Here is a 143670-nt window from a genome sequence, read left to right as displayed (position 1 = left end):
ATACCCAAGCAGGGTATTGGTAGTATCTGCTTAGAAGGTTACACTGCCAGTTTTCTATTTTAGCCTGTAAATGCTGCCCTTAAGACTGTAAAGGAGGAAAGAGGAAGGACATCTCTAAAATCAGAGAAGGAAAACTCTGACTCCAAAAAACCTCCGCTGCCTTGCGGCATACCTCTTCAGGGGAAAGGCTAAGGGAGTAAACCCCGACAGAAAATCCGGAGCCGGAGTCCCTAAGGCGGTTTGACATTGTAGTCAACACCGGCAACTCCTGCGGCGCACCTGAAACCAAGCTGTATTGACTTTGTCTTTCCCTTGGACCCTTCAGCTGCGAAGAGAGGGGGGGTCTGCTGCATGGGCAACAGCAGACCCTCCATATCACCCTGCCCAGGCTCTGTAGCTTCAGTTTCACTTGAGAGGACACTCCAGCGTCATCGCAAGATGTCAACTCAGCACGGGAGGAGACAGATACCGGTTATAAGCTCATCCGATTGGCGAAGGAAACGAGCGCCAGGGGTCTCCTCTGACGGTGGGAGAGGTCATCGCACCTCACTGGACAGCTACCGTCTCGCCATGGCTCGCCTGCCCCACTGGGTGCGTGGGGATCAGAGAGGCGCCTCTCGAAAAGTGGGCCACAAAACACCCGCACCAGTTAATTCCAAGCAAACAACAAGGAAGAAGCCTCCGGCTCTTCGCCTCGCTAGCTGGAACATCAGGACCATGTGCCCCGGACTTACTGCAGACCTTCCGTGGATCAAGGGTGCCAGGAAAACCGCTGTCATCGATAGGGAACTGGCACGACTAAACATCGACATTGCGGCTCTACAGGAGACCCGGTTGGCCAACAACGGAACTATCAGAGAAACCAACTACACCTTCTACTGGCAAGGGAAGTCTCCGGACCAACCAAGACAGCACGGTGTTGGGTTCGCTGTGAAGAACACGCTTGTTAACTCCATAGAGCCACCCACAGGAGGCACAGAGAGATTACTTACCCTCCGATTGTCAACAACTTTCGGCCCAGTCAGCATTCTTAGCGCGTATGCCCCAACCCTCTGCGCCACCACCGAAGAGAAAGAACAGTTCTACCATGCACTGGACGAAGCGTTATCCAAGATTCCCAGAAGTAACGCTCTCTATCTCCTTGGAGACTTCAACGCAAGAGTAGGAGCCGACCACATGGCCTGGCCCACCTGCCTTGGAAACTTTGGGAGAGGAAAGATCAATGAGAATGGTCAGCGACTGCTTGAGCTCTTGTGTCACCACGGCCTGTGCGTGACAAACACATTCTTCAAGTGCAAAGAGATCCACCAGGTGTCATGGAGGCACCCCCGCTCCCGCCACTGGCACCAGCTTGACCTCGTCATCACCAGAAGAACGGATATTGGCAGCACCCTCCTCACCCGCAGCTACCACAGTGCAGACTGCGACACGGACCATGCCCTCGTGGTAAGCAAGGTGCGCATAATGCCGAAGAGGTTGCACCACTCCAAGATGAAGGGTCGCCCACGCATCAACACCAGTTGTGCCAGCAACCCAGTTAAGACCCAGCAATTCATCAACAAGATGGAAGATGCACTCGGCGAGGGAGTGGCGGCAGATGACATTATCGAATCCTATTGGCCACGTCTCCGCGACGCCATATACAACTCCGCCATTATTGCTTATGGGAAGAAAGAGCGGAAGAACGCTGACTGGTACGAGGCTCACTGGGAAGAAATGGAACCCGTGATCGAGGCTAAGAGGAAGGCCCTCACTCTACCAGAGTGCTACTTTCATATACTTTCAGTTCAAGATATTTTATTTATACTTTTCCCTATTTCCTCTAAGTTGCTTTATTTTTTCTGTTTTCTTGAGTTGGTGTCTGTTTTACATTGCAAGGGCTATTTACCTTTTTGCACATTAGAATCACCTGGAAAGTTTTTAAAATCCCAAGGCCCAAGATTTACACTATGTACATCAGACTCTCTTGAGGGAGGGGGTAGCCATTTCAGAATCAAAGTAATTAAGTGAATTATAAAGCACTGAAACCCTGGCTGGTGTGGCTCAGTGTACTGAGCTCAGCTTGCAAACCAAAAGGTCTTGCAGTTGGGGGCCTGTGAGAGGCAACCACACATTGATGTGTCTCTCACACACTGATGTTTCCCTCCCTCTCTTCCTCCCTCACTCCCATTCTCTCTGAAAGTAAATAACTAAAATCTTTAAAAGGAAAAAATAAAGAAAAGTATAACTGTCAACAATATTTAAGACAAAAAAATAGAGATTAATGTCTATCCAATAAAGAGAAAACCTACATCTCTTCTCTGTGAGTCCTATACTCTCTCATACAATGGCCATGTTTACAGCACTTCCTACACATGTGAGGCTGTCCCCACCCCAAGCAACATTGTGATACCAGCTGTGTGTGATGCCATTTTAACTCTGTTCTGACACTGTCTACCTGGAGACAGCATCAGATTCCACAGGCTGAGGGCTCAGTCCCACGAGACTACCCCCACTCTGGTGCCTGTGGTGGCAATGGGTTCCAGGTCTCCCACAGGTCCTAGCTTCCTTGATTGCAAATCAAGGCTTCCATGACCCCTGTCCATTTGATTTGGTCATTTGCTAGAACTCACAGACCTGAGGGCAACACTTGCTGTGAAGGAGAGACCATTACATGATGCCGCCACTTCCTAACTGCTGCTGGATCTGCGAGCTACATATGGGCCAGAACAGAGACTGCTTCCCCCAAATCCCCTCGTGTTACAGAGTGGGTTTCTGCTTCCCAGAAACCCCCAGAGACTGTGGTTTGGAGGATGAAGGGAGGAAAACAGCTTTCAAGAGGCCTTTGCATATCTATGGCTGGTAGCTAGGGTCTTAATTATGTAAATGACATTAGCAATTCCACAGCTCCAAGGAATAATGAGCAGTGAATACACAAGGCCTTTGGAAGGTTCTGTGAAAGGTCAGAACCTGTTACCACACCTACTGCATAACAGGCCACAGTCAGGGATTTAAGGAGAGGGCGACAGACATTTGGAGAGGAAGAAAAGAGGAGAGGAAGAAAAGAGTTCCATGCGGCTGACAGAGGAGGAGAATCAGGCGGTTTACAAAGAGAAAGGGAGAGAAAGAATCACGTGGTATTGCAGAGAGGTAGAAGAGAGATCCATGCTCTCTTTGCAAGGAAGCTGGGAACTCCACAGATCTAAATCCGTATAATCTTGAAATAAACAATCCTTTTTCTTTTCACCCAACTCTGGTGTTGAGAGTCAGGCTTTTGGTGGTGGGCAATCAGGCCCCTCATAATTGAACAGTCCGTGAGGTTCTGTAACACTCAGAGGCTGTCTGATCAATCCCTCCCATCGCCCTACCTTGTGCTGGTTCCTGGAATAGATGCACGCCCTGCCCCAGGCAAGCAGAGATGACATTTTTCCTTTTTCTGGGATGGGTCACACTCCAGTACCCCATCCATCCTGTCCTGTCCGATATGACATCTTAGCATGTGCCACATTGTGCAAGGACATCCCTGTCATCTTGCTGCCATGGGAGGGAAGCCTCATGTTTAAGTCTCTTAACAAATTCTTGATGTAATGATGGTGTTTTCAGCCTCTTCCTATGGTCTCCTGGCCCTAGGCAATGTTATGCAACACTTCTGTTTACCATTTAGTAAAAGATATGGAAAAGAATAAAGATGTAGAAATTCATAGGGCAAGGTCTGGGAGGGCCCCAAGCACAGGAGCTTCTATCCCTGTGGAGTTGGAGTGTGTTACCCTCCCTGTACATAAGTGTATTCACCAATACATCCAACACGAGAAAATTTTATGAACCCATTACTTTATTTTTATGGAAGCCTGATCAATCATTAACTCCATTTCCAGCCCCTTTCCCTTCTCCAGAGAATGGGGGTGGGACTGCAAATTCCAAGATTCTAATAATGGCTTGATCTTCATGGTGACCAACCCCCAGTCAGGAGCCAACCCAGAGTCACCTCATTAAAACAAAAGACATTTCTATTACCCAGGAAATTCTAAGGACTTCAGTAACTGTGTCTGGCAACAGGGGTCAAAGACAAAATATTAGAACAAAAGACACTGCCAATGCTCTTATCACTTAGTAAATTCCAATAGTTTTAGGACCTCTGTGCCAGAAAGCCTATGCAGGGATCAATATGTATATTTTGTGTATATGTTGTGTTATCTCATGTGGGCAAACACTCCTCATGGTTTAAGGAACTGTAGCCCCGGCCTGATCATGACGAGTCACCAGCTTTCTGGCCACACTTGCCTCTAAGTCTCAACATAAGGCTGTGTGTGGAACATGACTGACAACCACTCAGAGGGTTGCCATGGTAATGGGATCAAAGGATGCTCATTATGCTCATTATATTTTAGAACTGGCTCTGCTTTCCTTATCAGCAATGTAGTGTAAGCTATCTTTAGCAAGGAGTATATGAAACCTTGCACCTGGTCAAGATGTTTTATAGACCCTGACACAGACTGGTCACTGTGACCCCTATACTGGTATGTATAATCTGTTACTGTCAAACACCTAATGACTATTGACGATTTATGAATTTTAGCCTTGTATCTCTCACATGTATCCTCCTCAATAAAAGGCATGAGGGATGAAGGTTTGGCTGCTGGTCTCCACTAGAGAGGCAGTCACCTTCCTTCCCCCAGACATAATAAACTGTCCTGGGTAAAAGTTTGTTCCGCCATGGTCACGAAGCCTCTGCTGGACAGAGCAACTTCCAACCGAGCCTAGGGTGTGTGTGGCACCTCCGCCATAATCTCACAGCGCCAAGAGAAAAGGAAGATCTCTCGCTTAGAGAAGAGTGCTCAGAGCCAGATAATAAGTATGAAGTGAGTTCCAGTGTTGGCAACTACCATGGTGAAGACTGGGTTGGGCCAGAGTCACCAATGAATGCTCAATCTCAGGAAAGAGACATTGACATGGTCCTATGCTGTCTGCTTGCAGTGGAGAAGGCTCCTTTGAAATACTCAAATGCAGTACCTGTCCCTAGGTGGGACCCTGTACTAGAAGGACAAAAATGCTATAAAGGATATTATTAGTTAACCAATAAAATTGAAATATGGATGGTCACATAAATATTGTATCAATATACATGCATAAGGCTGATAAGTACTGTGTTTAAATGAAAGAATACTCACTGAGGTATTTAGGGGTAAAGGACCATGATATGTATTAATGGTTCAGAAATGATAAAGGAAATGGACTAAAATGTTGAGTGCAGGGGGATCTGGATATGTACAGGTGTTCCTTGTACAATTTTAAATTTACAACTTAAAAAAACAGATGCTGTCACAATATAAGACAATTGTGTTAGGTCAATGATGTGAACTCATTTAAAGACAAATGTTTAGAGCCTATTTTGGAAGTTAAAAGACCAGAAAATGATTCTGTTTTTGGCAGAAAGCCTGAGATTTTCATTTAAATGACAACAGGCACCTGTGTAAGAAAGAATTATTTGGGATAAACTACATGTGAGCTAATCACAATATTAAACCACCACACACTTGTTTAAATGCCTGTAACATAAGCCCACTATACATTAATTTATTTACAGCTCTCATACAAATATAAAATCATAATAAATTTATAAATTACCTATAAGACAAAAACATTCAAATAGGACAACAACAACAAAAAATGTTCTTCTGCTGAAAATAAGTGCTCTTTGCCCTGTGGGCTGGTCTCAATATCCCAAGGCAGATGTTTCAAAGTTCATCTGACACCCACTAGGTGCTGTGCTGGGACGGGATGGGCATTTTCTGTCCCCTTGTAATTCTGCAGATGACTGTGAAATCTCCCATTCAGAGAAGACCTCAGCACTCCCCCACCAGCCTGTTGCCTTCTTCTCTCCTTAGCTTCTGCCACTCAAATCCAGCTGCAGATTCTCAGGTTCTGTGGTGCTTCTTGAAGGCAGTTATCTAGAGCAGATTAACAGTTTTTTCAGATCTTTTTTCCCTTAAAACAGAATATTTAAATTTTTTTTAGGTTATTGCAGATTCCAAAGAACTACATGAATCTAATTTTAAGGCACAATGGATAGGAAGCAGGAAGGAAACAAAGAGTGGTCTGGCTGGGTAGCTCAGTTGGTTAGAGTGTTGTCTCAATACACCAAGATTGTAGGTTCGTTCTCCGTTTGGGACACATACAAGAATCAACCAGTAAATGCATACGTAGGTGGAACAATAAATCCATGTTTCTCTCTCCCTTCCTCTCTCTCTAAAATCAATAAATAAAACATTTTAAAACTTGTTTAAAAAAAAAACAGAAAAAATAATGTATTGGTACAAGAACAGATGGATGGAAGAGAATGGAGAGCCCAGGAAGAGTCACAGTCGTGAAGAACCACAGACTGGACTGTAATGGGGGGAAAGGCTAGTTTTTTCTATAAATGACACTGGGTTAACTTGATAGCTATGTGAAGAAAAAGACTCTTACCTTACACCATAAATAATAATTAACTCAAAATGCAGTAGAGGTCTACATGTAAAGCTAAAAAGCCGTAAAACTTCTAGAAGAAAACAGAGGAGAAAATGTTAGTGATTCTAGGTTTGGCAAAGAATTCTTAAACATGACACAAAAAAAAAACATAATCAAAATTAAAAACTTTTGAGATCTTGCTCCCTCACTATGTTGTCAATCTGGCTCAGATAAACTCATAAAAATTTCCTACAGGTTTGGAAGTATCTTGTGTTGACAATTACTTGGCATACATAGCATGGCAGGATTCCAAATAAGCCCACCCAGGACCACCCTGTGGATACAGACCTGCTGCTTCTAGGTACAAGCAAGGGCCCACTGTGCTCAACCACCTCCCCGCTTTGCATAGTGAAGTTGGATGAATTTTCTCTAGAACTTCCGAGCCTCCTTGCTTTAAGCAACAGGCCATGACTTGATGTGAGCTGTTCTTAGAAAATCCTCAAGGTGAATAGGGTTGAGATAACCCAGAGAAGGAGAAAAAATGGATTGATGCTTTAGTTTCAGCCTTTTAATAGGATTGCTTACTGAGAGTCTCTACAAAATCTTTGTTGGGTAAATGAGAGACTGAACTCTCTTTAGCTCCAAAAGAGGAAGGACGCTTGCTTCCTCAGCCCAAATGACCAATGGGGTGATGATAGTTGTTCAGATCTCCAAATCTGGGGTGGTGGAGATGGGTGCCAGCAGTCATTCGGTGTGGTAATACAACTGATCCCAGGAGCCTGGTGGGACCCCCCAGGGAGAAGGGCATGGTGCCCTGAACAGGTTCACCCTGAGAGGCCCCCAATGAGAGGCCTGTGCCTTGAAAGATGTCGTGGTTCCGGGGGCATCGGGTAGGCTCTTGCCGGCCCTTGCTCAGGTAGTATTAGGTGACTGAGAACCTTTTTGGGTGCACCTGAGGAAAAGCTTCCTCTAGGGGAAGAAGTGATGCTATAGGGAGATCTACCACATTGGCTCATCTGGAGATGTACATATAAAGGCTGGTTTTCCCTAGAAGTTTGTTCAGACTCGCAGGCCAACAACACCCATAACAGTCAGCTTCCAATTAACACTAAGATGGCTGAGATGAGGATCATTTGTTCCTCCTAAATTAATTTTTCAACACACAGAAAAATCTGGTATAAAATTAGGCAGAATGAATGGGAAAAAATTATTAGGGACTGTCTAAGAACTGAAAAAGGCCTTCTCCCCTAAACTAAAATGAAGCTATGTAAAAGCATTTAGATAAATGGATCAACCCATGATGTTGTTTAGGTGTCAAGCCAATTCTTTGATGTACTGGAAACAGCTGTCCTTATTTTATTTTATTTTTATTAAGTATATTTTATTGATTATGTTGTTACAGTAGTTCCAATTTTTCCCCTTTGCTCCCCAGTGCCCAATACCCCCACTTCCCTCCAGAAATACCACCCCCTTTAGTTCATGTCAATGGGTCATGCATATAAGTTCTTTGGCTTCACCCTTCCCTATATTATTCTTAACTTCCCCTGTTTATTTTGTACCAACTGATTATGCCTCTTAATCCCTGCACCATTTCTCCACTTCTCCCTCTCCCCTCTCCCAGCTGATAACTGTCCAAATGATTCACCTATGATTTTGTTGCTATTCTGGTTTGCTTAGTTGGATTTTATTTCTATGTTTTAGATTCAGCTGTTGATAGTTGTGAGTTTGTTGTCATTTTAATGTTCATATTTTTTATCTTCTTTTTCTTAAGTAAGTCCCTTTGACATTTCGTATAATAATGGCTTGGTAATGATGAATTCTTTTAGCTTTATCTTGTCTGGGAAGCACTTCATCTGCCCTTCCATTCTAAATGATAGCCTTGCTGGATAGAGTAATCCTGATTGCAGGTTCCCTCCCATAACATTGAATACTGCTTGCCAGTCCCTTCCTGCCTGCAAAGTGTCCTCTGAGAAATCAGCTGATAGCCCTATAGGCAACCCCCTGTAGGCAGCTCTCTGCATCTCTCTTGCTGCCCCCAGGACTCTCTCTTTATCTTTCACCTTTGGCATCTCAATCATGATGCGTCCTGGTGTGGTCCCCTCCGGGTCCAGTTTGCCCAGGACTTTCTGTGCTTCCCGTACCTGTATGTCCATATCCTTCGCAAAATTTGGAAAGTTTTCCTCATTTTTTTCAATCCTTGCTTCCTCATTCTGCACTGGTTGACTGTTTTTTTCTTCCTTATGTTCCAAATCATTGGTTTGAACCCATTTCCTTCCCTTCACCATTGGTTTTTTGTGGATTTTCCTTTGTTTCACTTAGCATAGCCTTCACTTCTCTTATGAGCTTTCCGTACTCAAGCATATCTGTCAAGCCTGTGAGCATCTTTATCACCAGTGTTTTGAATTCTGCTTCTGTTAGGTTGTCTATCTCCTCATCTGTTCAGTTGGCTATCTCCTTGTCGCTTAGTTCTCCCTACTGGAATCTTGATCCATTCCCCTTTTTGGGCCATACTTCTCTGTCTCCTCATTCTGGCAGGCTCCTGTGTTTGTTTGCCTTCATATCTCAGGTAGAGCTGTCACTCCTATTATGTTTTAAGGGGCGGATCCTTAGGGATTCGTCAGTACAGGGCAACCTGTTTCACCACGTTGTGGCGCTGTATGTGGGGAAGGGGTCTGAGAGGGAACAATGCCGCCTGCCCAGCACTTGCCCCTTTTCCAGGCACCTCTCCCACTTCCGCACCGGACTGGCTCCTCTCTAGCTGCTTACCTAGCCGTCGGTCCCAGAGTGGGTGGGTCTGTGGACGTTCTAGGACCGTGGGGACCTTTTAAACAAGTGGACTCTGCTGAGAGACTGGCAGTTTCTGGCTCCACCCCAACCCCCTCTGGTCTGCACAGTCAGAAGCAATGAGGCTTGATTTTCCCTGGTGCTGGGACTGTGAGCTTCGAGGGCCAGTGAGAAGCTGGGCACTCTCCCCAGGTTTGCCTCCCGATTTTTTTAAACATGTGACTGCGCTTTCTGCCAGCCTGCCACTGCTGCCACTGCTCCTGCTGCTGCTGCTGCTGCTGCTGTGGCGGCGGCGGCGGCGGCTGCTGCCACCACCACACCGCATCCTCTCTGGCCCAGCTCCGCCCCTCCTACCTGTCTGGATGAGTATTTCTTCTTTATATCTTTGTTTGCTGGACTTCCATGTAGTTTGATTTTCTGGAACTTCTGGTTGTTTCTAGTTTTGAGGTAGTTGTATTCCTTCTTAGTTGTGGAGGGAGACACAACGTGTCTGTCTACGCCTCCATCTTGGCCGGAAGTCTCCCCACTGTCCTTATTTTTAAAGGGAGAAGATCATTTGGGAATTGACTTGTCAAGGACAGATATAAATTGTAAAAGGCCTCCAAAGCAAAATTTGGATTCAATTACTCTGTGTCTGTCTGTGCAAGTCCATATACCTGTTATAGATGTGAAATAATTTTTATCTTTGTATAGTATTCTTAAAATCAATTTAAAGTCAAGAGCTTATAAAAACTGGGGATTCTCAAATTCTCAGGCCCTGGCCAGGTAGTTCAATTGGTTAGAATTGTCCTGATATGCCAAGGTTGCTGGTTTGATCCTCAGTCAGGGCACATACAAGAATCAACCAATAAGCCCTGGCTGGTGTGCCTCAGTGAATTGAGTGCCAGCCTGTGAACTGAAAGGTCGCCAGTTTGATTCCCAGTCAGGGCACGTGCCTGGGTTATTGGCCACATCCCCATCTGGGGACGTGTGAGAGGCAACCCATCAATGTACCTCTTGGACTTTGAAGGTCTCTCCCTCTCTCTGCCTCTCTTTTCCTCTCTCTAAAATTGAAGGAGGAAGAGGAGGAGAATAATTGTTACAAAACAGGTCCCCCAAAATCCCCATAGTCTGTGGTTTGGGAGTGCGGGAAGGGGATAGCTTTCAAGATGTCTTTGCATATCTATGGTTGGTAGCTAGTGTCTTAGTTATGCAAATGGCTTTGGTTCTTCCAAGGCCCCAAGGAGATGGAAGAGGTTTTGACCATAGAACAGTGAGGAAAGAGCATATGGGGCCTGCGCAAGATTCTGTGAATGGTCAGAACCAGTTACCCTGCCCACTGCATCACAGGCCAGTCAGCGATTTAAAATTAAGGCGGCAGCCATTTTGGGGAGAGATCCACATGGTTTTCAAGGAGGGAGTAGAGAGTGATACATGCAGTTTTCAAGGTGAGAGAAGAAGAGATCCATGCAGCTTTGAAAGGGCAGAGAGAACCATGCGTGATCCAGTGCAATATGACACGTGTTTTGCTAGACTGCTACACAAAAGCTGATGATATCATACCCTATATCCTGAAGGAAACAGCTGACAGATAAGGGGTGGGGAACTTCTGGGCATGTGTTGGGCTTCTAGCCTTTTGGGGAGCAAGGGAAGTGCTGGATCCCAAGGGAGAAGAGGGCTCTGAGCTGAAGTGCTCACTGCCGTCCCCAGGTTGGAATACTGTAAATAAAAACCTGTTTACCTCAACACTAGTTGTTGGGTTTTACACCAAGGTGCCATGTGAAAGAACTTCATTTCACTCTGTTGTTATGGCTACATAGGCAAGATTGAACACTCTGAAGCGGTGTATAAAGTAAGCAAAGGATTTTATTTGCCAGCCAGTCCAGTTGGGCAGACCCTGAGCTGGTCACTAACACACTCTGACATATAATGAAGTCTAAATGCTGGGTTTTTATACTGGTGGAGTCCCTTTGTTTCTTCTTTGGCGGGAGACAGCCTGAGGAAGAGTGGGGTCTGGGCAGGACTGTAGGAATGTCTTGATTGTAACAGGAACAGAAATTCGAAAGGCTATAAGGTTATCTCTGGCAGCAGCATAGCTCTCCAGCCAGGAATGAAGTTTTTTTTTTTTTTTTTTTTTTTTTAAGTATATTTTATTGATTATATTGTTACAATAGTTCCAATTTTTTTTTCCCCTTTGCTCCCCTCCGCCCAGCACCCCCCTTCCCCAACAATCCCCTCTCCAAGTCCATGCCCATGGGTCGTACATACAAGCTCTCCCGCCTCACCCTTTCATATATTCTTCTTCTTCTTTTTTTAAAATTAATTAATTAATTAGTTAAATATTTTAACAATAAAAAATAACAATTCCTCCCTCTCAGACTTAAGACCCTTTACAATCTTATAAAGGACAATGGATGAAGGTCTCGGGCTCCTCTAGCTGCTTCAAGCTGGACATGGTCGTCGTCCTACCTACCCGTGGGTCAAGAAATCCCTAATAAGAGTGGGGATGTGGAGGGGAGGGTGGCCTTCCCACTAGGGGAAGGATCGTGCAGACTCCAGGTTGGTTGGCTGTCTCTGGACAACGGCATGCTTGGTTTGACAGGCTGGCATCCTTGTTGTATTCTGGGGGCAACAGGGTTAAAGGACATCATTTAATCCGTAACCACTAGATGACAAAAGACAGGTATTAATTTTTCAATGTCCCACATTAGGGAAAAGAAGGGCTTCTTTGGAGGAAGGTGTGCCAGGTACATCTCACCTGTCCAAAACCCTTTTGCCCATTATACTTATTTTGGACTGAGGGAAATATTTTAGGTTTCCCCCGTCTCAGGCCTCTGGGCTTTTTCTGTCCAAGCCATTAGGATAGAAAAGAGAAACCAGTTTTAAAGTGAAGCCCACAGACCACCCCGTTCTTCACCAACCCAGCCACTTAGTTCAGCCAAACCATTGAGTCTCAGGAGGCAGCAATGCAGACAGGATTAAGTGAGGCCTATGCATACAGATAATCACTCAGGTAATGAGATTGTAGGCTTATGCCCTTTGAAAACAGAAAACACATGTTAATTTATGTAACATAACCCACATACAAGTCTCTAAATCTGTAGGACTGTCTTATCGGAAGGAAAATCCTTGTCCTTCTAATATTCGCTGAACTTGCATTTCTATTCTTTATATTTTTATTCCCCCCCCACTAAAAAATTTTCTGTTTGTTTGTTTTTCCACTACAGTTGTCTCACTTTTTTTCCCCCTCTTGCTTCCCTGCACCCTGCCCCCCCCCACAGTCAGTCCCCACCCAGTTGTCCATGTCCATGGGTCATTCATACATGTTCTTTGACTAGACCCTTCCCCTTCTTACCCCTTCTCTCCCTCCCATCTCCCCCTTTGTTACTGTTAGTTTATTCCTTGTTTACATACCTCTGGTTCAATTTTGCTCATTTGTTTGTGTTGTTCATTAGTTTCCTGTAACAGGTGACAGCATAAGGTAATTTTCTTTTGTTGCCTGGCTTATTTCGCTAAGCATAATTCTCTCTAGTTCCAATCATGTTGTTGCAAATGGTAGAAGTTCCTTCTTTCTTTCAGTACTTATTCATTGTCATTTTCCCCCTTTGTACTCGTGTTCCTCTCTGTCTCTCTGTTTCTTCATCTTCTTAAAGCAGACCCTTTAGCATCTCTTGCAATGCTGGTTTGGTGGAGATGTATTCTTTTAGCCTTCTTTTGTCTTGGAAACTCCTTATTTCACCTTCCATTTTGAATGAAAGCCTTGCTGGGTAGAGTATTCTTGGTTGTAGGCCTTTGTTTTTCATTGCTTGGAATATTTTTTGCCATTCCCTTCTGGCTTGTAGTGTTTCTGCTGAGAAATCTGATGATAGCCTTATTGGAGCTCCCTTGTATGTTATTAGTTATTTCTCTCTTGCTGCTTTTAGGATTCTCTCTTTGTCTTAGAATGTTGGCATTTTAATTATGATGTGTCTTGAAGTGGGCCTGTTGGGGTTCATCTTCATTGGGACCCTCTGTGCTTCCTGGACTTGCGTGACTCTTTCTCTCGTCATGTTAGGAAAGTTTTCTGTCATTAGTTTTTCAAAGAGGTTTTCTATCCCTTGCTCTTCTTCTTCTCCTTCTGGAATTCCTATGATACGGATATTATTACGTTTCATGTTGTCCTGCAGCTGTCTTAGAACCTCTTCAGTCTTGTTCAGTCTTTTTTCATTTTGTTGCATTGTCTGGGAGTTTTTGTGTAGGTTGTCCTCCAGCTCGCTGATCCGATCTTCTGCTTCCTCTAGCCTGCTTTTAATTCCTTCTACTGTGTTCTTCAATTCAGAGATCGTATTTTTCATTTCCTCCTGGCTCTTATTGATAGCTTCTATGTCCTTTTTCATGCTCACGTAATTTTCTGTGAGTTCCTTGTAGTTTTTCTGGAGTTCTTTGAAGTTTCCGCTGAGCTCATTCAGCTTCTCCATAATCCATGTTTTGAATTCCATATCTGATAGTTCGCACCCCTCTATTTCATTTAGCACTCTTTCTGGGGATTCTACCTTTCCTTTTGATGGGAGGTTGTTTCTCTGTCTCCCCATTTTTTTGACTCCTATTGTTTGTTGGTGCTTCTTGGCAGGAATGAAGTTTTTGCGAAGCAATTTATCTTCAAAGGGCTAGAGATCCTGTAAAGTATAACTTTCACAAATGTGTAAACAAGACACAAACAAGTAAATGGAAGGTAATAGAGGCTGAGGTGCTAAATTTTAGCTTGTATATCACTAATTGCTACATTCCTTTTTCCAAGGTTTTTTAGCAAGTTCTTGCTACTTCTTACAAAGAACATCTGAAGCCCCTACATACTTACATAGTTAGCAAACCTCTGCGACCTTTTACAGAGAATATTTGGTGCCCCTACACTGTAATAGAATCAACCAATGAATGAATAAGTGGAACAACAGAATGATGTTTTTCTCTTTCTCTGTTGCTCCCTTTCTTTATATAATCAATAAATAAGAATTTAAAAGAGGAAACTGCACGTTAATAAAAAATAAAAATAAAATTCTCAGAAATATAAAGACTCAAATGCTTTTCAAGTTCAAGTGATCTGAGATTAATCCTCAGTGAATAAAAGCTAACTAAAAAAAAAAAAAAAAAAAAAAGCTAACTTAAATTTGTTGGTTTAAGTAAAACATATGTATTTTACTTAGGTTTACAAAAATAAGCCCATATTAATAATTGACTTTTATGTCCTGGCTGGTGTGGCTCAGTGGACTGAGCGCCGGCCTGTGAACTGAAGGGTCGCCGGTTCGATTCCCAGTCAGGGCACATGCTTGGGTTGCAGGCCAGGTCCCCAGCTGGGGGTAAGTGAGAGGCAACCACACATCAATGTTCCTCTCCCTCTCTTTCGCTGTTTCTGCCCCTCTCTAAAAATAAATAAATAAAATGTTTTATAAAAAATAATAATAATTGACTTCTATGTGAAAGATGTTTCTAGAGGTTATAAGATGTTCAGGCTAAAGAATGCTAATTGTTTCTTTCTTAGTTTTCACTAGACAGTGAGGTTTTAAGGGTTAAACCTCAATATATGTAAGACAACATCTAGAGTATATTGTGTGGATAAACATGGTTGTAAATGAAACTAATAATGGGGCTATGGAAAACCCAAGATGGCCATTTGGTTCCTCTCTGCTCCCTTGCTCCCCACTTTTCAGTTTTTACATTCCTTCATGCATCACAGTGAATTTAATCTAGATTTAGATGAAGGAATTTATGATGGGACATTGTTAAAAGGTGACATCTTACACTACTGCCAAGGTTTGGTAGAGTTACTTCAGGAAAATTCCAACTTGGTAACCACTTCCTTTCACAGGGATCTCTCAGGAAAATAAAGACTTTAAAGATTATTGACTGCCACCTTTGTTTACTGGAAAGGACATCAAGTAAAAGACACTCTCCAACCTCACTGGAAGGGACCTTATCAGGGCCCTAGCCACAAAAGGACATGTAATCCTGTCTAGGGTCATTAAAGACTCCTCTAGGCTGAGAAGCCACTGACACCAGAGGTAGGCAGCTATCCCAAGACATCAACAAGGCCTGTATACCTACGGATTGTTAGTGAACTCATAATCCATTTTTGTCTTCACTTCTCTGCTAATGATATTAGTCATGATAAAAGTTGTACTTGTTCTTTGGGTTTTTCTATATAGTCCAACTATTATGATAACTGAACATGTGTAAGAAAACTTTTAATACTCTTTTTGTTTGGTTTATGTAAATGTTATACTATATGCCAAATACAGAAAAATGAGACTGAAGACAAAAGTCAGATCATGATAATTCCCCAGGTCAGACTTGATCCAGAGTGGTTTTCTTCACAAGGAAGGCCATAGGAGCTGATCGCCTTCTGATGGGGGACACTCAAATGTTGGAAAATTTTAGTTTCAGGTAACAGTTAATAAGCTTAGTAATCAATGTATGTAAAAAGCTATTTCAGGAACTGGAGGTATGGCCCACCTTGACTTCAGAAAACCATAAGCAGTTCCATCTGTGTGCCTCAGGAGGCCTGCAAGCAATCAAGACAGTATTTGAGCCACTATACTCCAGGGTGATGCAGCCACCACCCAGGACAAAAGACCACCGCCCAGGACACAGATGAAAGAATGCTGAAGCTTTTATCTGATTAACATTTTCCCTGACTTCCAAACCCCTTACCTAGACTTTTCTTCTCCTTATAAAAAGGGCCCATTTATAATGGAATGGGAGCCAGCTATCTTCTCAGATGACTGACCATCTGAATAAAGCACCCATAAAGATTCAATCCCTGTCTCTGCTTATTGGGTCTGGTAGATGACAGGTAGCATGAACACTGGCTTTTCTGGTTTCAGTACTGTCTTTCAGAAAAGCAGAAGTCCATGGCTCAGTATTCCCAGTCACAGTTCAGCATTTCAGGCATCTCCCATTAAGCCATGCTTGGTTAGGCAGGACCCCACAATTCCATCAGCTCTGCTATGGTCTTCTCCGTAGCAGACCATGTGGCTTCTCTTCTTTTATGGCTGGTTGTCTTTAAATGCTGACCCAGGGCACCATACTTCATTGTTAATGAAAAGTATCTTAAGCCTGTCTTCCCCCCTTTTACATGGGGGCAGCATCACTTCCCTCAGGAAAGGCTAGTCGTCGGCAGCCGTCCGTCTCGAGAGACGATGGTGTAGCTTCTTAAGAGTCTATCTGCACCACCGAGAATGGCTGTGCAGTTCAACTCGGGAGTGACACGGTATCTGTCTCCTCCCGTGTTGAATCGACATCTTGCGATGACGCTGGAGTGTCCTCTCCAGTGAAGCTGAAGCTACAGAGCCTGGGCAGGGTGATATGGAGGGTCTGCCGTTGCCCATGCAGCAGACCCCCCCTCTCTTCGCAGCTGAAGCGTCCAAGGGAAAGATGGAGTCAATACAGCTTGGCTTCAGGTGCGCCGCAGGAGTTGCCGGTGTTGACTACAATGTCAAACCGCCTTAGGGACTCCGGCTCCGGATTTTCTGTCGGGGTTTACTCCCTTAGCCTTTCCCCTGAAGAGGTATGCCGCAAGGCAGCGGAGGTTTTTTGGAGTCAGAGTTTTCCTTCTCTGATGTGCCCTGACTGGAAGATCGAACCAGCGACACTTAGCTCGCAGGCCGACGCTCAATCCACTGAGCCAAACCAGCCAGGGGAGTGTAAGTTGTAGAGCAACCTGCTATAGTTCTCCTCAGGACCCCTCTCCTCTGCATCAGCCTCATCGGTCCTGTCATAGGTCAGGAGGTCTGCGGGCACATCATGGATCTGGACACTAGGTGCATGGTTTAGCATCTTCAGGTTTTCAAAGATGGTCTGGCGGATCTGGTCCAGATACTGGCGTGAGTTCTGATTCTCAGTGCGGGTACTGACATCTGGATGGAGCATGAAGTCTGGGGCAAAGTACTCGAAGTATTCACTATAGGGAAGCTCCTCACTAATGGCCTCTTCCACCAGCAGCGATGTCTCATATGTCCAGCAGCGGGCAACATTTCGGACAGTATAACCACCACCACCTAGCACCAATAGAGGGATATTGAAGCTCTTGACATATTCGACACATTCCCCATGTCCTCGAATGCTGAGGTTGAAGCAGCCCAATCGATCACAGCCTAGAGAGTCAGCTCCACACTGGAGAACAATGCACGTGGGTTGGTAGAAGTTCACCACTTGGTTAATAACTGGCTGGAAAAGGTGTTTGTAACTTTGGTCATCAATGCCATCCCGCAGGGGCACATTGAGACAATAATAGCGGCCACTCTCTGCTCCAACTTCATACATGTCACCTGTGCCGGGGAAGAAGTAGTTTCCGTATTTGTGGAAGGACACTGTCATGACTCGGTCAGTGAGGTAGAAGGCTTCCTGAACCCCATCACCATGGTGGATGTCAATATCAATGTAGAGCACCCGAGGGTGGTACTTGAGCAGCTCCAGGATGCCAATCACAATGTCATAGCAGAACCCAGAAGCCTCAAACTTCTTGGCATGGTGCAGACCACCAGCCCAGTTAATGGCAATATCACAGATCTTGTTGTTCAGCTGGGTTGCTCCTTGCAGAGATGCACCCGTGTAACGGGAACAGAACTCAAAGAGCCTGGGAAACACTGGGCCTGGAGTTGTAGCCTCAGCCTCGGAACCTCCACGTCCCTAAACTCCTCGCATACCACCTGGTCCCCTCACCGTAGTGGAAGTTGCCCACGTCGGTGAGGGGACCAGGAAAGGCTAGTATCTTAAGCCTATCATCCTTCCTTTTGCCCTGGGCTGCAGCACAACTATTATCTAGTTACCAACTTGCCATAGATATGCAAGGTACCTTAAAAGCTGTACTAAGTCCTTCCCCATCCCCAAAATCATGAGCTATAGGGACTTTGGGGGGGCCCCCACTGAACTACACAGCCATTCTTAGAAAAGTTTGATAACGTCATAAAGAGGTACACATGCCTATCATATGACCCAGCCACTGTATTCCTGAGTACTCATTCAAGAGAAATGACATGCAAAGACTGGTACATAGTGTAAGAACGAAATCACTCAGAAGGCCATTAAGACGCAGCGAGTAGGAAAAAAAGAAGTTTATTGGGAGAGTCAGCAAGTGGGGAGAGAGCCCTGCCGCAGGTGGTCAGGACTCCGAGCTTCTAGGGGAGAGGGGGGTTGCTTTATAGGAGGAACAAAAAAGGGATTTTTGAGCTTAGTTGACTGTTTGGTTATCTGGCAGCTGTGGGTGCGATGGGCTGATCAAAGCAGAACGCTGTTCAGTTTGAAGCACCCTGTTATCTCCCAGGCAGCTGTAGGTGGGGGGAGAGGGGACATGGGTACTGGGGATGTCACACAGGTGTTCAAGGCAGCCTCCAAACTGGAAACAACCCAAATTTCCATCAACAGGTGGATGGAAAAATGAATTGTGATATTTCCATAAAATGGACTACTACTCATTGATAAAAGGAATGATGGTTGATAAATACAACATAAATTAATCTTAAAATAATTATGCTGTAAACAGCTAGGGCAAAAAAAATTACATACTAAATTGTGTGTACATACAACTCTAGAAAATGCAAATGATTCTATAGTGATAGGAGCAGAGGAAATTTCTTTTTTCTAAAGATTTTATTTATTTTGAGAGAGGGGAAGGGAGGGAGGGAGAGAAACATCAATGTGTGAGAGATACATCTATCAATTGCCTCTCAAATGCCCCCAGCTGAGGACCTGGCCTGCAACTCAGGCATGTGCTCTGACTGGGAACTGAACCAGGGATCTTTCAGTTTGCAGGCTGGTGCTCAATCCACTGAGCCACACCAGCCAGGGCAGGAAAGAAAATTTCTGAAGCTAATGGATACCTTCATTATTATGATATGAGTGATAATTTCACATCAAATTGTACATTATAAATTTGTTGTTTATTATTCTAGGAAAAAGGGAGGTGGCACTGTTACAGAGTGGGGTCCTCCAGAAAACCCCAGAGCTTGTGGTTTGGAGAATGGGGGAAGAGAAACAGCTTTCAAGAGGCCTTTGCATATCTATGGCTGGTAGCTAGGGTCTTAATTATGTAAATGACTTCGGTTCTTCCATAGCTCCAAGGAATAATGAGCAGTGAATAAGCAAGGCCTGTGGAAAATTCTGTGAATGGTCAGAACCAGTTACCATGCCTACTGTGTCAAAGGCCACAGTCAAGGACTTAAGGAGAAGGCAGCAGACAATTGGAGAGGAAGAAAAGAGGAGAGGAAGAAAAAAGGAGAGGAAGAAAAGAAGAGAGTTCCATGTGGCTGGAAGAGGAGAATTAGGCAGTTTACAAAGAGAAAGGGAGAGAAAGAGAATCATGCAGTATTGCAGAGAGGTAGAGGAGAGATCCATGCTTTCTTTGCAAGGAAGCTGGGAACTCCACAGATCTAAATCCGCATAATCTTTAAATAAACAATCCTTTTCCTTTTCACCAAACTCTGGTGTTAAGAGTCATGCTTCTGGCGGCGGGCAATCGGGCCCCTCATAACTGAACAGCGCATGGGGTTTTGTAACAACCTGGCAACCCAGATGGGGCTTTAATAATTGCCCGTGGCAGGTCGATCCCCTGATGGAGACACCTCCTGAGGGCACCGGCCGCCTAAATAGTCCTGGAGGGTGAAAAGAAAACGAAACTGGAAAGTGTGAGAAACACAATAAAACACTGGGACACAGGACTTGAGCAGCAAAGCGAAAATTTTACTCATGAGTCTGCAGAACCGGGCGCACCACTAGCCAGGTGCATGTGCGTGCAAAGTAGACAAAGAAAAATGGTTTTATACTAATGCGTTTAGCTCCCCCTTCCCTCTCCTTCTCCCCCATTTCTCCATTACTGGTTAATCCAGGTTCACAATCTAATGCAATTAACTACTTTAAGGGTGTGATTAAGGGTAATCTAGTTATAGGTATCTCCAATTTATTTGCAAAGTTATCTAGCTACATCTTCCCATTTCTCTGTGTTTGGTGATGACAATCTTCCTCCTTTTGATCCCAGAGAAATGTGTGAGGAGCTGAGGAGTGTCATTTCCTCGCCCCTTTTCCATGATTCATCTGTTAATGATCTCCTACTGATCTGAGAGTCATTGGCTTGTTTCTTTTTCCCTAACAAAAGGGATTAAAGTAAGATTGTTTGGCTGAAAATTTATTTCTGAGCATTTCTGAAACAATGGAATTGTGGATGCTAGATTTATTTGTCCAATCAAGAGTACTCCTGGAAATAATGGAATTATGGATGCCTGAATGGTATATATGTTTTCTAGTCCTTAGGATCTTTCTGGTTATAGCCATTGGCCTGTATGTCAGGGTCAAGAAAAGCAGTTTTGGGCAAGCCCCTAAGAATTTTGAAAAACTGGAATATGTACTGTTCTTATCCTATGTCTAAGAAGATATTAATTTATTATCATAACACTGTCTGGCCTAAGTATGTTTTGGATAGTAAGGAAAGGCGACCTGTAATGGTTCCCTGAGTTGCTGTATCTTGAAGCAATTGAAAAGATACTGCCAGCAACTGGAAAAATGGGAAGAGGCCCATTATGTAAATATATTTGTAGAGTTGTATAATGAGTCCTTAATAGGGATAGAGAACCGAGTAATGGTGCAGAGAAAGAAGGTGGTCCTGAAGCCCCTTCCTGATAGAAAAACACCAGAAAAGAAAATGAGGTAATAAATCTCATTCATGCTCTGAATCCAGGGAAAAAAGACTTGCAGACAAAGGGAGCTGTTTTGGCACCAAACTGTGGCCAGGTGGAAGTGGCTCCCATGGCCCCACCCCCTCCTCAGGTGGAGGTGGTTTCCATGGCACCGCCCTGTCGCAGGTGGAGGTGGATTCCACCACACCTCCTCCACAGGTGGGAGTGGCTTCTGCAGCACCCACCTCGCTGCAAACTCAAGACTTCCCTCCCTCCACCCCTTTTGGTTATGGCCTCTGGTGTGGCCTCTGAAGTGACTGCAAAGCCAACAGCTTCACCCTCACAGGAGTGGGTCTTCCCTGCCAGAACCCGCCAATGAACCCAGTATAGTCAGGGGGCCTCCCAATTTGAAGCAAGCCAATGAAACCATGTAAGTGCTCCACCATGGTGGATGAGTCACGTGGGACCTCCATCTTGTGGGTGGTACTTATGGGTGCCACCATATTTGAAGATGCCTCATGTGATGCGCTGCTGCCATCTTTAAAGTGGGCAAAATGGTGGGTTAGATATGCTCTTCAGGTAATGTGCTTTGTTTGCAAAACAGTATGTCTAGACATTCAGGTCACTGCTACCTGACAGGGTGTTTGCAAGGTCTAAGCTTCAGAAAACTACAGGATATCTCTACAAATCTAGGGAACTTTTAGCTGCCAAATACTGAGTTTGAGTATAGTCCTTCACAGTGTAGCAAAGAATAAGAATTGGAAATAGGTAATAGTTAAATCTAAATGGGTAAATACATAAAAAGGTTGTGAAAGTTTTTAAACCTGGGAAGAGGAAACCTCAACTACTTGTGGTCTGATTGTATGGTTACTGTACTGCTGTATTGGTTTTGACCAATAAGACCTAGGAAAGGTAATCTGTAATTCTCTGTATTGGTTTTAGCCAATGTGACCTAGGAAAGATCATCTGTAAACTGGTTGGGGAGAATGCTTTTGCCACCCGGGACCCAGGAAGGGTCATTCAGGGCTGATGAGAATTTCAGCCTTGGCAAGTGAGCATGTCTCTGCCAAGAGACTCGAACTAAAGACGTCTTCTGGTGCCATGAGGTACCATCTGGTTATAGAGCTCCGTTTGTTTAGAAGGTGTCTTCTGGTGCCATAAGGTGCCACCTGGTTTACAGAGCTCTGTCTGTTTGGAAGGGCATGTCTCTCTAGGCCAGTAAGACATATTGGTGGGAGAGCACCTAGTTTTCTGTGTTTTTGGATTATTGCTCTGTACATGCTCTGAAAAGAAAATTGAGGTTTCCCAGGGAGAGTTAAAACTTCACAAACATGAAAGCAAACAAAAGAAAGTATAAGGCATGATAATGTAGCTCTAATGAATATTAAAAGGGCAAGAATTTTTCTTCACAGCGTATATTTTTCTCCCCACCTGATCCCTCCAGAATTTGGCATCTGAAGGAGTAAGTAAAGACATAAGGTTCTTTGCATAAAACTAATAAGACCAGTTCTTAGAAGTTTTGTTAAACCAAAACTGTGATTGGAATATTATGCCTAAATGGCATGCCTGGGCTCTGATTGTTACCAGAAAGCTCTGAAGAATTGGAATTGACATTCAAAGCTCATAAAAGACCACAGGGGGGGAAAAAAAAAGGCCTGATACCTTGGTTGGTTGTGCGGTTCATGGCAATCTTTCCAAGGAAGGAACGAAGGTTGCTTTCCTGAAAGCTGGCTAGGAGGAACCTTAAAGCACAGTGAAAAACCTGAAGGACTTGGAAAAAGCAGGTGTTTACAGGCAAGGCTGGATGTCAGGTGTGTGGCTCAGCTTCTGTGCTCTGAAGGGTAGACTGAAAGTCAACCTGAAGGTTCCTTGTGTAAGTTCCAGCAAAGCAGGCTTAAAGATTATATGTGATCAATTGCTGCTCTTGTTGCATTTATGCAAACAAACAAGCTAAATTAAAACTGGACTTACTGCACTCCCTTTAATAACGAGGCTAATCTTAAGGAGAAAAATTGTAATACAGGAAAAATCACTATGCTCAGTATTAGACTAAAACTAGTACAGCTGTCTTTAAAGTGTATTTTAATTTAAAGTTTGTTTTCACCTGAAAGTTAAACTTGGTGTGTGACGCCATCAAGGATGCTTAATTTAGAGGCAAGAATGTCAAATGCCTTGCCACAAGGCATTTGTGTCTTCACAAATAAGAGTCTTGCAGATTTAGAGACTGGTTTGTGGGTTGTATTGCGTGATTTAACATGTGTGTTCTTCCTTTTGTTTTCCTAGGGTGTAAGTATACGATCTCATTGCTTGAGTGATTATATGTGTAGGCCTCGCTTAAGCCTATCTGCATCGCCGCCTTCTGAGACCCAACAGTTTGGCTGAACTAAGTGGTTGAAATACAACAAGGATGTCAGCTTGTCCAGCAGTGCCAACTCTTGGAAACCAAGCATGCCGCTGCCTGGGGACAGCCAACTGACCTGGACTCCTCAAGATCCTTCCCATGTGGGAAGGCCTCCCTCCCCTCCTCACCCCCACTCTTATTAGGGATTTTTAGAACCAAGAATTGGTAGGACGATGGCCATGTACAGCAGGAAGCAGCTAGAAGAGCACGAGACTTTCGCCCATTGTCCTTAATAAGATTATAAAGGGTCTTAAGTCTGAGAGGGAGGAATTGTTAGAGTGGGGTCCTCCAGAAAACCCCAGAGACTGTGGTTTGGAGGCTGCCTTTGCATGTCTATGGCTGGTAGCTAGGGTCTTAATTATGTAAATGGCTTCAGTTCTTCCACAGCTCCAAGGAATAAAGAGCAGTGAATAAGCAGGTCTGTGGAAGGTTCTGTTAATGGTCAGAATGAGTTACCACACCTAATACATCACAGGCCGCAGTCAGGGATTTAAGAGAGGGCGGTAGACATTTGGAGAGGAAGGAAAGGAGAGGAAGAAGAGCATTCCACGTGGCTGGCAGAGGAGGAGAATTAGGCAGTTTACAAAGAGAAAGGGAGAAAAAGAGAATCACGTGGTATTGCAGAGAGGTAGAGGAGAGATCCATGCTTTCTTTGTAAGGAAGCTGAGAACTCCACAGATCTAAATCCGCATAATCTTAAAATAAACAATCCTTTTTCTTTTCACCAAACTTGGTGTTGAGAGTTGTGCTTTTGGCGGTATGCAATCGGGCCCCTCATAACTGAACAGCCTGTGGGGTTCTGTAACAGCATAACACCTGGTTCTGCCCAGGGTGTGACCCCTGGTGAGGAGACTAACTATGTGGTGCAGTTTCTCCAGTTCCCTGTGGGGTCAGGCTGGAGCTTGTCCCCACTTGCTTCCCTGCAGCTCTTTTCCCTGCTCTGACCTGCTTCCCTCACTCCCTTCCTCCAAGAGCACGTTTCCAATAAATCAAGAATTCCTACTTCTGGCTTTGCTTCTAGGGAATTTGACCCATGACACATTACTTAAGCTTCCTTTAGCTCACTCCCCTAGAACAAATTCCTATCTCAGGCTGTGCTAATGACCTCCTCCCCCAAGAATGATAGCTTCATGAGGGAATATCTTAGACATGTCCCTAGTACACTGCCTTGAACACAGCAGAGTCTGGGGTCTGGGTTACAACTTGGCAGTCAGCATCCCTTCTGTTCTGGGCTGATCTGGCCTTGAAGCATTGTGAGTCATAGCAGGTAGACATCAGCTGAGTGATTCACAGATTGGGCCAGGCCTGGGACAGCAGCTCAGCACCTCCAACACATGCTCCAGGTGAGGAACAACATGCAGCAAGGATTCTCAGGGAAGGGTCCTCTGGGAAGCTGCAACCTCAAGGGTGAGCCTGGCTGGATCTAGTGGGTCCTCTGCAGGCTACCAAGGATGTGTCCCTGAGCCACATCTAAGGGTAGCACCTTCCAGCCTCTACCCAGCTATGGGTGAGGAATAGAGTATGTGTTGAGTTAATGAAGGCACGACAGAGGGACCCCTGCTCTGAAGTTCTTTCCCTTTTCACACTTCATGGTGAGAAGAGAAATTTAACAGAGCACACAGTCCTCTTCTCAAACACAACAGAATCAGCACTTACAGGGGGTGGGGGTGGGGGTGGACCTTTAGCTCCCTGAAGGTGTAGTCTGCCCAACTCCAGTTACCTCAAGCCCTAAGCATAGGTCCTAGCCCATGGCATATGCCTCCAGGATGTCGCTGAGCACATTGGACTGTGAACTATCTCTAAACATGTCATGGCAGGCACAGGTTGGGACCCCTGCCCAGACCAGGGCCTGGCACAGAGCAGGAGCCAGTTTGAGGTTGCAGAATAAGTGAATGACGAAGGCAACCATGCTGTTGGTTATACTTGACAGCCTACCAGATAGTTTGTAGATCCAGATCCAGCCCCGGCTTTGTAATCCTTCAGCAGTGCTCTTATCCCCCTGCCCAGCTCCCTCTTCCGCTATTCCCAACTGACTACTGGGCACCAGCCCCACCCCAAGTTCCTCCTAACATGCAGCCTTGCCTGGCTTTTCACTCTGCCCAGAGGCTCTCACTTATCCACCTCCAATCCACCTGGCAAAGTCCTGCACATCTTTGAAGTACCTGTCTCTGCTATTATTCCCTCCCCCTGGTGCAGAACTACTCCCAGCAGCTGCTCTGAGCTTAGACAGCAAGAGTGTGACTTTTCATTAGCATTTGTGTCCAGGACCCACCCCGAGTGGTCTTTGGGGAAGGTGGCTTTGGGGGAAATGCTACTAGTACAGCTATGCAGGGATGGGCCTCGCAGTGGCAAACCGTGCCCGCCAGCAGGCCTCACGGTGTGAGGGGGTGGCTGGCACAGAGCACGCTCCTCACCTGGATCCTTGCTCCCTAGCAGTGCCCCTGGCGTGCTTCCATCATCTAGAACGGGTGTGTGTCCCAAGACAAGGGTGCAGCCCCAGTCACCCGTGTTCTCGCAGCTCCACTCTGCGCAACCACGCACCTGCCGGGGCCCACCTGGCCCTCAACCTGGAGGCCTTCGGGTGGCCGGCCGCGGACCACGCCAATCGCCTGTGGGAGCAGCTGCGGCAGTTCTGGGCCGACCACTTCTCACGGCGCTTCTCGCCACGGCGCCCGCCACTGCGCCGCAGCTCTTCCATGTCCACCTTTTACCTTCTGGAACACAGTACGCGCCAGGCCGAGCTCGGCCTAGGCTACGGCGCGCCGCGCACGTGCCTCAGCGACCAGGCTTTCGTGTTCCGCGGCGGCCGCTGGGCCGCTGAAGGACCGCCAGGGCCTGCGAGGCGGCCGCAGCCGCCGCCCAGCTCGGGCCGGAAGGCGCAGGTGTGGCGCGCCTACAGCCAGGAGCTGCTGGAGGAGAACAACTACCTGAAGCTGCAGCAGCAGGCACTCATGGACATGCTGGTCGAGACCACAGGGCGCCTCCAACTGCTGGAGAGAGCTCTGGACACCGAGGCCAGCTCGGTGGCCCCGGCGCACGCCTCGCAGGCTCCACGGCGTGGACAGCGTGCTAGTGCTCCAGCCGCGATGACACAATAAAATACGTGAGGCGTATGCGCTTCTCCCTCCTCCCTGGAGTCTTGCCGTGCTTGCGACGCTCCGCGTGCGACACAGGAGTGCTATGCGTCTGCAGGACCGGTCCCCGGGATCTCGGTTCCTGGTTCTCGGTTTTCAGTTCTTGGTGTGGGCAGATGACTCAGGAGGCCGCCAATCTGGGAAGGGAGCGCTAGGACCGTGGAGGAGGGTGTTGCGTGGCCCACTGGGGACGCGCAGTGGGTGTCAGGCAGGCGGCAGGCAGCGCGGCGGTTGGGAGGTAGGGGAGTGGGGTGGCAGGCAGTGACATTCTTGGCCCAGGGGACTTAGCGGGATGTCAGGGAACTTTGGGCACTCAGGGGTGAAGGTGCGGTGGGGCGGGCGGGGCCGGGGACCTGGTACTTCGCCCTCAACTTAGAGGGGAGGTGAGTGGGAGGGATTTCAGCCCAAGTCCAGGGTAAGTGTATTTTACTGTTCCCGGAAAGAAACCTTCTGGAAACTTTGGGCTCTGCCTCCCTCACCTGGCTGTTTGGTTTTTGGCAAGTGTCTTCTGTGCTTCAAGCGTCCTTTTTCTTTCTGCAATACAAGCACTCTCCAGGGATAATCTTGTACACAGATAGGATTTGCCCAACCCGTGTTGTTTTACTCATTTATTTATTGATTAGTTGTTGACTTGAAAGAAAGAGGAAAACATCGATTTGTTGTTTCACTTATTTATGCATTCATTGGTTGCTTCTTGTATGTGCCCTGAAGGGGGAGCAAACCTGCAATTTGGTGTATGGGGAGGACACGCTGACCAACTGAACTATGCAGCGATGGCCCAATCCACCTTCTTTTTAAATTTTGCATTGGTTGCCAACATTTAAGAATTTGAAGTATTTAACAGTTAAAATCCAGATTTCCTGGGTTCTCTAGAAAAAACAGAAAACTTGGCCTCCCTGGACCTTCATTCCATCCAGGAGCAGTTGCGTTGAACTGAACTGTGGCTGTCACCTGGTCAGTTTCCCTCCTCTTCCCTCCTGTCCTCTCTGACTTAAATGTTGGTATAGAGCCATTCTAGATTGCTGTTCTCTCCCAGGACATGGGGGTATCCACTTCCCCAATACACACTTATACCCAAGGTATAAGTGCCATGTGGAGTGTTTTGTACTTGTGAGTGATGTTGTTACACGACAAATGTGAGAATACTGGACCTTGTGAAACCAGAAAAACCTGTGTCTGTGCTGCCTGTCGTCTACCAGACCCAATAAGCAGAGACAGGGATTTAATCTTTATGGGCGCTTTATTCAGATGGTCAGCAATCTGAGAAGACGACGGGTTTGCACCCTAACAGACTGTCTTAAATTCCATTATAAATGGACCCTTTTGATAAGGAGAAGAAAAGTGTAGGTAAGGGGTTTGGAATTCAGGGAAAAAGTTAATCAGATAAAAACTTCAGCATTCTTTCATCTGTGTCCTGGGTGGTGGTCATCTCACCCTGGAGTACAGTGGCTCAAATACAATCTTGATTGCTTGTAGTCCTCCTGAGACACAAAAGTGGAACTGCCTACAGATTCCTGGAATCGGTCAAGGTGGGTCATACCTCTTGTTCCTGAAACAATAGTTTTTTACACACATTGATTACTAAGCTTATTAGCTGTTACCTGAAACTAAAATTTTCCATTTGAGTCCCCCATCACTTGCAATCTGCAACCTTTCCCCTGGAATATAGACAGGCCACTGGAAACTGACGCATTTCCCTAGGGCCATGTGAAACCTGTGAGAGTAGTGGGTGCCCTGCTTTCAAGAGTAGACTAGGCATGACTAAGCCCTGTATTGTCAACTGAAGGTCAAAGGTTATTCATGCCCATTCAATGCCAACAGGAGTCCCCAATTTGGGGTTCAATGAAGAGAGAGGCTTTATCCAGGACAAAAAGCTCCATGATAAATGCACTGCTGTGGAACAGCATGGCTGTGAGACAGGGTGAGGAGGCCTGGGTGTTTCAGCTCAGCTCCTCTGTGTCAGCCCATGGTTGATTCACAGCCTAGGAGCTCCTTTATAAGGGTGGGCTCTGATGACAGGAACACAGGGTAGGAGACTGACTGCTTAGTGCAGCTTTTTCATGAAGTGCAGAGAGTACCAGAAGCCCCTGGTTAGCAATGACTATTAGACAATTTATAAATTTCAGCCCAGTTAGCCATCAGGAGTCCATCTTAAAAGGCACATCATTCTTGGGATCCACAGTATAAAAATGGCCTTATTTCGTAAATTAGTAAAACAACACAAAATGTCATTAGACACTAAACTTAAAAACACTTCTTTTGAACAGTGCTCTTTTGTATTTTAATAATTCTGTGATTCTGTATTTATATTAATATAGATTGAATAAAAGTTTAAAATTCTTATAATTGTGAAATAATATTTCCTTTTAAAACAAGAAAATAAAAAATATACAGAAAATAAAATGGTAAGGGAATCAAAATGATACACTAGAAAAAAATGAAACAGAAAAGAGTGTTACAGAACCCCTGGGCTGCTCCAGTTGAAACCTAGCACCCACGGGCTCTTTAGTTAGGGGCCCGATTGCCCGCCGCCAGAATTATAACTCTCAATACCAGAGTTTGGTGAAAAGAAAAAGAGTAGTTTATTTAACAGTTATATAGATTTAGTTATTTGCAGATTTCTGTTAAGTCTTATGTTCTTTAAAACACCCTTAAACACATATTCTTGCCTCCCCCTACCAAACCAGGCTAGTTTTAGAAAAGTTAGAGAAACCGTTTCCCTACTTTCCAAACACAGTTCAGCTTTACCAGCAGCTGCCAATCACTCAATTCTGATTGGGTAGGTCCTTTCTGTGTTGTGGTGCCCTCCAGCTCTCAATGCAGAACCGCCTGGATTCTCAGCCTCCTTGCAAACTACCTTCTTCCTGCAAACCACATGGATCTCTTCTCAAAACCGCATGGCGAGAGCCTCTTAAAGCAGCCTGGAGACCCCTTCTCCAAGCCACAAGGAGGGGGCGAGAGAGCGAGAGAACGAGAGCGAGCACAAGTGAGAGAGAGAGAGAGAGAGCTAAAGAGTGAGAGCCCGAGAGCGAGCACGCGAGCGAGCGAGAGCTAAAATGTCCGCAGCTGCTTATATATCCCTGACTGCGTCCTCTGATGCAGTGGGCATTGCAAACAGTTCTGACCATTCACAGAACCTTATGTAGGCTCTGTGTGCTTTCTCCATACCTTCCCCTGGTTCAAGACTCTTCCCATCTACCTGAGGCATTGGATGCATTAAAGCCATTTTGCATAAAAAAGACACCAGCCATCAGCCTCAGGCATGTGGAGGCATTCTGAAAGCTGCTTCCTTTTCCCCACCCCCCCAGCCGCAAACTCTGGGGATTTTTGGACTCCCCTGTTTCTGTAACAGTTTCCCCCCTTTCAGACTAAGACCCTTTATAATCTTATAAAGGACAATGGGCGAAGGTCTCATGCTCCTCTAACTGCTTCCTGCTGGACGTGGTCGTCGTCCTACCTACTCTTGGGTCTAGAAATCCCTAATAAGAGTGGGGGTAGAGGGGAGGGTGGCCTTCCCACATGGGGAAGGATCTTGCAGACTCCAGGTCAGTTGGCTGTCCCCAGGTAGTGGCATGCTTGGTTTCCAAGGGCTGGTACTGCTGGACAAGTTGGCATTCTTGTCGTAGTCTGGAGGCAACAGATTTGGCAACAGGGTTAAAAAGAAACACAATTCAACCTACAACCACTATATACAAAAGGCAGGAGTTAATTTTTCAATGTCCCACATTAGAAAAAAGAAATGGCTTCTTTGGAGGAAGGTGTGCAGGGCATGTCACACCTGTCCAAAGCCCTTTTGCCCACTTCACTTAGCTTGGGCTGAGGGGTGTATTTTAGGATTTCCCTCCTCTCAGACCTCTGGGCCCTTTCTGTCCAAGCCATTACAACCGAAAAGAGAGACCAGTTTTAAAGCGAAGCCCACAGACCACCCCATACTTCACCAACTCAACCACTTAGTTCAGCCAAACTGTTGAGTCTCAGGAAGTGACAATGCAGATGGGCTTCTTAAGTGAGGCCTATATGTACAGATAATCACTCAGGTAGAGATCATAGGCTTTTGCGCTATGAAAACAGAAAGAACACACATGTTAATCACACAATTGACAAACCAGTATCTTAATCTGAGAGACTGTCTTATTGGGAAGACATCCAGTTGCAAGGCATTTGACATTTTTCTTGCCTGTAAATAAAGCATCCTTTATAATGTCACAGACCTGGTCCAACTTTTAAATGAAAACAAACTTTATAGACAGCTGCACTGAGCACTGTGATTTTCCTTGAGTCACGATTTTTCTCCTTAAGATCACCTTCCTTGTCAGTAAAGGGACTGCATTAAGTCCAGTTTTAATTTAGCCTCTTCATTTGCATAAACACAACAAGAGCAGTGGTTGACCACATATGATCTTTAAGTCTACTTTGCTGGAACTTACACAAGGAACCTTCATGTTGACTTTTAGTCTGCCCATTAGGGCACAGAAGCTGAGCCACACACCTGCCATTCAGCCTTGCCTGCAAACACCTGCTTTTCCAAGTCCTTCGGGTTTTCCATTGTGCCTTGAGGTTCCTTCTAGCCACCCTTCAGGAAAGCAACCTTCGTTCCTTCCCTGGAAAGATTGCCATGAACCGCACAACCAACCAAGGTGTCAGGCCTTTTTCCTCATTGGCTTTCCTTAGCTTCAAAAGTCAAGTCTGGTTCCTCAGGGCTTTCTGGTGACAACCAGAGCCCAAGCATGCCTTCCTCAGGCATGTCATTCCAGCCAAAGTCTTGGTAAAAACCTCTATTAACAACCGGTCTTGTTAGTTTTATGCAAAGAAACCTAATGTCATTATTTAATCCTTCAAAATTGCCAAATTCTCGAGGGATCAGGTAGGGAGAAAAATATACAGTGTGAAGGAAAATCCTTGTCCTTCTAATATTCACCAAAATTGCATTTCCCTGCCTTATACTTTCTTTTGTTCATTTTCCTACATGTGAAGTTTTTTAACTTTCTCTGGGAAACCTCAATTTTCCTTTCAGATTATATGGCCAGTACCAATACAAAGAATTCCAGACCCTTCCTAGGCCTCAGAGAATTCTAGACCTTACATAGGTCCCAAGGCTAAAGGCCAATACAGAGGTACAGTAACCATACAATAAGACCACAAGTTGTTGAGGTTTTCTTTCCCCAGGTTTAAAAACTTTCACAACCTTATTATACAACATTTCCAGACTTTCCATATATTTACCCATTTAGTTTTAACCATAACCTGTTTTCCAATTCTTGTTCTTTTTCACACTGTAAAGGACTATACTCAAACTCAGTACCTGGCAGCTAAAAGTTCCCTAGATTTGTAGAGATATCCTGCAGTTTTCTGAAGCTTAGACTTTGTAAACACCTGTCATGCAGCAATGACCTGAATGTTTAGACATATACCATTTTACAAACAAAGCACATCACCTTAAGAGCATACCTAACCCACCATTTTGCCCACTTCAAAGACGGTAGCATTACATGCAGCATCTTTAAAGATGGCGGCACCTATAAGTGCCACCCACAAGATGGTGGCAAACCCACGTGACTCTACCACCATGGTGGAGCACTCACGTGGCTTACCCAAAATGGCAGTATACCTATGAGGCTCAATGTCCAATTCACAACCTTCATGCGGGCTCTGGAGGGAGAGACCCATTTCTCCTTCTGCAGCGGTGGAAGTCATTGGCTTTGCAGTCACTTCAGAGGCCAGAACCAAAAAGGGTGGTACGAGAAAAGTCCCTTGAGTTTGCAAAGGGGTGAGCACTGCGGAAGCCACTCCCACCTGTGGAGTGGGTGGTGTGGTGGAAGCTGCCTCCACCTGGGGAGAGGGCAGTGCCGCAGAAACCACCTCTACCTGGGGAGAGGCAAGGACCAGAAAACATATATGCCACTCAGGCATCCATAATTCTATTATTCCCAGGAGTACTCTTAATCGGACAAACAAATCTAGCATCCACGATTCCATTTTTCAGAAGTGCTCAGATATAATTTTAGCAAACAATCTTACTTCTCTAATCCCTTCCCAGTTCTATTTTCTTTTAACCACACAGGCGCTGTAACAAGAGGGCACAAAAGAAGAAACAATATTAAGTGAAAGAAACCAGGCACAGAAGACAATATATTGTATGGTTCTGTTTATATAAAATATTCAAAATAGGCAAATCCAAAGCAGATTGGTACTTCACAAGAGCTGGGGGAAGTGGGGAGAAGTGTTGTTCAGGGTTTCCTTTTGTGTTGAACAAAAAAATTTTGAAACTTAGTGGTAATGGTTGCACAACACAGTGGGTGTTCTAAAATCCACTGAATTGTACACTTTAAAAGAGTGAGTTTGTGAGAAATGTTCACAATAAAACACTGAGACACAGAACCTCAGCAGCAAAGTGAGGCATTTGTGAGACCAAAGCCAGCCAAAGGCATGGGCACTTGAAGTAGACCAAGTAAACTGGTTTTATACTAATGTAATTAGTTCCCCCTCCCCTCTTCTTCTCCCCCATTTCTCCATTACTGGTTAATCTAGGTTCACAATCTAACATGATTAACTACTGAACTTGTTACAGAACCCCTGGGCTGCTCCAGTTGAAAACAAACCCACGGGCTCTTTAGTTAGGGGCCCGATTGCCCGCCGCCAAAATTATAACTCTCAATATCAGAGTTTGGTGAAAAGAAAAAGAATTGTTTATTTAACAGTTATATAGATTTAGTTATTTGCGGATTTCTGTTGTTAAGTCTTATGCTCTTTAAAATACCCACAAACACATATCCTTGCCTCCCCCCTTCCAAACCAGGCTAGGTTTAGGAAAGTCAGAGAAACCGTTTCCCTACTTTCCAAACACAGTTCAGCTTTACCAGCAGCTGCCAATCATTCAATCCTGATTGGGTAGGTCCTTTCTGTGCTGTGGTGCCCTCCAGCTCTCAATGCAGGACCGCCTGGATTCTCAGCCTCCTTGCAAACTGCCTTCTTCCTGCAAAACCGCGTGGATCTTCTCTCCTTCTCAAAACTGCATGGTGAGAGCCTCTTAAAGCAGCCTGGAGACCCTTTCTCCAAGCCACATGGAGAAGGCCCCTTCACCAAGCCACGTGGAGGGAGCACACGAGAGAGCGAGAGAGCAAGAGCGAGTGCGAGCGCGCGAGTGAGAGAGAGTCAGAGCGCCAGAGCCAGAGCGCGAGCCAGAGAGCGAGAGTCCCAGAGTGAGAGCATGAGCGAGAGCCAGAGAGAGTCTGAGCGAGATTCTGAGAGAGTCTTGAGAGCTAGAATGTCTGCAGCTGCTTATATATCCCTGAGTGCGTCATCTGACGCAGTGGGCGTTGCAAACAGTTCTGACCATTCACAGACCCCTACGTAGGCTCTGTGTGCTTTCCATACCGTCCCCTGGTTCAAGACTCCTCCCATCTGCCTGAGGCCTTGGATGCACTAAAGCCATTTGCATAAGAAAGACAGTAGCCACCAGCCTCAGGCATGTGGAAGCATTTGAAAAGCTGCTTACTTCTCCCCATCCCCCAGCAGCAAACTCTGGGGATTTTTGGACTCCCCTGTTTCTGTAACAAACTAAGGGTGTGATTCACTAAGGGTAATCTAGTTATAGGTCTATCTCCAACTTATTTGCAAAGTTATCTAGCTACATCTTCCCATTTCTCTGTGTTTGGTGATGACAATTTTCCTCCTTTTCATCCCAGAGATATGTGTGAGGAGCTGTAGAATGTCATTTCCTGACCCCTTTTCCATGATTCATCAGTTAATTATCTCCTACTGGTTTGAGAGTCACTGGCTTCTTTGTCCCCTACAATTCCCCCTATCTCCTTTGGAAATTGACTGCTCAAACCTCTGATTTGTCCCTTCAAACCTCATTAGGATTTCTCAACTTTCTGCCTCACAGCAAGAATTTTCTTCAGTCTTCAGGAGATGGAGATTGTTCTGTTGATAAGTTACTGGCAACTATTTAGTTAGTGCAATCTCAATTAATCTCTGAACTAAACCTCTGATGCAGGGAATGATACAGCAGCCTAAAGCAGTAAGGATACCTGCTACTACAATGAGGGAGGGGAGACAAGAGCTGATGTGATCATTCCTTTCCAATTGCCAAACCAGTTTCCTAACCATCCTGTTATAGGATTGTCAATGCCTGAGTTTTCTGCCAGTTAATTTGCTAGGGTGGTTAGTCCCTGTAGAGCCTTAGTGATAGTCCCATCAGGAGCTGTATTATTAGGAATGAAAGTGCAACACTTTCCCCTGAGCATTACACATACACCTCCTTTTTCTGCTAGCAACATATCCAGTGCCATTCTATTCTCCCAGGTCATTCAACTGGTGGTGTCTAACTGTTGAGCTATTCCTTCTATAGCATCCCTGGTATAATTAATGAATCTCTGCTGATTATAACAAATATAGTTTATCCAATTAATGTTATTATTAATTGTTGACCACCAGAAGAGGACTGACTCAAACCCTGCCGCTCTTTGATTCCTAGCCTTAAACTCACCTGGAACTCCTCTAGGGACCCCAGTGGCATCGATATAGATGTGAAGATCAAACGATCCACCTAATGGTGCTATTTGATCAGGTTTTGGAAATGTTAGGGTAAATGGGATAGCCAATTGTACCAGAACACAGATTCCACTCCACCTGTATTGGCAGGACCATCCAGAGCCTCCTCCGCCCACAATACCAGCAGAAATATGCTCTGGGGATCCTGAGGGAAGCATGGATGCCTGCCCCATTGTTGGGGTTGCTCACATTTCTGATATGAGTGCAGGTCAGGAGGTCTCCCACAGGGGTACCCAAATTTGCTTCCCACCTAGAGAGGCAAGAAGAGTGATTCATGGGCCCCACTGAGTATGGAGGGAGGGATTGAGTTCCATTACTCCTTATAGAGGGAAAGAGGAGAGACAAGCTTCTGCAAGTCTCATTTCCCCATGCATTCTCATCGTGGTAGAGAGCGAGCATACAGGTCATTCCCGAGGGGTCAGAGTCCCAGCCTAGTGGAAATGGTATGACCTGTGCCTGGGGTCTCCCTGTTGTACAAGCACAGCAGTTGCTTTTATTAAGGGATTTAACAGTAAATTTGACCCATTCCACCCAAGCATTTGTGTCCCTGTATCCAGTATCTATCTCTAGCGTTTGTTTGAGATCTGATACCTCAAAAATCTTTACCTTGGCAGGATCATTCTGGGGCTATTGCTGAGATTGTCCTGGGGTCTGGGTGGTGGAAGCTGGATTTCCCAAGGAAGGAGGAGTTGTTAGTAAGTAGAGGCCCAGCCAACCTAATGGATCCATGACAGGTACATCAGCTCCTAAGCCATAAACAGGTAGCTACACAGGGTTCCTGACTTAGAGAACCTGTGGCTGGTTTAGCGTGAGAATAAGAGGATTGCACTGGAGAGGCTGGCAGTTCAGGGGAGGAGTACCCTTGCTGAAAGTTAATTTAGCTTGAAGCGGTTTTACTCGCTCTAGGGGAGTAGTCGTCCACCCATAGGGTTTCATTGTCCATCAGATATCCTCCCAGGTGGGTCATGGGCCAATGTTCTCTAACTACGTTAAAAAAAAAAAACAAAAAAAAAAAAACCACATTATTTTCTAAGAAGGGACAGATATTTTTCCTGAGACAATAGTCAGCATTGGTAGATAAGGTCTCCACAGGGTAAAACCTGGCATGCATCAAACTTCAGGGTTTGGAGACTTGTACTTTCAGTTAAATTAATTATTAGGGTTATTGCCCTTACCCAAACCAGAGCATTCTAATAGAGGATTGCCATCCAGCAAAACCATATGGGCCCACACCACTTCCTAAGAGATATCAGCTTTCTCCTGAGAGTTAACTTAACTTTAGAGGGTTTTTTCCCTGCTTCGAGGTTACTTCCCACTCAGTCTCTGCTTTTTCTTCTATTGGTCCCTTTACCCTAGTGTAATGAGTCCACCCTTTTTCAGCAGTTCTCATAGCAGTCTTGGTGGTTGGGAGCACTTGGAATGGACCTTCCCACGGAGGCTGAAGTTTTTTGTCTCTCCAGGACTTGATCAGGACCTCATTGCCAGGCTGGAAAAGGTGAACCGGGAACTCGAGCAGCAGGTTCTGGATAAGGAGACTTTTACTTTGAGAGAGGCAAGAATAGATGAAACTGCCAGTATATAATTTCTTAAGAACTGATCCTTGGTCTCTAGGGTGGATAGCTCAATACCCTTTCCTAGGAAAGAGAGTCCATATATGAACTCGTATGGTGAGATCCCAATATCCTTCCTAAGAGCTGTCCTTATCCTAAGGAGAGCTAATGGGAGACACTTGGTCCATGGGAACTTGGTCTCCAGGATTAATTTAGTTAGTTGTTTCTTTAGAGTCTGATTCATGCGTTTGACTTGGCCTGAGGTGGGGGGAGGGGTGCCAGGGAGTATGATAATTCCATTGTCTATCTAAACTATTCATAACCCCCTTTAATACTTGGGAGGTAAAATGACTTCCATTGTCTGAGTCAATATGCTCTACTAAGCCAAATCTGGGGATGATTTGTTCAAGGATTATCTTAACCACCTTGCTTGCTGTGGCTGATGGAAGCGGAAAGGCTTCTATCCACCCAGAAAAGTGCTCTACTATGACTAAGAGGAATTTTTGATGGCTTACTTTTGGTATTTCAGTAAAGTCAACCTGAATGCTTTGAAAGGGCTCCAGCCCTGGTGGCCTACCTTGTCTGTACTTTATGTGGTGCCTGTTTGTTTACCTTTTGGCATATAAGGCATCCATGGCAGATCTGTCTGAGGACTATATCACAGAGGGCCTGAGGTCCCCAATGGCTGCCTTGATGCAATGCTATCATAATTTCCCTGAGAATTTGCTTATTGAGCATTTCCCTTCCAACTAGGAGTTTCTATTTCCTGGTCGCATCTTTAGATGCTTCTACCTAGGTTAGTTTATTTATTTCCTCCAAGGAAAATGTTGGAGCTGTTGACACTGTAGGTGTTACAGAAACAGGGGAGTCCAAAAATCCCCAGAGTTTGCTGCTGGGGGATGGGGAGAAGTAAGCAGCTTTTCAAATGCTTCCACATGCCTGAGGCTGGTGGCTACTGTCTTTCTTATGCAAATGGCTTTAATGCATCCAAAGCCTCAGGCAGATGGGAGGAGTCTTGAACCAGGGGACGGTATGGAAAGCACACAGAGCCTACGTAAGGTTCTGTGAATGGTCAGAACTGTTTGCAACGCCCACTGCGGCAGATGACGCACTCAGGGATATATAAGCAGCTGCAGACATTTTAGCTCGGACTCTCTCTGGCTCTCGCTCGTGCTCTCACTCTGACTCTCTCTCGCACTCTGACTCGGGTTCTCACTCACGCTCTGGCTCTGGCGCTCTGACTCTCTCTGGCGCGCTCGCGCGCTGGCTCTCACTCTCTCGTGCGCTCCCTCCACATGGCTTGGTGAAGGGGCCTTCTCCATGTGGCTTGGAGAAGGGGTCTCCAGGCTGCTTTAAGAGGCTCTCGCCATGCAGTTTTGAGAAGGAGAGAAGATCCACGCGGTTTTGCAGGAAGAAGGCAGTTTGCAAGGAGGCTGAGAATCCAGGCGGTCCTGCATTGAGAGCTGGAGGGCACCACAGCACAGAAAGGACCTCCCCAATCAGGATTGAATGATTGGCAGCTGCTGGTAAAGCTGAACTGTGTTTGGAAAGTAGGGAAACGGTTTCTCTGACTTTTCTAAAACTAGCCTGGTCTGGAAGGGGGGGGAGGCAAGGATATGTGTTTGTGGGTGTTTTAAAGAGCATAAGACTTAACAACAGAAATCTGCAAATAACTAAATCTATATAACTGTTAAATAAACAATTCTTTTTTTTTCACTAAACTCTGATATTGAGAGTTATAATTTTGGCGGCGGGCAATCGGGCCCCTAACTAAAGAGCCCGTGGGTTTGTTTTCAATTGGAGCAGCCCAGGGGTTCTGTAACATAGGGAGACAATGATTCGTCAGATGGAGGATTTTTTCTCCCTCTAGTGTGGTCTGCTTTGTCACATTATCAGCTAGTCTATTTCTTCTAGCCTCATATGATCCCCCACTTTGGTGTCCATTAATATGGACTGTAGCAGCTTCCACAGGAAGAAGGAGACCATCTAGGACGGACTTGACTAGTTTCTCATGTACTAGCTTTTCCCTCTGCCATTTGTTAATCCTCATTCTAGCCAAACTTTTCCAAAGGTATGTGCTACCTCATAGGCATATTTGGAGTCTGTATAGATTTTTCCTTACTTGTCCTTTAGTAATTTCAATGCCTGCCATAAAGCACAGAGGCAACAAGTTTGTGCAGACGAATTACTAGGTAGCCTACATCCCTATCAATGATGGCATATCCATTATGTCTTTTTCCATCGATTACTTGGGGAGAGCCATTGATGAATAGGGACAGTCAACCTGGTAAGGGCTTCTCCCTTAAATCTGGTCTGACCTTACTCTGGTATTCTATGACATCAAGGCAGCTGTGTTCTAAAGCCTCTTGAGTCTCTTCTTCTCCTGCCCAAAGGAAGCTAGAAGGTTCAAATTTGAGCTCTGTAAGAGTGTTAAGTCATCCCTCTCAAGGAGGATGGCCTCACACTTAAGAATCCTAGAGTCAGTTAGCCACCTCCCGGCCTTCTGGTTTAGAATTGTTCTCACTTGGTGGGGGGAGATTAGAGTGAGAGGCTCTCCAAAGGTTAATTTCCTGCTTTCTTCTACTAGAATAGCTGTAGCAGCCACAGCCTGGACGCACTCCAGCCACCCTTGAGAGGCTGGATCAAGGAGTTTGGAGAGATAACCAATTGGTTGTTTCTTCCCAGCTCATTCCTGAGTCAGAACCCTGAGGGCCGTGCCCTGGTCCATGGTGACAAAAAGGTGAAAGGGTTTCTTTAAGGAAGGGAGGGCCAAAACCGGGGTGGTTACAAGAGCTTATTTTAACTCATTAACCACATCAATCCCCTCAGTTGTCCACTGGAAAGAATTTGACTCTTGTTCTAACAGCTTTAAATATAATAGTCTTGTTTTCTGAGCATATGATTCTATCCAGAACCTGCAGTACCTAGTTAGCCCTAAAAATTTCCTTAATTCTCACTTAGTCTGCGGTAGGGGTAGAGTAGTAATAGTGGCTGTCCTCTCAGGGCTGATTTTTCTCCTTCCTGCACTAATTAAATGGCCCAGGTATCTTACCTCTTGTTCTACAAATTATAATTTCTCTTTGGACACATGTAACTCCTTCTGGCCTAAGAAGTTAAGGAGGGCAGTTGTAGAGAGGCACACTTCCTCTTGATCAGGACCAGAGAGGAGTAAATCATCTACATATTGTAGTAACTGAGTGTGTCCTGTGGGAAGAAATTCTGTAAGGACTTCTGGCCAAACAGATTTGGAGCTTCTGTAAACCCCTGGGGCAGGACAGTACAATGATATTGCTACTTCCTTCAGGTGGATGGGTCCTCCCATTCAATGGCAAATAAATCCCTGCTTTTTAAAGTGAGAGGACAAGCCCAAAATGCATCTTTGAGATCTACTACACTAAACCACTTATGTTCAAAGGGGATCTTATTGAGGAGAGTATGGGGGTTAGGGACGATGGGATGGCAGGTCCAGACAAGTTGGTTTATGGCTCTTAGGTCTTGGACCAACCGGTAACTGCCATCAGGTCTCTTGGTGGGGAGTATGGGGATATTAAAGGAGGACATACAATCAGATTCAGCCACAGCCACAGGAATTGACTGAGGATGGGAAATAAAAGCCTAGGGAAACTAAAGAAAATGAGGCAAAGAAACACCCCATAGATATTCTGCCCAATAGTCCATTAGGGAAAATGTTAGCGCATTGGGGAGAAGATCCCCAGACCCAGAATAAGGAAAAACAGAAAATGGTACAATATTGCTGTCTCCTTCAGCCAAAGGAACCCAATAAGGGGCAATCTGTCTTCTGGCCCCAGTTTGGGTCTGATGAAACTTGGGTTTGTCAAGCCCTGATCTTATATGTGAGTGATCAGGCATCAGCTTCTAAGGAAGAGAAGGAATATGCTCTCTGCTGGTTACTACCAACCAGTAACTCCACAGGTCTCTCCTCCTCTCTTCTAACATACACTCTCTGAGTTTCCCTGAGGAGTTCCTCAATAATTCTATCATTCCATCCATCTGTCTTCTGCAATTTCTTACAAGTATCTGGTCAGCTTTTTGTTACAAAGGTGACTTTTAAGAGTTCCTGCCATACAGCGTTCCCTGGATCTAGACCAGAATACTTCCTCATTTGGTCCCTAAGCCTTTGCAGGAATGCTGATGGAGTCTCATCTTTTTCTTGCTGTATCTTGAATGCTTTGGAGACATTCTGTGCTCTGGGAACAGACTCCTTGATTCCCCTGATAATGAGATTCCTGAGATCTCTCATCTGAACCCTATCCTCCAGCCTGTTATTATCCCATTCAGGGTGTATATTGGGAAACTTTTGTTTGGCTGGGACAATTCCCTGACCAGGAGGATGTTCCCTTTCCCATATCCTCATAGCAGCTGGTCTGATCATTCCCCTCTCTTCCTCACTGAAGATGTCTAGTATAGACATTAATACCACCAATGTGTATATGCAGGGTCCAAGGAACTGATCTAATTGTTCTGCCAATTCAAAGTGGTTCTCCACCAAGCGCTTTATATTGTGCTTGAAGTTTCTAACTTCAGTGCTTGTTAAAGGAGCATTTGACATATTCAATTTGTCCTGGGCCCATGGAGACCTCCCTAAGGGGAAACATTGACTGCCCTGAAGTAATGGGAAAGTTTTCCAGGTCTTGCTTACATTATTCTAATTTTTTTCTTAATCTAGAGTAAGTTCCCGCCAGTGCCGTGGGTGTCATGGGCACGGCTACCAGTTGGGCACCTGTTAGGTGTCCCTGGCCTGATTTGTCTGTACTGTCTATCCATGGTGCCTCTGCCCCCAACTTGTGAGAAACACTCACAATAAAACACCGGGACGTAGGACTTCAGCAGCAAAGTGAGGCGTTTATTTATTCATGGATCTGCGGAGCCCGGCAAAGCCAGCCAAAGGCATGCACACGTGAAATAGAGTAAACTGGTTTTACATTAATGCAATTAGCTCCCACAATTAGTTCCCCCTCCCCTCTCCTTTTCTGCTGTTTCTCCATTACTGGTTAATCTGGGTTGACAATCTAACATGATTAACTATTTAACTAAGGGTGTGATTAACCCTGGCTGGTTTGGCTCAGTGGATTGAGCGTCGGCCTGCGAGCTAAGTGTCGCTGGTTCGATCTTCCAGTCAGGGCACATCAGAGAAGGAAAACTCTGACTCCAAAAAACCTCCGCTGCCTTGCGGCATACCTCTTCAGGGGAAAGGCTAAGGGAGTAAACCCCGACAGAAAATCCGGAGCCGGAGTCCCTAAGGCGGTTTGACGCTGTAGTCAACACCGGCAACTCCTGCGGCGCACCTGAAGCCAAGCTGTATTGACTCCGTCTTTCCCTTGGGCCCTTCAGCTGCGAAGAGAGGGGGGGGTCTGCTGCATGGGCAACAGCAGACCCTCCATATCACCCTGCCCAGGCTCTGTAGCTTCAGCTTCACTGGAGAGGACACTCCAGCGTCATCGCAAGATGTCGATTCAACACGGGAGGAGACAGATACCGTGTCACTCCCGAGTCGGACTGCACAGCCATTCTCGGCGGTGCAGATAGACTCTTAAGAAGCTACACCATCGTCTCTCGAGACAGACGGCTGCCGACGACGATTAACTAAGGGTAACCTAGTTATAGGTCTATCTCCAACTTACTTGCAAAGTTATCTAGCTATATCTTCCCATTTCTCTGTGTTTGGTGATGACAGTCTTCCTCCTTTTCATCCCAGAGATATGTGTGAGGAGCTGTAGAATGTCATTTCCTGGCCCCTTTTCCATGATTCATCTATTAATTATCTCCTACTGACTTGAGAGTCACTGACTTCTTTGTCCCTTATAGTTTTAGGCCCTGGCCGGGTAGGTCAGTTGGTTAGAGCATCGTCCTGATACATCAGGGTTGTTGGTTGGATACCCTAGTCAGGCACATACAAGAAGCAACCCTGAGTCTGTAAATAAATGGAACAAGAAGTCAATGTCTTTTTTTCTTCCTCTCTCTAAAATCAATGAACAAAAAACCAAAAACAAACAAAAAAGAAATCATTTTATGAGAGTTTTAATCACAAAAAAAGGTTTTTAAAGGAGGAAAATGCTTTATATATAAACATGAAGTAAACACTATATGTGATATTGGGAAATAGCAAAAATCACAAAGGTGATCCAAGAATGACTAGAGTTTAAGGACTATTGTTTGGGCCAGTGCCTGCCAGACCAGTTCTCCATCCTCCTCTTGGCCCACCCACCATCAGCATTTGGTGCAGTTGAGCTATCCTCCTCCTCCCCACCATTTCCTCCTCCTCCTCCTCCTCCTGGAAACACTGTCTTCACTTGGCTTCCCAGGCTCCATCCTCTACTTTACCTCCTATCTCACCATCCCTCCTTCTCAGGGTCCTGCTGCTTTTCCTCATTCTCACTTCCTTCAGGCATCTGCTTGCTTAAATGTTACCTTTTCATTGAAGTTTTCCCTGATTAACTTTATTTAAGAGAGTGTGCCTTCTTTCCACCCCCAACAAACCAACACCAATTACGCTCCTTTCCTACTTTGTTTTCTAGCATCAGTTACCATTTGATGTACTATGTATTTTATTTATTGTCAACCCCACACACTAGAATGTAAGCTCCATGGGGCTTTTTGTTTTCTCTTGTGTCTCAGTGTAGAAAAGTGCTTAACACTTATTAGCCCCTCTCCAAATATTTCTAGAATGAACAAAAGTCCACAAGAGAAAGGCACCTGAGTCCCAGGGGGCTGAAGGTGTTTGGCTTTTGGCCTTGTCACAGACTTCTGATCCTCTAGGAGTGGGGAAACTGTACCAGGTGCTTTGGAACTTCCAGTTAATCTGATCAGGGCACCTCTGATTTTAGCCACAGCTCTAGTGGATGGCTGTGTAGAGTCAGTGCCTCATTTCCAGTGTCTGGTGTGGGGTCTCTGCTTCTCTGCTCCCAGGCTTTCCCCTGAGCTGCAGGAGCTCTCTCAACCTGGGAGTGCCTTCTGGGACAATCTCTGGCCAAGAAGGGACACAAGTCAAAACACACCTTGTTGAATCTTTCCTCTACTGTCATTCTCCTCGTTGTCTCTCATTTCCTGGAATGATCCACTAAATAAGGTGCACCCAAGTTGTAAGCTCAGGCTCCGCTTTTGTGAGGGTTTGAGCTAAGACAGCAGCAGGAGGTAGCTCTAGAAGGCAAGCTGTCAGAATGGGAAGCTAGAACAAGATCACCTACCATTTGGAAGGATGCTGAGGCCTCTCTACTGCTGGCGAGTGAGTGGTGTGGTGAGACCCCTGCTCTCCTCAAGCACGAGACTGACTCTGGTGGGCTGGAATGAGAAGTTGAAGGGAAAGGTTGCCTTAGGCAGGAACTTTGACACTTGAAAAATATGAAGGCATCTATAATCACAAGGATTATGGAGGTGGCTAGCTTATCTAAACTGCCTTAGAAGCTTTGAAAGTCTCCCAAGGAACACAAAAACGAATGCTCTCGACAGCGGCCAGAAAGCAGGGTGTCAAAAATGCGAACCCTGATGTAATAATTGTCATAACATGGAGGCAGCTGGAATGCACACCTGGACTTTTGGTACATGCTAATCAACCTGGTCCTGGCTAGGGTTCCAAAAGGATTTGCTGATGAATTTAGGGTTCCCAGGGGAAATGTTAATTACCCTAGCCCGAAATGTTAACTAACCTGGTGGGGGAGGGGGGAAGCAATGAGATGTAAATGACCTACTTGAACATGTTGATAAGCAAACTCACCCTCACCTGCAGAAGTTAAGGCAGGTGATTCCTATGGGCCCACAAGGAGGACCAGGAGTCACCTTTCCCGTTTTCCTTACTCCTACAGGCCCTTGAATCAGTCCAGGAGTTGCTTCTCCCTTTAGCCCCCTTAACCCTTCTTTTGTTCCTTCAATAAACCAGTTACTTGATTCCACAGTGGTCTCTGGGTGATTTCTCAGAGCAGGGCTGCCCTGACACCCAGAAAGCTGCAAGACATGTCTAACAGTAGGACCTAAGGGAACGCACATGGGAGTGGATCTTGAGGGTATCAGACGGGACAGGGCAGGGGTCTGTTACACTGGGTAGAGAGTTGATTGATATAGAAGCATTTCTCATAACTCAAGACATATCAAATCCCGCCAAGAACACCCAGAGTTTGTCCTAATGTGCTACTAGATGGCTCTGGAAGCTTGAATACAGTGGTGGTCTACAGTCAAGGAAGTCGAGGTGCCAGAAACCTGCTGGCCAAGTTTTAAAGAAGGACCTGAAGGCTCAGGAAAGTGGGGTTGTTAGAAGGGGCTTATTCCATGAAAACAAGATTTGCCATTTGATTCTGTTCTTTGGGACCTGCCCAGAGGATGCACTCTTTGCTAAGACAGTAGGGAGCATGACAATGACAGGGTCACTGAGTCATTGAGAAGCTGTTGGTGGCTGTCTCCTGTAGGCCAGGGTTGACAGCAGGAGCGATGGTGCCATGGCACTGGTCTCCCTAGTGTGGTTTAGAGATGATGGGATTCTGAAATGGCACTTAACCATTCTGGACAGAGTTATGAACATGGAGGCAGCTAGAATGCACGCCTGGACTTTTGATATATGCTAATGAACCTGGCCCTGGACTTAGCTGTTCCCAAAGGAAATGCTGATGAACTGAACCCTTTCTCAGGGGAAATGGTAATGGACCTAGCCTGATACGTTAAGTAACCTGGTGTGTGTGTGGGGGGGGGGGGGGGGCAATGACATGTAGATGACCTACTGAGTATGTTGATAAGCAAACTCATCTCACCAAAATATGTGGTTGACAAGTATAAAAAAGGTGCCTGCAGAAGTGCAGGGCAGACTCTTACAGGCCCACGAGCAAGACCGGGAGTTCCCAGTCCCCAGTCCCCAATCCCTATTCCCCATTCCCTTGCTCCCCATTCCCCTTGTTCCTATGGACCTTTGACTTGGTCCAGGAGTTGCCTCTCCCCTCCACTCCCTTCCCCTTTTTCCCTCAATAAACCCATTGCCTGATCCCACAGTTGTCTCCAGGTGATTTCTCAGAGCAAGATTGCCATCACTTTTTTGGAGCCAAAACCTGGAAGGGACTCCAAGAGTGATCAACAAAAACTTGAGGGCAGAGGAGCAGTGGGCTGCGACAGCACATTCCAGGTTTAAGCCCTGACCCTGCCTGTCAGAACACTTTCGCCCCTCTGCTAGCACCTTGCTTGAGAGATCTGCCCGTCTGACAACCTCCGCCTCCAGACCTTTTGCCGTGGCTGCCCTCCATCCACATTGGACACCGACTAGTCAACTTTTGTCTCATTGGGTGAGTCTCTTGTCAGGTTGACCATCTCATTTCTGAGCCTACTGTGGCTCTGCTCAAAAATCCTAGGCCTAGGTCCGTCTATCCTTCGGGCCTTAAGCCTCTTTGAACTTCCAGTGGTGGTTTTGAATGCCCACCTCGTGGACAGTTCATTTGAGGTCTTTGAACCTCGGAGCCTTTGTGCTTGGTTGAACTTCCAGAGGTGGCTGGTGACACCCTCCCCCTGCACAGTTTGCTCGAGACCTTTGCACCTCATAGAATCAGCAGCTTAAGTGGGGGCATCTCTTAACTTTCCTGATTCATTTAGTCTCAGACTCATCCTCTGGGTCATTACTCTGGTGCCATGGGAGCATATCAGTCCCTAATAAGAAAGCTAATTTTTCTCTCCACTGTTGCCTGGCCTCAATATTCTTTTGATAATCAACACCATTGGCCAGAGCATGGAACATTTGACTTCCAGATTCTTACTGGCCACTACAACTTACTCAGGGATAATGGCAAATGGTCTCAGGTTCTCTGTCCATTCCTCCCTCCTCTTTCAGCTTCAGCCTGACCATAACCTATACTTCTCCAGGAGGTTACAGGACTCCAGGGACCCATTAGGGTACATGTCCCCTTTTCCCTCTCCTCAGAACTCACTGGCATTTTTCTCTGCTCTGTCTCAAACCACCCACATTCCCCACTCTCTTCCTTTCATTATCAGCCATTTGGAACATCTCACCTTTGGAGTAAAGGAAATTCTGTGCTGTGGAAATGGACCATTCAAATTTTCTAGGCTAGTGTCTGGAGGTAGAAACAGTGAAATCTGAAATGAGTGCTTAGGTTCTGCCTGGGCTCCGAATATAAAAGATGCACTTCTTTCCTCCAGCCCAAGTTCTCAGGCATCCCTATATGAGTGGGGACCTCACGAGGGTGTCTGGGGTCAATCCCTAAGATGTTAGGGGCCTCATAGGGAACTCCCATCCCTGTGGAGTAATTCCCCACTTAGGTTTAGATTTCGAGAGGAGAGAGCAAGATTTTAGCATGCAATGAAAAGTTCTGGCTTTGTATCCAGATTTTATCTAGTTCTATCTCTATTTTATCAGAGGTGTTTTATCCAAGTACAACAAGAGGTATTAAGACATTGTGTACGGGGGTATTTAAATGCCTTTTAGAAGTGACGAGAATTCTCTCCACCCATACGCATTGTGTTAGCAACAGAGCAAACCCCACCTTGCTCAGTGAGGATAAGGTCAAGAGCAACTTTACTGTCTTAACACAAGGCATGCAAGATAATTTAAAGGGTTTTCTGGCTGCTATTGCTGTGAGGGCTGCTGCAATAGCCCCCCAAGGGAGAAGGATTCTTGCAGATCAGGCACCTCCCCAGGAGACCTCAGCAGGCACGGGATGCCCTTGACTATGAAGGACCAGCTGCATGTTTCAGCCTATGAAGTCGGTTTAAAAACGATGCCAATGTTGAGTTACCTTCCCAGGAAGAAAGTCCGGAAAACAGTAACTATTATAGTGAGTGCTTGGCCTTGTGTATTATTTATGAGATAGGAAGGAACTAAAGTAAGGGAAAAAGAAAAATAAAGATGTAGATAATACAGGCCTCACCCACAATCTCAGGCTAGTTGTTTACAACAGATGTTGTCTACTTCATTTTCTAGTGATTTTAATTTTCAAATCTTATGTTGTTTGAGCAGTCCAGTTAGGTGCAAGAACTTTCTTTAAATTGGGAAACATGAACCTAAGAGTCTTTAGATTTGGTAACACGTGGAATAGTTAAGAGTACCTGACATTTTGGACAGATTAGATAGGAAGGAAAAGATAAATGTATGATTTTCCTTACAAAGTCGTAACTTACCAAATTGCTGTAGATTATAGGTAGCTCAGTAGAAAAAAACCTTAAATCTGGAAAACAAAGATTAAACACCAGTAATACATTTTTAAAAGATTTTATTTATTTAGTTCCAGAGAAGGGGAAAAGGAGGGAGAAAGAGAGGAAGGGAAACATCAATCAGTTGCCTTTCTCACACCCCCAGCTGGGGACCTGGCCTGCAACCCAGGCATGTGCCCTGTGCCCTGACTGGAAATTGAACATGCAACCTTTTGGTCCACAGGCCTGCGCTCATCCACTGAGCCACACCAGCCAGGCCACCAGTAATATATTATATAAAGAATTATAACACCAGTATGGCTCAGCTGGTTGGAGCCTAGACCCATATACTGAAAGGGTTTGATCCCTGGTTGTGGTGTGAACAGAAGACAACTGATTGATGTTTCTCTCTCTTCCTTTCCCTCTCTCTAATAATCAATGAACATATCCACAAATGAGAATTTAAAAAAAAAATCCCTTCTTATCCAAAAAACACATTCTAGTCTCCTTTCCATCAACAGAAATGCATCTCCATGTCATCTTCTACTAAAATGTATGTCCCATTTGCAATTTTTAAGAGATTTTATTTATTTATTTTTTAGAGAGAGGGGAAGGGAGGGAGAAAAACATCAATGTGAGAGAGAAACTTCCATCAGTTGCCTCTCCCACGTGCCGCAACTGGGGACTAAGCCCTCAACCCAGGACGTACGATGACCTGGAAATGAAAGGGTTGACCTATTGCTTTGCAGGACAATGCCCAGTCAACTGAGCCACACTGGCTGGGGCCTATTTTCCACATACAGTTATTTTGTTTTATCCTTTTTATTTTCTAGCTTTTAATAAATTAATTTTGGCAAGGGAACTTATACAGCAGTTTGTATTATTAAAATACCTTTCCCTCCCTTAACTCTCTCTGGACAATGTTATAGTTACTTCCCAGGTGTTTACATTTTAAAGACATGATAAGAGTTAGAACTTTGAGAGATGGATCCCTGGCTGGTGTGGCTCCATGGGTTGAGCACCAGCTTGTGAACTGAAAGTTCACCAGTTCAATTCCCAATCAGGGCATGTGCCTGGGTTGTGGGTCAGGTTCCTGGTTGGGGGCATGTGAGAGGAAACCAACTGATGTTTCTCTCTCACATCGATGTTTCTCTTCCTTTCTCCCTCCTTTCCCCCCTCTCTAAAAATTAAAAATATATACATTTTTTTAAAAAGATGGTTAAAAATAACTGAGAGATGGAGAAAGTTTTTTTTTAGTGTATCAAAAGATATTTTATATAATTTTATATAATTTCTAAAACATCCATATTAATAACATACTTCTATAATTTAATTTACAAGAACATTTACATTAATAACAGAAGATAATCAAAGGTTTAGCATCATTTGACAATGCTTCCCATGTAATTTAATGTATCAAATGAGACTGACTAGTTTAACTTCCCCATTTTATAAAATGTGAGAATAAATCTTTTGAAGTATTCTAGTGACCCTCTGGAACACATCAAAGTTATTATTTTCTTCACATAATAATTCTTTAAAATTGTTTTATTTTTCAATTATATTAGTTTCAGATGTACAGCTTAGTGGTGAGACATTTATATAACTTATGAAGCGTTTCCTCCAATAAGTCTAGTATCCCCTGACACCATAGATAGTTATTACAATATTATTGCCTATATTCCCTATGCTGTACTTTATGTCCCCATGACTCTTTTGTAATCACCAATCTGTACTTTTTAACCCCTTCACCGTTTTTATCCAGTTCCTCAAGACCCCTCTCACCTGGCAACCATCAGTTTGTTCTTTGTATCTGTGAATCTGTTTCTGCTTTGTTCGTTTATTTATTTATTTTTTAGATTCCATACGTAAGTGAAATCACATGGCATATCAATTTCACTTAGCATTAATACCCTCTAGGTCCATCCATGCTGTCACAAATAGCAATATTTCACACTTCTTACTGCTGAGTAATATTCCATTGTATATATGCACCACATCTTGATCCATTTCTCTGTGCTCCACAGTCCCCCTCCCAAACAGCCCAATCTGGCTGGATAAAGCGCGCAGGCTGGGATACAAGGCCAAACAAGGTTATGTCATATATCGGATTTGTGGGTGCTGTGGTGGCCGCAAATGCCCTGTTCCTAAGAGTGCGACATAGGGCAAGTTATGGCAAGCCTGTCCATCTTGGTGTTAAACCAGCTAACGTTTGCTCCTAGATGTCCAGGAGCAAGCTGGGTGCCACTGCGGGGCTCTCTGCATGTCCTGAATTCTTACTGGGTGGTGAAGATTCTATGTACAAATTTTTTGAGGTTATCCTCATTGATCCTTTTCCTAAAGCAATCAGACGGAATCCTGATAGCCAGTGAGTCACCAAAGCAGTCCACAAGCACGGGCAGATGCAGGAGGCCTTGGAGAGGGCCGCAAGTTCCACCGCACTATGGGCGGCCCTCCGTGCGGTGTGGAGAAGGTGCAACACTCTCCAGCTCCACCGTTAACTGCTAGTATTATGCTGGCAACATTCTTACCCCATAAACCACTTAGGAGAGTCATATCTACTTAAAGGTGTTCTTTAATTTGCCTGTTAAAACTAGTTGTCTGCAAATGACTTCATGAATGCATTGTCAAATTATGGAAGTTAAAATGCAATAGTGTTTGAAGACTAAGTGATGGTATACCTTATTGCTCATAGGACAAGAGCTTTTGTCTTTATCTTATTAGAGAGTATATATGTCAGTCTTTAAGATGCTGTTTGGTATAATAGGTGTAAAATAAATTATTTGAAAGAGAAAAACCTATATTTTAAATAAAATTTTTATTTTTTAGAGAAAGGGGAAGAGAGGGAGAAAGAGGGAGAGAAACACAGATGTGTGAGGGAAACATCACTTGGTACCCCTAACCGGGGACCTGGCCTGCAACCCAGGAATGTGCCCTGACTCGAAATTGAACCAGCCAATCCTTGGTTCACAGATGGGTGCTTAACACACTGAGCCACACCAGCCAGGGCAACCCCATGTTTTAAAAGGAGACTGGGGATGGGGGCTGCTTAGGCAAGGGAAAGAGTTTTTGAAAACCTTCTCCTATTTTTCCCCCTTTGGTTTATTTATTCTCAGGCAGTTGTGGGCTTTGTTTGTATCAGTAGATAGACCTTGGAAGTTACTAAGGAGACTTAAAAAATATCCCATTAGACTCCTAATTTTGCCAAATTTCTGATCATAGTTATTAAAATATTTGAAACATCTTGCAAGGTTTCATGCAGGACAAACAGTAAGAAATTTTAAAGAACCTGCTCAGATGGGCAAATTTTCATTTAAAGAAGTTATGTTGTCTTTTAGAGACTTTTGCTTATTAACTAAAGAATGCATTCCATTGTTCCAGAGAGGTTTGGATTCCTCTCCTTGTGAAATCTCTTATGACAAACAACATACCACAGACAAGGAAAGGAACAAGGGAGCACAATGGAATGAGTGCTAACCATTAGGAACCCCCAACCCAACCTCTGGTAAGTGTCAGAGCAGTGAAAAGTGCCTCCTGTGGCTACTCCTGTGCTTGCTCCTGGAGCAGTCACCCTCGGACCTGAAAACCCCTCCCTTGTGGGAAAATTCCCTCTCAATCTCAGTTTAAGGCAGTTTGACCTCTGGCTCCATTTGTTACAGTATTGTTATTTTTTTGTAATTCCAATTTCTCCACACCCTCACCAGTACTTGTTATTTTCTCTTTTAAATATGGTATCCATCCATACCCTGGCCAGTGTGGTTCAGTTGGTAGGAGTGTTGTCCTTAAACCAAAAGGTTTTGGGTTTGATTCCTGGTCAGAGCACATGCCTCAGTTGTAGGTACAGTCCCAGTCGGGGTGTGTTCAGGAGGTAACCGATCAATGTTCGTGTGTGTCTCTCTTTGGCTCTCTATCTTGCTTCCTCTCTCTCTGGAATCAATAGATATGTCCTGTGGTGAGGACTAAAAAAAAAAAAAATTATATCCATCCTGATGGAATAAATCTCAAAAATCATCCATGCCCCTCTCAGGCTATGCATATCAAGGTTGCAGAGCAACCAATTAAATTTATTCTATGATTAAATTTCTCAAAGATCGTGTGCACACTTACATGTTTCCTAAGACAAAACTATAAAGCAAGTATGTACAGAGAGGTCTAGCTGCACCTCTGTCCTTTCTACCCTGATCCTTCCTCTGTCAGTCAGTGATTTTCAACTGATGCGCTGTAAGAATTTTAAAAACAGGCAATGTGTGACTAGTGACACATTGCAAATAAAAAAAATGACAACAGCCAAAAAAAACACCAATAGCCATCCTTTGTGAATGACTCAAAATTACAGTATTCCCTCACCTATCACGGGTGTTACATTCTAGACCCCCACCCCCCCGCAATAGGTGAAAATCCACGAAATAGAAACCTTACATTTATTTTAGTATTTATATATATTTTAAGGCTTTATAAACCTTTCCCGCACACTCATAAACCATTCCCAGTCCCTTATTAATCTTTCCCACTCCCTTATTAACCTTTTCCTCACTTTTATAAACACTACTTATGTTCTTAAACATATTCTACACTCTTAAACTTATGTAACTTTAACAACATACATATACAGTACCTCAAAATCCCACAATATAGCAAAAAATCCGTGATAAATAATTAAATATAGTATTTTTTAAAATCCTGCGGTACAGTGAGGCCACAATAAGTGAACCGTGATACATATAGAGAGGGACTACTGTATACCTATCTTTTTTTTTTGTCAGATTGGCAAAAAAGATAATATATTTTTTGGTGTGCTGCAGAATTTAGTAATTAGTTTATATGTGCCATGAAATGAAAAAGGCTGAAAAGTCACTGCTCTAGGTAAATGTTTATATTCTTTTTTTTACCTTATGCAGCTTTTAAATTTTATTTTTATTGTTCATACTAATTCTTTATTTATCCTTCCATTGTTTCTATTTGAAATATCAGCACATATATTTGTATTCACTCCCTTTATCAGAAACTGTAAAGCCCCTTGCTGTTTCAATGACATTCTATAGGTCACATTTCAGAAGGAAATACAGATACTCTTTCTCCTTTTTCATATCTGTATTATAATCTACTGGGTGAGTGTGGTATAATGTATCCTACTATTTATTCAATGTTTGGACCGCTTCTTTTTAAAAAATATTATGGTGAAATATGCATGATATAAATTTACTATCTTAACCCTGGCTGGTGTGGTTCAGTGGATTGTGCGCCAACCTGCGAACTGAACTGAAAGGTCACCCATTTGATTCCTGGTCAGGACACATGCCTGGGTTGCAGGCCAGGTTCCCAGTTGGCCATGTGCAAGAGGCAACCAATCGATGTATCTCTCTCACATGGATGTTTCTCTCCCTCTCTTTCTCCCTCCCTTCCCCTCTCTCTAAAAATCAATAAATAAAATCTTTAAAAAAATAAAATAAGTTTTGCCATCTGCCATTTTTAAGTGCACAGTTCAGTGGCATAACGTACTTTCACATTGTACAGCCATCGCCACCACCATCTCAAGAACTCTTCATTTTGCAAAGCTGGAATTCTACACCCATTAAACAACAATTTCTCATTTCATCCTCTGTGACTCCTGGTAACCACCACTCCACTTTCTGTATCTATGAATTTGACTAAGTACATTTTGTAAGTGGAATCATACAATATTTGTCTTTTTGTGATAGGCTTATTCATTTAGCATAATGTCATCAAGGTTCACCCATGATGTAGGATGTGTCAGAATCTCCTTGCTTTTGAGGAGATTGTATGGCTATCCCACGTTTTATTTATACATTCATCAGTCAGTGGGCACATGGGTTGCTTTCACCTTCTGGCTATTGTGTATAGTGCTGCTATGAACATGAGTATGTAAATATTTCTTTGAGAATTTTCCAGTTCTTTAGTGTACATATCCAGAAGTGGAGTTGCTGGATCATATATGTTAAAATTTTTTAGGAACCACCACACTGTTTTCCATAGTGGCTGCATAATTTACATTCCCACCAACAGTGCACAGGGGTTCTAATTTCTCTATATCCTTATCAACATTTTTTTTAATTGATTGATTTGAGAGAGAGAAAAAGAGAGGAAGGGAGAGAGAAAGAGAGAAACACCAATTTATTATTCCATTTATTTATGCATACACTGGTTGATTCTTGTATGTGCCTTGACAGGGGATCAAACTGAGTTGATGCCCTGGACCACACTTGTGTGTGTGTGTGTGTGTTTAATTAAGATTTTATGTATTTATTTTTAGAGAGAGGGGAAGGGAGGGAGAAGGAGAGGGAGTGAAACATCCATGAGTGAAAGATACATGGACTGGTTGCCTCTTGCACGCCCCTAGCTAGGACCCTGACAGGGAATCAAACTGGCAGCCTTTCCACAGGCCAGTGCTTAATCCACTGAGCACACATTTGTTTTTTTAATAGTAGCCATACTAATGTGTATGAGGTGGTATCTCATTGTGGTTTTGTTTCCTGTAACTTGCTAATACAGTTAATATTGCAATGAAAAGTCTTGTGCGTGAAATGGGGTGCTCAATTTTGCTTATAATAAAAGAAATGCAAAATATAAATCCACTAAGATGTCATTTCTCAGCTAAAACCGCCGTGTTTGCAGCACACTCTGCTGGCAAGACTGTGGGGAGCTGGCATTCGCACAAGCTACAGGGGATATGCAAAGTGGTACAACCTGTTATTTATGAGATTGGACAGCTTGCAGCAAAGTTGCAAGTGCCTTCACCCGTTAAGCAAGTGATCCCACTTCCAGGAACCCCTCCCACAGTCCATCATAGTAGAAGCGGCATGAAGTGGAGAGCGCTGTCTCAGCTGTGGATTGTTCCTTTACGTTCTCCTTATTTCCCCTAGGTCCCTTTTTCGTGTAGGGTTCTGAGGTCAGTGTACCTCTTTAGACCCTCTCGCTCACCTTTTTTCACCATCCTGGGCAGGCTTTGCACAGGTGCAAGTGGACAAACTCTCCCCTCCTGACCTGTGCTGTGGGCGGGAGTTAGGAGCCAGTGGATAAATTCCTCCTTTTCTACCCAGGAGGCCGGTTCTGAGACACATTGTATCAAGTGCACCCCACCCCACCCCACCCCCGCCCGCCCTGGGACCTGGGGAACTGCATGGGAGATCACCTTGGTAACATGAGCTGGTGTTGGCTTGCACTCCTCACCTGGTCCCTTACACTCCTTACTGTCGCCTCATAAATCAACTCCCCCCAGGCTTTGCTTCCAGGGGAAGCTAGACCAAGTCAGATACCCAGTGCACTCGATCAACTTAACACGAGCTATAAATTTGTCAATTGGTGTGTTTAGTATTTAAAGAGCAAACTTTAAAATGAAAAGCAAAAATCCTCCCTCTGTCCCAGTTCAATTCCACATGGAAATCTGTGATGCTAGTTTTTACCCACTTCCGGGTCTGAATCCTCCCCAGGCCCCGCCCATTCACAGCCTGCCTTTGTGGGGATCTCAGGGCCAGCTGGAGCGGCCTCTGCTGGCAATGTGGGGCCAGGCGGTCTGTGCCTCTGCAGGAGCCCCACCTTCCAGGAGCAGAGTGTAGGGACAGTGGTTTTGTGAATTGTAGCCCAAGCCGCAAGCCAGGCTCCTGAGAATCTTGTAAGACTCGACCAGAACACGGAGAAGGCCAGAGGCAGCCATGACTTGAAGGCCATTCAGGAGGTTCCCATGGGAATTGGATTTAAATAATGCATATTATGCTTTAGAGCTTGATCTGCTTTTCTTACCTCTTAGTTAACTATAAACAGTGTGTAGAAAAAAATGGATGAAACCTTGCACCTGAAGTCAGTAGGCACCAGGATGCTTAACAGACCCTGACACAGAATGGTCACTGTGTTCTTTACATTGATATCTGTAATCAGTAACTGCCAACTGTAACTCAAGTGTCTAAATCCAATCGGTAGTTCATGGGTCTTGACTTTGTATCTCCTGAATCCCCTCCTCAATAAAAGGGACTAGGAGGAAGCATTCAATGCTCTTCTCCACTAGAGAGATTTGCCTCCTCTCCTCCTCCCAGACAAAAGATAATGCCCAGGTAATTTTGTTCTCTCTCATCCATGATTCTGAAATCTCTTCCGGATAGGGAGTTTCCAATTGAGCTGGGGCATTGGAGGCAGCTCGCCTCAGGGGAGGGCTGAGGGCTTGGATCAGTTGATTCCAATGGGTTCCTGAGGCTGCTCTGAGAATCTGGGTTACTCCTCTCCCTTGAGTGCCTCAGCAGTCAGAATCCCAGGGCTTCTCCCCTACATTGCAGCTCTTCTAGTGTTCCTCTGGGCCGGGTGCCCTTGGCCATCAAACTGGCTTGAATGGTGCAACAGGCACTGAATTTGGACATGCCTGGAGTCCATTTCTGTTCTGCCCACTCACTGGATTTCTGACTGTGCAAATCTCTGAACCTTTTTCTTGGAGATTTGAGATTGCTGAGAGGCCCCAATGAGGCAGTAATGGGGAAGCACCCCACACTGAGGTCTGGCCCTGAAATAGTCATTGACTGACTGCTTCAACTTGATACACTCCCTCTTCTCCTCCCCAATTCGGCTCCCCAGCTTGTGACTGGCCTTCCCTGTGACTGTGGCTGTGACAGTCTGGTTTCTTCTGCTCAGCTGGAAGGTGTCCTCAATGCTCCCTTCCACCCACATCACTTCCACTGAGTTTGCCCTGTCCTTGGGCCTGACAATGAGTTTTCCTTTATCTGTTTTACTAGCCCAGGGTCATAGGCTCTTTGACTCAGTAATAACTCAGCTCTAAAATAAATATCAGCCCTGGTTGGTGTGGCTCAGTGGATTGAGGGCCAGCCTGCAAACAAAAGGTCTGTGGTTCGATTCCCAGTCAGGACACATGCCTGGGTTGCAGGCCAGGTCCCCACCAGTTGGGGGCGTGTGGGAGGCAACCACACATTGATGTTTCTTTCCTCTTTCTCCCTTCCCCTCTCTCTAAAAATAAATAAATAAAATCTTTAGAAAAAATAAACATTGAATTCCAGGACCATTCCCAGGTCTTATCAGACAACAGACTCAGCTCTGAATGGGGAGAAGCCAGGTGTGGATGGTGGGGAAGGCCCAGGCTAGGACCGTGTAGGTGTGGACACTGCCTGCCTCCTGACTGGTGAATGGATGGGGTGGCTATTAACTGAGGTGAATTGTTAAAAGGCTAAATGAAATTTAGGGGTGCTACCAAGCTGTTTTCTACGTGTGAGCTCTGAGTCCCACTCATATTGAAGGGAAACATAGCAAACTTGCCCTGTAATGGTGACAATCTGGATTTAATTTAGCCTTTTGGGTAGTTTCTCTATCTTTCAAATTTCCTTCTTTTTTCCCTTCTCATTCTGTAGCAGACACTAGGTTGCCTGTGTAACACTATTCTCTGCTTCTTTGCCAACAGAACTGTGACTGGGTTCCACCCTCAGGGGTATCCCTTATCTGGTTGAGGGATAAATCCAAATACTAACTATTCTTGGCAGAGCCCTCTCCCTGGCCTTGGCTGGCTGGGGCTGAGCACATGAACAAGTTTTGACCTAGGAGACTAGAGCTGGGGATATTTGCGTTGGGGCTTGTTAAGAAGAAACAGGTAGAAAAGAGAAGAGAAAGAGAGAAGAAATACAAGTAAAAAAACTGAATTTGTTATCCAAACCTTACCTTTTCCCCCTCCCCCTACAAAAAAAAAAAAAAAAAATCCAGGCCCACATGTTTCACTGGTCAATTTTATCAAGCAGAAATAAACATCAATCTCACACAAACACTAGCAGAAAACGGAGGAGGGGGAACACTGCTGGCTCAGTTCCTTTTCTGAGGCCAGCATCACCTAAGACAGAACCTGGCAAAAATCATTACAAAAAGAAAATTGCAGACCAATAGCCCTGTGAATATAGACTTAAACATTTTGGTAAATTATTAGTGAATCAAATCTAAAATTATTATATAAAAAGATAATACATTACAACTGAGTAGTATTTATTTCAGGAATGCAAGGCTGTTTCAGTATTTGAAAATCAATCAATGCATGCTTTTCATACTCTGCATCCTTGCCAGGCCTGGAGATTGTAGATCTACAAACTTTTCAAAAAATTTTTATTTATTTTTAGAGAAAGGGGAAGGGAGGGATAACTAAAGGGAGAGAAACATGGATGTGAGACAGAAAATTAATCAGTTGTCTTTTGCACGTGCCCCAGCCAGAGACTGAACCCACAACCCAGGCACCTGCCCTCATCGGGAATGGAACCTTTGGCTTTGTGGGATGACGCCCAACCTAGCCACACCAGTCAGGACTAGATCTTTACAGTAGTCCTTCTCTATATCGTGGTTCACTTATCGCGGCCTCACTGTATCGCGGGATTTTAAAAAATATTATATTTATTTATCGCAGATTTTCCACTATATCGCGGGATTTTGCGGTACTGTATACATATGTTGTTGAAGTTACATAGGTTTAAGAGTGTAGAATATGTTTAAGAACATAAGTAGTGTTTATAAAAGTGTGGAAAAGGTTAATAAGGGAGTGGGAATGGTTTATAAGTGTGTGGGAAGGGTTTATAAAGCCTTAAAATATATATAAATACTAAAATAAATGTAAGGTTCCTACTTCATGGATTTTCACCTATTGCGGGGGGTGGGGATCTAGAATGTAATACCTATGGGTAAGTGAGGGAATACTGTAAACTCTTGTTCAACATCCTGCCCTGGCTAGTGTGACTCAGTTGGCTGGAGCATTGTCCGGTAAACAAAAAGTTGTGGGTTTGATTCCTGGTCAGGGCATATATCTAGATTGCAAGTTCAATCCCCCATCTAGGCCAGATGACCCCCAGTCCAGGTGCATATAGGAGGCAACTAATTGATACTTCTCTCTCGCATCAGTGTTTTTTTCTCTCTCCCTTCCTCTGTCTCTAAGAGCAATGGAAAAAAAAAAAAAAAAAAAAGTCCTCAGGTCAGAATTTAAAAAGATAAAATATCCTGCCTTGGCAGGTGTGTCTCAGTGGATTGACAATGGCTTGAAAACCCAAAAGTCACCAGCTCTCTTCCCAGTCAGGGCACATGCCTGGGTTGCAGGCCAGCTCCCTGTATCTCTCATACACCGATGTTTCTCTCTCCCTCTCTCCCTTCCTTCCCTTCTCGCTCAACATAAGTAAATAAAATCTTTCAGAAAATCTTTACATGTGTTTCAGAATGCAGAATTTCCTGGATTTTAGGAAATGATATGACAACCAGTGGGGTCTAAAGAAGCACAACCTAATCAAGCACATTCATTCACAGTTCTGCAGCAGAGAATAAAAGACATTTCACCCTGTCTGGTGTGGCTCAGTGGATTGAGTGCTGGCCTGTGAACCAAAAGGTCACTCGTTTGATTCCCAGTCAGCGCCTAGGTTGCGGTCCAGATCTCCAGTTTGGGGCGTGTGAGAGGCAACCCACATTGACGTTCCTCTCCCTCTCTTTCTCCCTCCCTTCTCCTCTCTCTAAAAATAAATAAGTGAAATCTTTAAAAACAAGCAACAAAAACAACAACAACAAAATTCTCTCCAGGCAGGATGAGGCATGACTGCAAATATCCCCTGATTAGTTCAGGTTAAGTCTTGCTGCTAAATAAATCATCCTTAAACTTAACAAAATCTAAACAGCTTTCCAATTTTCATAACTATGAATTTTGGATTGGGGATAAGGGACTATGGACATGAATCATTCTTTAATCTTTGCCAATCCTAGTACTGCTGTAATTTGCATTTCTCTGAATACTTGTGAGGTTGAACCACTATTCATAAATTTTAGGCCATTTATGTCCTGTTTTCTTACTGGTCTGCTAAACTGGAAGTATCATTCTGTCTGTGTGAGTCTGTGTGTGTGTGTGTGTGTGTGTGTGTATGTGTATTAAGGCTTTTGGCTTTTTCCCCACATATTTTATTAATATTTTCTCAGCCTATCATTTGCTTATATATTTTCTTATTATACCCTTTTCTAGAAAAATTTAAAATTTGTGTGTTGTCAGATTTATATTTTGTTTTAGCTTTTTGGTTTCCAGACTTGTTTAGGGAGGGTTTTTTTTTCCACCCTAAAGTTATATAAATATTCTTTTGTTTTTTCTTCTAATATCTTAATTTGTTTTATATTTAAATATTTATTATGAAATCTTTTACACAATAGAAAAGTATTTCAGTTTTTTGTGTTATTTTAGAGCAGGGTTTTTGGCCTCTACTACCTAGATGTCAATAGCATCTCTACAAAGTCAATAAACATATCCTCAGGTGAGGCTTTAAACATATATATATATATATATATATATATATATATATATATCAATATATATATATATATATATCACACACACACACACAGTGGGCAAAAGTATGTTTATAGTTTTTGTGTGGAAAATAATACAATAATCAATAAATAATAATACAAGAATGATCTATGTTTTGTGCACTCACAACAAACCTACATTTGCCCCCACCCTGTATATGTGTGTATATATATCTGGAAAAGATATACCCCAAAATGTTTACAGGGACTTTATCTTTAAGTGGTGGGAGCATGGGTAATTTTTTTCTTCTCGGTATTTTCAATTGTTCTCATGGTAAATACACATTACTGGTAGAACAAAGCTTTACAATTTCAGTGGTGGGGCTGAGCATGTCCTGGCATGCGAGTCCACTCATCTTTCCAGCCCCAGAGCAGCAGCATGTTTTGAAGCTGGAGGCTGCAAAGATAGCCACGGTGGTTAGAGTACGGGGGTAGGGTCCCAAGGCCACCGCAGCCCCCTCTGGTGTGGCTGTATGGTCGGTAAGATAGCTCTTCCCACCGTCGTGAGGGCTGTGTAACCATCTAACCAGTCAATGTGAATTCAGATACTTTGAGGGTTGTAAACAAAGGGACTCGCAGCTCACCGCCTCGCAGCGGAGCGTCCCGGCCCAAAGGCGGGCGTTCCCAAAGCGGAGGTTTTGAACCTTCTGACTTCTGGCTTCCCAAGGCTTCATTCAGCCAGGCACTGTGCCACGCGTTCAGTATGTAGTGGTAGCTAAATCATTTAATTTCTTATTATGCTAAAGTACACATAAAAGTTACCATTTTAACCATTTTTAAGTACACAATGCAGTGGTATTAAGTTCATTTACCGTGTTGGAAATATCACCACTATCCATCTCCAGAACTTTTTCATCTTCTCCAACTGAAATTCTCTACCCATTAAACAGGAACTCCCCAGCCCCTGGTAGCCTCTATTCTACTCTTTATGTCTCATTTGTCTATTCTAGGTACCTGATATAAGTGGAATTGTACACTATATGAACTTTTGTGTATAATTTATTTTGCTTAATGTTTTCCAAGTCTATCCATGTGTAGCATGTATCAGAATTTCATAATTTTTAAAGCTGAATAATATTCTGTTGCTTGCATATAGCCGGTTTTGTTTATCTACCTATTGATGGACAGCTGGGTTGGTTCCTCCTCTTAGCTATTATGAATAATGCCTCTATGAACTTCGGTATATGTACAAGCATCTGTTTGACTGCCTGCTTTCCATTCTTTCCCCCAACCGAGCCACACCATATATTGAAAACTCTTCCCATTCTGATATGAAATATCTCCTAATTGTATGTTAGATTCTCAAATACACCTTGGATTTGTTTCTAGATTTTGCCCCATTGAGTGCTCTCTTTCTGTGCTGGTGCCACAGTGTTTTAATACAACATTAACATAGTTTTACATGGTTAATACACCACTTGTTAATTTTGTATTCTGTTTTCCCACACACCATTATATCATAAACATTTCTTCACACTATTAAAAATCTATAAAAACATAATTTTATTAGCTGTGATGTGTTACCACAAACAGCAAAGGAAAAAGAGTATACCAGTTTCCAAGTCTAAGCTGTCGATTTTAAGATACAGCATTATTGTAGATACTACTGAGAAAAAAAATGCTGCTAATTAAACTATGACCTGCCATTGGTCTTTAAGACACACCTCTATTTTAGAGAGGTTAAACTGAAAGAAAAAGTTTTATAATTGATAAAAAAAATAAATGAATAAATATGTGCTTCATCTATATGGGAAAGGGCTTTCAAAATTAAAGACCAGCAAACTAAAAGGAAAGTATCCCTTGCTTTGACTTAATTGAAATTAAAAACCAGTATGTCTAAACATTAAAAAATCAATAACGATGACAATTAAAACTGAACAGAAAAATGTTTTGGCAACTATAGCCATGGGTGAACAGTCTTAGTAAAGACCAAAAGATCACTGGAAAAAGAAGTCAAACTGACAATTTATATGAGGAAATTGGCTATAAATGTATATTTATTCTATCTTATAGTAATCAAACAGATGCAAATGTTCTCAGTATGAAATTAAAAAAGATTAGAGGTAAGGAAATTTTTAGTTCCAGCAAAACAGGGGGACATGGAACTCTCACACATCAGAGAAGGCTGTTAATACTATACTCTTTTATTAGTAGTAGCCCTAAAAATACTTAGATACTTCTACTGAGTAATTTTACTTCTAGAAATTTATCCTGAGGAAATGATCTAATTTTTCCATGGTGATTCTACATTTATTCTTATTACAGAAAACAATAGAAAAAAATTAAGAAAACCCCTCCAGAAGTGTGGCCATGTTATTAAAAGGTAAAAACATGATTAAAAAAAACAACAACTACTACCAAGGGGACCAGGGTTTTTCCCTGATCTAATCAGAAACCAGTGTTCTTTGGTCATTTAATAGTACCAGAGCGCTCAAATGCTGTCACCTATTAAGAAGGCACCTCCAGGCCCTGGCCTAGTATCCCAGTTGGTTGAAACATCATCCCCATATGGCAAGGTTATGGGTTCTATCCCTGGTCAGGGCACATACAAGAAACTGACAACAGATTGATGTTTCTCTCTCTAATTAAAAAAAAATTATATATATATATAAACAGAATTAGAAGAAGACAACTGTAGGATATATGACATCCTGGAGACAGAAGAGAGTTCTCCTTGCTTTTGAGGTACCCAGACATAGATCTATCGGGACCACTTGGGAGTCCCACATCTTGGTGACTTCAGGAAAAATGCCTTTCATTTCCTCCAGCTCCATTTGCTGTTGAGGGCAAGCAGCATCCTTCACCCCGCCTGTTCCATTGAGGTCCCTCTCAGTGTTGCTTACAAACAGCTCTTACTGCTTCCGGCTGAAGACCTGCCAACCCCTTCCCCTGCACTTGGAGTTAACACCCTTGCAGCGGCCTAAATGGCCTTTCAAGATCAGGCCCTGCCAACTTCTGGGGTCCTATCTCGGATCGCCCTCCATTTATTCGATGGGGGTCCTCTCCGGTTTTCTCAAACCTGTCAAAACTGTTTTGGCCTCTAGACCGTGGCATGGGTGGGAACGGGCTTCGCCAGCCCCTTTCCTTCCCTAACTGTGGTACCCTGTGGCAGTGTCCAACACTGCCTTTTGTGGAATTTGGTTATTGCCTGTTTCCACCAAGCCTGAGGTGCGGCGGGTAGCCAGGGTCAGATAAGGGAAGCCTGGGAGCCTAGGGCATTGGCCGTTTCTCGCGGTGCTGCTGGAGATCACGACCACCATTCTCTCGTGCTATAAGCGCACACAGGGTGACCCCGGGGCCCGCAGAACTCAGGACCTCCCGCCGAGAAACGGACGTAACGGCTTTTAAAGCCTTGGGAGTGCTGAGAGGGAATTCTCTCGGGACTGGAGCTCGGCGCACACCTGCGGTTCTGCCGGCGCTCGCGCTGAGCCCCGGGACGCGGCCTCCGGTCGTACCTCGTGGGAGACGCCCGTGGCGCGTTCAGGGCCCGCAGACCCTTAGGCGGGGCAGCGGCGATCGCAGGGTGTGAGTTCGTTAGGGGAAAAGCGGGGTACGGCTCCAAGACACGGGCACCAGTACCCCGTGCGGGCCGGGCCCCAGTCCTGTCATCGGCAGGTAAGGGGCCCTGAAGGCACACTTGCTAGGACCAGCTCCAGGCGCCGCGGGGGCGGCTCTGGGCAAGGAGCGTGCGCAGCTCCGCAGCCCCAATAAGTTCCCTGGTGGTGGCAGAGCTGCTCTGGGGAGAAAGGGGGTATAGTGGGTGGGGAGCTTCTGTCTTTTCGGGTCATCCAGGGGTAGAAAGACGGCCACCTCAGCCCCACCCAGGGCCGAGGATTATTAAACCACCCCAACAGGGGACTGACTGTCACCATTCCCCTCCCCCAGTCTGGCGGGTAAGGAAAGAGACCCGTTTGAAGGAAGACGCATGCGCAGGAAACTGGCTCCTAAACCGCTTAAATTCGGTGTCCAATAATCGCGATGAAGCGCAGGCGCAAAAAAGCCCTAAGGGTTTATGCGGTGGGAGGGGCTGGGCCACAGACGCTCGCGCATAACAACTCTGGTTGGAGGTAGGCTGCTCTTGCGAGTACGCCTGCGTCTGAGCTCTGTGTGACGCCAGGGGGCGGCACGGGTGTCGCATTGCGCACGCGCAGAGCTTGTTCGAAGAACCTTATTTAGGTTGCGCAGGCGCTCGCTAGCCATTTCGTTCAGCCGAGCTGAAGCTGTGTGAGTAGGTGAGTTTTAGCTGCTCCGTCTGTGCCGCTTGGGTTCCCTGAGGACTCCCTTTTTGCGAGGATGGCTTGCTCCCAGGTCTCTGTAGAGCCTGCGGGGCTTTCGCCAGGTGCGGGCTGCCGCTGGGAGCCGGGAATGGCTCGCCGAGCAGTGGCAGAGCCGCTGGGCCTGCAGGCCGCGCCGCCTCTATTGTGTGAGAGGTCTGAGGAGGCGGAGCGGAAGCGCGGCCGCCATTTCCCTGCCTCCACGCTGGCGCCCGACCAGGCCCCCTGCGGCCGGGCCCGGGTAACTAGGGTCCAGGGCGGCATGGGCTGCCTGCCCGCCGGCTTTAAGTGGGTGTGTGATGGTGGAGCGGCTGGGGTTGGGACTTGTGCACGGGCTTCTTAGTGAGGAACCGCGGTTCCGTGGGGTACTTTGCATGGGGCAGGGCAGTTGAGTTGGAACAGTTTCCAGGTCTCACCCTCATTCCCTCTTCGCAGTCCGTTTCGACGTCAAAACCCGCTGAGGGACGATGATGTTGGGCACGGAAGGCGGAGAGGGGTTCGTGGTGAAGGTCCGGGGCTTACCCTGGTCTTGCTCGGCGGACGAAGTGCAGCGTTTTTTTTCTGGTGAGTTTGAAGCGGAGGCGGGAGTTGGCGGGCAGGACCGTGGGGCGGTCGGGTGGGAGACGGCCGGGCCAGAGGCTGGGGGTGGGGGGGTAGGGGGGGGTGGGGAACAGGCCGGGCTCGGGCGCCCCCTGGCGGGACGGGCGCGGCGGCAGCCGTTCCCGCCGCGCCGCGGGCGCCCGGGCGGCCGCCGTGACGCAATGGAAATCGCGAAGGCCCCGCCCTCCGCCTTCCGGGGCCTCTGCGCGGCTTTTTCATTTTCCTGTCTTCATCACTAGCTTTTCTGTGGATGTCTCCGAAAGGATCAATTGGATTTCCCCTCAGCCTTAAGAAAATTGCCCAGTGGCTGGGCAAATAGTAGTAATGTTTTGGAAAATCTTGAAATATAACAACTTGACTGTTTTGGTTTGTAGAGTTAAACTGTCACTTCTTAATTTCAGACAATTTTACTAATCAAGATGGGGTAATTAGTTACTTGATCTGGCTAACGTTACAGTTGAGGACTCTGAAGCCCAGGCAACTGTACTTGCCTACTAGCTTTTCCCCAAGTATGTAGGTTTCCTGAAGAATTTCTGCCAAAATGTCCTCGTTCTCATTAGTCTAAGACTAGACTGATAAAAGATTGATTTGGAAGAACTCGACAGGTTTTGGAAGGACACTTGTAGTATTGACTTACTGTCTGAATTTAGTGCTAGTAAACGGAAAACGACCTGAAAAACAAGAAGCCACCTTGCAGTGGGCAAGACGGGGTGTGGCTTCAGCTGTGCAGCTGGGAGCATTTTAGCTTTGTAACATAAATCCCCTTTCAGGTGAGTATTGGCCGTGAAATTTGGGTTGTAATGTTGCTGCTAGTAAGGTAAAGTAATCAAAGGTCTCAGACCAAAAGTCGATAGTTGAGTATATTCAGAAAATGCATTTAAATAACAAGGACCAGACTTAACTGAGCAGTTACAAATGATACTAATGGAGACATATGGGTAGTGAGAATATGGAGATTTTTGTTAAAAAACTGCTTTGAATGTTGGGTTTTTTACTGATGGGTTGGGAATGTATCATTTAGGGAATAACATGATCTGGAGAGAAATGCTTAATCCATACAAAGAGACTAGGAGTCCATAATATCTTGGTCATTTTAGTCTTCACGTGGGATCTACTTGGCGGTAGGGGTGTAAATAGGCATTTCATCTGTATCACCCAGAAGTGGTTTTAAGTTTTAAATTCTGTATTAACGGTTGTTTTCTTTCCAGACTGCAAAATTCAAAATGGGGCTCAAGGTATTCGTTTCATCTACACCAGAGAAGGCAGACCGAGTGGCGAGGCTTTTGTTGAACTTGAATCAGAAGAGGACGTCAAATTGGCCCTGAAAAAAGACAGAGAAACTATGGGACACAGATATGTTGAAGGTTTGATTTATGTTGCCCTAGTAACAGTAAAAACATTAAACAGAGAGATTTATTTTACCCCTTCTGAATTTTAGGTATTTGACCGCATGGAAATAGTCACCTAAGGGAGTTTGTGGCAGCTCTTCCTAGATTATCTAAAGACCCAGGAAGTCTGAACCTTGTTTCCTGACTTTCCAAAATTGACTAATTCTAAGCACCTCTTTCAGTATTCAAGTCAAACAACGTTGAAATGGATTGGGTGTTGAAGCATACTGGTCCAAATAGTCCTGACACGGCCAATGATGGCTTTGTGCGGCTTAGAGGACTCCCCTTTGGCTGTAGCAAGGAAGAAATTGTTCAGTTCTTCTCAGGTATGTTGTGTTTGTTGCGGAGCAGTGAATTTTGGCTAGCTTCTGGCAACATGACTAAGTAGACCGTAAAGTTGAGTAGCTTAGATATTTGAACAGGTTGTGAGGACATTCAGATGAATTAATGTTTTCTCTTCCTGGAGACCTTCAAATAATTTATGCCCATCTTAATGGTGGAAATGAAATAATTCCAAAAGGCTACCTTTGCTTACATTGAATATGTAGTTCAGAGTAGATCTCTGAGGATTGTTCTCAGCAGCTTAACTCGTTTCCTCACAGTGCTGCTCCCAAAGTGCTTCAAGTTGCAGGTAAGATCCCTGTGCGTTAGATTAGTATGAGTGAGGTGATGCAGTTTAGCGCAGGTGTCTGTTTTAAGACACACTGCATCCTGGGACCAGAACTGTGTCTAATGGTCTTAATTCTCACTGCAGAAAAGCCGAAGGCAGCATTGGTTTAGCCAGAGAATCATAAACTTAACTGCAAGTCAAGGAACAGGTTGAATGTATAGTTGTGGTATCTGACATACAGAAAGTGTTTTAAGGTTGTTCTGGGCCTAAAGTATTTGAATGTTTTTATGCTGAAGAGCTGATAAAACTGTGTTTAGTAGAATGTTCAATCATATATCTTACGTACTATTTATTACTTGATAATTTGTGATGTGATAAACTGGAATTAAGAACATGAAATCCTTCCATGGTTTAGGGCAGTATGTATTAAAAATTCTGACTGTTAGATATGTATCAAGTCCTGATATTTTGCCAGAAGTTTTGAAATTAAGTTTGTTTTGATTGTTTTGTCTAAGTTGGTGAGAATTTAATGCTGTCAACGTTAAATATGAACATAATTTCATATCTTCTAGGAAAGTGCTTTAAGCCCTTTTTGTAAGCTTGGGAATGTATCCACGGAAAGGATTTTTCATAGACGGAATTTCCAGAAGTGAATCACTACTGTTAGAGCATAAGCTGCATGGTTGTGCTGTCTAGATCAGTTGTTTATTGCAAGTTTAGATTGTTTGTCAATGATATATACTTAAACAATGTTTCAGTTTGTATATAAAATGTTTAAATGTGTAGATTTTTAAAACTTTTGAAGTTCCACTACCTTAAAACATTGAATTATAAGATAAGGTAAAAGGTGTTTCTTGAATTCAGTAAAACTGTTGTGTTTAATGCTTGAAACTTTATTATAAATTCTTGTATAATTTTCAACATTAAGCTAAATAGATAAGAATGTTTGTAATTGTTGAATTCTTAATGCATCCTGTGTTCAAGTTTTTTTTTTTTTTAAATACTGTGCCATAGGGTGTGTTAAGAATTATTATACTGAGTAATAATGGAACTTCATATTACTGCAATGCATATTTTAAAAATTACTTGTTGAAAGCATACCGTTCACCTTAAAATTCTGGTTTATTTAAAGCTATAAGAAGAATCATTTCTGGGCTTGTGATGTTAATATTGCCCCCCTACTGGGGTTATTTGTCCTTGGGTTGAAGGGTTGGAAATCGTGCCAAATGGGATAACATTGCCGGTGGACTTCCAGGGGAGGAGTACGGGGGAGGCCTTCGTGCAGTTTGCTTCACAGGAAATAGCTGAAAAGGCTCTAAAGAAACACAAGGAAAGAATAGGGCACAGGTGGGGATGGATGGTTGGTTGGATTTGTCACTTTTCTTATGGTAAACAATTAAATCCATATTCTCTCTGCTTAGAAAAAAATTAATCTATTTCCTATTGATGTTTGGCCACCATTTTCAAACTACCTGTGTCGAAGTCCCATAATGCATTCAGATTAAATTTTAGGTTTTAAAATTATCCTCAGTTAATTTGGTCTACTTAAAATTTTGTAAAATTCCTACTTAACCCCAGTCAATTGAGTTGAGAGACTATGGCTTTAAAAAAACAAATGTAATACAAAATTTGGCTTTAGCTGTAATAACACCCACATAGTAAATTAATATTACCATAAGAAAATGTGATACTTTCTGATCTTGTTTTTAAAGTTGAAATGCAACAATCTTTCTTGCTGTATAAATATTCTGCATATGTATTAATAAGCATAGCTTTCAAGAAATTGTCACAAAAGGTTTTATTCTCTTTGCTTGTGACTATTTTTCATTGAAGCATGCGCTTAACCTATGCTGATTCCTACTAAAAGCATAGGCTGGGGTATTTATTGGCGAAAGGAAATGTGTAGTGTGGGCTAGACTGTTGGCGGAGGCTGGCTTTTTAGCCTACTTGCTATACATACTGCCAAAGGATTTAAGACATGAAATGTTGAAAGTTGAGTGGAATTCTTTCCCTCCTAAAACATTTACTGGACTCCTCTCTACCCCTAAGGGTGGGCTCTCTGCCATAGAGGAGTGGATTTTTTTATAAAGTTTACATAAGATAATTAAAATAATCTTACAATTGAGTGAATTTCTGGTCATTGCCTATGCAAATATAAGAAATCTGGCTTTAAATATTAGTCAGTTTCATGGCTATGACTATACTGTTTTCTTATGTAACTAAATTACCTGTATGACATGAACTAATGTTTCCCTCCCCTCCGCATTCCCTTCCCTTGTGAACGATGCTTTAGGTATATCGAAATCTTTAAGAGCAGTCGAGCTGAAGTGAGAACTCACTATGATCCACCACGAAAGCTCATGGCCATGCAGCGGCCAGGTCCCTATGACAGGCCTGGGGCTGGCAGAGGGTATAACAGCATTGGCAGGGGAGCTGGTTTTGAAAGGATGAGGCGTGGTGCTTACGGTGGAGGTACGTGAGAATATGCAGGTGTCGAGGGTGGTTCTTTGTGATTTTTATTTGATTGGATTGTACTTTTGTCTTCCAGGTTATGGAGGCTACGATGATTACAATGGCTATAACGATGGCTATGGCTTTGGGTCAGACAGATTTGGAAGAGGTAAGGTAAGAATTGAATTTCTTAACTGAGGGATACTTACACTCTTGTCCATCTAGACCTCAATTATTGTTTTTCAGGAATGTCTGACCACAGATATGGGGATGGTGGCTCCACTTTCCAGAGCACAACTGGACACTGTGTACACATGCGAGGATTGCCTTACAGAGCTACTGAGAATGACATTTATAATGTAAGTGTAAGATGAATTCGCAAGTCAGCTATTTGTATAGCAGTAAAAACCGGGTCCTTACTCTGCTAAGTGAAAGAGCATGTTACAAATTTTTTATAGCATTAGAAAGTTGACTTGATTCCTCTGAAATACCTTGCATTTAGTTTTTTTCACCGCTCAACCCTGTGAGAGTACATATTGAAATTGGTCCTGATGGCAGAGTAACTGGTGAAGCAGATGTTGAATTTGCAACTCATGAAGATGCTGTGGCAGCTATGTCGAAAGACAAAGCAAATATGCGTAAGTGTGATTTAAATATTTGGGGGCTCTTTCTCTAATAGATTTTAGAGAGACATTGATTTGTGTCAGTTATTGATGCATCCAGTGGTTGATTTTGTATGTGTCCTGACTGGGGATCGAACCTGCAACCTCAGTGTATCAGGACACTGCTCTAACTGAGCTACTTGGCCAGGGCTTTTGGGGACTACAGGTGGTTGAGTGACTAATATTTATGATAGAGCAGTAGTAAGGATGTCTTGAGAAATTTGTTTGCTAGGTAATAGGTTAGCTTTTGGAGATGTGTTTTAAGAAAATTTTGTGGGTTTTTAAAATTTAGTGTGACTGAAAAGGATTTGTGATACATCGATTTGAAGTATATTTTTAATAAACTTCAGCAACTTAGGTGAATGTTTAAAACAAGGCTAGTTTTGGAAAGCTGCATAGTTAAAATAGATCACCTGAGAGAAGCAGCTAGAATCTTTTTTTTTTCTTTAACCAAAAACATATTTGAAGTTCAGATCTTCTTGTAAGAATTTAGTTCTTTAACCAACAAACATTTTCAAATTTTTTTTTTTCTCATTTCAGAACACAGATATGTAGAACTCTTCTTGAATTCTACAGCAGGAGCAAGCGGTGGTGCTTACGGTAGCCAAATGCTAGGAAGCATGGGTTTGTGTAAATATCTCTTTAGTGTCTTTTTTTTTTAAGCTAACCTTGTATGCCTTTTCTCTCATTTCAGAACACAGATATGTAGAACTCTTCTTGAATTCTACAGCAGGAGCAAGCGGTGGTGCTTATGGTAGCCAGATGATGGGAGGCATGGGCTTGTGTAAATATCGTTAGTTTTTTTAAAAACCAAAACATTTTATTTAAGTTAATTTATATTAATGAGTTTAGATAATTAAGTTAGGCAAAGGAAGAAGTTTTGATTTGAATTTTGTCTTTGAGTTATATAGAACTGCTTAGGATAACTAATTAGTTTTAAATACTTTGGGGGGAGGGCATTACAGAAGGAAAACAGTAGAATTGTCTATAAAGTAAAAACCTAAACGTAACTGCAAAACGCACAGGATCAAAATAACTTAAATTTCTGAACATAATTAGTTGGGCATAATTAGGTTAATGATGATACCTGTGTATTGACATATATCAAGTTATGGGGAACAACCCCACTCAATCCCATTAAACCTCTTAAGGTTTTCTCAAAATGCCTCAATGGAATGTGGATTTAATACTGCTGTGTATACTGTCGGCCATTTGGTTTATAAATGTTTGATTAGCTCAAATGAAGGATAGAAAGGTAGCCTGTTCTTAGAAAATAGGCAAAGGGTTATAGTGTAAGATCAAGACTGAAAATGTAGATTTAGAATTACAAGCCCGGTACCACCAGGTACCACATTACATAGTGGATGAGGTTCTAATGTTCTCTTAACTTAACAGCAAACCAGTCCAGTTATGGTGGCCCAGCTAGCCAGCAGCTGAGTGGTGGTTACGGAGGGGGCTATGGCGGCCAGAGCAGCATGAGTGGATATGGTAAGTGTGTTTTTAATATACTTAAAATAAGTTTTAGGTAGATTTCTTTAGTTGGGGTAATATGTAGGCTCTTGTTTTGGTGAAATATGCTTTTGATTGTATTAGAATTTTTTTAAATATAGTTTAATTTTCAGAACCAATTATTTGGAGGGGGAAGTGTTCTATAAATTAAATATGCAACTTGGAATAATGTCGAGCCAGAAAATATCTGCCTCCACTTATTAAAATATTAAGTAACTAAAATGTTGACACCCCCCCTGCCCCCCGCCTTTTGGTTAGTATTAAATCCATTTTAGATGGAGGGAGAATTAAAAATAATAAATTGGTGGTTGGGTCCAGGACCGTATTCACTAGTTGGTTAACTGGGGTTGGTTTTATTTTTTTCAATTGGTCTAAATGGTGATTCTGGTATAATATATAGTCTTACCCTACAAAATCCTTTTGCAGACCAAGTTTTACAGGAAAACTCCAGTGATTTTCAATCAAACATTGCATAGGTAAATATTTTCTCAAAAAATATAATTTAAATTCCCAATAGCAAATACTGATATGTTGTGCTAATACTATTTTTATCGCAGTCAGTGACTCTGACTTAGCTCCATGGAGGCTGCCGTTTTGGGCACAGTGAGTTGTCTTTAGCCCCACTTTGTTGTCTCACTTCTGCCCACCATGAATAGGAAAAGCAGGAGACTGCCCCATGCTCCCTATTAATACACACCATTTGATGGACACATTGTGAATGTTTATGGTAAATTTTTTTTAATGCCTTGTTTAGCTTAAAAAGCATGAAGTAATTTTGCAATTTTTGAAAAACACTAGTTTTCCTTTAAACTTAATTTTCCATGTTGATCCTGAAGCATCTGTTTTAAATGGTAGCACAAGAGTTTGACAAGTTGGTACTGCAGAGAGAAGGGATTAATTGAGACTTGTTTGGAGTCTGGAGTCCCCTTTCCCAAACATGCTTTTCGCCACTTGGACAGCAGCCATTTGTATTCGTATACTTTTTAAACTTTTTCCTGGAATGCTATATTTTACTTGACTGATAATGTGATACTTTTCCTAACTTGTCAAAATGATTTCTTTGCAGGCAGCCAAGAAGCAGTGAACAGCAGCTACTACAGTAGTGGAAGCCGTGCATCTGTGGGAGTGAACGGAATGGGAGGGATCTCTAGCATGTCCAGTATGAGTGGTGGATGGGGAATGTAATCGATCCTTGTCACTGACTCTTTGGTCAACATTAATGAAGAAAAAAAAACATGAAACTTAAGTTGAACAGTTTTGCAATATCAGCTTGTGATATGCTTTAAGTGGAAATCAGGATTGTTTTAAAGACGCAAGGTTCAGTATTTTTGAACACAAATATCATCTAGGATGTAACAACTAAGTTGAGTAAATGATAACTGTTAAAACAATTTTTAGCTTTTCCCAAGTTAGTTCTATTGTAGGATGTACTTTAGCAGTAAGTATATTTAGGTTAAAGCAGTTGAATTATGTTAAATGTTGCTCTTATACCACATTGCATTGAACACTGTTTGGAAGCATGTTGAAAGACATGCTTTTTTCTTTTTTTTTTTTTTTTTTTGTAAAACTAGGAGCTGTCTCTACAATTGAAAGTGAAACATTTGGCATGTTTGTTAATTCTAGTTTCATTTAACAACTTCTAAGGCATGTAAGTTTAAGGTTTTTTTTAAGTTAATGTGGAAATTTTGAAACGCAATACCAATACTTTGATTTAAATCTTTCATTGTATTGTGAGTTCCTTTTAGGTGTATTGCGCTATGTGAAACTTGTCAAATAAATCTTTTAAAAACTGCACTTTGTCCTGTCTGTGCTTCAGTGTCATGTGGACTGTTTCTTGGTGCTTTATTCCTGCCTGGGTCGTAGGTGACGGTGGCTCATGTCTCTGGCTGTGGCAGAGGCTGTTGTGTAGATGTCTGCAGACTTCCCTCCAATACAAGATAATTGTAGCTTTGCGGCCCTGGTTGGAAGGGCTGTACGTTGGGCCTGGCTCCACCAATCCTGGTCTGTACTGCCCTCAACTTGCTAAGCGCTTGCATAAAAGTGGAGACAAAAATGTCCTCACTGCATGCTGCATGTTCACAGAGGCCTTCAGGCATGACTGAGAAGGAAGTGTCCTGCAGGCTAAGGGTGGCTGGAGCTGCCCTTTCCAGTTGGATGGCATCTTTCAGTATTTTTTAATTTTTTTTATTGGTTTTAGAGTGAAACAGCAATTTGTTGTTCCACTTGATGCATTCATTGGTTGATTCTTGGATTTGCCCCGAGGATCAAACCCACAACTTGACTTACTGGGATGATGCTTTAACCAGCTGAACTACTGAGACGGCTTGGATGGCATTTTGTGAGTTCTAATGTGAAGTGTCTTCTAGGAGTTAGATGTTCTAATCTTAATATTTTTGCTTCATTCCTAAAAACCCAAGACCATTTAAAAGCAAAAGTTCTTATTAAGCTCCTGAGGTAAGATACCACATATTTTTCAATAAAAACGACTAGGTTAAATCATTAAATGAAGCCTAGATAACTCAAATTTGGTATTTGCCAGGAAATTCTCTAGCACTAGGAAGTGAAAAGTAATTGCAGAAATACCTTCTGTAGCACAGCAGTTGAGGAACTACCACTCCTTCACCATCCCTTGAGACCAGCAATTTTCAACCTTTGTCATCTCACGGCACACACAAATTACTAAAGTTCTGCAGCACACCAAAGAAAAAATTTCCCTCTGACAGAAATAATGTTGACATATATAAAAAAACCCAAAAACTTAGCTACCATTTTTGCTTCAAAGTGACTTGAAAATCAGGTTGCCTATGCTTGTATATAAGGATATCTAGTATCTAGGATTAACCAATCAGGGACTTCCCACCAAGATGGAGTCCTAGACACATGCTGTGTCTCCCTCCACAACTAAAAAGGAAAACAACTACCTACCTCAAAACTAGAGACAATCAGAAGTTCCAGGAAATGGAGCAGCAAAGATAAGATACTCATCCAGACAGGAGGGGTGGAGCCAGGGTGGAGAGGACAGGTGTGGCAGTGGCAGGCTGCCAGAAAGCGCAGTCACACATTTTAAAAACGGACAACTGGGGAGCACTCCCAGCACCAGACCAGACCACGAAGCTCACAGTCCCAGCGCTGGGGAATATGGCGCTTCATTGCTTCTGACTGTGCAAACCAGTTGGGATTGGGGCAGAAGAAGAAACTGCCGGTCTCAGCAGAGTCCACTTGTTTAAAGGGCCCCACAGTCCTAGAACGTCTGCAGGCCCACCCACTCTGGGAACGACAGAGCAACAACTAGAGAGGTGCCAGTCCCATACAAAGTGGGAGAAGTGCCTAGAAAAGTGGCGAATGCTGAATAAGCGACATTGTTCCCTCTCAGATCCCTCCCCCACATACAGCACCACAATGTGGTGAAACAAGTTGCTCTGTACTGGTGAGAAACGTAAGGCTCTGCCCGTTACAATGTAACAGGAGCAACAGTTCTACCTAAGACACAGGCAAACAAACAGGAGTCTGTCAAGATGAGACACAAGTATGGCCCAAAAGGGGGAATGGATCAAGGTTCCAGTGGGAAAACTAAGTGACGAGGAGATAGCCTACCTAACATGTAGAGTTGAAGACACTGGTGATAAAGATGCTCACAGGCTTGACATACATGCTTAAGAACAGCAAATGCACAAGGGAAGAAGTGAAGGGCTACGCGAATTGAAGGAAAATCCACACAAAACCAATGGTGAAGGGAAGGAAAAGGGTTCAAATCAATGATTTGGAACATATGGAGGAAGACAACAGTCAACTGGTACAGAATGAGGGAACAACTGAAAAAAATGAGAGGCTTAGGAACCTCTGGGACAATTTTAAACATGCCAATATCCAAACCGTATTTGGTGAAGGAAATAGACATACAAGTCCAGGAAGCACAGAGTCCCAAACAAGCTAGACCCAAAAAGGACCACACCAAGACACATAATTAAAATGTGAAAGGTTAAAAATAAAGAATGAATCTTAAAAGTAGCAAGAAAAGAAAGTTACCTACAAAGGGGTGCCTATAAGACTATCAGCTGATTTCTCAAAAGAAACTGCAGGCAAGAAGGGACTGGCAAGGTGTATTCAATGTGATGAAAAGCAAGGACTTAACAACCAAGATTACTCTATCCAGCAAAGCTATCATTTGGAATGGAAGGGCAGACAAAGTGCTTCCCAGACAACGTAAAGCTAAAGGACCTCATCATCACCAAGCTATTATTATATGGAATGTCAAAGGGACTAACTTAAGAAAAAGATCAAAACTATGACACTAAAATGACAACAAACTCACAACTGTCAACAACTGAATCTAAAAAATAAAAACAAAATCCAACTAAGCAAACCAGAATAGGAACAGAATCACAGGTATGAAGATCATTTAGAGGGTTATCAACTGGGAGAGGGGAGGGGGGAAAATGGGGAAATGGTGCAGGAATTAAGTAGCAAAATTGGTAAATACAAAATAGGGGGAAGTTAAGAATAAGAAAGGGTGAAGCCAAAGAACATATATGCACAACCTATGTACATGAACTAAGTGGGGTGGGATTGCTGGAGGGAAGGGGGGCACTGGGCAGAGGGGAGCAAAGGGGGAAAAAATTGAAACTACTGTAACAACATAAAATGCTTGAAAAAATTATTTTAAAAAATTAACCAATCAGATGCAACTTTGTTTGTGACCAATAAGATGCAACTTAATATGACATTCGTGGTTCAAGAGATGTTATTACTATTGGATGACTGTTGGGTTGGTCAGTTCCCCTGCTTAGTCAGGTACTGGCATGTTAAAGAAATTGTTATATCAGCCCTGGCTGGTGTGCCTCTAGATTGAGTGCAGGCCCACAAAAGGTCGTGGGTTTGATTCCTAGTCAGAGTACATGCCTGAGTTGCAGGCCAGCTCCCCAGTTGGCCTGAAAGGCAACCAATCACTCTTTCTCTCATATCATGTTTCTTAAGTAAAATCTTTTAAAAATTGCCACATCAGTTGAAAATTATTGATCTGGACCCATTGGTTGCATTGGGAGTAGAACTTAAGCAGCACATGTCAGCCTGTCCTGTTAAGGGCCTGGTGTGTGCACATCTTGCTGTGACAGTGCTGAAGGGCTTCTCTGTCCTGGGTGAGGTCAGCCTGGTGGGCAGTACTGCAGGAAGAGGGGCCTGAAGGCCTGTGACCCTCCTGTTTGGCTCCTTGCCCTCTGTTGGCTGTTAGCGACTCCACTTTCAGGACAGGGCTGTGGAGGCACAGGTGTTGCCCTTGGAATGAATCACATCATTTGTCCAGCAGGTAGGGAGACAAAAGAATTTTCCATGTGTGCACTGGTGTTTAGCTACAAGGTAACCCTGGCATTGCCCCTGAGATCTCAGTTGTGTTCTGAAAGGTCTGGATTGGAGACACCTGGTGTGAGAAGGCGCAAGGAGGTTCCTTCCCTGAGTCCTTCATTAACTTGTTTTATATAAGGAATATTTTTTGTTGAAAAACATGGAGGAAGGGAAGAAACTAGAACTAGGACCATGGAGTAAAGCTAATAAGCTAACCCAGAACATTCTGGTTCTTAGCAATCTTGCATTCTGTGGACCAGCTTCCTGAGAGCTTGTTAGGAGAGACCAGAATCGCCACTTAGTCTGTATTTTAACACAAATCCCCACTTCAGCCCCCAGGTAATCAACCTGTGCACTTAAGCTTGAGAAACTGTCCATCATCACCCAGGTCAGGAGAAGGCTAAGTAAAAAGTTTGCTCTTCTTTCACGCATCTCAATGTTGGTGACAGGCATAAAGATTCTTTGGGAATAATGCTTGTTGAACATTTGCTGCTTGGGAACGGGGAGGGGGACGTGGAGGGAGGGGTGGAGAAAAGAGATGCTGTGGGTAAGAACAGCATGGAACGTGGGTGGGCTTTCAGAGCAGGGCAGAAGTGCTTCCTGTTGTATGTGCAGGCGAGAGCTGAGGCTCAGAAGGGCAGTGACTTGCCTAAGGGTCCCCAGCAACCTTGAGTCCAAATTGGGTGCATTGAAGACAAGGTACATCTGATGCCAGACCAGCTGAGGACAGTGCAGCTGTATGTAAATGTTTTGGGGAAAGCTGGGTGCTGAATGGTTAAAAAGCTTGGGAGGGTTAGCCCTCACAGGGTTTGAAACCTGCAGTTTAGAAAAGACATAGCTTTGGAGCTTGGTAGTTTTGTAGACTTGTCTGCACAGATCCTGGACCTAACCTCATGGAATCTCTCATCTCCACCCATGACAAAAAGATGTCTTTAAGGGATCAGCAGAGGCGGAACCCAAGCCAGGCTGTGGGTGAACGCTCTGCAGGGACAGCCCTCCTGGGAAGGAAGAGAGCCAGCCAGGGCCTCCAGTCCGGCTCACCAGCTGAGAGCAGTCCAGAGGGGCTGGTGGGAGATGCAGGCAGGCAGGGAGTAAGGTGAGGCAAGGTGAGTCCACTGAGGGTTGAGGCCCAGACCACAAATGACTGACTAGGTCTGACAGTCACTATGCTTAGAACATTTGAGGCCACTGAGTACTGCCTGGGGGAGGGGTGAGCCGGTTTTCACAGCTGACGGCTAACACCCTGTCCTACCTGCTTCTGAAATCCAAACCCCCAGGTGTCTCCATCTGTCATTACCGATATCAGCTCCTTAGTATGTAAGGGGAACAACCTTTGAGCTTTGACAAGAGGATTTGTAAGGTTATGTACTTCCTATGCCCATGAATGGACCTGGCTTACTTAGGCAGAGCATAGCCTGTACCCCAGAACCCAGCAGGCTTTTAGGCTGTCACCCCAAACACTGCTACCAAAAGGCCTTTTATCCTGGAATGGGATTGCTCTGAGGCATTCCCCAGGGGCCAACTCGGAAGTCGACACAAGCTCCTTCATTTTCTACACTGGAATGAAAAATTTATTTTATTGCAGGCCCAATGAAGGACACTCATCAGGATGTGAAGTGGCCCATTTCTTGACTCAAGCAGGGAAGGCACATGGGGTAGTGGGAGAGAAAGGAACCGATTACTCACTAAACTAGTACAACTGCTGCAAAATAGGTTAATTCTTGGAAAAGTGAAAAAATGACAGGAGCAAAACCATGAAGTGAATCTGATGCTAAGCTAGTGATGCATGCAGCCAAGTGAGAAGGAAGTCTGCCTCTAGAGCTCATCCCATCCCTCTTTGGTGGGAAGGTGCCCGGCACCCGAGAGGGCCAGCAGCGCCCAGGAGCCTGTTCCGTGCAGCTGTGTGGGCCCTGCTCGGAGGGCTCAGGAGCCGGGGCAGGAGGAACAGCGCTGCAGGAGCAGGCTGTGGCAGCTGTCGCACACACGCACTGGCTTGGGGTAGGACGGCAGGGCCAGCTCGTTACTGGAGCAGGTGTTGCAGAAGATGTGGCCACAGTTCCGGCAGTGGTGCTGCAGGACAGAGGAATCATGGGACATGCTGCGCCCCTGGTCGCACCCCCTGAGACCCAGCCTCTCAAGAGTTCAGCGTTCTATTTCCAGAGCCTTCCCCCAGAGAAACGTGCCAATTTGGACCTTGAGTTGTACGCGGGTGGTTCTGTAGGGCCTATGGAGTGTTGGCAGAGGGCTATGTGTTGAGGAAGGTTCTCTGAGGCTGTTTCACCCTGTGACTATTCCTCCTGGGGAGGCCGGGGAAGTCTGTGTGGGGAAGCGAAGCTGTCCCAGGCCAGGGCCTGTGCAGCTTCTGTTCCTCCTGGCTCCACACACCACTTCTGCCAAGTGGCCCCGTCCGTCAGGCAAGAAGATGGACCTTGGCCTGTTGTAGGGGAGACAGGCCTCAGAGACCCAGCCTCTAGCAGCCTCTCAGGATGGCTGCTGTTCACTCTGACTAGAATTTGGGTATTTTTGCTTCTTTTCCAGAGAGGGTTTTTAGGGAACAGATGAGAACATGTACCCACATGGCAGCAGGGAAGGTGGGGGTGCATGGGGTCTGTACCCTGTACCTGTCCTGCCCAACTGGTCAGTTGGCAGTCCTGTCAATTCTGGACCAATTCCTCGGAACCTAAAGGCAGGTCACTGGGAGCAAGTGCCCTGCCCAGGTGGCCTGTGAGCCTCTAGTGCTGCCATTGTTTCCCTCTAGATCCTGTTTTTTGAGTAACTTAGCCAGATTTTAGTTCTCATGGTCACAAAGAATTTTTAATGACACTCATCTAGACCAGGTCTGTCTACAAGCAGCCCGACTCCCAAAGAAACCTGCCAATCACTGATAGGACTGCTGGGAACAAGGTCTGTGACAGACTGGCTAGGGTGCCCTAGCAAGGCGGCAGTCTGATTGGGTCAGCACACCAGCAAGCCAGACCACAGTGTGGTGTGCCTCATCCCAAGAGCTTTTCCCAGAACCAGAGGGAGGGGAGTCCCAGCGGGGTACCAACCCAGGCCCTAGGTGCATGGTGGAGGCCAGCCCACATACCTTTCTCCGAGAAATGGAGAACTCCTTCTCACACTGCTTGCAGTATGTAGCTTCATCATCTTTCAGCCAAGTGTGGCCCTAGAAGGAAAGAACATGGATGGCCAGCTCCTGATGGACCTGTAGCTGTGTCCTGGCTGTCCAGTATTTGGTGTCCTTGAGGGACGGGCTCACAGCTGGAACACTGCTGCACACCTGGCCTGCCCTCTGCCTCTGGCTTCTCAGCCTTCGAGTGCTGCCCCCTGGGCATCAAGCCAGATTCTCCAGCCTCCTGTTAACCTTTCAGTTGATGCCCTCTGGCTCAAGATCTGGTGCTTGCAACCCCAACCCTGGCTGAAATGAGGCATTCCAAACTGGCAGGAGGGAGAAAGGCCAACCTTGTTATCCAGACAAAAACAGTCTGCCACAGTGATAGGAAACTCCCCTCAACCCCTGCCCCCATCCTCAGCACCGCAGGGGAGGCAGATGTCTTCATTCTGCAAAGGTGGCAACTGAGGCTCTGAAATAGGCTCTTGAGTCCCAAGTAGTCATTTTTATCCTTTTTCTGGTGCTGTTAGCTGTGTGCAGTGCAGGGGACAGACAGGCAGCTCATGATAGTTACACACGAGGAGCTTTCACTGTACAAGGGAGGATAAAAGAAATGGACAGTGGTTCTAAGTCCATGTGCTGATAGGGGCTATGCCCTTCGCTACTCTGACCTGCATACCCTTGGCGGTGAGATGCCCAGTTATTAGGTGTAGACAGTAGAGGGCTCCTTGAGCTGCCCTCCACCACCTGTGGGCTATCCAATTTGCTCTGAATGGCCCTGGGAGGGGGAGGTAGCTGGGAGGGAGCAGTTGCCCCTCCTTCCTCAGTCCCCAACCCAGCAGGCCAGCCCAATACCTACACTGAGCCACCTGGTCCACATGCTTATGTTCAAGTGGTATGTCCTTCTGCCCTCCCCCAAAATGGCTCAGACTCTTGCCCTGCTCAGGTTTCAGTGGTCCCCAGACATGGTGTGGGCACTACAGGGGGGCAGGGCAGCCTCCAGGCCCCTTACTTGCAGGAAAAGGTCTCACTGTCACTATAAAACAAACAAACAAAAAACCCGCCCTGGCCAGGTGGCTCAGTTGGTTGGAGCGTCATCACATACACCAAAGGCTGCGGGTTCCATCCCTGGTTGGGGCACATATGTGTGGGAGGCAACTGATCAATGTTTCTCCCTTTCTCTCATCCCCCCTCTCTAAAACTCAATAAACATATCCTTAGGTGAGGATTAAAAAAAAATCCCTGGACCTCTTCCTGCTACCTTTTGCTTCCTTCATTAGGGCACCTGTGATGTGTGGAACCAATTGTCACATACAGCTGGTGGCAGAGGAACAGAAACAGTAGACCTTGATCTAGCCAGGGCCTTCCATTTGTCAGCACTGCCATGTCAGCAGAGTGATGTGGCTCTGAGCAGCATTTTATCTGTAAATGAGTGAAAACTGGCTCAACCACATATTTCACACCGGCTGTTAGGATAAAACCGAGGACCATGCAGAATCTTAGTGTGAGCCGACTACACCACAGGAGTAGTTCTTATTCTAATGACATGAAAACTTCAGTACCTTCAGTGCCTTATTTACTTCTTTGATGTCTTCCATCTTCAGCTTTGACCTTTAAAAAAGGAGAGATGATAGCAGTAAGAGAGGCTCTTAAACAAATAAAGGAAACCCACAGGGTCTGGCTTTGCAAGGGTAACGACTTGGAGTAGGACAACACAAGTTCTAAAATGCGTTCCACCTTTTTGTAACCCTGGAATCACCTCACCATTGGCTCCCATATGTCGAGGTCTGAGGCTGAGGCTGTGGACTGAATCTGGCCCCAAAAGACTGTTTAGCCTACAAGGGTTGAAAATGAGCTTGAAATTATTGCAGTCATTTAAGAATTAAGAGTTATCTCACAGAAGCCCATGTTTCTGGCTTCTCTGGGCAAACATTCCTGCACATGTGCTTGGTGTGTGTGGAGATGCTCCTCTCTCAGGCAGGGGTCCCGCCACCCCCATGGCAGAAGCCCACATCTGCAGGGCTCTAACTTGCTGCCTGCAGGCTTACAGGGCACTTATTGGTTCTTGTTCCATTCTTGTTTAAGAAAAATTTCTTAGCTGTCCCCATAAAAGGCAGAACTGAACATAGTTTACAGTGAAACTGGAAAAAACAAAACACTTTGTAATTTGAGGAGGATAGCCTAAGCCCTTTCTTATAAGCTGAGATAGTGTAAACCAGTAATTTTCAACTTAGGCACTGCAAGAATTTGTAAGGGTTTGTGAGATGCCGGTGTTGGCAGAGGCCTGAGAGGGAAGGGGCTGCATGGGGGGGGGGGGGGAGCCAATGCATAGCGAGTACCATGGAGGGGCAAAGCAGCCTTCCCATGATTGTGGTGCTGGGGTGATGCAGAGTGCAGCAAGACAGCACTGCTGCAGGTGTTCGCTGAGTTATGTGTCCATCAGGGACACCTACCCGGGAGCCATGTGCCCATCAGGGACACCTACCCTTGGAGTCATGTCCCCACCTGTGGGTTTTGAGAGAACTACACTGGGGTTTTGAGAGAGACACGTACCACACTGAGCTCAACATGTGGAACACTTCAGGTTCCTTTTACTGTGACAATATCTGCCCCTGGCCTGCCCTAATTCAGACACTGTGCTCATCTGTTTTGACAATGGCCAACAGAAATACTGAACGGTGTCAAGAATGCCAAGGTGGTGCTGGTTGGGTGTAAACTGGACACATGGATGACCCCATGGAAGGAGCTATTTAAGCAGCAGCTTGTCCCCGTCACCCACAAGCAAGGCACTATGCTGGCCAAGCAGGTGGGGACCTGTCCTACATGGAGCACTCTTCCCAGTCCTCTGAGTGCAGCAACTGGGATGTCTTCCACGTGGCCACAGTGGCCTCCCTGGGCCGTGGCCATAGGCAGCTGCACTACACTGACTCACACCAAGGATGGCAGCAATGGGCTCAGCTGGCAGGATGGCCAGATGGGAGTGGGGAGGGGTGAGGGACTGGGAATGAAGGTGCAATACACAAGATTCCAGCCAAGGCTACCACCTCATGTGAGGAGGCGAGGAGCCGGGTTGGGACTGAGTGTCAGGAGGTCGGGTGAAGGGCACAACTGCTCCCCAGCATGCACCTGGCTGCCTGGCCTCTGGCCTCAGGCTGGGACTCAGGGCTGGCTGAGGGAGCAGTTCTAGGCCAGGGACCCAAGGTAGGGGGAGCTGCCATTCCCCACATCCTCCCCACCAGAAGTGGTGGGAGCTGGCAGGGCAGGCATCTGGGCTGGGAGATGGGCTAGGGCAGGGGGGGTTGAGGGAGCTGGCATCAAGCAGTGACCTTCAGTCCTATATCCTGGTCCCGGAGTCCTTCCCCAAGGAAAGCATCCATTCCATGACCTTCCCTTTACTTCTGCAGCTGTTCTCACTCATCTTAGCCTCCAGGCAGGCAGCACATGACTGAAATCATAAAGCAGGTAGGGAAGCCACCCCCACCACACACCCACCAATCCTAGCTCCTCCCTCTCTTCCCTCAATAGCCCATGTTCATGGGAAAAAAAATTTTTAAACAGGCAATACCTGACTACTGAGTCAGGGGCTCTGACTTCTTTTCCCTTAGACTGTCAAATAAGAAAATGACAACAGTCAAGGCTGGTGTGGCTCAATGGATTAAGTGCAATTAGCTGGTTTGATTCCTGGTCAGAGCACATGCCTGGGTTGTGGGCCAGGTCCCCAGGTGGATGAATGTGAGAGGCAACTGAATGATGTTTCTCTCTCCCTCTTTCTCCCTCCCTTCTTCTCTCTGAAAATAAATCAAATCTTTTTTAAAAAAATGACAACAGCCAACACAACAATAACCATACGGTGTGAGTGAATCAAAATTATACTTTTTTTTTATCAGGTTGGCAAAAAATAGAATTTCTTGTTGTGCCGCAGAATTTCAGTAATTAGTTTGTGTGCCATGAGATGATACAGGTTGAAAGTCACTGGCCTAAAACGTCATTGGATTAGCCTGATCTAAGGGTCAAAGTGTCAGTACACTGAGACACAGGTTAGACATCTGGAGCAGCTCAGGAAATGGAGCATCAGGGCCTTTAGAAAACCCTGTGCCCTCAGGAAAAATGATGGGTGCTCACCCCTGCACCACATAGAAACAGGTCAACAGACTAACAGGCCCAGAGGCAGCCTGGGATGGACAGGACTGGGATCCAGGTCCAAATGGCAACCTGAGCACACAAGGACTTCCCTGGGAAATACAATGTAGGAAGAACCCAGATGTCCCCATAGTAACTGGGCAGCTGTGTCTGTAGCAGGTGGGGGTCTGAGGACAGGCTTTCCCTTCTCTGTCACATGGTGTGGGCCTGCAGGGAGAAGGAAGAGGGGGGATAGCACATGCCCTGTCTGTGCTGTGCGGCCTGGCTACTGGCCAGGCAGAAGCCTTGAGGCTGTTGATCCCAGGGCTTCGCTCTCCAGATAAGGGACCATCCACGGGTCTGAGGGCTGAAGCCCCTAGAATAGGAGGGTGCTCTCCGACTGCTGTGGGCTGTCCAATGTGAAGAGGGCAGATGGAGAGGATGGCGCTTGTCACCTAAGAGAGTGCGCAGGGGCACAGACCACAAGGTGTCCTTCCCTTCCTCTCTGGACACCAAGGAGCCAGCTGTAACCCAGCCTCCACACCTGGTGCTTGTTAGGCTTCTGGGCACCCTCAGAGCTGCCCATGCTCCAGGCGCAGGGTGGACACCAGCCTTGCCCACTGTCCAGGAGCCCCCTGGGGTGGGTGGGACAAGTAACGGCCAGAGAGCAGTGCAAGGCCCTCAGTGGAGAAGCAGCAGGCAGGCCTCTGGGTGGTCCTGAGTTCGTCCAAAAAAACAGGATGAGGGGACAGAATTTTCACCTCACATTCCCACCACATCCATACACTTCCATCCTCATTTTCCTTAATACTGTTGTGCGCCAGCCTAAAGCACTGCTTTATGTAGACTTTCCAACTTCCCAGACTGAGAAAAACCCTCAAGGGATGCATATCTGTGTCCTGCTTTTCTCATGGTGGTCCCACCTCTGGAGCTTTACGGTCACACTGTATTCAGCACTGGGCCTGAGCCTGGGTTGTGCTGGTCATAAGACTGCATCTCTGTGGTCACTGTGCTTGTGTGAGGACTCAGGTGAGAGCAGGAGTCCACTTGGGGTCTCTGTGGGAGGGATGGAGGAGGAGGGATTTTCAATCCTCCCGCAGAAGGTCCTGCTGAGTGCCCATCTGCTCCATAGTGGGCCAGGCCCACCCGGGAGGTAAGCCACAGGACAGCAAAGGAGGGGCAGGGAGAGACTGATTCCTGATGGCCTTTTTTGCTTAGGGCAGTTTGAGTTGGATTTCTGTCATTTGCAACCATAAGCCCTGCTCCGTAAGAGGACAAAGCTGTCTACTGGGTTTGGAAATGCAATGATCACACAAGTGGACAAGTTACACAATATGCAGTGTGAACCATGAGATTGTCCTGGCAGGACAGGAACATCAGGGAGAACTGTCAAGTCAAAGGGGACACAGAACTCCCAGGGTATGCCTTCCTTCAGCGCCACCCAGCGGGTACAGATGGACTTGGGCGGGTGTGAGGGGTCACCTTGGGGAAGGCAGTGCAGCAAGGCAGGCTTCCTGGGGTCTGACTGCACAAGCAACCCTCTCAGCAGGCCTCGGGGTCCCTTGGGACCTAGAACTGAGTTAGTAAATGTGAGGGTTCTGTATCTCTGAGGCCTGAGTTCTGGGAAGCCTCCCTGATTGTCTCTCCCTTTGACAACAGGACACAGGTTTGGGACTCAAGTCATGTGGTGGGCATGCTGGTGTGACTCCTCGTGGTGAGGGAGGGGAGCAGGTTCTTACTGGCTGAGGTGCAGTCCCATTTCCTGGAGGGCCTGTTCCTGCTCGTCACAAACCTTCTGCAGCTCTGCCTTCTCATCCTGGAGCTCTTGCAGTTCCTAAAATGAACAAACCAGACACCTGACACAGAACTGGTAATCCTGCTTTACAAGGTTTAGTAATCACAATGACAAGCAGGTCAGAGTGGTTTTCAATAGTAAAAGGCACTTTTGTTGTGTTAACCTCATTCAAAATGGGGTGATTTCATGGGTTATTTCTCACTAGCTTACTTCTCCAGAAAGGGCAAACAGAGGTGAGGAGCTAGCTCTGCAGCGGGGACAGTGACATGGGATAGGAGGCAGCTCGTTCATTAGGCACATTCCAAACAGTCACCCTCACAGGGCAAATAAGGCTTTGCCTACCTAAGTTTCTATTAAAAGATTTTTAAAAAATTTACAACGAGCTCAAAAAACACACACATGAAGCTTGTACAAAATTATATGAAGCTTGCAGTAATGAAGGCCCATTTGAATCAACTCTTTTTTGGAAAGGGCTGGTCAAATTTCCTGAGAATGAATAAGGCTGATGAAGGCTGAGATTTGGAGTCCTGTCATGGCTGGACAGCCATGATCTCGGAGGCCCTGAACCCCAGTGTAGGAGCTGTGCACATAGGTAGTGAGGCTTGTGAGGGACAACCTTGACGAGGTGTGGCATCTGGGACCAGTGCTCCTTGATGACATAGGCTGATGAGGGCCAAAGACCCAGAAAAGTAATGCAGGGTCCAGGGCTGACCTGGGTAGCCATGGGGTCTACAGCTGAGTGGTGGGCATTATCCCATAGCTGTCCCTGAGCCTTCTGTCCCAGCATGTGTTCACACAGCTTATTGGTGATGCCAGACAACTATTTCATTTCTCTCTCTCTGTGTGTGTGTGTGTGTGTGTGTGTGTGTGTGTGTGTGGTGGTGGTGGTGGTGTGGTGGTGGTGGTGGTGGTGGTGGTGGTGGTGTGGAATTAAAGACTTACACCAAAGTATTTTGAAGTAGAGTAAAAGAGGTATATTCCATGACATAGAACTTCCTAGAAGTCCTATTCTACCTTCTGTTGTGTCTCTTCCCCTCTCTGAGCCTGAGTGGTTCTTGAGAAACCTCTCTCGTCCCTAGTGATCCCCCTGCCCTGGTCTAAGGGGCTCTGTCACAAGAGGGTCTAGGCACTTTGAACAGAAATCAGAAAGACCTTTCTTAGCTCAAACGGTGCAGTACTACCCACTGCCATGTTAAACCCAACAAAACATAGGTCTGGAAGCTGTCCCAGCCCCGAGGGTCCTCCTGCAGAGAAGGTGAGGCATGGGAAGATCGCCTAAGGCTTGGCCATCCTGGGCCTGGCACCAGCCCTGTCAGGAGCAGCCATGGAGGTCAGAGACATGCCCACTCCCAGATGGCAGCCACCTCAGACCAGAACTGCCAGGCCCCTTCTGCCTTCTTGGGAGACGTGCGGTGACTTTACAACAGGGGACACTGTGGACTGCTGAGTTTCAGGAAGGTCCCGTCCCATAATCAGGTGACAGTGCCTTCTGCACCTTTTCCCTAGTCACTGGGGCTTCACCGCAGGAACTATGTGTCGCCTTCAGGCCAGGCAAGATCTCCAGAGGATGAAGGTGACTCCAGGGATAGATGCGACTCAGGGCTAGTCTAGGGAAGATTTAGGGCCCTGGTTCAGTGACTTCCCGGGGAAGGACCGAGGGCCAGGTGGTTCTTGGGACCCAGGGTACCTAACTTTGGGAGGAGTGGCCCACCCACCTTTGGGGAGAAGGTGTGGACTAGCATTTGCTGAAAATATTTACTGGTTACTTTGTTTTCTCTCTTGCAAGCTTACCACCCATTCTCCACACAGTCGCTGGTGATGGTCCTAAAACGAAATGGATTATGCCCCTCCAACAGCTTCTCACAGTGCTCAGAATAAAACGCAAATTCACTGACACAGCCCAAGAGCCGCGGTTGGCTGTGCACTCGTGGCCTCGGCCCAAGCGCACCCCCTGCCTCAGCCATGCTGCCTTCTTCCTGCATTTTCACCGCCCTGCCTCACCCTTCTGGGTGTCTCTGTCAGGTATCCCTCGATCCCTACCCGGTCCTCTTCCTGTCTGTCACATCTTTGGTTAACTGTCCCTCTCTCTCCAGACCATCGGCAGCACTGTGGGCGGTTTCCTGTCTGTTCTCATCACATGCTCACTGCTGGGGCTCCGGCTCACGCACTGGCTTTCAATCCGTCTGTCCTGCCCTTTCCTCCTAGCGTAGGGGCACTGAGGGCGGGGCACAGGGCTTCCAGGCCCGAACCATGGCCTGTGGGACCTGGCTCTGTGGTGGTCAGGGTCCTGTGCTGGTGGGTGCTTCAGGAGGATTTCCTGCAGGTGCTACTAGCTCTTCCTCCTGGGGACATCCACTTTACCTTTTTTAATCCTTCCACTTGCTGCAGCTCGGCTTGGAGGAGGGAGGAGGTGTCTCTCTCACACTGTAATTCTTGCTGAAGAGCTTGTCTTTGTTCTTTCTCTGATTTCAACTCCTTCTCTAGACTTGAGCTGTTTTTCCAAAATGAATGTGAGTCTCAGCGGCAGATTTTCATGGAAAATCCACAATCCAACCCAAGACACCACATAGGAAACAGAATTCAGCAGGAAACTGAATTGCCTCCTGAGCCTCTAGACCAGCGGTTATCAACCTGTGTGTCACGACCCCTTTGGGGGTCCAACGACCCTTTCACAGGGGTCGCCTAAGACCATCGGAAAACACATATATAATTACATACTGTTTTTGTGATTAATCACTATGCTTTAATTATGTTAAATTTGTAACAATGAAAACACATCCTGCATATCAGATATTTACATTACAATTCAAAACAGCAGCAAAATTACAGTTATGATATAGCAACGAAAATAATTTTATGGTTGGGGGTCACCACAACATGAGGAACTGTATTAAAGGGTTGTGGCATTAAGAAGGTTGAGAATCACTGCTCTAGACCCTTCAACTGAGCGTGGAGGCAAGGCTCTTGTCTCCCCAGGGCCACTGGCACATCCACAAGACATACCAGAACAGGCGGGAGAAAGCAGATGGGGACACGCGACAGTCCGCGGATGGAGGGAAAGGGAGGAGCGCACAGCAGAGCCCTAGGCAAGATGCAGACGGGAGAGGAAATAGTACGACCAATTTTGCCCCTTCCACCAAGAGCAGGCTGCAGATGGAGGCTACTGGGGGTCGGGGGTGGGGAGAAAGCTATCGAGGGTCAGGAGTGTGCCTCAGCTGAGCAGCCTCAGGGTGGCGTTTCCTCACTGGCTTTGGCACTTTTCCTCCTCACACTCACTCCCATCCCAATCGCAGCCTTGCAGGGGTAAGCCCTGAAGTGCGATACCATCCACTCCAGCAGGAGCACCTGCTCCCATCCTGTCCCCCACCAACCGGGCGCCTACCACTGGCTGAGCAGCTGGGAGAGCCGCTCCTGCAGCGCCTCAGTCCTGCGGCCCAGATTCTGCTGCAGCTGCTGGCCCCGCTCCTCGGCGTCCTGCCGCACCTGCTCTGAGTGCTGTAACCTAGGCCAAAGGAACCACAGGTCTCTGTAAGGCAAGGGCCCGAGCTCTGATTTGATGTAGGAAGTTTTCATAGTCTTGCTGGCTTGAGGTTTTTCTTTCCTTTTTAATTAATAGACAGTAAAATTGACTCCTGTGTCTGTCCAGTGCCCTGAGTTTTAGCACTTGTCAAGACCATATAACCACCATGGCCACAGAATGGTTCCATCGCCCCAGAAAACTCTCCAGTGCTGCCCGCTGTAGCCATATCCCCTCGTCCCACCCCTGATCCCAGGCAACCACTGAGCGGCTCTGACACCACAGCTGTCTTTCTGATACTGTCATAGAAATGAAATTATATTTGGTATAACCATCTGAAACAGACTTCTTTTTCTCAGCCTAACATCTTCGAGATCAGTCCAAGTTTCTGTACAGCAATGGCTGTACATTCCTTTCTATGGCTAACCAGTATTGCAGCGCAGAGTGACAGTTTGGTTATCCATTCTCTGATAAGACTCATCTGGGTTGTTTCTAGTTTTTGGGCAATTATGAATAGAGCTGCTATATATTTGTGTACAAGCTTTGTATGAAGATAACTTTTTATACCTCTTGGACAAGTAGCCAGGAGTGGGACTTCCAGGTCATATGGTAAGAGTATGTTCAGTTTTATTGTAAGAAACTGTTTTCCAAAGAGGCTGTACCATTTTGCATTCCCATCGGTAATGTATAAGCATTCCAGCCACTTCATAGACTTGCCAAACACTGGGTGTTGTCATTAGTAAAATATTTAGCTGCTCTAATAGTTCTGTAGTGGCATCTCAGTGTGATTTTAACGTGCACTTCCCTAATTACTCCTTTGCCATCTATATGCGGTCTTTAGTGAAGTTCTGTTCAAGTACTTTGTCCACTTTAAAATGGGATTGTTTGTTGAGTTTTGAGTTTTTAAATATATACTGGATACAAGTCTCTTGTCAAATACAAGGTGTAAATCTTTTGACAAAGGTTTACAGTTGAAAGTAGGTTTAGAGTTGTGAGTACATGAAACAGTTTATTCTTGTATTTTATTTATTATTGTATTATTTTCCATAGCCCTGGCTGGTTTGGCTCAGTGGATTGAGCGTCGGCCTGCGAGCTAAGTGTCGCTGGTTCGATCTTCCAGTCAGGGCACATCAGAGAAGGAAAACTCTGACTCCAAAAAACCTCCGCTGCCTTGCGGCATACCTCTTCAAGGGAAAGGCTAAGGGAGTAAACCCCGACAGAAAATCCGGAGCCGGAGTCCCTAAGGCGGTTTGACGTTGTAGTCAACACCGGCAACTCCTGCGGCGCACCTGAAGCCAAGCTGTATTGACTCCGTCTTTCCCTTGGATCCCTCAGCTGCGAAGAGAGGGGGGTCTGCTGCATGGGCAACAGCAGACCCTCCATATCACCCTGCCCAGGCTCTGTAGCTTCAGCTTCACTGGAGAGGACACTCCAGCGTCATCGCAAGATGTCGATTCAACACGGGAGGAGACAGATACCGTGTCACTCCTGAGTCGGACTGCACAGCCATTCTCGGCGGTGCAGATAGACTCTTAAGAAGCTACACCATCGTCTCTCGAGACGGACGGCTGCCGACGACGACGATTATTTTCCATATGAACAACTGTAAACTTACTTTTGCCGCACCTTGTATGTGATTTACAAATTCCCTCCCAATCTATTATGGGAAGCTGGGGAGCTTGGTGGTGGCAAATGTAGTTTAGCCCCAGATTTGGAAAACCACCACTGGGAGCGTGGCAGCACAGAGGACCCACTTTACACACTGGTTTTCCCATGGGGAACCAGGCCTGCTCTTCTATAGTAGCTTAAAAGCTTGCTTTCTGCTAAAGCACTCCCTCATCGTGAGCTGAGAACAACAGATGTTCAGTGTGTAACCTTGAAGCAGTTTCTTAGGGTCTGTTCTGGGCTGATTTTCAAGGACAGGATGTGGCTAAATCAGTTATCCTTATCATCCATGCATGTGTAACATTCTTTTCTCTATATAAGAGTAATAATCATATAAGGCAATAACTGGCACAATGACTTATAACGTTCTTGGATGTAATCTACCTAAAGAGTTAATAAAAGCCTGTTCAGGAAGGGGCAAAGCGCGCTTTCTCCTTTAGAGAGTGGCCAGTTTTGTCCCCTCTTCTCCACGGGATTCTTGCTGTCCGTGTGCATTTATTCATTTCATCCACAATGCCGTGGACCCTGCTGGTCGGAGGTCCGCAGCAATCTATAACTTGTCTTTATTCTCTGAACCATGTCTTTCACAAAACAAAATTTTTAAATTTTGATAAAGTATAATTTATCAAGTTTTTCTTTCATGGATCATGCTTTTATGTCATGCCTAAGATCTCTTTGTCCAACACAAGGTCACAAGGGCTTTCTATGTATTCTTCTAAAAGTTTTATATTTAGATTTATGATCCATTTTGAGTTAATTTTACATAAAGATGGGAAGTGTATATTGAGGTTATTTTTTTGCTCATGGATGTCTGATTGTTATAACGTAATTTATTGAAAAGACTATCCTGTCACTGTTGAATTGCCTTTGCACTTTTGTAAAAAGTCAGTTGCCCATATCTGCATGGGTGTATTTTGAGACTATTCTCATCCACTACTACCTGATGTTTAAATGTGACAGTGACAAGGAGCTACCTGGAAAACCCTGACCCTGAGAGGATGATGGGATTTAACAGTTCAAAGGGTGATTGAGTGAATATATGCACCCTTGCCGGGCAAGACTATGGACCTAAAGGACAGCCATCTTGACCCATGCATACTTCTGAGAGAGACTCTGAGTAAGTCTCCAGGCTCAGAGGGCCCAGCACCTTCTAGGGAATACCTGCTAGGGAAAGTGATTACCTTTCTTCCATCTGTTTCATGCTGGAGGTAATTTGATTGATTTTTTCTTCAAAAGATGTGATGGCTTCATTCTTCTGCTGTAAACTGCTCTCTGTAGCCTACAAAAGCAAGTCCAGGAGGTCAGACTCTGCCTCTCCAACACCCCCAGGCTAGCAGGGTATGACTGTTCACCTGGGTCTTTCACTAACACTTTCAAGAGCATTTCATTCATTGCTGCTCTTCCCCAGAGCCCCGGAAGGCACATTCAGTCAAGGCTCCCAGTCTTACCAACAGAAAGAAAGACCACGAAGGAGGGAGAGATGCCTTTTGTTTCATCACATAATTCATGCTTCTTTTTGAAAAGGACCATCAGAGTTGGTTCAGAAGCTGTTCTCTGTGCCAGGCATAGCCACAAGCCCATCTGACACCCAGAATCTCCTGGTAGGTGTTGTTAGCCCCACTGCTCTAAGTGACAGAAGGAGGCTCAGAAAGACAAAGCACCTGGGTGAAAGTTACAGTGCAAACAGGTAGAGCTAGGTTCATCCTCATGACTGTGTGACTTTTTGAGCCCAGGCTTTTAACAATGGCAGATACTGGGTAACCAGAAGGGGGCAAAAAGCAGTGTGTTCCTGTGTGTCTGCAAGAGACAGTTAAAAAAAAATTAATTTGTTTATTTTTAGAGAGAGGGGACGGGAGGGAGAATAAGAGGGAGAGAAACATCAACTGGTTGTCTCTCATGCGCCCCCAACAGGAGACTGGGCCTTGAACCCAAGCATGTGCCCTGACCGGAAATTGAACCAGTGACTTTTCGCTTAGCAGTACAATGCTTAACCAACTGAGCCACACTGGTCAAGGCTACAACAGACACTATTAAAATAAAAGGATACAGAGAGGCTGAGAAGAGACCAGATTCCTAATAAATTCTTAGGAAATAATATACAAACTGTATTCTCTTACCTTGAGGTAATAAAATCAGACACTAATAACAAAAGACTAGCTAAAAATACCTCATATCAGGAAACTTAATAGAATATTATTAAAAATGATTGAGCTAAAAGAAAAAAACCCAGAAGAGGAATTATGAAATACTCAAGAGCTAGAAGACAATGAAAACACAGTGCAATATATTACTACACTGAAGATGCCATTGAGCATAAGCTGCACCCTCATCTTATATACCACTAAAAAACAAAGAAACTGCTACTTGAAACATCATGCAATCTCACCCTGGCGAGCTAGCCCAGTTGGTTAGAGCATCATCCCACTACACCAACATTGTAGGTTCAATCCAGGTCAAGGTACAGAGAAGAATCAGCAAATGAATGTATGACTAAAGTGGAACAACAAACTATGTTTCTCTCTCTCTTTCCTTTCCTCTCTCTCTCTCTCAAATCAATCAATTAAAAAAAAAACCCTTTTAATTATTTTAAAAACAACATTGGGATAACACTGGTTAACAACATTATAAAATTTTCTGGTGTACAAGATTATAATTTAACACTTTATAGCATGCTCCCTACCCAAAGTCTAGTTTCCTTCTGTAACCATATATTTGACCCCCTTTATCATCTTCTCCCTCTTCGGTAACCACCATTCTGTTGTCTGTATCTATGTTTGTTTCTGTTAGTTTATTTGAAGCAACCAAAGAAATGGGAGAAGATATTTGCAAATGATACCTCTGATAAGGGGCTAATATCCAAAATATATAAAGAACTCACAAAACTCAACAACAAAAACCAATCTGATTTAAAAATAAGGTCCGGGCCCAGCCTGGTGTGGCTCAGTGGTTGACTACCGGCCTGTGAACCAAACAGTCGCTGGTTTGATTCCAAGGCAGGGCACATGCTTGGGTTGCGGGCCAGGTCCCCAGCTGGGTGTGTGTGAGAGGCAACCAATCAATGTATCTCTCACACATCAATGTTTCTCTCCATTTCTCCCTCCCTTCCCCTCTCTCTGAAAATAAATAAATAAAATATTAAAAAAAAAATAAATAAAGAGGACCTGAATAGATACTTTTCTAAAGAATACACACAAATGGGCAACAGACATATAAAAAGATTCTCATTGACACTAGTTATAAGGGAAATGAAAAACAAAACCACAATGAGGTATGACCTCACTTCTGTTAGAATGGCTACTATCAATAAGAAAAGAAATAACTGCTGGAGATGTTGTGGAGAAAAGGGAACCCTCTTGCACTGTTGGTGGGAATGTAAATTACTGCAGCCACTATGAAATTTTTAACTTTAAGTAAAAATATTTAGGAAATAAAAAATAAAACAGATGGGTTAAACATGCATTCTGGAAGTTAAAAATGAGTTATAGAGTAAACCCAAAGAAATAAGAAAGAATAAAAGTGAGGATTGAAATTAATGAAACAGGAACAACTATTAAGAATATTGAGAAAAGACTTCCGGCCAAGATGAAGGCATAGACAGACACGCTGCATCTCCCTCCACAACTAAGAAGGAATACAACTATCTCAAAACTAGAGACAACCAGAAGTTCCAGAAAATTAAACTGCATGGAAGTCCAGCAAACAAAGATATAAAGAAGAAATACTCCTCCAGACAGGTAGGAGGGGCGGAGCCAGGGCAGAGAGGACGAGGTGTGGTGGTGGCAACAGCAGCGGCAGGCCGGCAGAAAGTGCAGTTAAACATTTTAAAAAGTCAGGAGGGACTCCAGGGGAGCATTCCTAGCTCCTCACTGGACCTTGCAACACTGGTGAAAATCAAGCCTCATTGCTTCTGACTGTGTAGATCAGTGGGGGTTGGGGTGGAGGCAGAAACTGCCAGTCTCAGCAGAGTCCACTTGTTTAAAGGGCCTCCACAGTCCTAGAATGTCCACAGACCCACCCACTCTGGGAATGACAGCCAGGGCAGCAGCTAGAGGGGGGCCAGACCAGTGGGCAAGTGGGATAAGTGCCTGAAAAAGAGGCAAGTGCTAGGCAGGCAGCACTGTTCCCTCTTGGACCCCTCCCCCACATACAGCACCACAACATGGTGAAACAGGTTGACCTGTACTGACGAATCCCTAAGGCTCCACCCCTTACAATGTAACAGGAGCAACAGCTCTACCTGGGATGAGGAGGCAAACAAACACAGGAGCCTGTCAGAATGAGGAGACAGAGAAGTATCGCCCCAAAGGGGGAAGGGATCAAGGTTCCAGTGGGAGAACTAAGCGATGAGGAGATAGTTAACCTAACAGGTGAGGAGACAGACAACCTAACAGATGTAGATTTCAAAACACTAGTGATAAAGATGCTCACAGGCTTGACAGATATGCTGGAGTACAGCAAATGCATAAAAGAAGAAGTGAAGGCTATGCTAAGTGAAACAAAGGAAAATCCACACAAAACCAATGGTGAAGGGTAGGAAACCAGGGTTCAAATCAATGATTTGGAACATAAGGAAGAAAAAAACAGTCAACCAGTGCAGAATGAGGAAGCAAGAATTTTAAAAAATGAGGAAAACTTCCCAAATTTTGCGAGGGAGATGGACACACAGGTCTGGGAAGCATAAAGGGTCCCGGGTGAGCTGGACCCAGAGGGGACCACACCAGGACGCATCATGATTGAGATGCCAAAGGTGAAAGATAAAGAGAGAGTCCTGGGGGCAGCAAGAGAGAGGCAGAGTGTTGCCTACAGAAGTTGCCTATAGTACTATCAGCTGATTTCTCAGAGGACACTTTGCAGGCAGGAAGGGACTGACAAGCAGTATTCAATGTGATGGGAAGCAACTTACAACCAAGATCACTCTATCCAGCAAAGCTATCATTTGGAACGGAAGGGCAGATGAAGTGCTTCCCAGACAAGATGAAGCTAAAGGAGTTCCTCATCACCAACCCATTATTATATGAAATGTCAAAGGGACTTACTTAAGAAAAAGAAGATCAAAACTATGAACACTAAAATGACAACGAACTCACAACTATCAACAACTGAATCTAAAAAATAACAACAAAATCCAACTAAGCAAACCAGAATAGGAACAGAATCATAGGTATGGGGATCATTTGGAGGGTTATCAGCTGGGAGTGGGGAGGGGGAGAAATGGGGAAATGGTGCAGGGACTAAGAAGCATAATAGGTTGGTACAAAATAGACAGGGAGGTGTTAAGAATAATATATGAAAGGGTGAAGCCAAAGAACTTATATGCACGACCCATGGACATGAACTAAGGGGAGTGGGATTGCTAGAGGGAAGCGGGGTACTAGGCAGAGGGGAGCAAAGGGGAAACAAATTGGGACTACTGTAACAACATAATCAATAAAATATACTTAAAAATATTGAAAAAAATGCAAATAAAAAACGGTGAATAATAGAGATTTAAAATTTTTGAAAAAGTATTATGAACAACTATAAGCTAGAACATTTGCAAATCTGAACAAAATAAGATACATTTTGGGGAAAATTGTAAAATATACCAAGCCCTATCTGGTGTAGGTTGGGCATCCTCCCGCAAACCAAAGGGTTGCTGATATGATTCCTGGTCAGGGCACATGCCTGGGTTGTGGGCCAGGTCCCCAGTTGGGGGTGTGTGAGAGGCAGCTGACTGATGTTTCTCTCCCTTTTTCTCTCCGTTTCCTTCTCTCAAAAACAAAGAAATACAATTTTATAAAAATAAAAATAAAAATATACCAAAATGGGCTTGAGAAGAATGGGAAAGATGAATAGGCCAGTAATGGTAATCAAAGTCTGTCTGCTCCAAAGCCGCAACCCAGATGAATCCTGTCACATAGGTGGGTTCACAAACTTTTGGAGAACAGGCACTTGTTATCTTATACAAATTATTCCAGAGAAAGAGAGAGAGCAGGAAAGCTTGTTTTATAGGGCCAGTCCAGCTTTAATTTGGATAAGGTTAATAGAAGAAAAAAATTAGAGATCCATCTCATATGTAAACACACATATATATAACTAGCTAACTGGATTCAGATTGCATTTAAATATATCACAATCAAGACTTCAGGCCAAGATGGAGGTGTAGGTAGACACACTTCACCTCCCTCCACAACCATAAGAAGGAATACAACTACCTCAAAGCTAAACACAACCAGAACTACCAGAAAATCGAACTGCATGGAAGTCCAACAAACCAAGATATAAAGAAGTAATACTCATCCAGATGGGTAGGAGGGCAGAGAGGACACGGTGTGGTGGCAGCAGCAGCAGCAAGGGCAGTGGAAAGTGCCGTCACACATTATAAAAGCCTGGAGGGGTACCTGGGGAGAGATCCCAGCCCCAACCAGACCGTGTAGCTCACGGTTCCAGCGCCAGGGAAAATAAAGCCTCATTGCTTCTGACTGTAAAAACCAATGGGGGTTAGGGCAGTGGAAGGAACTGCCAGTCTCTTAGCAGAGTCTGCTCTTTCAGAGGCCCCCACAGTCCTAGAACATCTGCAAACTCACCCACTCCGGGAATCACAACCAGGGCAACAGCTAGAGGGGTGCCAGTCACATACGGGAAGCAGGAGAAGTGCCTGGGAAAGGGGTGAGTAATGAGCAAGCAGCATTGTTCCCTCTCAGACCCCTCTCCCACATATAGCGCCACAACGTGATGAAACAGGCGGCTCCGTACTGATGAATACCTAAGGCTCTGCCTCTTACAACATAATAGGTGCAACAGTTCTACCTAAGACACAGAGGCAAACACAGGAGGCTGTCAAGTTGAAGAGACAGAGAAGTATGGCCCAAAGAGGGAACAGATCAAGGTTCCAGTGGGAGAACTAAGCAATGAGAAGATAGTCAACCTAACAGATGTAGAGTTCAAAAGATTGGTGATAATGATGCTCACAGACTTGACAGACATGCTTGAGTATAGCAAACGCATAAGGGAAGAAATGAAGTGAAATGAAGGAAAATCCACACAAAACCAATGGTGAAGGGAAAGAAGCCTGGGTTCGAATCAACAATTTGGAACATAAGGAAGAAAACAGTCACCCAATACAGAATGAAGAAACAAGAATTGAAAAACCGAGGAGAGGCTTAGGAACCTCTGGGACAACTTTAAATGTACCAAAACCAATCACCGGGGGCCAGAAGGAGAGAGGAAGAGCAAGAAATTGAAAACATGTGAAAAAATAATGAAGAAAAACTTCCCTAATTTGGCGAAGGAAATAGACATATAAGTCCAGGACACAGAGTCCCAAACAAGCCAGACCCAAAGAGGACCACACCAAGACACATCGTAATTAAAATGCCAAAGGTTAAACATAAAGAGAGAATCTTAAAAGTGGCAAGAGAAGAGAGTTACCTACAAAGGGGTTCCTATAAGACCATCAGCTGATTTTTCAAAAGAAACTTTGCAGGCAAGAAGTGACTGGCAAATATTCAAAGTGATGAAAAGTGAGGACCTGCAACCAAGATTACTCTATCCAGCAAAGCTATCATTTAGAATGGAAGGGTAGAAAAAGTGCTTTCTGGACAAGGTAAAGCTAAAGAAGTTCATCATCACCAAACCATTATTATATGAAATGTTAAAAGGTGTTCTTTGAAAAGAAGGAAAAACAGATAAATATTATGAACAATAAAATGGCAATACATATCTATCATAATTAAATTAAAAAATTAAATAAATGAACAGATCAGAAAAAAATTTCACATCCTCAAAATGATACATGATTTAGAATGACAAAAATAAACAAAAAGAGGAAACATTCAGAATGTCAGCACAGAGCAAAGAGGATGGGAGTGTGTGTGTGTGTGGGGGGGGTCAGATGAAAGCAGCTAAGAACACAAGAGAGGTGTCTCATTATAGTGTGTTCCAGACTAAGGGGGATGATAGACCCCTGAGCACCTGTACCCCAAGGGACAGGGTGAGACATGAAAATGGCCACCAGAGGATGTGGGCCTGGTGCTGCCACAGGAAAGCTAGTGCCTGCACCACAGCCTCAGCAGTCAAGGGGCCTGGTCATGTCAAGCAGGTGTTTCCAGCTGGAGAGCTGTAACCCTTCCTAGTCATGGCAAACAGGTAGTAAAATGGCCACTGGCCCAAACTTGGGACACAGATGCCTGCGTCCCATGCCTCGGCTCAAGGGGAGGGGCTGGAGAGAGCCAGGATGTGAGAAGGTGTGGTGGGTCTGAACAGGCACTGGGAAAAGGAGTGTGTAGCAGGGGCAGGAACAGAGGGGTCAAAGGCAGGGGCCTCCTGGGTTAGAAGAGCCAGCTGCTTCTGACTGACATATGTGAAAAAAGACTAAAGACTGTGCAGCAGGGGCCCTGGGATGCCCTGCAGGGAAGTTGGGTTAGGGGCTGTCCTCATGGCTTGGTCAGCAATTTCTGATGAGTGGCCATTAATATGAGAGCGAGAGGCTCTGGAAGAGCTAAGAAATGAAGCAGGCACAAGGACAGTGTTGAATGAAAAAACCAACAAACTGGTCACTGACACCCAGCTTGAGTGGGGGCAGTAGGGCAGAGGTTGTGACTGAGGACACTGCCTTGTCCAGGAAACCAGAAGTCAGGCTTGAAAAGTGCCCTGTATACAAGCCTCTGTGGTCCCAGGTGCCCCTGCAGCCCAGTGGCCCCTTTTCTAGGTCACTGCCCAGAAGGATGCCTGCTGCTGTGTCTCAGGCTTGAAAGGAAGCCCAGTCCTGGACCCTGCCTTGCCACCCCCACCTGCCACTGGCAAGAATGGTGGCCTCCAGAGTGGCCTTGAGAGGTGAAGCTGCCACCAGTGGGTCTCTGAGTGACTGCTGAGCAAAGCTGCTGGTCTGACAGGCTCTCCCTGGAAATAACTAGATGTGACAAACACCCAAACTTCCATATTTTTACGCCACTCTAATTCCGGGTCTGCTAAATTATGGCAGTAGTTTAGTTTCCTCTAACACATGTATACTCACCAGAACCAGATGAAAACATGAAAAAATTACAACAGCCCTGGCTGCATGGCTCAGTAGGTTGGAGCGTTGTCCCGTACACCAAAAGGTTGCGGGTTCCATCCTTGGTCAGGGCACATCCCCCCTCTCTCTGTGTCTCTCTCCCTTCCTCTCTCTCTAAAATCAACGGGAGAAAAACATATCCTTGGATGAGGATTAAGAGAAAAACGTTAAAATAGATAATCTGTTGGAGGGTGAAATTCTTTTTTCCCTTTTCTCTTTTTACTTTGATTTTTCAATGCTGCTATTACAGTGATGATGCTGTGATAGTTTTAAAAAGACAGGACAATATAAGTTTCTTTGTACTGTCTGCTCTCACATTGTCTTTGAAAAGTGAGCCTGTAACCACATCCATGGGCAAGAATGTGGGCTGTTTTGGCAATAACACAGGAAACAGAACGTGAAAAGGAAAAGTGTGGAGAAAAAGCACAGAATGGTATCCCCCTGAAGAGCTTCTGGGCAAGGAAGCGTTACAGTTTTAGACTCTGTCCATCGGACTCTGGGCGACGGACTCTTCTGAGCTGGCCCCCTCAACTGTCCTGAGTGAGAGGGGAGACGGGCGGTTTGTTGTGTGACTTGGAGACTCAGCAAGCCTGGAAAAGAGAGCAGCAGCTTCTGTCCTTAGCCCACTTCCCAACCATTAGCCACGGAAACAGGAGGGGACAGACAGCAGGGGACGGTGAGGTTCACAGCAGGCGCAGCTCAGGTGTCAGCTCTGCTGTTCAGCCACCAGGGGCAAGGGACTCAGCCAATTTGTTCTGTCTTGTCACTGATGTTTCCCTCATTTTATCAACTCTTCTGAGGGATCACTGGGAGACTCAAGCAAAGTAAAAGCAGTAACAGGTAATAGGGCCTAGGACCAGGTGCGACACATCCTGGGGGCTCCCAGATGTGTCTGCTGTCTCCCTGTGCAGGGTAGGGAACAGAGAGCCGCATGCAAAAGCCCTGCTGCTATAGACAGCAGCAGGAGGCCAGGCTGTGGTTCGGGCCCCTGCCAGCTCCCACCTGAACTCTGTGGAACATCTGCAGATTGATGGCTTTGACTTCCTCCAGCTGCTGGCGCAGGGCAATGAGAGTGTCCTGCTTCTCGTGGGTGTCCTTTTCCAGCAACTTCATTGCAATTTCCATTTCAGTTTTCATGCCAATTTGTAACTCCAGTTCTTTTTCTAGTTCCTTAAAAGGATAGTAACAAGGAAAAGATTATTTAATACTAAAGTAGAACACAGAAATTAGTTTAACTGAGGCTGTATCTTGGGCAATACATAAACTACAAACTCAAGGTCAGAATAGATTAGGGAGATCTGGAAAAGTCTGTCTAGCACATAACTAAATGAGGTTTTTCCCCTTTACCCATTTTACAATGAACACTGGCTCTGCATCAAGTCCCCAGAAAGCTGGTAGGTGGAAATACTTGCCTAGAGTTCTAGCAACCGGGCTCTTCACACTCTAATATCAGAACATAGGGTCTGAAAGAATGTCTGTCTCATGTTTCAGTGCTCAAACAACTGGATGTTGCAATGTTAGAACTTCTGGAATGATTTGCTAGCTTATGGCAACAAAGGTGGAACCACTGTGAGATGGTTCTGTCGGGGTAACTAAGGACTCACCTTCTCTACATCCATGCAAAGAAGCAAAGAAACAAAGAAGTGTAGCAGGTACAAGAACTGTGTTTAATAAAAATCAGCAGCCACTGACTCTAGATGGGGTGAAAATAGACCAGAGGCTCTGACTGAGGGGAATGTATTGTAAGGAATCCGCACATCTAGTTTCACAGCGATCCCTGAAAAAGTTTTATGAAATTTGAAAATGTAAGTAACAGTGCAGAACTGAGTGGTAAATGCAGCCTTTTTGGGGCTGTCTGTGGGTGTCAGTAGGGTATGCACATGTCTGAAAAGTTCTGAAGAAATCACAAGGCCTCTGGGGAACCCTTCCTAGAGATCCTTGGGCTCGCACACTCACCAAACGGACTTTCCTTTCCTCCTTCAGCTGCTTCCACACATCACTATACATCTTGTCCAGACCCTGCCGGGTCTGCCTATAAGTCTCCAGCTCAACTTTTATGTCCTGTTTTGTTATCTGTATCCACCAAGAGAAAAGGTTTATTTATGGGAAGCAAACCAACTGCAAAATATTTAAAAATATATCGTAATTTTTTTTAAAAGTAGCACAATTTCTTAAGCATAATAGAGAAAGATTAAAATGTTAAAGCTGCCCTGACTGGTGTGGCTCAGTGGATTAAGCGCTGGCCTGCAGACTGAAAGGTCGTCAATTCAATTCCTGTTCAGGGCACATGCCTGGGTTCCTAGTTGGCGTGTGAGAGGCAACTGATCTATGTTTCTCTCACACATGTTTTTCTCCCTCTCTAAAAAAAAAAAAAAAAAAAAGAATAAAATTAAAAAAACAACAAAAAACAAAAAACAGAACAACTGTTCTTAGTGGGCAATTTACCATTCATTATTTATCAAGAATGGATGAATTTTGAGATGAATCATATATGCTCTCTAACTTCACATCATCAGGTGAGCAAGCCAGTGATTCTACAAAACAGCAAACAAATAAGGGAGGGAGGTGCAAAGAGCTGTGGGGACAGGGGAGCAGGCCTAGGCCCACTGATGGGAGCAAGGGATGGCATCCCAGAGGAGCTGGCATGGGAGCAAGTGTGGAATAGTGAACAGGAGCTTCCGTGTGCAAAGGCCCAGAGGTGAGGGAGCAAGTGCTTGGGAAACCCCAGGAGTCCCAGGCCTGAGCGTGCTGTGGTGACACCATAGGCAGAGGTCTGTGAAGGATCCGCCTGGGTGTGGAACGTGCCCGCCAACTGTGAGGCCAAGTTCTCACCTCTACACTCTTCTCACTTCTTTCACGGGTTAATTCATTTTGTTCTCTTAATTGTTGCTGTTCTTCTTGAAGTGAACAGATCCGGTCTGTTGCAGCTGAAAGCTGATTAAGAAAGATTTTCATATTTCTTAGTATCAGCATGAATCATAAAGTTCAGATTAAAATCTAACATTTGGCTTCTTCACAATCAACAATTTATTTTCACATACTTGATATTTTGTTTTTAATTTTATTTCTTGCTTTGAATAGGTATTATATCTACATGGTACAAAACTCTGAAGATGTAACAGTGTGTATAATAAAATCTCTCCTATCCATTCCCCTAGCCATCTCTGCTCTCCCCCACTTTTCTCCTTTTGTAAAAGTGATAGCATAATACATAATGTGGGCAAAGCATTATGGATGCAAGACATTAGAAACAGCCTGACCACCAAATATTAGGGAAATGGTTTAATAAGGTAGAAATATATAATAATTTGAGGACATACGTATAATACCGATATAAAAATAAAATAGCTTATATAGTATTTTCTCACCCCCTTTATTTAAAAAGTCAACTATATTAAAAATGTTTAAGAAAAGATGAGAACTATAAATGCCACATGATAAAACAGTTGTCACTTAGTCAAGGGATTATGGGCTTTTTTCTGATTCTTTATTCTTCTCAGTTTTTCTTTTCTTTTTTTCTCTTTTAATTTTATTTACTTATTTTTAGAGAAAGGGTAAGGGAGGGAGAAAGAAAGGGAGAGAAACATCAATGTGTGCTACAGATGTATTGATTGGCTGCCTCTCACATGCCCTGAACTGGGCACCTGGTGCATGTACCCTGACCAGGAATCTAACCAGTAACCTTTTGGTTCACAGGCCAGTAGTGAATCCACTGAACCACACCAGCCAGGGCTCTTTTCAGTTTTTCTAGCCAATGAGCAAAAGAATATTTTATCATGAGAGGGAGAACTGAAGCACTCTGGATAGAAATCACAACCACACCATTAAAGATGTGCCTGAGGAAGGCATCTTCCTCTGCCGATGAGCTGTCACAGTTTGGAGAAAGGCACACAGAGCAGGTGCGCTCACAGGCCTGCTGAGGAGAGGCTGTTGAGAAGGGCCAGGGAGGAGTAAGTAGGCAGGCCAGGCCCGCCTTATCCAGCTTCTGAACTCACCCGAGAGGGAAGGAGGCTGAGAAGAAAGAAGCAAGGCATCCGCCTTTGGCACTCGGCCATGCTCTCTCAGCATCACTCACTGACGGGGGCCCTGCAGCACTGAGCCCTTCATCTTCTTAAGTCAGGAGCATCCAAGTCCACTCAGACTTGGAATCCAGACTGGGGTTTCTAACCATAACTGCTGTGCCCAAACAAGAAACTAGCAGGCTTCAAAGGAGGTGCAAGTTGCCACAAGGGAAGACACAGGCGAAAACCATGAGCTAATTCCCATTTTACTCTCTGAAAATGTAGAGAGCACACCATGAAGAGAGGCATACTTTTCAAATACCTTTGAAGAAAAAATAAGTTAGTCGTTTAGTTTCAAAAGCTAAATTAGACCTTCCTTCAAAGTATGCCACCTGGTCTGGGAGAACAAATAGGGAACCTGCTTGTTCAAAAATCAACTCACATCATGTGAGGGCCCTCCACACACCAGCTGTTGCACTGGGCACATTTATATGATATTAATCCAATGCAATCTTTACAACAGGAGTCGAAGGTATGGATTATCATCCAATTTGGAGATGAGAACTCAAATACCCACCACTTAAACTGAGGCCCAAAGTTCCACCCACCCAAGGTGAAGGTGAGTTCTCCAAGTCTAACTGGGGCCAAGTCTCTCCTGTGATGTCCATCTAGGAATGTCACCCTTGAATTTCCTTCCTCACACAGATCTGAGCTCCTCTCTTAAAAGCATCTTGGACTGGCTCCACAGGAGAGCACAGTCAGTTCAAGTGCGCCTTAAACTGGGCGCTCCACACAAAAGTGAGATCTGCGACTCTCCTTTTGGCTGTAACTTGCCTCCACTGTGGCCGTGGGGGTCCATTCTCTGGCCTCTCTCATAGCCCTCTTCCTCCCCATTGAGACTTGGTGGGGGTACAGAGCAGCCAGGGACCGCTACCTGCGGAAAGCCTTAGAAAGGCTGAGCACCCCATTCCTGCTAACAGGGGACAAAATATGTTTGCCAAGGAGACTGCCAGGCAGCTGGTATCAAGCTATCTTCCTCGGCCTCAGCCCTCCTTCTTCCTATCCTTTCACTCTCTCTCTTCCTAGTAAGAAAGCAGAGAAAGACCATGCTGTGGGGAGACTGGTCCCCCGCTCCAGAGAGGCTAAAAGACAGAAGGTGTGGGTGGGGTGCTCTCATCTCAGAACAGAGTCTGTGCCACCCAGGCATCAGGGTGACGCATTGATCCTCGGAGAGGTGGGAAGAGGAAGAGCAGAATGTGCTCACGAAGGAGCTGGGCTGTCCAGAGACGACCATTGAGAGGCCCTGGGACCCACGCCCCGGCCTGCTGCAGGGCCAGGGCACAACAGACATCCCGAGGATGTGACATTGGAGACTGCTTGTCCCTTGTGCAGCTCAGCCGCGGTCAGCAGATCAGCCCCACCAGGCAGCAAGCGGTTTGTCAGGCATGCCTATTACACCATTTCTCTTAACCTTAGCTGTTCTGTTCTAAGAATTGCAATAAGTTACAAACCTCTTCTTGAAGCTTTGAATTAGTCTTTTCCAAGCCATCTATCTTGGTTTGAAGATCCCCAACTGTGCAGCTATAGAAAATACAACATTAAGCAAATGTGAATTAAAAGTTTTGCTGCTTTCCCAACCTGTGGACAATGAGACACAGATTTCCTGTAGGAAGCGGAGAATCTAAGGGTCTCCAATGACCTCCAATGACAATTCTACATGTATGTGTGTGTTCACACTGATCAGAAAGTTGTCAATATTTTCTCCCCCAAATATATATCCATTTTTTTTTTTTAGTTGGCTGGAAAGAAAATAGTTTTTCTCCCCAACACAATAAAAGAGAACCAAAATCTGTTGGCAGTCATATATCTAAAGTAATATTCATATCAAGATATTGGTACTTTTGAGTAGTAGGGATCAAAGGTGATTAAAAAATCTTTTTATACTTTGCCCCATTTTTCAAATATTCTTCAAATAATATGTACTACTTTCATATTGAAAAACATGTAAAAAGCTAAAGTAGACTTGATAAGCAGTAACAGTGGTAACTTTCTCTTTCGATGATGTGCCAGGCCCTGTTTGTTCTCAGTCCTTTAAATGCATGTAATGCTCCCCTAATTCAGTGAGGTGAACTTTACTACCTATTTTACAGACAAGAAACCATAACTTTTAGAGAACCATTCAGGATTGCAGCGTAGGCAGACATGGCTCACCTCTTCGAACAACCACATCAAAATTACAACTAAAATATAGAACCACCACCAGCTGTAACTCAGAAATTGAGTTGAATAAAAGTCTGACAACTATGGAATTAAAAAAACCACTTCCATCAAGATGAAGCCAGCAGGCTGGTGCCATATCTGAGACTTCATCAACCTGGCGAACACTGTTTGACCTGCCTTGGAGATCCCCAGAGACTCTGCCCACCCAACTTATGGGCCCACCCAAGCTTCTTTTCCATATGAATGGCTGGTCTTGGCTCATGATTCACAACTTCCTAAATCCTCTCAAACAAGCAACAGAAGTCCTCCATGAGATCCAGGCCCAGCACTACCAGCAGACAGCTTAGATTCACAGCTTGGCTTCACCTGGGAATCTCCAAGCTCAGCACAAGTAGCAGCCATCTCAGATTGTTTTATAGCTCAGGCAGGGTGGCCCCGGGCAAACACAGGTATTGGGCTAACCTTGGCCTGCACCACCCAGGAAACACCAGGGCCAGTGCACCTAGTGGACAGCTACAGACCACATCAGAGCACCACCACCCTGCCCCTTTACAGCTGATCCTCTATGGAGGGCGGAGGTTGGTGGTCAGTGGTCACAGCCAGTCCTTGCCCCTGACTGGCCTGGGTAAATCCCTCCCATTGATCTGCCAACAGCAACCAAGGCTCAACTACAAGAGGAGGGTGTAGTCAGCCCACATGAATGGCGCACCTTGATACCCAGCTTGGGTGATAGGGGAGACTGTGCCACTGGACCTTCCAGAACACCCACTACATTAGGCCATACTACCAAGACATGGAGTCAAGTAGTTAAACTTAATACACAGAAACAAACACAGGGAGGCTGCCATATTGAGAAAGCAAAGAAATACGGCCCAAATGAAAGAACAGAGCAAAACTCTAAGAAAAGAACTAAATGAAATGAAGATAGCCAACCTATTATGTGTAGAGTTCAAAACACTGGTGATCAGGATGCTCAGAGAACTCATGGAGCATGGCCACAAAATAAATGAAGAAATAAAGGTTATACAAACTGAAATAAAAATATATATACACAGGGAATCAATAGGGATGAGAAGGAAGCTGGGGTTCAATACAACAATCTGGAACAAAAGGAGAAATAAACATTCACCTGGGACAGAAAGAAGAAATAAGAATTGAAAACAATGAGGAAAGGATTAGGAATCTCTGGGACAACTTTAAATGTACCAACATCCAAATCATAGACATGCCAGAAGAAGAAGAGGAAGAGCAAGAAATTGAAAATTTATTTTAAAAAAATAATGAAAGAAAACTTCCCTAATTTGGTAAAGGAAATAGACATACAAGTCCAGGAAGCACAGATGTCCCAAACAAACTAGACCCAAAGAGGACCACACTAAGACACATCATAATTAAAATGCCAAAAGTTAAACATAGAGAATCTCAAAAGCAGCAAGAGAAAAAAAGAGAGTTACATACAAAGGAGTTTCCATAAGACTATCAGCTAATTTCTCAAAAGGAACTCTGCAGGCAAGAGGGGCTGGCAAGAAATATTCAAAGTGATTAAAAGCAAGGACCTACAGCCAAGATTACTCTATCCAGCAAAGCTATCATTTAGAATGGAAGGGTAGACAAAGTGCTTCCCAAACAAGGTAAAGCTAAAGGAGTTCCTCATCACCAAGCCATTATTATATGAAATATTAAAGGGACTTATTTAAGAAAAAGAAGATCAAAACTATGAACATAAAAATGACAACAAACTCACAACTATCAGCAACTGAATCTAAAAAATGAAAAGAAAAACAAACTAAGCAAACAACCAGAACAGAAACAGAATCATAGTTATGGGGATCATTTGAAGGGTTATCAGCTGAGAGGGGAAGGGGAAGAATGGAGGAAATGGTGCAGGGATCAAGAAGCATAATTGGTAGAAAGAAAATAAACAGGGGGACATTAAGAATAGTATAGGAAATGGAGAAGCCAGAGAACTTACAAGTACCACCCATGGACATGAACTAAGTGGGAAGGGATTACTGGAGGGAAGTGGGGTACTGGGCAGAGAGGGAAAGGGAAAAGAAATTGGGACAACTGTAACAGCATAATCAATAAAATATACTTAAAAGAAAAAAAAAAAGAAAACCATAACTTTATATTAAAGAACTCACATTCATATCTACGATAGGACACCCTGACTGAACCTGGCAGTCTGGCCCCAAAGCCTGCACTTTTTGGCGATAGGCCCTCCAGCCCAACCTGGAGCCCATGCCTGTGAGGGGCAGAGACACACTCCTGGCCAGGCCAAAGAATCGGGGCCCAACAACATGGGAGCTTTTCTGCAACAGGAAAGCTGGGGAGGTCCCAGCCAGGACGAGGACAGTGTACCTCATTGTCCTTCCAGTCCTTCGACCTTCCCTTGAGGCCCCTCAATAAAGTGGTTTGATTTACTGCACTCCAAAAAATATTGGGCAGAAGAAAAATAAAAATACAAGGACATAAAATGAAAAGGAAACAAAACAAAAGCTATGGAGGGAATGAAAAGTTCAAGGGTCTACAGTTGTCCATTCTACACCAACTATACAGCTTAAAAAGTAGTAACAAAATTTACATTTTGTTAGAAAACACAAATGACCAGAAAAGGCAGATCCTCCAGAAAAGAAAACTGAGATGAACTAACAGCTCACACTGGCTAGGCCCCGCCTCATTGCAGGCTCTGATCCTCAAACCTGATGAGCGAGGACGCACTGGGGCCCAGACATGAGGCCAGGCCTCCTAGGTCACCATGGGAGGTTCAGTGTCTGCTGCCAGCCGCAGGGAGAGGACCTCAGGACAGTCATGTCAAGTCCATGTTAAGAGAACAATTAAATTATTAAAAGTAGGATCAAGCAGAGTTTGTTCCTGTGATTCAGGAAGGGCTCTGTTTGAAGAAGTCCATCAATAAAATAGATCACATCAATAGATTAAGGGAGAAAAGTCACAGTTACCTTACTGGATGCTAAAAGGCATCTGGTAAAATTCAACATCTATTCCTTATAAAAACTCTCAATTATCTAGGAATTGATCAAGAAGCTCTTTCAAAATAACAGCCAATATCACACTGATGGAGAGCTTGGAGCAGCACTTCTCTAGGCCCCTTCAGAGGGACGCGCCAGCTCCTTGGCCTGTCTCCCTGGAAAGCACTGCTAACGTGCACTGCACAAGCGCCAAAGGGGTCAGGGAGAGAATGAAGTCTCCCAAGCACAGGAGAGAGAGACTCTGCCCACTCTCACCAACACCTCCAGTGTCTGGTGTTTCATGAGACATAGCAGCAGCAGCTTCCCAATTAAAACGAAAAATCAAGATAAGGCTGCCGGCTATGGCTACTGAAGGCTCTTGAAGGCCTAGCCCAGTGGTTCCTGCCCTTTCCCTGCCCCAGCACGCTGGAGGGCTTTGTGCGGGGCCCCAGCAGCCACAGTGCCGCGCATGGCAGAGACTTTCAGCCCAGTGGCTGCAGAGTGAGGGCTGGAGACGAAAGGTTTGATTTATGGCCTCGACACTGTATAACTGCACAAAACAAAGAACTGAAGGACTCCCCAAAGCTCTTTATTAAGAGATCCTGCTTCTACAGTCTGCACATGGGAGCCTGGCACACTAATCTTTCTTCTTGGTTTGGAAAAAAAAGTTAGTTATAAATATACGGCAACTCAAGAAAGTTCCATGAAACAACAGTCAGGTACTGAGAATGAACTGTCATGCTGGAAAAAGGAGGGAGCCCTACCTCAAGTGCCGGTTCAGTTCTTCCACATAATTTTTTTGATCAAGGACATCAGTAATTCTTTCATGTCTTTAAAAGAAAGCATAAAAAGAAGGTCTGTTTACTCAGAATTAACACTTTGTAACTTTCCCCCAACATGGAAACATGTGGCCTGGAGACCAGGTGCCCCGCAGCTGGCGAGGCATCTGGGAAGAGGAAAGCCACAGCAAAGCCACAGCATGCAGGGCAGGGACACAAACAGCCACATGCATGTGGCTCCCAGGGGCAGATGAAGATCCTCTTGCTATAGTGAAAGAGGGAGGCTGGTTTAGAAGAGACCACGAGACTTCAAAACACAAAGCTGATCAGTCTGTGCTAAGAAAAAAAGGACTTGGACATTTTTTTTTAAGTATATTTTATTGATTAAATTGTTACAGTAGTTCCAATTTTTTTCCCTTTGCTCCCCTCTGCCCAGTACACCGCCCCCTCCAGCAATCCCACCCCCCTTAGTTCATGTCCATGGGTCGTGCATATAAGTTCTTTGGCTTCACCCTTTCCTATATTATTCTTAACTTACCCCTGTCTACTTTGTACCAATCGATTATGTGTCTCAATCCCTGCACCATATCCCCATTTCTCCCCTTCCCCACTCCCAGCTGACAACCCTCCAAATGATCCCCATACCTATGATTCTGTTCCTATTCTGGTTTACTTCGTTGGATTTTGTTTTTATTTTTTAGATTCAGTTGTTGATGGTTGTGAGCTTGCCGTCATTCTAGTGTTCATAGTTTTGATCCTCTTTTTCCTACGTAAGTCCCTTTAACATTTCATATAATAATGGCTTGGTGATGATGAACTCCTTTAGCTTTACTTTGTCTGGAGAGCACTTCATCTGCCCCTTCATTCCAAATGATAGCCTTGCTGGATAGAGTAGTCCTGGTTGCAGGCTGCCTTTCATCACATTGAATACTGCTTGCCAGTCCCTTTCTGCCTGCAAAGTGTGCTCTGAGAAATCAGCTGATAGACCTATAGGCACCCGCCTGTAGGCAACTCTCTGCCTCTCTCTTGCTGCCCCCAGGACTCTCTCTTTATCTTTCACCTTTGGCATCTCAATCATGATGCGTCCTGGTGTGGTCCCCTCTCGGTCCAGCTTGCCCAGGACCCTCCGTGCGTTCCAGACCTGTATGTCCATCTCCTTCACAAAATTTGGGAAGTTTTCCTCCTTTTTTTCAATTCTTGCTTCCTCATTCTGCACTGGTTGACTGTTTTTTTCTTCGTTATGTTCCAAATCATTGATTTGAACCCCGGTTTCCTTCCCTTCACCATTGGTTTTGTGTGGATTTTCCTTTGTTTCACTTAGCATAGTCTTCACTTCTTCTCTTATGCGTTTGCCATACTCAAGCATATCTGTCAAGCCTGTGAGCATCTTTATCACCAGTTTTCTGAATTCCACATCTGTTAGGTTGTCTATCTCCTCATCTGTGAGGTTGGCTATCTCCTCATCGCTTAGTTCTCCCACTGGAACCTTGATCCGTTCCCCCTTTTGGGCCATACTTCTCTGTCTCCTCATTCTGACAGGGCTCCTGTGTTTGCTTGCCTCTGTGTCCCAGGTAGAGCTATTGCACCTGTTATATTGTAAGGGGCGGAGCCTTAGGGATTCGTCAGTACAGGGCAACCTGTTTCACCACATTGTGTGCTGTATGTGTGGGAGGGGTCCGAGAGGGAATAATGCCACCTGCCCAGCACAAGCCCCTTTTCCAGGCACCTATCCCACTGCCACACCGGACTGGCGCCCCTCTAGCTGCTGTCCTGGCTGTCATTCCCAGAGTGGGTGGGTCTGTGGACGTTCTAGGACCGTGGGGACCCTTTAGGCAAGTGGACTCTGCTGAGAGACCGGCAGTTTCTGCCTCCACTCCAACCCCCACTGGTCTGCACACTCAGAAGCAATGAGGCTTGATTTTCCCCGTGCTGGGACCGTGAGTGACTAGGTCTGGTGAGGAGCTGGGAACACTCCCCAGGTGTCCCTCCTGACTTTAAAACATGTGACTGCACTTTCTGACAGCCTGCCGCTGCTGCCGCCGCTGCTGCTGCTGCCACCACCACACTGAGTCTTCTCCACCCTAGCTCCGCCCCGCCTACCTGTCTGGATGAGTATTTCTTCTTTATATCTTTGTTTGCTGGACTTCCATGTAGTTTGATTTTCTGGAACTTCTAGTTGTTTCTAGTTTTGAGGTAGTTGTATTCCTTCTTAGTTGTGGAGGGAGATGCAGCGTGGATTTGGACATTTTAAAGTGAGCCCCCCCATTACGATTTATGTAAATTGGCCATTCTGCACAGGTACCTACCATAGGCACTGCATCTGTTTTCTGGTGCAGTCACACCTTTCCTTTGACCTGTTCTGCCCTTTACATAACTCTCCCAGGTAACAACATAATATCCTATGTGCACATAATCATCATATCTGTTTATCTATCTTGTGTGTGTATGCCATGCAATTAAAACATAAATCATATACTAGGGATTTTGGGGGTTTGTTTAAAAAATGGGATACACATGCATATACTTCCAGTATCATGTCTCACTTAGTAATACCTTGTGGAATACCTCTAAGTCAACTATTCTAGTAGCCAAATCTGTTCTGTATTTATTTATTTTGTGTATGTGTGTGTGTGTGTGTGTGTGTGTGTGTGTTTGAGAGAAGGAAAGAGAGGGAAAGAAACATCGATGTGAGAGAGAAACATTGATTGGTTGCACGTCTCTTCACCAGTGACCAAACCCAGGCGTGTACCCTCACTGGGAACTGAACAAAAGATCTTTCATTTTGTGGGACAATGCCCAAATCACTGAGCCATACTGGTCAGGGCAAATCGGTTCTGTTTTTAGGTCTTCATGATGTATCAGAGTGGAATATTATGCATGTTCTAGAATTCATTCAATTATTCCCTTGCTGATGGATAATCCATTTATTTCCAGTTTGTTTTTAATATAAAGAATATTTTTTTGTTTAAGCTTCAAGTAAGGTGTGTGAAGCATTAATGAGGGTCCCACTGGTCCCAAGGTGCTGAGACAGAGGGTCCTTGTTGGGAAGACCTTTGAAGGACATGATGCAACCTGATGGTTTATGATGCCACTCCCTCTGCCATCTGCCTGGCAGCACTGTGAGCAGCCTGAGCACCGCTCCACAGATGGTCCATAGGTGTGGAAGGATGACATACAAATAGGGGTGTGTATTATTTTTTATCCGAACATAAATGGTAGCAGGTTTTACACACTGTTTGCTTTCCTTTTTTTCTGTTCCAGGATTAATTTTAAAAAAATCCTCACCTGAGGATATGTTTATTGATTTTAGAGAGAGAAGAAGGGAGAAAGACAGAGAAACATCGATGTGAGAGGGAAACATTGACCAGTGTCTTCCTGTATTCAACCCAACCAGGACTCAAACCCGCAACCTTTTGGTGTACGGGATGATGCTCCCACTAACTGGGCAACCCGGCTGGGGCCAGGATAATTTTTCTTTAAAGAAGACTATTGTTAACAAGGATGGGGGAGAGCTCCATGTGGTCCAAAAGACACCCTAGATACACTAGGATCAAAAAGCAAGACCATAGGCAACTTATATATAAAATAGTACCATCCCATTTATATTCAAGCAAACTGTACAGCCAAATGCATGACCGACAAAGATGTATGTGTGGGGTGCTGATAAAAGGCTTGGAAGGAGACATGAGTAGCTTCCTGTGAGGGAGCGGCAGCGGCAGCAGGATGGAGACGAGAGGACAGTGTGCATGCAGAAATTTCACTTGTACCCAGTATTCTGTAGAGCTTACTTCCTCACACAATGGCAGAATTAATGTATCACCTCTGTAATTAAAAATATATCAATAAAAACTAGAATTTCAAAACAGCTAAAACAAATGTAGCACTCTTTGCCAGAATCTCATTAAAAATGTGAAGACTAGCATACAATGTAGTACTTACTCTTTGCAACCATCAAGATCCTGCACATCCTTCAGGTAGAGGGAAAAGTCGATCACTCCGACCTAATCAAAATAACACACACAGGTTTAAACACAAAATCACTGTCCTGCTTTCCACACAGACCTTACAGTCTTCAATTCCAAGTATTTACATGCCTGTCTCTTTCCTACAAATATTTATTTAGTCAGGTTAACCAACTCTATAAAATAGCAATCAATCGAACAAACAACAAGAGGGCAGAGGATTAAGTGAAAGCTACACTAACCTCCTCCCAGGCCCAATCTGGAATTACAACTAAATAGTAGAGAAATCATCCTGAATAACTAACTGAACACTAGCTGGAGAGAAGCCTTATAACCACAGACAGACAGAAGAAACCACTTCATCACGACATGACTGTTAGGGAGTTCGTAGGAGGTGCCAGAGAGCCCAGAGCCAGCAGCTGAAGTACCAGAGGAAAATTTCAGCAGCCAGGGGGTCTCCTCTCAGAAGTGCGGGATCTAAACCTTAAGCTGGGCTCCCTAGTTTACAGCACCAGAGCCTAGAGGAACCCAGATAACCTCCAGCTGTGAAAAGCAGCAGGGTTTCTGTCTGCCAGGAACAGAAGGCTGAAGATGCAAAGAGCCTTTTAAAAGGCCAGTGCACAAAATTTTGTTTGCAGCCACTTACCCTGAGCTCCCACAAAGGGGGTGGGCAGAGTAGATAAGAGATGCTTGAAGAGAGTTGAGGACCATGGCTTTGGGGAGAGAACTGAGGGAAGATCCAATGGGATCCCTGTGCTCAGTCATCCCCCATACTGAAGGACCTGTCTTTCTCAGGCAGAGCAGTCCCCTCCAAGTGACATCACCCTGGTGGGAAGCAATAGCCCTGCCCCCAGGAATTACTCTGCCCCATCCTGTGGTGCTTAAGCTGATCACATTTGATTAGATCAACAACCGAGCAGCTTAACTACTCATTAGTTTAACATCCAAGGCAAAAAATACAAAGTAGCCAAAATGGGAAGACAAAGAAACAGATCCTAAATAAAAGAATGAGAATTCTCCAGAAGAACTAGATGAAATGGAAGCAAGCAATTTATCAGATAGAGAGTTTAGAATAATGATTATAAGGATACTCAATAGCATGAAAAAGACATAGAAACAATAATGAAAGACCAGTCAGAAATAAGAAATACAATATCTAAAATAAGTAATACAATGGAAGGAATAAACAGTAGGTTAGATGAAGCATAGGATCGAATCAGTGTTTTGGAAGACAAAGTAGAAAACACACCCAGGCAGAGCAGAAAGTTAAAAAATAAAGAAAAGTGAGGAGAGCTTAGGAAACATTTTGGACAGCATGAAGTGTAACAACATCCACATCATGGAAATACCAGAAGGAGAAGAGTGAGCAAGGAATTGAAAACCTATTTGAAGAAATAATGACCGAAAACTTCCCTAATGTGGTGAAGGAAAAAGTCACACGAGTCCAGGAACAATAGAGAGTCTCATAAAGGTTAGACCCAAAGAGGCCTACACCAAGACACATCATAATTAAACTGACAAGGAAAATATCCTAAAGGCCACAAGAGAAAAGCTGGTAGTTACATACAAAGGAATAGCACTTGGACTGTCATCTGATTTCCCAATAGAAACATTTCAGGCCAGAAGGGAGTGGTGTGAAATATTCAAAGTGATAAAAAGCAAGGACCTACAAACAAGGCTACATTAAATGATAGCAAGACTTTCATTTAAAATAAAAGGAGACGGACTTCTGGACAAGATGGAGGCATAGGTACAACCATAAGAAAGAATACAACTACCTCAAAACAAAGAAACCCAGAACTACCAGGAAATCGAACTGCATGGAAGTCCAACAAACAAAGATATAAAGAAGAAATACTCATTCAGATGGGATGGAGGGGTGGAGCTGGGAGGAGAGAACGTGGTGTGGAGGAGGCGGCAACAGTGACAGTGACTGTAGCTGGCCAGCAGAAAGTGCAGTCACACATTAAAAAAAGTAGTGAGGGACACCCGGGGAGCGCTTCCAGCACCACACCAGATGGCACAACTCACAGTTCCAGCACCAGGGAAAATAAAGCCTCATTGCTTCTGAGTGTGAAAACCAGTGGGGGTTGGGGTGGAGGAAGAAACTGCTGGTCTCTCAGCAGAGTCCACTTGCCTAAAGGGTCCCCACGGTCCTAGAACATCTGCAGACCCACCCACTCTGGGAACCACAGCCATGGCAACAGCTAGAGAGGTGCCAGTCTCATATGAGAAGCGGGAAAAGTGCCTGAAAAAGAGGCGAGTGCTGAGCAAGCAGCATTGTTTCCTCTCAGACCCCTCCCCCAAGTACAGCACCACAACATGGTGAAACGAGTCACCCCATACTGACGAATATCTAAGGTTCCGCCCCTTACAATGTAACAGGTGCGACAGCTCTACCTAAGACACAGAGGCAAACATAGGAGGCTGTCAAATTGAGGAGACAGAGAAGTATGGCCCAAAAGAGGGAACAGATCAAGGTCCCAGTGGCAGAACTAAGTGACAAGGTGAGAGCCAACCTAACAGATGTAGAATTCAAAACACTGGTGATAAAGATGCTCACAGACTTGACAAATAAGATTGAGTATGGCAAATGCATGAGGGAAGTGAAGGCTATGCTAAGTGAAACAAAGGAAAATTCACACAAAACCAACGGTGAAAGGAAGAAAACCGGGGTTAAAATCAACAATTTGGAACATAAGGAATAAATAGTCAACCAGTACAGAATAAAGAAACGAGAATTGAAAAAAATGAGGAGAGGCATAGGAACCGCTGAGATTTTAAATGCAGCAACATCTGAATCATAGGAGTGCCAAAAGGAGAATAGGGAGAGCAAGAAATTGAAAACTTATGTGAAAAAAAAATGAAAGAAAACTTCCCTAATTTGGTGAAGGAAATAGACATACCAGTCCAGGAAGCACAGAGAATCCCAAACAAGTTAGACCCAAAGAGGATCACACCAAGACGCATCATAATTAAAATGCCAAAGGTTAAAGAGAAAGAGAGAATCTTCAAAGCAGCAAGAGAAAAGAAGAGAGTTACCTACAAAGGGATTCCCATGAGACTATCAGCTGATTTCTCAAAAGAAACTTCGCAGGCAAGAAGGTACTGGCAAGGAGTATTCAAAGTGGTGAAAAGCAAGAACCTACAACCAAGATTACTCTATCCGGCAAAGCTGTAATCTACAATGAAAGGGCAGATAAAGTGCTTCCCTGACAAGGTAAAGTTAAAAGAGTTTACCATCACCAAGCCATTATTATATGAAATGTTAAAGGGACTTACTTAAGAAAAAGAGGATCAAACTATGAACATTAAAATGACAACAAAGTCACAACTATCAACAACAGAAACTAAAAATATAAAAACAAAAACAAATTAAGCAAACAACCAGAATAGGAACAGAATGATAGATATGGGGACCATTTAGAGGGGTATCAGCTGACAGGTTGAAGGGGGATAAAGGGGGAAATGGTGCAGGGATTAAGAAGCATAACTGGTAGGCTCAAAATAAACAGGAGGATGTTAAGAATACTACAGGAAAGGGTGAAGCCAAAAAACTTAAATGCATGACCCATAGACATGAACAAAGGGGCGTGGGCTTGCTGGTGGGTGGGTGGTAAATGGGTGGAGGGAAGCAAAGGGAAAAGAGCTTGGGACAACTGTAACAGTATAATCAATAAAATATACTAAAAAAGTAAAAAACAAATAAAACTAAGGCTGGAGTAAGAGACAAAGAAGGACACTACATAATGATAAAGGAAACAATCCAACAAGAAGATATAACCCTAGTAAACATTTACACACCCAACATAGGAGCAACTAAATATGTGAAGCAAATCTGATGGACATAAAGGGAGAGATCGACAGAAATACAGTCAGGGATTTTAACATCCCATTGACTTCAGTGGATGGATCTTCCAGTAGAAAATCAACAAAGAGACATCAGCTTTAAACGACACACTAGATCAAATGGATTTAATTGATATCTTCAGAGCATTTCACCCTAAACCAGCAGAATATACATACTTTTCAAATGCACAAGGAACATTTTCTAGGATAGACCACATGTTAGGGCACAAAACAAGTCTCATTACATTTAAGAAGACTGAAATCATATCAAGCGTCCTCTCTAACCACAATGCTGTGAAACTAGAAATCAATCACAGGAAGTACACTGAAAATAACACAAAGACATGGAAGTTAAACAATATGTTATTAAACATGAATGGATCAACAATGAGATCAAGGAAGAAATCAAAAGATACCTTTAAACAAATGAAAATGAGGACAAAAAACCCAAAATCTGTGGGATACAGGGAATGCAATCCTAAGAGGGAAACTCATAGCATTACAGGCCTATCTCAAAAAACAGGAAAAAGCTCAAATTAACAATCTAACTTTACACTTAAAGGAACTTGAAACAGAACAACAAAACCCAAAGTGAATAGAAGGAAGAAAATAATAAAATTAGAGCAGAAATAAATTAAACAGAGCCAAACAAAGAAACAACAAAAAATAATGATACAAAAGATCAATGAATCCAAGAACTGGTTCTTTGAAAAGATAAACAAGATTGATAAACCTTGAGAAAGGTCCCAAATATATAAAATCAAAATGAAAGAGAAAAAAGAAAGAAAGGAAGAAAGAAAAAAAATGAAAGAGGAGAAACAACAACTGACACTACAATAACATACATGTTTGTAAGAAAATATTATGAACAACTATATGCCAACAAACTGAAAAACCTGGATGAAATGGATAAATTCCTAGAAACATACAATCTTCCAAAAGTAAGTCAGGAAGAATCAGAGAATACGAATTGACAGATTACACCTAGTGAAACTGAAGCAGTAATTAAAAAAACACCCAACAAACAAAAGCCGTGGACCAGAAGGCTTCAGAGGTAAATTTTACCAAACATTCTGAGAAGAACTAACACCTTTCCTTCTCAAACTATTTCATAAAATTCAAGAGGGGGAAAGGTTTCCAAACTCATTTTATGAGGCCCGCATTGTCCTAATTCCAAATAAAGAAATTATAGGCCAACATCCCTGATGAACATAGATGCTAAAATCCTCAAGAAAAAATTAGCAAACCGAATACAGCAATACGTGAAAAAGATAATACGCCATGATCAAGTGGGATTAATTCCGGTAATGCAAGGCTGGTAAAACATTTGCAAATCAATAAATGTGATTCACCACATAAACAAAATGAAAGATAAAAACCACATGATCATATCAATAGATGCAGAAAAAGCTTTTGATAAAATCCAGCACCCCACTTACGATAAAAACTCAGCAAAGTGTGATTAGAGGGAACATACCTAAACATAATAAAGGCCATATATGACAGACCCACTGCTAGCATCATACTTAAGGGGCAAAAACGACAAGTGTTCTCCTTAAGATCGAGAACAAGACAGGGATGTCTGCTTTCACTGTTCTAATTCAACATGGTACTGGAAGTCCTAAAGACAGCAATCAAACAATAAGAAAAAAAAGGCATCCAAATTGCAAAGGGAGAAGTAAAACTGTCTTTATTTGCAGATGACATGAGATTGTACATAGAGAACCCTAAAGATTCCACCAAGAAACTACTAGAACTGATTAATGAATTCAGCAAAGCAGAATGATACAAAATTAATATCCAGAAATTAGTTGAATTTTTATATGCTAATAATGAACTAACAGAGAGGGAAATTAAGAAAACAATCCCATTCACAATTGCTTCAAAAAACAATGAAATACCTGGGAATAAATCTAACCAAGAATGTAAAAAACCTGTACTCAGAAAATTGTAAGACACTGAAGAAAGAAATTGAATAAGACACATATAAGTGGAAACACATATCATGTTCATGGATAGGAATAATTAACATCATTAAAATGTCCATACATTCTATAGATTCAATGTAATTCTTATCACAATTCCACTGATGTATTTCACAGAACTATAACAAATATTTCACTAATTTATATGGAACCAGAGAAGGCCCTGCATTGCAATAGCAATCCTGAGAAAGAACCCTGTTGGAGGAATCACGCTACCTAATATCAAACTAAACTACAAGGCCACAGTTATCAAAACAACTGGGTACTGGCATAAAAACAGACACATAGATTAATGGAACAGAATAAAGAACCCAGAAATAAGCATATACAATGGACTAAAGATAGTTTATTCCATAAATGGTGTTGGGAAAATTGGACAGATATGTGCAGAAAAATTAAACTAGACCACCTTCTTACACCACACACAAGAATAAATTCAAAATGGATCAAAGACTTAAATGGTAGACCTGAAACCATAAAAATCACAGAAGAAAACATAGGCAGCAGAATCTCAGACATTGGTAGCAGAAATTTTTTCTCAGGTAGATCTCCCTAGGCAAGGGAAATAAAAAGAAAAACAATAAACAAATAGGACTACATCAAACTAAAAAGTTTTTGCACAATAAAGGAAGCCATCAATAAAATAAAAGGACAACCCACAGAATGGGAGAACATATTTGCTGATACATCTGATAAGGGGTTAATATCTAAAATTTATAAAGTATTTACAAAACTCAACACCAAAAAAGACAAATAATCCAAAAAAAATGGGCAAAGAACCTGAATAGACACTTGTGCAAGGAGGACATAGAGATGGTCCATACACATATGAAAAGATGCTCAATGTCACTAATAATCAGAGAAATGCAAATTAAATCCACAATGAGATATTACCTCATACCTGTCAGAATGGCAACAAATCAACAAACAAGTGCTGGCGAGGATGTGGAGAAAGTGGAACCTTAGTGTACTGTTGATGGGAATGCAGACTGGTGCAGCCACTGTGGAAAGCAGTATGGAGATACCTCAAAAAGTTAAAAATGGGTCTGCCTTTTGACCCAGCGATCCCATTTCTGGGAATATATCCAAAGAAATCCAAAACACTAATTTGGAAGAATATAAGCACCCCTACGTTCATTGCAGCGTTATTTACAATTGCCAAGATATGGAAGCAGCCCAAGTATCCATCAATAGATAAGAGGATAAAACAACTATGGAACATTTACACAATGGAGTTCTACTCAGCGGAAAAAGGAAGAAAATTTTACCCTTCCACCCAGTACCCCCCTTCCCTCTAGCAATCCCACATCCCCTTAGTTCATGTCTATGGGTCATCCATATAAGTTTTTTGGCTTCACCCTTTCCTGTACTATTCTTAACTTCCCTCTGTTTATTTTGTACCAACCAATTTTGTTTCTTCATCCCTGCACCACTTCCCCCTTTCTCCCTTTTCCCCCTGCCAGCTGATACCTTCCAAATGCTCCCCATACCTATGATTCTGTTCCTATTCTGGTTATTGCTTAATTTGTTTTTGTTTTTATTTTTTTAGTCTCTGTTGTTGATAGTTGTGACTTTGTTGTCATTTTAATGTTCATAGTTTTGATCCTCTTTTTCTTAGGTAAGTCCCTTTAACATTTCATATAATAATGGCTCAGTGATGATGAACTCTTTTAGCTTTACTTCATCAGGGAAGCACTTTATCTGCCCTTCCATTCTAGATGATAGCTTTGCTGGATAGAGTAATCTTGGTTGTAGGTCCTTGCTTTTCATCACATTGAATACTCCTTGCCAGTCCCTTCTTGCCTGCAAAGTTTCTTTTGAGAAATCAGCTGATAGCCTTATGGGAACCCCTTTGTAGGCAACTCTTTTCTTTTCTCTTGCTGCTTTTAAGATTCTCTCTTTATCTTTAACCTTTGGCATTTTAAATATGATGTGTCTTGGTGTGGTCCTCTTTGGGTCTACCTTGTTTGGGACTGCTCACAGGAGCCCTTCAAGAAGAAGTGCCTCCTGAGCCAGTCAGACCCCCACTGTGACAGACACAGAGATTGCCACAGTCTCTGTGCCTATTGATTTGTTACAAAGAAGCAGGAAACCAGAGAAGACTGAATTTGAAATAAAACCTGTGTATACACAAATGCATATAAAAGTAGAGAGAGTTCTCCTTTTCCCCTCCAATTTTTACTATTAACTGTGGGGATGAGTCAGATTGAGGCCACAGGGGAGAAGGACCGTTTTAATTTCACATTTCACACTTTTATATTAATTAATGTTTTTCAAGAAGCATGTATTTCTTTCAAAATAAAAAATTAAGTAATAAAATAATAAATATATATTCAATGTAAAAAAAGCAAGAACAGAAAGAATTAATACCTGAAGTAGAACTGAATGGATTAGAAAAGCAAATAAAGCCTTCTTCTGAAAGAAGAGTTGATTAATACAAGAAAGAGCTGCTTCTTCAAGTTTAACAATGTAGACTGGACTCTATTGAGTGTGATCAGTACTGAGAAAATGCACAATATTACAGATGAGAAAGGTGAGGCTTTAAGATGCTGTAAGAGAATATGCTCACATAACTAATCGATCTGAATGAAACAAATAACCTCTGGAAAAATGAATGACTACAAAAATTGTCCTAAGACTTAGGAATACATTGACCAAAGGCTATAAAAAAATTAAATGTAGTCAAAGAACTAAGAACAATAAAGGCATAAAACTGAAGTGGTCATAGCAGCAAGTTCTAACAAACCTTAAAAAAAAAATTCCTGCTCCAATAAAGTACTACAGAAAACCAGAAAAGGATATTATCTTGCTTATTTTATGAGATTAATACAATCCTGATACTGAAAAGTGACAAAGACAGTAATAGAACAGTGTCACTGGTAAGTGGAAAAACCCCAAATAGAGCAGAGGCACATTAAATCTAGGCGTACACTCAAAGAAGAATGCATGAGACAAGCAGGCTTATTTTAGAAATGCAGATATAACATCACCACAGGAAACTTACTAATTAATTCAATTATATTTATGGATTAAAAACAGATATGACATTTCAATACATTGCAATAATGTCAAAAAGGTATCTGACAGTATTCAATGTTCATTTTTAATAAAAACACAAAGTAAATTAGAATAAAACAGGACTTTGTAAACATGTGAAGGGGGACTCCTTAGACATCAACAGCAAACACTCATACTTTATGGTGACAGATGAGAGGTGTTGCATTAAAGAACAGAGCAGTGGCTCAATCACATCTATTACTTAATGAAATCCCAACTTTATTTTGTAATCAGACAAAATGATGTTCAAGTAAAGTTGGCAGAATGGACAGCCTGAACTGCGCTGGAAAAAGAAGTATAACAAAGTGGGCAAGAAGTGAACTACCAGAACATAAAACACACCATGTGGCTGTAAGACTTAAAAGACTGTGCTACTGGGATAGAAATAGAGACTTGGGGACAAAACAGAGCCCAGAAATAAATCTCCGTGTATTATGGATATTTCGCACACTAAAGGTAGAATTTCAAATTAGTAGGAAAATAACACATCATACATGATATTCAGGAAACTGGTTTACTAGTTATAAAGAACTATAGACTCACACTGCACACTATGTCAAAACAAATGACAGGCACATCATTTAAATGTAAAAAATACACGGTTGATTTTAAAAAACAACTTTTAGATGGGGAAGGACCTTCTAAGCACAATACTTTGAAAAGTCCATTAAATTTGATTGTCCTCAAAAAATTTATAAGGAGAAAATGTACCCTGAGAAACCAGAAACAAATTATAACAAAAAATTTCAACAGTTAATATCCATAATCTATAATAAAGGAGCAGAAAAGATAAGTCAGAGAAATGAGCAAAGGATATGAACAGGTAGTCATAAAAGCTGAACTACCAATGGCAAATAAAACACGAAAAAAATACTTGCTCCCCCCCTCCTTCTCAAAATTGTAAACTTGAGAATCGTTTCATCTATCACACTGAAAAAGACCAAGGACGCTCATTGCCACATTACAACACTTGCATATAATGTGCGGAATTTGACACAGTGACCCCGCCAAATTTATCTTGGAAAATAACTGGACAAGAGTACAAAGAAGTATGAGGATGTTTATAATAATATCATTGCTTTCGTATGGAAACAGCCTAGGCTAATAAGTATTGGTTAAGTAACATGGTACATTCATCAAATGGAATACTATGCAGCCATTTAAAATGGTTTACATCTCTAGCGGCATTGAGGGCTATGTGTGACAAGTTCTTTAAAACAATTACAAAATAGTGTGCTTTAAATAATGATATTTTGGTTAAAAACAAAAACAAAAACAAAAACCTCCAAGCATCTCTCTCTAAAATACACACACCCATCCTGCTTACTCACGCGCTGGACGGGTATATCCTACACTCCACAATGTAACACTGAATTAGTTGTCTCTGAGTAATGTGATTCTGTGTGACATTTAGCTTCTTTTTAAAAATACACTTCTGTATTTAATAACTTTTTTTCAACATGCAAAAACAGTAAAACTATTTGGGGAAAAAAAAAAAAAAAAGCTGACCTGGGCATAGAGGGATTGGGGAAGCTTTAGATTCTTCAGGTCCAAACACGTGGAGGGCAGAAGGCTGGGCAGTGGCCCAGCCGGATACAGATGCCCTTCTTGCCCTGAGGAGGGGTCAAGGTGGGGATGGGTCAGAGTGTCTGTCCCCCCTGGGACACCGGGAGTTCAGGTCACCTGCTCCCATCCTAAGAGGGTTGCCCACCCCTCTGTTCCTTACTCCTTTCATTTGTGCCCTGTTTTATCACTTGACTTTCCAAATCTATCTCTCCAATCCCCATGCAGCCTTTTGGGACTTCTAGACTTGTCTTCTTAATCAATGTTTTTGCTGTATCTATTCATGACCCTTTCTTACTCATGACCTGGATGTTGCCAGATTGATTGTTCTCAAACCCTGGTCTGAACATTTCATTGTACTGCTTAAAATCCTCCAAGAGCTTCCCGAAGCTCAAGGGACAATGCTGAACCCTTTAGCATGGCACTAGTGGCCCAACATTGGAGCCCAGCCTCCACCTTCACCTCCCTCGTGGCACATCCTGTGTTCCAGCCACAGAGAATTGCTTCCTGTTCCCAAACATGCTATGCTTTCTGTATGGCTCTGCTCAAGCTCTTTCTTCTCGCTTTCCCAGCTGCTTTCCCTTCTGCCCCAGGACCGACCCTGCACAGCCTTTGGCCCCTGTCTGAAGTTCAGCACTATCTGCAGATCCCATGTAAAATTCCTGGCCTAGAGAAGTCATTCTACCTGAAGCCAAGTTCCCACTTTACCTGAGAGTCCAAGTCTTCTCCTTTTAAGCAAAGATTGGCATCAAGGACATTGAGTCCCACCAGGAGACCGACGATCACTGTCCCCTCTTCCTCCATCATTAAGGCCTCTGGCTCATAGAACTCACTGCAAGAGACGAGGGGCCAGGGAGCTGCTCAGGAGTGCCCTAACCAGCCCCTTCTCCTGGCCTGCCCCTCCTTGCTCTCTCTCAGATTATGGCCTGGCTGCCAGAAGCTCCCTTGTGTGAATTTCCTTCCAACTTTCATTTCCGTCCCCTGCTGCAAGTGCTGCTGTTTCTTCTCGGGCTGCTCCTCTCTTCCTATGGCTTGTAGAGGTCTACGGTGAACTCTGCCATTTGAAGCCTGGGCCCAAGCCTTTCTTATCTCCTCGCTCCCACATTCCTGACCATCACGGTGCCCCTCTTGTCCCCACAGCCTCCTTCTTCCACATTGCTGTGAACAACTTGCACAATGCACCCCAACATCCAAGAATAAAATTTCTCCCTCTTCCGTGTGTCCCATGGAGCATCCCTGGCTGCTTTTACTTCCTTACTGCCACCACCTTAGCCATTTGCAGGAGCTTCATCCCATCTCTGAGTGCTCTGGTCACACCAATCTGCTAATTTACCACCATGTGTGTGCATGAGAACTTACTATCTCAAGGATCAGATTCTTAGACAAAATCTGTACCTCAAAGTTACTCAGTGTAACTGTGCCCAAAGTACAAAGGACATGGCATATTTGATACTAGTATTCACCATGTCAAGATATAGTCAATAATGAGCCATGACTTGAAAATAATAAAAAATTTAGGGTGTCAGGCCATACTGTAAAAGATACCTTTGTCTCAATTAGAAAAGAGAATTTACTCTAGAGATTCTTCCCTTATGAATTCTCAAATTTTAAAGAAGGTTCCTTTCATAATGATTACTTTTGCTTAAAGTTATATAAATATCAAATATAAACCAGTCATAATTTCAGAGATAGCCAGTTAGTCTTTACTGATGCTAAGAGATAATTTTTACAAATTGGATATGGAATCCTAAAATAGGTAATATATTACAAAAAGCATCTAGTTCTAAAGTCATTTTTTCCTGTTATCATCCAACCTAATAAATACGATTTTGTTGAAATTTAATGGAGTATGCTGTCACCTACCCAATCTTAGGCATTTTTGAAGAATTATCTTTTTAAAACTAAAAAGCAATATAAATCTTCATCTGTCACACCAAATTTCAGATATCAGTGCTCAAAAAAAAAAAAAAAAAAAGAAATAGTACTATTTTAAACTAAGCCACAAAATATTTATGATTGATAATAATTTTGATAAAAGCTCTGTACATTACAGACTCTTGTTTGAATTCAAAGCAAAAGACAAGTAAAGATAGGTGATGAAATACCTTAAGATATGTTTATTGTCTATCAGCACTTTCAGATAATCTGCCAGTTTCTTTTGCATGAGTGCAAGATAAAGCCAAGCTCGGCCTCTTCCCACAGCTGTCCTGAATTCAAACAGAGAATCAAACTGTTAGGGTGGCATAACAGTAACAACAAAAGACAAACCAACAACACAAGTCAGCCCAAGAGATACACACATTCACGCCTATGAATGCAGAGAATACCCTACAGTAGCTGCTTTGGGGGCTGGGGCAGCATGCTTCCTGGGAAGGCCATCGGCTCACTATACACATCTGGGTACTGTTGGATTTTGTATCATGGGCATGTGGGTTTTTTTTCTATTTTGACAAAAGAGGAAAACACTTTTAAGTCACAAAAATCTGATTTCTGGAACAAATACAATCAGATAAAACTGCGTATTTTAATAAAATTTCATAGGGAGCCAGGAAATATTAGATTAGCTTTGTATAATGAATATTCTTTCAAAGATTAATACACAACATCCTTAATGCCTGTTGAAGAGTCATGCAACTAATCTCAAAAGGCGCAAATTTGAAAAGGTCTGCTTTAAACATTACAAGACAAAGAAAAGCCTCCCAACTATAGACTTCACACTGTTGAAGGAAAACAAGCAAGGTTAAGTGCACTCACTGTGGCAGACGCCCAAGGACAGAGGCGCTGCTGTCATCAGTGTTTGCACCAGAGGGCACTCTCAGGACCAGGACTGGCTGGCACCCCGTGACCTCTGCAGCCAGGCCCCTAGCATCTAACTTTAATACAAAAGGCTTACAACATCCCCAACCCTTCCCCCCCCACACAAATATATGATGGGGGGTTGGGGAGTAAACAGAGTAAAAAGGAAAGTAAGTGAAGTTGGAAAAAAAAGTATTTAATGTTGGCGTGAGGTGGGAAATGACCACTGACACAGGCTACTCAGTGGGGGTGTAAACAGCTCAACTCTTCCAGCGGGCAGCGTGGTGACTGCTGGTTACCAAAGTCCTACAGCCAGGGATCCATTGGAGAAAACAATGAGGACGCACAGAGGTATGCTTGGGGAGGGTCACCACTGCACTACTTGGAGAATGAGCATCGGAAGACTATAAAGACCAAAGGGACATTAAACAAATGCGGTGGACCACAGAAGGCTGTGGATGATGCGAATGAGTATCTGATATGGAAAGAAGTCTAAAATCTAATATGAAATGGAAAAAAGCCTACAGAACAGTATGTACAGCTTAATAATTAATTTTTCCCTGGCTCCCCTTCCCCATACATTAATATACTGTTTTTAGTTTAGGTTTACTTCCAAAACATTTTTATGTACATGAAAACAAATATAAATTCTTATTTTTTTCTCCTCTTTTTATATGAACATGTTATACATGCTGTCCTGCAACTTGCTTGTTTCACAGGGCTCCGCAGCCACAGGGCTTGGTGGGATTTAGAGCATCTCAGTAAAACAGACCTGGGTTCTCTTTCTGGCTGCCACTCACTTCTTGCCAAGGGACCTCAGGCAACTTACTCGCCCACTCTAAGTCTCATTTTCCATGCCTGTCACTGAGGATACCAACTGCTTCCCTAGAGGCTTGTTGTGGAGGATTAAATGAGGTAATGAAATATCCTTAGCATAATGCCTGGCACACGGCACACTTAGTAAACAGTAGCCATTATTATTGTCTGAAAATGGAGTAGGCTGGGTCCACAAGAAAAGGGTCAAACAGAGGCTGGACAGTCCCGGGGCTCTTTTGGATCAGCCCACGGATCTCTGAAGGAGATTCCATGATAACACCTTGTTTGTGTTCTATCCAGTTTTTAATTTTGAGCCTATGATAGGGATCTCAAGGACAAAGCCAGACACAGCAAATGATCTGTTAGTCTCAGCCTTTTCACAAATATTGCTTGTCCTGGGATCTAAAATCTGGCCTGAACTGTATTATTCAGAAAACTGCCCAAATGTAGCTGAAGCAGTGATTCCAGGAGTGTAACAATGACTCCTTTTCCTTCTGCAACTGCTCCGCATGTGATAATGTCATCTCACCCTATGTGAACTTGTGTGACAAACAGGAATCACTGTCCCCATTTTAAGGAGAAGGAAACTGAGGCTCAGAAAGGGACAAATCTTGCTCAAGATCATGTGGATAATGAGCAGCAGAGCTGGGACTAAAATCTAAGTAGTGTGTAGCTCATGCAATTTGTTCTAAATTAAAAAATATTTTATCAGCAAGGAATTGAGAAATGGATAAATACAAAGGAGTTTTTTTAAAAACATCAGATCAGTGTAATGACTTCTTACTCACCTTAATTCTGGCAGATTTCTGATACTAGTGGCTGTATCTGACGCTTCTGGACAAAGCTTCTCCACCAGCTCCAAAGGACCAAAGAAAGATTTATTTTGGCCAATAAAACTCTTCTTAACTAAAAGGGGAAATAAATATGTTATTTATAAGAACAGGTTACAGAATGTCTTCAGGGGTCCACACTCTCTTCCAAAAGCCAAATAAATGCTTCAGATTTAATCCTTCCACTTAATTTTTCAGATTTATCCTTGGGGCCTGGATGAGGCCAGGTAGCAAATGAGCTCTCCCTTCTGGAGATAGAAATTCTCTGATGTACCTACTATGCTTTTTCTTAAAAGTATTCACTGCCTATGAAATCAAACAGTGCCTCATATGATCATTTGTGAAATCCTTCCTTTTTCTCAATGCTTGATTGCAAACAGATATCACTGCCATCCCTCACCTGCACTGCTGCCATAGCCTCCTCATGAGCCCCCTGCATCTAATACTGTCACCTCCCTACCCTCATAGTCTATATTCCACATAGCTGGGGCTCTTTTAAAAATGTAAGTCAGGTCTTGTTTTCCTCTTGCTTAAAATCCTCCAAATACTCTTAGAATAAAATCCAATTCTCCACCTGACCTATAAAGGCCCACATGTTCCTGCCCTTCCCACCTCCTTCCCCTCAGAACCCCTCAGATACCTGGTTGGTATCTTCCTCAAACCAAAGGTGGTCCCACTCAGGGTCTTTGCACCTGTTTTGTTTTTTCTACTTGTTTGTTTGTTTGTGATTTTTGCTTTCCTCAAATCTTTGCCTGATCGACTCCTTCTCCTGTATGTCTCAGCTCATGCTTCACCTCCCCAGAAAAACCTCTTTTCACCATAGCTAAAAGGTTTTTTCCTTGATTTTCTATCATTTAACCCATTTTGCTTCCTTGGACTTGTAGCATTTTGTAATTACGTTAGTTTGTTTCTGCATTTATTGTCTATATCTCCACCTCTAGAGCTCTGCTGTCCGCATGCCACAAGTGCTCCTGAGCACTTGAAATATAGCTAGTGCAACTGAGACATGCTGTAAATGTAAAACATAGTAGATGTTTAAGCCTTAGTATAAAAAAGAAAGCAAACTATCTCATTAATAAGGCTTTTTAATACTGGTTATGTATTAAAATTATTACAATACTGTATGTTGGATATATACAGTTCAATAAGATATATCGTTAAACCTAATTTCACTTTTTTTAAAAAACGTGGCTACTAGAACATTAAAAATTGCACATGTGGCTTGCATGTCCAATTTCTATTGAACAGCGCTGCTCAAGAACATTGTGTTTTGAAGTCACGATGTTGTGTTTTGTAAGTTGCTGTTATCCCAGCACCCAGACTGTGCTTGGCACCGATAAATGTATGCTGAGCACTGGACACCCAGGCTCACCTTTCAGACCGTGTTTGAGGCAGTGCTCCATCACCACGAAGAACTGCTGCAAGGGCGCATGATCCGCATCCAAGCTGCGGCCCAGGCTCAGGGCGGACTGGAGCAAGACCTTGACGCTTAGCTTCATCATGTGCATCAGGTTGGCGCGCTCCTCCATCATCTGGCACTTGGAAGCTGTGGGGCAGAAGCAGGGAGAGCTTGGTCAGTGGCCTTAGCGTGCTCCCAGGTGAGGAGCTTGGACGTGGGGCAACGGAGGCAAGTCACCCAGTCCCTGAACCCTGGATGTCACTACTGCTCAGGCGCTGCTGGGCATTGGGTGGAACTCCACAGGCCTGTCCCAGGTGGCTCCGCGCACTGCTGGGGCGACGGCACTAGCAGGACTCGCACCATTGGCTGCAATCACACTTTGCAGTCCATTTGCCTCCAACCCAAGGGAGCAAACTGCAGGAAGCCCCGCCCCCAGACGTTCCTGTTGGACGAACCCAGCGATGCCACGCCCCCAGGCGCACGGAAGCCTTTTCGGAAGTTGGTGTCCCCTTCACCAAAAGGGATTCCAGAACCTGTTCTGCAGTGGTATGGTGCGATCGAGTTCCTCTGGGAAAGTCCCAGACACTTGGTTCCAGACTCACGTTTTTGTTGCTGCCAACCTTTCTTCCACTATTAGTGGGCAATTACATGTTTCACACTTTTCTTTCCCCTTAAAAAAATTTTTTTTTATGTTATATTATGTTGTTAACTAGTTCCAGTTTTTTCCCCTTTGCTCACCTCTTTACCCCGCTTCCCTCCAGCAATCCCACCCTCCTTAGTCATGTCCATGGGTCGTGCATATAAGTTCTTTGGCTTCACCCTTTCCTATATTATTCTTAATTAATATCCCCCTGTCTATTTTGTACCAACCGATTATGCTTCTTAATCCCTGCACCATTTCCCCATTTCTCCCCCTCCCCCCTCCCAGCTGATAACCCTCCAAATGATCCCCATACCTATGATTCTGTTCCTATTCTGGTTTGCTTAGTTGGATTTTGTTTTTATTTTTTAGATTCAGCTGTTGATAGTTTGTTGTCATTTTGGTGTTCTTAGTGTTCATAGTTTTGATCTTCTTTTTCTTAAGTAACTCTCTTTGACATTTCATATAATAATGGCTTGGTGATGATAAACTCCTTTAGCTTCACCTTGTCTGGAGAGCACATCATCTGCCCTTCCATTCCAAATGATAGCCTTGCTGGATAGAGTAGTCCTGGTTGCAGGTTGCCTTTCATCACATTGAATACTTCTTGCCAGTCCCTTTCTGCCTGCAAAGTGTCCTCTGAGAAATCAGCTGATAGTCCTATAGGCACCCCCCTGTAGGCAACTCTCTGCTTCTCCCTTGCTGCCCCCAGGACTCTCTTTATCATTCACCTTTGGCATCTCAATCATGATGTGTCCTGGAGTGGTCCCCTCTGGGTCCAGCTCACCCAGGACCCTCCGTGCTTCCCGGACCAGTATGTCCATCTCCTTCAGAAAATTTGGGGAGTTTTTCTCCTTTTTTTCAATTCTTGCTTCCTCATTCTGCACTGGTTGACTGTTTTTTTCTTCCTTATGTTCCAAATCATTGATTTGAACCCGTTTCCTTCCCTTCACCATTGGTTTTGTGTGGATTTTCCTTTGTTTCACTTACATAGCCTTCCCTTCTTCTCTTATGCATTTGCGATACTCAAAGCATATCTGTCAAACCTGTGAGCATCTTTATCACCAGTGTTTTGAATTCTGCATGTTAGGTTGGCTATCTCCTCAATTGTTAGGTTGGCTATCTCCTCGTCACTAGTTCTCCCACTGGAACCTTGATCCGTTCCCCCTTTTGAGCCATACTTCTCTGTCTCCTCATTCTGACGGGCTCTTGTGTTTGTTTGCCTCCGTGTCCCACGCAGAGCTGTCTCTCCTGTTACATTGTAAGGGGCAGAGCCTTAGGGATTGGTCAGTACAGGGCGATTTTCACCACGTTGTGGCGCTGTATGTGTGGGAGGGGTCCGAGAGGGAACAATGCCACCTGTCCAGCACAAGCCCCCTTTCCAGGCACCAATCGCACTTCCACACCAGACTGGCACCCCTCTAGCTGCTGCCCTGGCCGTCCTTCCCAGAGTGGGTGAGTCTGTGGACGTTCTAGGACCATGGGGGCCCTTTAAACAAGCAGACTCTGCTGAGAGACTGGCAGTTTCTGCCTCCACCCCAACCCCCACTGGTCTGCACACTCAGAAGCAATGAGCCTCGATTTTCCCCATGCTGGGACCGTGAGCTGCTAGGTCTGGTGAGGAACTGAGAACGCTCCCCAGGTGTCCCTCCTGGCTATAATTTGTGACTGTGCTTTCTACTGGCCTGCCGCTGCCTCCGCTGCTGCTGCCACCACACCACATCCTCTCTGCCCTGGCTCTGCCCCTCCTACCTGTCTGGAGGAGTATTTCTTCTTTATATCTTTATTTGCTGGACTTCCATGCAGTTTGATTTTCTGGGACTTCTGGTTTTTTCTAGTTTTGAGGTAGTTGTATTCCTTCTTAGTTGTGGAGGGAGATACAGAGTATCTGTCTATGCCTCCATCTTGGCCGGAAGTCTACACTTTTTTGTTAAGTAAAACTGTTAGAATAAAACGCAGTCCTCTTTCCATTTCAACCCCATTAAGATAGTGCTTTGTTTTGAGGGTTAAAAATTTTGTGTTCAATCAGTATTAGATGCCATGACAAGTGCTCGTCACATGTGCACTCACACCCAGGAAACTGTCGTTGCAGAACCTTGGTAAAGCACCCCTCCGCCTTGCTAAGGCACTCCAGCTGGAAGCGGGTGCGGAGCCAGGTTGTTGGATTTGGCAGTTGCCTGATGGGCTTGATCCTCAGGTTCAGTGTTCCCTAGCTTGTGAATTGCTTGTTAAATCTTTACTCGGATTAATCCGTGTATTTCGGTTCTTAATCCTTTGCTTACCTGTTTTTATTTTATGAGCCTTAATATGGACACAAATAGTTGTAAGAGCATATGTATGTGTTGCTAAATTGAAAAGAACGATGTTATGACTGAATTTATAATAAAAGCATTAAGTAAATATTACTGAGACTGAGACAGCCTGGATGGGGCTAAATATTCTCAATCCTCTCAGCAAAACCTAAGACTGCTGGAAAGAAACATCCACCTAAACATTTCACCTTGGCTGTGGAGAGAGAAAAACGACTTAAGAGATTGGGTATGGGGTGGTTTAATTATTTTTAAATTTTGAGAGAATCCTATGTATTACATTTATAAATTTGAAAGCGTTAATGAAGTGGATGATGAGCAAAGGAAATCTCATCAAAAGGAAGGAGCATCTGAAAAGAGCAATAACCATAGAAGTAATTTGTAAAGATTTAACCTTAAAGAGGCACCGGAGGTCTTGCAGAGGGCTCTGCTAGCCTGATGCTCCGAGGAAACTTTCCTATTTCATGGGCATTCCTTCTCCTCCCACCCCTAGAAGTGTCAATTACCTTGCTACTCCCTTCTCTTCCCTTTGGTGCACTGACCTGGGGTGCAGAATGCCCTACACGTTTTTCCCATGTGAAGAGCTTACAGTCCCTCATTTACTGCACTTAGTTAAGGAAGCCTGGTCTTGGGGAGGGGAACCACTTCTAGCCCTCGGCTGGGTATCCTAAATTTAAAGTTTTTAAAAGGCCCCCTTTCCCCAATAACATGAAATTATTTTCAGCCAGTCTCAATACTCAGTATCCTAGGATGTGCCATTAACTTGATGGACACGTTCCATAAATTAAATGAGCCAAACAGTAGCTCCAAGTTTTTGATTAAAATGGATTTGAAGTACATGTAAACTATCTTTTTGTCAAAAGATAGTGTATCAGCAAAGGTGTAATGAAATAAGCACTATTTAGATGTCCTCAACCATTTTGATGTTCTGGATTAAACAAGATTACTAAGTAAAATAATTACAAGCATAAATATCATTTGATAAGCCGTAGTAAAGCCTTTTTTTAGAAACTCCCAGAGATTGAGAATTTAAAAAAAAATTTTAACTAATTTTTAAAAAAAGAAATAGAGGGAGAAAGGGAGAGAAACATTGATCAGTTACCTCTCTTGTGTGCTCGGGACCAAACCTGCAACCAGGCAATGTGCCCTAACCAGGAATTGAACTGGCAACCTCTTGCTTTACAGGACGATGCCCAACCGATGAAGCCACACTGGTCAGGGGAGAAATTTCTTTAATACAACTAGGTTGCATCCTTTCTTGCAAGTCAGGTGATTTTCATTTGCTCTGAACAAAATTTTTTTTTTAATTACTGAGAGATTTTTGTGATTTGGAGCATATAACTTAGAAGTTCAAAGACTTGAGCAACATTGCTCTAACAAAACTGTGCATTCATATTTCTTATTTAGATGATCCAAGTTTCTCAGGGATGACAGCTATAAAACCCCCCCAAAAGTGGAATGAAACTGATGCTGAGTCCTATCACATTTTATCAGTAAATCATATATATACATCTACAGATATGTGCTAATGAAAAAAACATATATTTAGCTCATTTTAAGAAAAGCAATTCCATGAAAAGTTTATGTATAATTATTTATAAAATTTTATTAAACTCCTTTTATCAACTTAGCATTATTAATAATTTTAATGGTAATTCTTTCCAGAAGAAAAATTTTTTATACACTTGAGTGTTAGTTACAGAAAAGTTTATTAACTTTTTATTTACATATCTTTGGCTGAGATGTATAATAGGATGACCAATAAAAAAATATAAAACATATAGAAGTGGACTGGAAATTCAAATGCAAGGACTCCAAGAAGGAAAAATTTTCAAATATTAAATAACTTATTTATTTCTAAGATAAATGTTAGTGCTTATCAAATTATGAAATCATTTACATACTACTTGATACACTTAAAAGTGATGTAACAGTTTTATTTCAAAAAGTCAATAATTAGGCACTGGCCAGGTAGCTCAGTTAGTTAGAACATTGTCCTGATAGGTCACAGTTCCAGGTTCAATCTCTGATCAGGGCACACGCAAGAAGCAACCAATGAGTGCATGAATAAGTGTAACAAATTGATGTTTCTCTTTCTCTCTCACAAATCAATTAAGAAAAAAAAAATTAAAAACGTCAATATTTATAATGAGTCAGAAAATGTATTCTAGAGTTTGAAATTACGATGAAGAATTTTATATGTCAACTTTAAAAGCTGAAGTTTTTTAGGGGGTCATGTGAGCCAAAAATGTGAAGACCAGTGTTTTAGGCAGCCAGAGCTGGGGGTGGCAGTGGCTCTTACCCCGATCCTCAGAACAGGGTGATACACTGCTGCCATCTCATCCTCCACCCCCTGCTCAGTGAACCACCTATTCCCATTCACGCTCAATTTAAAATTATAGAAAGTCTGGGCTGGGAGGATCTTTAAGCCAGTCCTTCTTTCAATTTTACTGTGGCTGGCAGTTAGAGACATGAGCAGAGCAAGGACAATGGGCCAGGTGCAGGTCATCAGGGCAGAAAGTCTGGGATGCCTAGCAAGTGGCAGAACTGGGAAAACAAGGACCTCACCCCCAGGGTGACCTTTCCACCCCTAGCACATTGCTGGTCCTGCAGTTCAGACTCCCTGACCTTTCATATCATTGGTCATGTGGTTTGGACCCTCCCCTGACCTTTCCTCCTCTGACACGTTGCTAGTCATATGGGTTAGACCCCCTTAAAATAGGAGTAAACAAGAGGGCCCAGGCCAGGGTGGAGGATAGCCCTTAAGCATTGAGCCCCCAGGACATTGAGATCCTGACCTGCATCAAATACATCCAGACCTCAGTTGTGTTTCAGCTCCAGGACCAGAAAAATAGCAAAACCAGACGAGCAATAGCATGGCTTCCTCAGGACCAGCTGCACTGACCAACGACCCCTGCCCTGGCATAGACCAGTCAGTGCAGACGACGATGACCCTGAAAGCACACACCTAGACAGCTGATGACAGTTCTATGGACATCCTCCCCTGGGACCTTCCCTAATATCTCCACCCTTAAAAGCCCTTAGGACAGAGGACCCAGCGATGAGCCTGACCATCTGTGCCTCACCAACCCCAAGGTGCATTACCATTACCTTCCTCTCTCCTAAGCACCAAAGGCCCTTCTTTTGCCTCTGTATTTTGTTTCCTGAGCCTATTTCTTCTACGGCTCACTTCTACCTCTGTGAATTTCTTAACAAACTTTCTTTTATAGTTTGAACCGTGGCTCTGGATTCTTTCCTAGCCAGAACTCAAGTACTGAGGTTGATGAATTAAGGTGCGGTCTGACTCAGTTGGTCTAACACCCGGTGCCATTCTCACTGCCACCAAGATCCCTAGCTATATGAACGTGGCCAAGCTATTCACATCCCTAAGCTTCATTAATAATAGTTCAACACAACACACAGAATGTCACAAAATTCTACACTTATGACATAACTGGCAAATAAATGGTATGATCAGTGATCTCAACCTCACCCTACCCTTTTAGAGGGGAAGGGTGGCTGAGAGGCAGATGACGTGAAGCCCGCCACCCGCCTGCTGCAAGAATGCTGTCTAGTTTTCAGAAGCTGGTGATCTGAATTTTCATGTAAAACCTGCGGATTGCCTAAAAAACATTAAAAAAAATGCTTTTATACCTGCAAGATAGAAAAAGAAATGCAACTACCCGCTTCAATCAGCTCAAAGGGCTGTCAGTTTGTTGCAACATTTAGTAGACAGGAGAAGTATTTGGGAGAGGGAGTGCGCTGTACAGAGTTTCCTGTTGCGTTCTGAATTACAGAGAAGTGACTAGATTCTTATAGATACAGTTGAGTTTTAGTTTTGAGTAGCCCTTTGGTTTCTTGGAAGATTTTATCCTACAGTGTGCTGTCATCCTATACTGACAAGAAGAAAGCTAGTTTTACACTTTCTTTTCACTTATCATCTCAATGGCTAGTTTAAGGAGCTCAGCAATGTGAAGCAGGGAAGTCACTGTGCCTCCTTGTGGAAGCAGTCGCATCACAAAACAGATGTGGCCCTTGAAGAGAACAGAGAAAGGCATACCTACCTAATGGCAAACGTAAAACCAGAGATGTCTTCTCGGGAGTACCCATGTGCAAGACACTGCATGTTCAACATGTGAGCGTGTCACTCCTCCTGTCGGAGGATGTGGGGACTTGTGTGTGAGTGCTGTGGTCTCTGCGACAGCTGTGTGCAGAGAAGAAAGGACGTGATCCTGGCCCAGAACTCTCTGAAACATTCAGGGGGCTTGGGGATGGTTTCGGGGATGGAGGGCTTCTACACTGAGCCTCCTTTTGTACGTTTTGCTTGGTTTTATTTTATCATGCACATTTATTATCCTAAAAAAAAAGACACCCAAAACAAACAAGACAGCTACGTGAGTGCCATTGCTGTGGTATGCTCTGCCACCAGACCCCACACGTACAACCTGTAAAACACGTACTCGGAGCACTCTACCACGTTCTACAGCAACTCCCTTTAACCTCTGTTACCTCAAGTTTTTTTAGCTGGCGAGAGTGCTGCTCACAGTGGATCTCTACTGCTTCACCACTTTCTCTGAGAAAACTCTGTCCTCACTGCCGTGGAAGCAGATCAATGGAAAAAGAGGAATGAGCAGGCCAGGATGAAGGGTTGTGGGTGGAGGACTATCATCTCCTGTCCTGCTTTTCCTGTCCTACTGGATGGCTTCAAATGAATCTGGGTCACCTTTGGGGACTAGCCACACAGCTCATCCCAGATGCCATCTGAGATGTCCCCCACATTTCAGCCCTTAATAAGCCAAGTTCACAATTTTTGCCAGATCTGAATGGTATTTACTTAATATTTTCTATAAATTGTCTAATTAAAAACCCATGTGTACATGTTATGGCATTTTGCTTATAAAATTAGAGGAATCAAGACATCAAGGTGTTGTGACTAAGAGCATGGCCTCAAGAAGCAGGTGTTTTGGTTCCAGTACTGCTTCTGCCATTTCTAAGTAACTGGGTCATGTTACTTCTCTTCAATTCAGTTTCCCTCTTCATAAAACGGGGATAATAATGGTACCCATGACATGGGGCTGGGTATTTGGGCGGAGGTAAGGACATCTATCTCCCCTTTGTGGGTCCTAAGGCATTGTAACTTCCTACAGAGATACAGTGTGCATCTGGATGGGGGTGGGGGGAAAGGTCTCTGCCCAACTGCCCGCCAGGGTGCTATGGTACTGCCAACCTGACTACCTGGCCCAGGGGCTCACAGGTGGGACCCCCAAAGCTCCCTGGGCCAGCAGTGGTCCTGCAGTAGGTCATGGAGGGGTAGGAAGAAGCCCCAGGGCAGCCCTAGTGGGCCACGGAGGCTGAGAGCTTGTTCCAAGGAGGCAGTGGAAGGTGGGACCAAGGTCCCTCCCTCCCTACACAATCCTTTGTTCCACTGCACTTCACTTATAAAACATAGATTCAGAGATAGAATTAATGAAAATTTCAAGTGTGGGGTACTTCAGTGCCTGGCCCCGGGTGACCACACTAACCAAAGCCTGCTGTGATCACACACCATTACACAGTACTGTGAAGGTACAATAAATTAATGTAGGTAGAGATCTAAGACTTATAGCTGGTACAATATAAGTGTTGGCCATTATTCATAGCACCACCATAAATGAAAAACAAGTATTTTTCAAATCCAGAGTGGGGCAAAAGTAGGTTTACAGTGGTAAATATGCAAAAGTTTATTCTTGCATTAGTATCTATTAATTATTGTATTATTTTCCATATGAACAACTGTAAACCTACTTTTCCCCCACCCTGTATGCATTTGGGTGCTGGGCACTATTCCAGGCACTGGCACATTTTACTTATCAGTGAACAGCTAACATTTATTATTTCCTTACTATGTGCCATCTAAAAGTCCACCAGAAGACCCCCAGTCCTGACTCTCAGGACTGACTGCCAGTGGGTGGATGTACAAACACCCAGTGCCCTGTACAGAGGTGGCAAGTTTGTGGGAACCAGATGTCTGGACTGAACAGGCTCTCTCATGACCTTCTAGACCCACTTTTTATTGCCAGAATTTCAAAAGGAGTCAGATTCCAAAATGTACTCAATCTTTTTGAACCACTGACATTTTCACAATTCATTATTTCGGTGTCAATGGACTTCTACAGCAAATTCATCCGTGGACAAGACAAAATCAAGGGACCTCCGAGGAACACTAGGGCTTCTCAGGGGGACATTCCAGTCTTCCATCAGCTCTGCTCTGCTTGCAGCACTTTCCATGAAGAAAGGGCTCTCACTGCGCTATGCAATAGGTAGCCACTAGTCACCTGCAGGCTAGAAAACCACACATTCAGTGTTTCCATTCTTCTCACCAATGTGCTCAAACTCTTTCGGGACGACCAGGGCTGTAAAGGGCTGTAAGACATCACTGGATCAATCAAAAATATCCCCACTTACAGGCTGGGCGAAGTATGGGGCTGGGTCCATCACGCAGCGAGGCAGCTGTGGGTGGAGCCCTGGAGCTCAGGCTTCACCTAAGCCTACACCGCCTGCCTTCCACTATGGTGCCGCGAGTCCTCCCGGCCTGTAGAGGCGTTAGTACACCTGCACGGGCCAGCGGGGCTGGCACTGTGCGATTTACAATAGAGGACACTGCTGAATTCACTGAGGTATTTTCATGGAGGTAACCTAAGCTCAAACTCGTACATTTTCCTGAAGTTCACCAATGAAAATAAGGATGTTTTCTGGGGAACGCAAGTAGGAGTCGACCCCTCCCAAACCCACGTGCTCATCTGGGCGTGGCCACGCGGGGCGCAGAGAAGAGGGCGAGCCTGGTGAACACGCTGGCTTTTCACAACTCGTCTAACAGGGTTCTACCAGCCCGGCTCCCACAGCCAAGGGCCGCGGGTCCCGCAGGCAGCACCGCGGGACGCAAACGCCCGACCTACCTGCGCGCGCTGCGCCCTCCGGCCCCTCAGCGCCGCCCAGCCCAGTGGCTGCGCGCAGCGCGTTCCCACAGCTCGCCGACAGGTTGCCAGTGGCCCTGCGCGCCAGGGTGAGGATGGGCGCGGACCAGCCCTCCGCGGCCGCCCGCCGCCTGACCGCACTCTGCAGGTCCCCCGGGACCGGCAGCTGGCTCCGGTCTACGATCTCAAACTCTTCTCCCGGCTCCGGCTTCGGCCCTGGCCCCCGCCTCCGCCCCACTGCGTTGCTGTCCCCCCCATCGGCGGCCATCTTGGCCGCGTCACGTGGCCCTGGCGGCAGCGCCGGGCGAGCGGGGCTCCACCTTCCGGTGTGCCTCGCCTTGCCTTGCTCCCCACTCTCCCCTTCACCGCCTTCAGCTTAGGGCAGGTCCGGGAAGGTCCCAGGCGTAACCGAAGCGGCGCCCACGTTCCCGCTAGCTGGGAGGCGCGTTTCAGGGAGTCATCCTGGGCTTGCTCCCCTTTTCGGGCGTGTGTAGCCCATCCTTGGACATAACCCTGGGGCCTCAGTTCTGTTTGTGACACTAGTCCTTCCTTTTAATTTTCATTTCCTCTTTTACTTTTTGTAGTTAGTCGTTTTTCTGCAGCACGCTTCAGGACAAGCCTTAAAAAGGGCAGGAAAGTGTTAGCTGAGATCGCTAAGGAAAAACCCAGAGCCAGAAAAGTCCAATTAAGGGCTTTTATTAGAAGGGAGACACTGCGATCAGGTGGACTGAGTTAGAATGGGCTGCAGCGCCAAGGGAAGGGGTAGAGGGACTTTTAAGGGGGTGTGAGTCACCCTGCCGGTGGGTTCCAGATGTCCAGGGTGTAGGTGTTTGCGAAACAACAATGTCCTGATTAGGGATGGCTGCTAGGAGATTTATGGTCCTTGTTTCTGGGAAATACTCAAGGGAGAGGGGAAGGGGCAAAGCGGGTATAACCCTCTGTTTCAGCACTGGTGGTGGCTCAGGTCCTCCAAGTCCCAGTACATTCTAACATCCCAGGCTCTTTTCTATTTTATTTGGGAAAGGGGCTGCCAAATTTCTTATGTAACTACTTCAACGCTGGCAGACATAAGAGGCATCTTAGATCCTATCTAGGAGTTGAACCTGGACCTGTATGGGCTTATGATTCTGCAAGTAGAGAACAGGCCCGACTTGCTTTTTGAGCTGGGCTAATCTGGAAGATATAAACTTTATAAGCAGGTTAAATAGGCATGGGCCTAAGAAGGGCCATAACCATGTAACCAAGCAAAGCAGGGCTCGTTCATGTGGCGCCTTGGTGTATGACACATTCGTCGTCGGCAGCCGTCCGTCTCGAGAGACGATGGTGTAGCTTCTTAAGAGTCTATCTGCACCGCCGAGAATGGCTGTGCAGTCCGACTCAGGAGTGACACGGTATCTGTCTCCTCCCGTGTTGAATCAACATCTTGCGATGACGCTGGAGTGTCCTCTCCAGTGAAGCTGAAGCTACAGAGCCTGGGCAGGGTGATATGGAGGGTCTGCTGTTGCCCATGCAGCAGACCCCCCCTCTCTTCGCAGCTGAAGGGTCCAAGGGAAAGACGAAGTCAGTATGACACATTAGTGTTGAGAAAAACAGGTCTTTATTTACGATATTCCAACCTTGGGGGGGGGGGGGGCTGGGAACACTTCAGCTTGGAGCCCTGTTCTCCCCTGAGATCCAGCATTTCCCTTGCTCCGCAAAAGGCTACAAGCCAAAAACAAGCCCAATAGTTCCCCATTCCTTATCTGTCAGCTGTCTCCTTCAGGATCTAGATATGTCATCAGTCTCTGTATACTAGTCCAGAAAAGCATGTGCCCTGTTAACACTGGATCCCGGTGAAGACCAGGAAAAGCACAAGTCCTTAGTGTCCTCTCCATATGTCCTGAGTTCCAAGAGTCCAGATAGTCTAGATCTGCAAGGCAGAGTCCTTGGTGGTTTCAGAGTCAGCTGGAATGGGCACAATCAAAGCAGCAGCATGCCTGCTTTCCTGCTAGCCCAGGCCACATGGCCAGATCCTGACTATTCAAGAGAGATGACAGAATGAAGGGGATTTGGGCGCCTGCTATCCAAGCAGTGGGTGGACGGGAGTTGGAGCAGAGGTATGCTCTTACAGAACCCCAGCTTATGCTGTTCTGCAATAGCTGTGAGGTCTGATTGCCCACCAAGAAGCGTAACTCCCTATGAAACCGGAAAAGCTGGTGTTTCTGCTGACTGTCATCTACCAGACCCAATAAGCAGAGACAGGGATTGAATCTTTATGGGTGATTTATTCAGATGGTTGGTGATCAGAGAAGACAGGAGGTTTTACCCTAACAGATTGTCTTAAACTCCATTATAAATGGATCCTTTATATAAGAAGAAGAAAAATATAGGTAAGGGGTTTGGAATTCAGGGAAAAAGTTAATCAGATAAAAGCCGAAGCATTCTTTCATGTGTGTCCTGGATGATGATCTTTGTGTTCTGAGGGGGTCAGGGGGGTGGGTGGTCGTCTCATCTTGAAGTACAGATTTTTTTGTTGAGCACATATGTTAGCATTAGTAATACACTTAATTGTAGATCCACATAAGGGCACATTGTATTCAACAACGCACTATGATAAAGCACAAAACAGTTTTTAGCACATTTGACAAAAGGTGCACACTCTCCAGCTGGGGCTATATTACTGACTTTTAAGGAAAACATTTCCTTGTGTTTTAGAGTTACCACATTCCCAATTACAAATATTGGAGTAGGCTATTTTCTTATTGATTTGCTTAAATAAAGTATAATTTGGAAGGCTTTCCAGGGGAGTACAAACACCTATAAGACATGTAGTGAAAGTTTGTTCAAAGTAAGTTCCTCCTGCAAGACAAAATTTAGAGATACTTAGGACATTTTTGATAAATACACCCAAATATTTTCATCTCATTTGAAAGGAACAAGTTCTTTATAACATGGGGTTAAACAAAAAGTAATGAAAAGAAGATAAGTTATTGTTTTTGAAAGGTGACTTTCAGGTCTTCTTGAGACTCGGTGGTCCATTGTTCCTCTGGTGCTTTCTTTACTCTGGTGTGTTGAATCCAAGGCTTTATTTCTGCCAACTTTACCACGGTGTGCGTGGTAAGGAGTACATCCCAAGGTTCAGTCCATTTTTCTTCTAGTTGGCTCTCTGGAAATCCTGTCTTCCAGGTCTTAAGTAGCACCTTATCTCCAGGGTCAAAGAACTGTAGTGAACCTGTAGGGGAGAGAGCTCTGATACAAGCAAGGTCACTAATTACAGCTAAGGTCTGACTTAAATGTTGTACATTTTCATTACCTTCATTTCTTGATCTATACACATATCTCCCACCGCAATCATAGCCTGAAATGGTTGCCCATACACAATTTCATAAGGACTCTGAGAAGACGGTGGGTTTGTAGCCTAACAGACTGTCTTAAATTCCATTATAAATGGGCCCTTTTTATATGGGGAAGGAAAGTATAGGTAAGGGGTTTGGAATTCAGAGAAAAAGTTAATCAGATAAAAGCTGCAGCATTCTTTCATCTGTGTCCTGGGAGGTGGTCCTTGTGTCCTGGATG

General features: G+C 44.3%; 3 protein-coding genes and 2 pseudogenes across 11 annotated transcripts; 3 read left to right on the top strand and 2 right to left on the bottom strand.

Moving 5' to 3' along the window:
- Positions 1-16833: 16833 nt before the first annotated feature.
- On the bottom strand, positions 16834-19945 carry LOC150000384 (histone deacetylase 3 pseudogene; annotated as a pseudogene).
- A 5617-nt stretch (positions 19946-25562) lies between these two features.
- Positions 25563-26357, top strand: CBY3 (chibby family member 3). The gene has a single exon (XM_090290231.1). It carries the CDS (start codon positions 25563-25565, stop codon positions 26325-26327), a length of 765 nt encoding a protein of 254 aa, XP_090146357.1. The 3' UTR covers positions 26328-26357.
- A 37705-nt stretch (positions 26358-64062) lies between these two features.
- On the top strand, positions 64063-73200 carry HNRNPH1 (heterogeneous nuclear ribonucleoprotein H1). Of its 5 annotated transcripts, none has more exons than XM_090290436.1 (14): positions 64063-64146; positions 64624-64752; positions 65997-66152; positions 66359-66502; positions 67995-68133; positions 69080-69258; positions 69335-69406; positions 69484-69596; positions 69740-69875; positions 70440-70499; positions 70594-70683; positions 71295-71387; positions 71835-71884; positions 72475-72540. In XM_090290436.1, exons 2-13 carry the CDS (start codon positions 64656-64658, stop codon positions 71882-71884), a joined length of 1329 nt encoding a protein of 442 aa, XP_090146562.1. In that variant the 5' UTR covers positions 64063-64146; positions 64624-64655; the 3' UTR covers positions 72475-72540. The 5 variants fall into 5 exon arrangements, with proteins under 5 accessions (XP_090146562.1, XP_090146561.1, XP_090146559.1 ...); XM_090290435.1 differs by having other exon boundaries at positions 69463-69596; XM_090290433.1 differs by lacking the exon at positions 71835-71884 and having other exon boundaries at positions 72475-73200.
- A 5103-nt stretch (positions 73201-78303) lies between these two features.
- On the bottom strand, positions 78304-140403 carry RUFY1 (RUN and FYVE domain containing 1). Of its 5 annotated transcripts, none has more exons than XM_090290427.1 (18): positions 140098-140403; positions 130187-130360; positions 128773-128890; positions 126478-126579; positions 125081-125204; positions 113896-113957; positions 109942-110007; positions 105500-105569; positions 102820-102921; positions 101944-102060; positions 100990-101157; positions 92135-92232; positions 89154-89273; positions 88133-88262; positions 85716-85810; positions 81420-81468; positions 79834-79911; positions 78304-78815 (listed from the first exon to the last, which is right to left on the bottom strand). In XM_090290427.1, the coding sequence occupies exons 1-18, from the start codon at positions 140381-140383 to the stop codon at positions 78669-78671; spliced, it is 2106 nt and encodes a 701-aa protein (XP_090146553.1). In that variant the 5' UTR covers positions 140384-140403; the 3' UTR covers positions 78304-78668. The 5 variants fall into 5 exon arrangements, with proteins under 5 accessions (XP_090146553.1, XP_090146557.1, XP_090146555.1 ...); XM_090290431.1 differs by lacking the exon at positions 140098-140403 and adding an exon at positions 139607-139626; XM_090290430.1 differs by lacking the exon at positions 78304-78815 and adding an exon at positions 78822-79179.
- Positions 82198-82956, top strand: LOC150000381 (rho-related GTP-binding protein RhoN pseudogene; annotated as a pseudogene).
- Positions 140404-143670: the final 3267 nt, after the last annotated feature.

The sequence above is a fragment of the Furipterus horrens genome, unplaced genomic scaffold, assembly GCF_987537825.1.
Source record: "Furipterus horrens unplaced genomic scaffold, mFurHor1.1.pri manual_scaffold_10, whole genome shotgun sequence".
Taxonomy (NCBI): domain Eukaryota; kingdom Metazoa; phylum Chordata; class Mammalia; order Chiroptera; family Furipteridae; genus Furipterus; species Furipterus horrens.
Note: the sequence above shows the minus strand (reverse complement) of the source record. Positions and strands in the feature narration are given on the sequence as shown.

What these genes read in the sequence shown, in the direction of transcription:
- CBY3 (XM_090290231.1), top strand. Translation starts at nt 25,563, where the DNA reads ATGGGCCTCGCAGTGGCAAACCGTGCCCGCCAGCAGGCCTCACGGTGT.
- RUFY1 (XM_090290427.1), bottom strand. Translation starts at nt 140,383, where the DNA reads ATGGCCGCCGATGGGGGGGACAGCAACGCAGTGGGGCGGAGGCGGGGG. An exon ending in ATTCAAAGCTTCAAGAAGAG is followed by an intron (nt 102,922 to 105,499) that starts GTTTGTAACTTA and finishes TTTCTTAATCAG; the next exon opens with CTTTCAGCTGCAACAGACCG. An exon ending in AGATGTTCCACAGAGTTCAG is followed by an intron (nt 92,233 to 100,989) that starts GTGGGAGCTGGC and finishes TTGCTTTTGTAG; the next exon opens with GCTACAGAGAGCAGTTTACA.
- HNRNPH1 (XM_090290432.1), top strand. Translation starts at nt 64,656, where the DNA reads ATGATGTTGGGCACGGAAGGCGGAGAGGGGTTCGTGGTGAAGGTCCGG. An exon ending in AGTGCAGCGTTTTTTTTCTG is followed by an intron (nt 64,753 to 65,996) that starts GTGAGTTTGAAG and finishes TTTTCTTTCCAG; the next exon opens with ACTGCAAAATTCAAAATGGG. An exon ending in GATGGGAGGCATGGGCTTGT is followed by an intron (nt 70,684 to 71,294) that starts GTAAATATCGTT and finishes TTAACTTAACAG; the next exon opens with CAAACCAGTCCAGTTATGGT.